General features: G+C 34.4%; 12 protein-coding genes and 1 long non-coding RNA gene across 28 annotated transcripts; 9 read left to right on the plus strand and 4 right to left on the minus strand.

Annotated features, from left to right (window-relative positions):
* Positions 1-2,788: 2,788 nt before the first annotated feature.
* LOC126708605 (serine/threonine protein phosphatase 2A 55 kDa regulatory subunit B alpha isoform-like) lies at positions 2,789-11,668 on the plus strand. 2 transcript variants are annotated; one of them, XM_050408422.1, is made up of 14 exons: positions 2,789-3,291; positions 5,565-5,668; positions 5,794-5,892; positions 6,004-6,123; positions 6,960-7,166; positions 7,327-7,418; positions 7,973-8,091; positions 8,463-8,586; positions 8,756-8,879; positions 9,388-9,456; positions 9,564-9,655; positions 9,844-9,921; positions 10,104-10,171; positions 10,856-11,668. In XM_050408422.1, the coding sequence occupies exons 1-14, from the start codon at positions 3,177-3,179 to the stop codon at positions 10,990-10,992; spliced, it is 1,548 nt and encodes a 515-aa protein (XP_050264379.1). In that variant the 5' UTR covers positions 2,789-3,176; the 3' UTR covers positions 10,993-11,668. The 2 variants fall into 2 exon arrangements, with proteins under 2 accessions (XP_050264379.1, XP_050264371.1); XM_050408414.1 differs by having other exon boundaries at positions 2,790-3,291; positions 6,960-7,169.
* Positions 11,669-15,179: 3,511 nt separating this feature from the next.
* Positions 15,180-20,398, plus strand: LOC126708638 (uncharacterized). The gene is made up of 2 exons (XM_050408472.1): positions 15,180-15,785; positions 19,857-20,398. The coding sequence occupies exons 1-2, from the start codon at positions 15,397-15,399 to the stop codon at positions 20,089-20,091; spliced, it is 624 nt and encodes a 207-aa protein (XP_050264429.1). The 5' UTR covers positions 15,180-15,396; the 3' UTR covers positions 20,092-20,398.
* Positions 20,399-22,099: 1,701 nt separating this feature from the next.
* On the plus strand, positions 22,100-28,970 carry LOC126708617 (uncharacterized). Of its 4 annotated transcripts, none has more exons than XM_050408434.1 (7): positions 22,100-22,521; positions 22,833-23,122; positions 23,396-23,413; positions 23,768-23,857; positions 23,946-24,017; positions 24,141-24,257; positions 27,568-28,970. In XM_050408434.1, the coding sequence occupies exons 1-7, from the start codon at positions 22,173-22,175 to the stop codon at positions 28,762-28,764; spliced, it is 2,133 nt and encodes a 710-aa protein (XP_050264391.1). In that variant the 5' UTR covers positions 22,100-22,172; the 3' UTR covers positions 28,765-28,970. The 4 variants fall into 4 exon arrangements, with proteins under 4 accessions (XP_050264391.1, XP_050264399.1, XP_050264408.1 ...); XM_050408442.1 differs by having other exon boundaries at positions 22,833-23,119; XM_050408451.1 differs by lacking the exon at positions 23,396-23,413.
* Positions 28,971-30,915: 1,945 nt separating this feature from the next.
* LOC126708645 (uncharacterized) lies at positions 30,916-32,518 on the plus strand. 3 transcript variants are annotated; one of them, XR_007649206.1, is made up of 5 exons: positions 30,921-31,187; positions 31,415-31,522; positions 31,705-31,769; positions 31,894-32,105; positions 32,204-32,518. XR_007649206.1 is itself a non-coding variant. In XM_050408498.1 (4 exons), exons 1-4 carry the CDS (start codon positions 31,098-31,100, stop codon positions 31,903-31,905), a joined length of 270 nt encoding a protein of 89 aa, XP_050264455.1. In that variant the 5' UTR covers positions 30,916-31,097; the 3' UTR covers positions 31,906-32,260. The 3 variants fall into 3 exon arrangements, 2 of the variants coding, with proteins under 2 accessions (XP_050264455.1, XP_050264447.1); XM_050408498.1 differs by having other exon boundaries at positions 30,916-31,187; positions 31,705-31,764; positions 31,894-32,260; XM_050408490.1 differs by having other exon boundaries at positions 30,919-31,187; positions 31,894-32,260.
* Positions 32,519-48,310: 15,792 nt separating this feature from the next.
* Positions 48,311-53,291, plus strand: LOC126708661 (ferrochelatase-2, chloroplastic). 3 transcript variants are annotated; one of them, XM_050408520.1, is made up of 10 exons: positions 48,311-48,560; positions 49,464-49,564; positions 50,168-50,465; positions 50,566-50,709; positions 50,857-50,958; positions 51,214-51,317; positions 51,425-51,551; positions 51,705-51,857; positions 52,068-52,168; positions 52,608-53,291. In XM_050408520.1, the coding sequence occupies exons 2-10, from the start codon at positions 49,476-49,478 to the stop codon at positions 52,921-52,923; spliced, it is 1,434 nt and encodes a 477-aa protein (XP_050264477.1). In that variant the 5' UTR covers positions 48,311-48,560; positions 49,464-49,475; the 3' UTR covers positions 52,924-53,291. The 3 variants fall into 3 exon arrangements, with proteins under 3 accessions (XP_050264477.1, XP_050264484.1, XP_050264468.1); XM_050408527.1 differs by lacking the exon at positions 48,311-48,560 and adding an exon at positions 49,064-49,203; XM_050408511.1 differs by lacking the exon at positions 48,311-48,560 and adding an exon at positions 49,085-49,203 and having other exon boundaries at positions 49,405-49,564.
* Positions 53,292-54,146: 855 nt separating this feature from the next.
* On the minus strand, positions 54,147-56,913 carry LOC126708678 (uncharacterized). 2 transcript variants are annotated; one of them, XM_050408548.1, is made up of 3 exons: positions 56,664-56,913; positions 55,730-55,923; positions 54,147-54,525 (listed from the first exon to the last, which is right to left on the minus strand). In XM_050408548.1, exons 2-3 carry the CDS (start codon positions 55,909-55,911, stop codon positions 54,339-54,341), a joined length of 369 nt encoding a protein of 122 aa, XP_050264505.1. In that variant the 5' UTR covers positions 55,912-55,923; positions 56,664-56,913; the 3' UTR covers positions 54,147-54,338. The 2 variants fall into 2 exon arrangements, with proteins under 2 accessions (XP_050264505.1, XP_050264496.1); XM_050408539.1 differs by having other exon boundaries at positions 55,730-55,933; positions 56,664-56,910.
* A 3,572-nt stretch (positions 56,914-60,485) lies between these two features.
* Positions 60,486-65,570, plus strand: LOC126716160 (serine--tRNA ligase-like; the record flags this gene model as incomplete). The annotated part of the gene is made up of 7 exons (XM_050417191.1): positions 60,486-60,650; positions 60,734-60,839; positions 61,708-61,901; positions 62,193-62,296; positions 62,376-62,559; positions 62,901-63,080; positions 65,259-65,570. Coding segments are annotated over 7 exons (1,104 nt in total), but the record flags the coding sequence as incomplete, so codon positions are not given.
* A 3,163-nt stretch (positions 65,571-68,733) lies between these two features.
* On the plus strand, positions 68,734-70,554 carry LOC126708690 (uncharacterized). Its single transcript, XR_007649210.1, has 2 exons — positions 68,734-68,925; positions 69,741-70,554. It is a non-coding gene; the product is annotated as an uncharacterized LOC126708690 (long non-coding RNA).
* A 3,124-nt stretch (positions 70,555-73,678) lies between these two features.
* LOC126708695 (eukaryotic translation initiation factor 5B-like) lies at positions 73,679-75,748 on the minus strand. Of its 2 annotated transcripts, none has more exons than XM_050408566.1 (2): positions 75,588-75,748; positions 73,679-74,620 (listed from the first exon to the last, which is right to left on the minus strand). In XM_050408566.1, exon 2 carries the CDS (start codon positions 74,598-74,600, stop codon positions 74,058-74,060), a length of 543 nt encoding a protein of 180 aa, XP_050264523.1. In that variant the 5' UTR covers positions 74,601-74,620; positions 75,588-75,748; the 3' UTR covers positions 73,679-74,057. The 2 variants fall into 2 exon arrangements, with proteins under 2 accessions (XP_050264523.1, XP_050264517.1); XM_050408560.1 differs by having other exon boundaries at positions 73,679-74,649; positions 75,588-75,747.
* A 1,128-nt stretch (positions 75,749-76,876) lies between these two features.
* Positions 76,877-82,681, minus strand: LOC126708704 (serine hydroxymethyltransferase 3, chloroplastic). Of its 4 annotated transcripts, none has more exons than XM_050408600.1 (13): positions 82,449-82,681; positions 82,217-82,319; positions 81,742-81,990; positions 80,208-80,352; positions 79,961-80,135; positions 79,762-79,879; positions 79,560-79,672; positions 79,299-79,421; positions 78,766-78,870; positions 78,538-78,624; positions 78,347-78,454; positions 77,523-77,595; positions 76,877-77,411 (listed from the first exon to the last, which is right to left on the minus strand). In XM_050408600.1, exons 3-13 carry the CDS (start codon positions 81,956-81,958, stop codon positions 77,137-77,139), a joined length of 1,539 nt encoding a protein of 512 aa, XP_050264557.1. In that variant the 5' UTR covers positions 81,959-81,990; positions 82,217-82,319; positions 82,449-82,681; the 3' UTR covers positions 76,877-77,136. The 4 variants fall into 4 exon arrangements, with proteins under 4 accessions (XP_050264557.1, XP_050264541.1, XP_050264534.1 ...); XM_050408584.1 differs by having other exon boundaries at positions 80,208-80,403; positions 82,217-82,291; positions 82,449-82,676; XM_050408577.1 differs by having other exon boundaries at positions 80,208-80,403; positions 82,449-82,675.
* A 1,473-nt stretch (positions 82,682-84,154) lies between these two features.
* On the minus strand, positions 84,155-105,516 carry LOC126708727 (uncharacterized). Of its 3 annotated transcripts, none has more exons than XM_050408633.1 (9): positions 105,322-105,516; positions 102,078-102,158; positions 101,851-101,900; positions 101,657-101,734; positions 100,452-100,509; positions 100,316-100,365; positions 99,919-100,027; positions 85,709-85,770; positions 84,155-84,303 (listed from the first exon to the last, which is right to left on the minus strand). In XM_050408633.1, the coding sequence occupies exons 1-9, from the start codon at positions 105,403-105,405 to the stop codon at positions 84,261-84,263; spliced, it is 615 nt and encodes a 204-aa protein (XP_050264590.1). In that variant the 5' UTR covers positions 105,406-105,516; the 3' UTR covers positions 84,155-84,260. The 3 variants fall into 3 exon arrangements, with proteins under 3 accessions (XP_050264590.1, XP_050264579.1, XP_050264570.1); XM_050408622.1 differs by lacking the exon at positions 85,709-85,770 and adding an exon at positions 99,747-99,808; XM_050408613.1 differs by lacking the exons at positions 84,155-84,303; positions 85,709-85,770 and adding exons at positions 98,307-98,520; positions 99,747-99,808.
* A 5,093-nt stretch (positions 105,517-110,609) lies between these two features.
* Positions 110,610-115,194, plus strand: LOC126708732 (uncharacterized). The gene is made up of 3 exons (XM_050408645.1): positions 110,610-110,943; positions 114,199-114,357; positions 114,510-115,194. The coding sequence occupies exons 1-3, from the start codon at positions 110,677-110,679 to the stop codon at positions 114,864-114,866; spliced, it is 783 nt and encodes a 260-aa protein (XP_050264602.1). The 5' UTR covers positions 110,610-110,676; the 3' UTR covers positions 114,867-115,194.
* Positions 115,195-117,467: 2,273 nt separating this feature from the next.
* Positions 117,468-119,912, plus strand: LOC126708738 (probable protein phosphatase 2C 72). Its single transcript, XM_050408654.1, has 5 exons — positions 117,468-117,749; positions 118,170-118,499; positions 118,597-118,711; positions 119,056-119,279; positions 119,410-119,912. Exons 1-5 carry the CDS (start codon positions 117,576-117,578, stop codon positions 119,608-119,610), a joined length of 1,044 nt encoding a protein of 347 aa, XP_050264611.1. The 5' UTR covers positions 117,468-117,575; the 3' UTR covers positions 119,611-119,912.
* The last annotated feature ends 6,785 nt before the right edge of the window (positions 119,913-126,697 follow it).

Below are 126,697 nucleotides of genomic sequence, written 5' to 3' on the forward strand. Positions count from 1 at the left end.
CTGATTGACCCATCCCTTATCCTCACCGACCCATCCCACTCCGGCGATCCATCCCACTCCGTTGACCTACCCTTGAGCCGAGCTGTCCACCGTGTGAGCAACCCATTCCTAGATCGACCCACCCAATGAGTGACCCACTCCTAGATCGAGCCGCCATCTTCAGATCGACCCACCTCGTCCACCGGTGAGTCGCACCCATGAACCGATCTCTCTCTCTGTCCCTTTCTCATGATTGGTCTTATGATTTTGATTTTTGTTTCTTGTGTTGTTTATATATTTTGATTCTTTGTAATAATATTTGTTTGGATCTTAAGAAAATGTGAAAAACACGATAAAAATGGTAGCAAATATCATTTTCAGCAACACAACCAAACACTAGAAAATATTTTCCAAAACATTTTTTGGAATGCAACCAAACACTTGAAAATGTTTTCCTTTCCCGAAATATTTTACACTTGGAAAATATTTTACATTCAATCAAACGCAATTTATTTTCTTGAAAAAAAAAGTGTAATTTATTGTTAATGTTACACTATCTACGCCCCATAATATTATACCATCTATTGTTAAACCCACTACTAGATTATTATATATTGCCCTTTCATTTGTCATTATTGTCAACTCTTTTTTATGACTATAGATTGCAAACCATATTGTCAATAAAATTGTTGAAAATGATAAAAGGTTTGTTTATTTTGTTTTGTTTTGTTTTTTAAAAAAATACGCTAATCGCATAGATTTATAGATTGGATGGTCAACATGTTTGACATGAGGTTCATTGTGCAGCATAAACATCAACAGATGATGCGTTCAACAATAGGATTGACATAATATTAATTGAATACAAAATTATTGAATGATTTCTAACAAAAATTACATCACATATAACTTACACCTACCTCATTATAAAAATCACAAGTTCCTAAGTAATACTGTCGTTACAAGATTCGAAATGACATCATGATTATGTTGAATAGACTATGCATCTACACCGTTAGATTTACCTTTAATAAACAAAAAAGTCCATTGTTATAGTATATAATTTGTGAGGAAAAAAAAAAAAAACATTCAAAACAGTGTAATTTGGAAGTTTTGAAAATTTTCTACCACGATGTTTGACTAATACTAATCACAAATATATATATATATATATACATATATATATTTTTAACCACTATTAAGAAGAATGGTTTTGATGTAAACACACACATCAAAATATTATTTCATCTTCGAAGTATTATCATTTTATATTTCTTACATATTTCCAACCCAATTGAAAAAAATAAAGAGAGTAAAAAAATACAACATCATTGTAATCTACGTCAAAGTTCACTTAACCCTCAACCACAATAAAGCTAAGAAGGTAGGGACAAAAATATGTCATTTTCCTATAGCTTAACATCTTTTATTTATTTATTTATTTATTGTGTGTGAGAATATTTTTTGGCCAAGATAACATCATTTCCATCTGTGTGCAACAACTTAGTACTATCATAATACATCCCATCTATCTGTCTGCCACTATTTGGGTATAAAAATAATATTTTCCCCCTTTTATTTACAACTTTTAATAAAAATAATGTCAAAAAGAAAAAAGAAAAAAAATTCGGAACACACAAGTTTATTATTATTTTTTAAAATGGGGTCCTTTATGATTGATGCATGTCAATAGTGCTATGATGCTATCAATAATAATAAGTTTGTTAAACACACTCAATGTATTACATATTCCCTTCACACAAGGATTTATCAAACCCATGGATCTCGTATTTGGAACATACTCTTATACAAGAGAGGTGTAGTATATGTTTGGATTATCTTTTACTTTTTCTTTAGCTGCTTTAAATACAAAATTTTAAATGTTATATTTTAGATTTTTTAAATTAAATTCTACTATATTTTTGTATTGAAAGTAATTGTTTTTGGGAAATATAAACATGTTTGCATTACATTGGTCAACGTAGTATGGTTGTTGAATTTAATTAAGAAATCTAATATACAAAACTATTAAGAAATTTTATTTAAGTTCTCGTATATATTGTCACTAGGTGTTTGTACAATTTAGACATAACTTATATGATGTGTATTAGTATACTAGACACATTATGATATAGATACGTGTTCAATTTTGGACACATGTTCGCATCCTAATGTGTCCAGTGTATTGATGCACTAGACACAATCTCCACCCATATAATTTAATCACATGATTGTATTGAACAATGTAACAAACATAATATTTTATTTTATAAGAATAGTTAAATTTAACTATATGGTTCATTGGTTAAAGTAATAAGATCATTGAATTTAATTTAGAAACTAAAATTACAACACTTCATAAATTGTGCTTAAATTTATCATTTTAATCCAAACTCACATTATACTTTTATCAACTTTAAATAAATAAAAATTAAAAAACTCACATTGACAATACAGAAAATTCCTTGTCTTTCTCTCTTGGTCTTTATATATATATATATATATATATATTTTTTTTTTTCAAGAGTGCAACATAGAATAATTTCACTAATCTAAAAGTGATCCACTCTAATCACAATTTTGAGGAAAAATAAAGTAACAAAAAGACAAAAAGCAACGAAATAAATAATTATAATTATAATTAGCACTAAATGAACACCTAGGAATAAATTAGTAATTGAGAGATACGTAATCCCCCACAAAGCTACGACGTTTTCGCTGCTCCGTCGTTCTCTTCCATTCTCATTTTTGTCACCTCATTAGTCATCATTTAAAAAACAAAAAAAGAAAAACAAAAAAAACAAAAAACAAAAAATAAAAAATAAAGAAAGAAAGAGAGAGAGAGAGAGTGTGTGTATGTGTCTGTGCGTAAGAGAAATCTCATCGATTTTCAATCTACAGAGGCACAGAGATTGATTTTTTTCCAGAGAGCGACCGAGCGAGACTGAAAATCTCATCGATGTGAATTCGATACGCAAAGCTTTATAGAGAGAGAAAGAGAAAGAGAGAGAGAGAGAGTGGAAAGTTTGTTCGTCGTGGTTGGAGAGGACAAAAAGGAACGATGAAGGACGAGACTGCATTTCGTGAATCGTCGAGATTCGTGTAAAGGAGAATCGGAGTCTCTCAGATCGACCGGTTTGTGCATTTGAGTTGTGTATTTCCTTGCTGAGAGGAGAGAAAGAGAGAGAGAGAGAGAGATGATCGGCGGAGGAGAGGAAGCGACGGCTCCGGCGGCGGAGGGGTCACAGCCGCTGGACTGGAAATTCGCTCAGGTTTTCGGCGAACGAACCGCCGGTGAAGAAGTTCAGGAAGGTTTGGTTTCCATTTCCGATTTAGAATTCATCGATTTGGTTTTTTTAAGCTTTAAATTAGGGCTTGATTATTTTATTTTTTTATGTGCCTTTTATAATTTTTAGAGTTACTAATTAATTGTTAATAATTTGATATCTCTATTTTGCTTTATTTTTATTTTTGTGAACTAAATTTGTGTATTCAATGCTAGATTGATGGAGTGAGATTTGAACATATGTGGATAAAATTTAGTGAATAGGTTGTTGTCATTGTATTTGAACAGCTCGTTGTACTTTAGCATTAGATTTGTGGATGGAAATAATGTAGTTTTAGGGTTAGAGTTGCTATGTAATTATGATTTTACTGTTTTTGATAAGTATGATTTTACTGTTGTTAAAGTGTCAGTGCTGAAAAGAATTATGGGTTTTGTGCATGAATGGCTTTTGCTTCGTTGAGCTGTTTATTTGGATACCATTGGGATATTAGCTTTGTTAAACTAAGTTCATGATTGGGAGCTGGAGTCTTGTTGCCTCCTTTATGGATTTGCTTTATTTGGGCTAATAAGGCGAGGTGGGGATACTCTTTGAGTTTAAATCCCATTATAAATGTTACACTCTACTCCCGATTTGTCTTTTCTTTGGAGGAGTTTGTGGAAGCCTAAAGTTCCTACCAAGATCAGTATTTTCATGTGGATAGCAGTTCTGGTAACCTCGGGAAGTGTCAAATAATCATTTTAGACTGGTGTTGCATGTGTAAGAGGGATGGGGAGACTAATGATCATCTACTCCTCCATTTCCTTGTTATCCAAAAGGTTTGGAGCATGGTATTTTCTCTTTTCGGGGTTCAATGGGTTGTAACAAAGGGTGTTCTGGAGAGGAAAGTTTGGTAGGCCCATAGTGGGGTGATTTGGAGAGTGAGGAAGATGCTTTAAAGATGTGAAAATTTTGTTTCTTGACCTGAAATTTTTATTCCTCAAGACTTTGTTTGAATGGATAAATGTCTTAGGTTTTTTGTCTATTGGTACTTTGTTTGAGATGCTTGATAGTTGTATTTTTAAGTGTTTGATGTTGGTGTACCTGTTTTACTTTTATACGCCCAGTGTACATGCACTATGCCTCTTTTTCATTTGATTAATTCAATATTTACTTATAAAAAAAATAGAGATTCGGCTGGTCTTTGAAATTTAAAGAAGAAAGAAATTGGATGCACCAAAATACTTACTGTTGTTCATACAAGAATCAGAAATTCAAGCTGAAGCATGTAAGGCTTGACACCATTAAAGGTTTTATTGTTCCTTTCCTCTCACATAATCCATATTATACATAGAGGAGTGCTCCATATTGCCCATTATTATGTTGTCTATACAAACCCTTCCAGCGAAGAAACACTTAGAAACACACAATAACCTTCAAAGGCATCATCTTCTGAATCCCAAAAGGAGAAGAGGTTAAAGTCCACAATTTTCTCACAACAAAACAATGATGCAATAGATGTTCAAATGATTCTCCACAAGAATTACGCATAATACACCTATTCGCAAGAATCATATTCCTTTTGATGAGATTATTCACCGTCAAAATCATTCAATGTACGCATCCATGCAAAGAAAGTAACCTTCCTAGTTACTTTGCTATACCAAATTTTCTTCCAACGAAGCAAAACTTGATTAGAACCTCTTAAGGTTTCATGAAAAGAATGAACTTCAAATTTTCTATTTCTTTCAAGTTTCAAAACCAAATTATCCTCCCTCAATCCCAATGGGTAATTAGAATGTAACAAATCCATTGGACTGATTAATTTGCAACATTGGACCATCATCCAAGTTAGTATCTAAATTAACAAATTAGTAGGAACATTAATTTTGGAATAGGGTGTTAATTGCAGAATTTTTATAGTTTTTCATTGCATATGCCCCTATAGTTTAAAGTTGCAGAATTTGTAGTTGAGGGTGCAGCTTAGAAATGTGTTCATAGTTTAGGCTGGATAGTTGTGATTAACTATAGTTTCTTTACATTTACTAGAATTATTGGGTGTGTAGTTTGATGCTGTTGGATGTTATCTCTACAATGGTGAGGTTTTCCCTCACATTATTCTTCTTCTCAGGAGGGATTATATATAGAATTAATTGGAACGTGAATAGGCTTTTAGAATGTAGTATGTGTCATAAGGCTCCCCCCCCCCCCCCCCCCCCCCCCAACAAAAAAAAAAACTTCTATTTTTTTTTCCTGAATGTCTATAGTGTTTGAGAGTATTACTGAATTAACCTGCTTACATGATGATTGTTATGTTTGCAGTTGATATCATTTCTGCTATTGAATTTGATAGAACTGGGGACCACTTAGCCACAGGAGATCGTGGGGGTCGGGTGGTTTTATTTGAAAGAACTGATACGAGGGATGTAAGTCTGTGAATTGCTAACTTGTTTATTTTGTAAATACTTTTGTTTTAGTGTATTTTTCCATAATTTTTTTTAGTTGTTACCATTTCATAATATAGTCTGTAATATGAGCATATAATATGTAGCATGGTGGACAACGGAGAGAACTAGAGAGGATGGATTATTCAAATGGGAGACATCCTGAGTTCCGCTATAAAACTGAGTTCCAGAGCCATGAACCTGAGGTATTTTTACTTTTACACGGTCACATATTATTTTTGTTTATTTATGTCCCTTTTTATGCAATATGGATTTTAATAATTTTTTGCAATCTTTGTTTTTCTGTTTAAATTCAGTTTGACTATCTTAAGAGCTTGGAAATTGAGGAGAAAATCAACAAGATTAGATGGTGCCAGGCAGCTAATGGTGCCCTGTTTCTTCTATCCACCAATGATAAAACAATAAAATTTTGGAAGGTGAAGGCACTTTTGAATTTTTGCTCTTGATATCATAAATATATATATATATATATATATATATTGGATAATCTAGAGTAGCTGAGAAGGTGGTTAACAGTTAAGAGTGAATGAAACATTTGACAATAAATTTTGTGATGGTTATGATGTTATGGTTACTGCTATGAGGGTCCATTAAGAAACATAAGAAGACCTGTCTCGACTAGTTATTTATGAGAGCATATATAATAAATATGCAGGCATTAGTTTTGGACACATTGGCTAGACAATGTGCATGGTATTATTGATGGTGGTGATCAGAAAATTTTATTGCATTGAGTCTCGGAAAATAGAATTCAATGCATTGAGATAGAAAAATTGATGTAAAAGGACTTTTTGTATTTTTGATCTGGATGATCAGAAAGAGTGCCTTCTGGAGAGAACTGATAATAGGTCACTTGTTGGATTGTTGGAATCTACCCTTCCCCTTCCCTTGGGGCCAAACTTATTGTCAAATAAAAGAAAAGGGACCAGTAAAAACTCCCTACTCTGTAAATAACAAGGACAAAGCTACCTTTAATAATGGACCATTTAACTGTCTAGTTTTTAATCTCTTGATATCTCATAGGACACAGCTCATTAATCAGCCTTTTTGAATACTGTTCCTCCCTCCCCTCCTTGTTTCAACACACACACAGATGTAGTGTGGTAAGAATAAGATTTGCACTGACTAGTATAACAACCTAGTGAGCAATACTAGTCCTGAATATATTAACAGTCTATTTGAATAATGAAGTGGAACTTTCTAAGACCAGTGGTGTTTTCTGTTGCTGTTGCTTATGCTTAATGTCGGGCAGGTCCAAGAGAAGAAGGTCAAGAAAGTTTGTGACTTGAATATGGATCTTTCAAGAGCCATTGGAAACGGTCCAGTTGTTTCTTCAAGTATATCAGCAAGCTCCAAATCATGTATGGCGAATGGAGGATGTGATGAGAGATCCTCTGGTTATTCAAGCATTGATACTTCACTCCCGTCTGGGGGTCTATCATCCTTACGGCTACCCATGGTAGTTGTACTCAATCTGATATTCTTATTTTTCTGGCATCATATGGTTCTGGAGTTGAGAAATAATCTCGCTTGGCAGCTATTGAAAGTATGGCATTGTTGCCGGGCTTCAAGTTTATATGGTTTGCTCCTTTAACACTTGGTACATTTGTGACATTCAGGTGACTAGTCATGAGACAAGCCTTGTGGCTAGATGTCGAAGAATCTATGCTCATGCACATGACTATCATATTAATTCTATTTCAAACAACAGGTGCATTTTTCTTACTGATATAATTTATTCTTAAACCCTTCTATCTTAAATTTGTCGTCTATATTGCATGCCTCTTTTATGTTGCATATTCATGTTGACTTTGTGCTTTTATTTATACTTGAATATGCTTCTGCCTAATTTATGATTTCCTCATCAATAAGGATGCAAGTTATTCATGTTGATTCACTTCTTCGTAGTATGGTGTGTGAAACAGAAGGCTTTATCAGGTGCTGTTTATTGAGAGAGAGAGAGAGAGAGAGAGTGATAAGAGTTAGAAGGATTTTGCCTTAACTTGAAGTCTTTTTCTATGCTGTACTTATGACCTCTTCTTTGTAATTCTTTAGGCTTCTCTGTGTGCGTTACTATGCACTTGGAGTAGTCTCTTTTTCAATAAAAGTATCTTGATTAAAAGAAAAGAAAAAAACGGTCTTTTCTATGCAATATGCATGCCTGTAGTGATGTTTGATTATTTTCTCTGGAAATGCATCATATGTATGGGTATCATGTCCATGACATTCACTGATTACTTATATTCTTTTTTCCCCCTTTTGTAGTGATGGTGAAACTTTTATCTCTGCGGATGATCTGCGAATAAATCTTTGGAACTTAGAAATTAGCAACCAAAGTTTCAATATCGTTGACGTCAAGCCTGCAAACATGGAGGATCTTACTGGTAGAACCCATGGCATTCTGAGTGGCAAATTAAATGATTTGACGGATCTTTTTATCATTTTTAGTCTAAAGGATTTGGGTGTGTTACTTGTAAAAAAAAGAAAAGAAATGGATTTGGATGTGCAAAAAGAAAACTCTATTCGAATAGATAAAGCATCATTCTTTCTGGTGTTTCTATTTTTCTTAGTATATACTTTCTAATTCTCTCCCCTTTTCTGGGGTGAATGGATGAGAAGACATTTTATCTGTTTCTCATTGAGTTTTGTTGATTAATGAGTTGTTGTATTTATGTACACAACTCAGTTTCATACATAATTTGCTAATGCGATCAAAGAGCTTCGGCATTCTCATTGCTTGAATTTACTTGTGCAGAGGTGATAACATCAGCGGAGTTTCATCCTACTCACTGTAATACGTTAGCATACAGTAGCTCAAGGGGCTCAATCCGTCTCATTGATATGCGGCAGTCAGCGTTATGTGATACTCATAGCAAATTGTAAGTTGTCTATCAGTCTTTTGTCTTGTCTACTTACTTTCCTCATCTTTATTTGCATCTTGGTGCGTAAGCAGTGTTTACTTGTCAAAAGAAAAGAAAGTGTGAGAATATTTTTAGATTCATTCACTTTTTGACTTGTAGCTTTTTATAACGCTTTTCACTGGTACAGGTTTGAGGAACCGGAAGTGCCTGGTACAAGGTCTTTTTTCACTGAGATAATTGCCTCAATTTCAGATATTAAGTTTGCTAAAGATGGGAGACATGTACTTAGTCGTGACTACATGACCCTTAAGGTTCATATTTCTATTTTTTTAAGTTCCTATTTCTGTGAATCACAAATGCATAATACCAAGAACTGAACTTCTCAGTGCTGGATGTTTTTTCATGCCATCTGGTATGTGTAGAAGAAGTTAATAGCTTTGTGTTAGCTGTTTTTCATCTTTCATTTAAGCAATAGTGTCTTGGTCTCATTTTGAATAAGAGTACTTTTATGCCTTTTTATTATTCTGAAACTAATTATTCTGATTAAGATTGCTACAGAGGTATTGTAATCCTTTGATCTAGTGAATGAGCTTTGGCTCAAATCACACATCCTCTTCCCACAAGAATGGTTAGAGGTTGACGTTGTAGGGTCAAAACCCATGGGCTGTGCATGTTAACTTACTAATTAAAAAAGAAAATTTGTAATCCCTTGATCTGCATCAAGTTTGATATTTAATAGAATTTGAATTGAGTAGATACGCTAATCCATTTTTGATCTCCAACTTTCTCCTCATTTGGTTTTGTTTTCTTGGTTGTCAGCTGTGGGACATAAATATGGATCGTGGCCCAGTTGCAACTTTTCAGGTTCATGAATATTTAAGACCTAAGGTGATGCATTCCTTCAGAAAGCCTTTACTAATTCTTTATGATATAGAATGGAGCAGATGCATTTATAATATACAATGCAATTTATTTTAGTTCTTTACCTTGGTCAGCTGTGTGATTTATATGAAAATGATTCTATCTTCGACAAGTTTGAGTGCTGTCTAAGTGGAGATGGACAACGCGTGGCAACAGGTTCCTACAGGTCTGCTTTAACCATATTGCATGAATTTTTTTACCATCATTAGTAAAATTGTAAAATACCTAAGCATGATACCTGCAACTCAATGTTTGATGCAATATTTTTTCCTGCATGATCCTCCTTTACCACCATAAGTTAAAACATGATACCTGCACCACAATGTTTGATGCAATCTTTGTCTGTGATTCCAGCAATCTGTTCCGTGTGTTTGGTTGTTCTGAAGGCAGCATGGAAGCAACAACATTGGAAGCCAGCAAAAACCCTATGAGGTATTTTTTGAGTACATCATCTTAATATAGGTGTATGACAATGATAATAGCTGCATCAGCTCTTGAACTTGTTTGACTAGTCTTCTATCTAATTGAATAGCATTATTTGATTGCCCCAAAAAACTCTCCTTTAATCTTTTGTCTTTATTTAATATAATTTCATTTATTTCATGCACTCTCAGGAGACAAGTCCAAACACCAACAAGGCCTTCAAAATCTCTAAGCACTCTTCCTCGTGTGCTTAGACGAGGTATGTCTTTGTTAAACTTTTGATAAATTACTAGTTGTCCCAAAAGGCTAAGCTATTAGTAAATAATTAATTTAATCATTTAACCATTATTCTAACTCTCTCCCTCACATGTGAGCCGCTGAGCAGCTTGAGCCTAGACTCCCTTAATAAGTGGGGCCCAACATGTGAGAATATCTACTTTTGAATGGGAGGTAGATTGGAGATAGGGTTGAACTCAGAACCGTCTACTTTGATACCATTATGAATTATAAGTTGTCCCAAAAGCTTAAGCTTAATAATTTAACCATTATTCTGACACATTTAACTCAAATATGCTTTAGTCTAAAGTCCCCAAAACTTAAATATGGGGTTGCTGATAATTTTATCCCCTTCGCTGTAAAACTCAATTACTTTGACTTGTACGTAATGAATTTGTTATGCTCAATGTGATCAGTTTATTTTTCCACCTAAATTTCCCTAGTTGACTTAATTATATTGAAGTTTAATTTCACATGATGGTGAGTCACTATTCAGTTGATATACAATTTGTATGAGGTATGTAGTTCATTTTGTAGACCAATACAAACCCTGGGAAAGTAATCTTTTGATTCTGTCCCAAACTTTTCTTGTAGTGTTTGTTTATAATTGTGTTCTAAAGTTTGACTTTTGTCTCTGCGCATCTTTTCTCCATTTCAACTGTAACAGGAGCTGATACATCTGGAGTTGATGCTAATGGAAATGCTTTTGATTTCACCACAAAGTTGCTACACCTAGCATGGCATCCAACTGAGAACTCAATTGCCTGTGCTGCTTCAAATAGCCTTTACATGTATTATGCGTAAAGAGGGTCTTGGAAGACTTTTTTGCCAGACAAAGCTCCTCTGGTTGCTTTGGCAAACACTGCTTTGCCTTCCTCCCCTATCACTGATTTTGAAGCTGCACCATTTTTTCAGAATATCTGACACTTAAAAAAAACTCTTGCCTTTCTCCCAACCACAGGATTCCAGACTGCAATTTGGAAAATTTTACCTAACTACCTTTTGCTCCAGGCTGGCTAGGCATTGCTAGTTGTGCTGTTTCTTAATAGGTCGAAGAAAATGTGACATTTGCTTCACTGCAACTGAAAGGATGCTAATGGTGCTGATAAGTTTCAAACCAATGGGGGTCTCAACATGAAGCTGGGGGAAAGGAACTATTATGGTGCTTCAATTCTCATCGATGCATTGGGGCTTCAACCTTGTATTATTTGATCTTAAAATTATAGGATTGTGAAATATTGTCATGTTTATTGCTGTCTCACATTCTAACCATTCTTTCTTCTCCTTGGGATTTTGCTAATTTGTTGTGATCCATGTAATCGTATATCTGGCTTTGGGGGTAGAACACCTCATGCTAGCCACTCTTTTCTTCTTCAACCCAAATATGTTTTTCAATAGGTCTCTACTTTTCTGAGGTTGAGTGCTTTGGTGATGGCTACTTACCTTATTCATAAATTCAAAAATATAATATGTTGGTCTAGTGTACTTTGTTAAATCAAATGTTACACACGCTATTAGTAAGTTCTTTGATAATGGTTGAAAGTCCCTCTCAAATGTTTACTTTTTGTCACCATTTTTCGTGTGAATTTTTTGCCTTTGGTACCTTTTCCAGAGGCCGCTAAAAACTCTATTTATCAATGTGGTCTTTGGCATGGTTGAGGGATTCCCTGTAGTTATTTTCCATTGATCATATTTCCCAAAATAATCCAAACGAAAGTGATTCCATCATCCATCATAAGTCGATTCGTTTAAATGCTTCCGGAAATATAGGTAACTTAGATATTACAAAGACATCGATGATAATGGAGTTTGGAGAAGACTAGACTGGTGGGAGCCATGACTCGGTTTCACTATCGTATGCAGTAAGTGATTGGCGTGAGAACAAGTGGCAGGTGAAGAAACCGACTATAAAAGTGGGCATGCAGAGCGGCGTAAGACACATGCTATGTTAGTTTTGCCTCATTAGTCATAACATTAAAGTTTGCTTTAAGTCGATGAGTACTCCTCATGCTTTGTCTCTCTGTTGTAATTCAATTTCAGATGAATGAAATTCACATATTACCAATCAAAAAAAAAAAAAAAAGTCGATGAGTACTCCCTGTTTGAGTCTGATTTTGACCCACTGCAGAAACGGATTTAGGTTGGCTTCTTCTGTTTCTTGTTTTCCGAGAATCCCTCAGTCCATTTTTGGCAAGGACTTCCATTTGGGCAAAGATTTGCTGCCAATCTTAGTTTGCAGTAACTCTTACAAAAATGGACACATATAGACATATGTCCAAACTTATATTTAAATGAAAACTTCTTTATTAGGATTGAATTTTCCACCAAATGAACACTTGACATGTGTGCATTTTGTGCAACTTAGTTTGCAACAAATTCTTACTTTACTATTTTTTTCCCCTTAAAGTATTATATCTACTAAAATTAATCGTTTACATAAATATTAATCGTATATCTGGCTTTGGGGGTAGAACACCTCATGCTAGCCACTCTTTTCTTCTTCAACCCAAATATGTTTTTCAATAGGTCTCTACTTTTCTGAGGTTGAGTGCTTTGGTGAAGGCTACTTATTCATAAATTCAAAAATATAATATGTTGGTCTAGCGTACTTTGTTAAATCAAATGTTACACACGTTATTAGTAAGTTCTTTGATAATGGTTGAAAGTCCCTCTCAAATGTTTACTTTTAGTCTCCATTTTTTGTGTGAATTTTTTGCCTTTGGATCTCTAAATGTTTTTAAAACCAGTTTTTGGTACCTTTTCCGAAGGCCGTTAAAAACTCTATTTATCAATGTGGTCTTTGGCATAGTTTAGGGATTCCCTGTAGTTATTTTCCAGTTGATTATATTTCCCAAAATAATCCACACGAAAGTGATTCCATTATCCTTCATAAATTGATTCGTTTAAATGCTTTCCGAAATATAGTAACTTAGACATTACAAAGACATCGATGATAATGGAGTTTGGAGAAGACTAGACTAGTGGTAGCCATGACTCGGTTTCACTATCATATGCAATAAGTGATTGGCGTGAGAACAAGTGGCAGGTGAAGAAACCAACTATATAAGTGGGCATGCAGAGCAGCGTAAGACACATGCTACGTTAGCTTTGCCTCATTAGTCATACCATTAAATTTTGCTTTAAGTGGACGAGTAATCCCTCTTTAAGTCTGATTTTGACCCACTGCAGAAACGGATTTAGGTTGGCTTCTTCTGTTTCTTGTTTTCCGAGAATCCCTCGGTCCATTTTTGGCAAGGATTTCCATTTGGGCAAAGATTTGCTGCAAATCCTAGTTTGCAGTAACCCTTGCAAAAATGCACACGTGTTAACAACACAGATAGACACATGCCTAAATTTATATTTAAATGAAAACTTCTTTATCAAGATCGAATTTTTCACCAAATAATCACTTGACATGTGTGCATTTTGTGCAACTTAGTTTACAACAAATTCTTACTTTACTATTTTTTTCCCTTCAAGTATTATATCAACTAAAATTAATAGTTAACATAAATATTGTCTTATTTAGATTAAAAAAGCTTAGTCTTATTTGTAGCATTTTATAATAAAATGAACAGTTAAAACGAAAATAAAATTTCCTTAAAATTCCCTTTTATTAATCTCAAATGTTTTTTTTAATAGAAAAATTATTAAAAGTATCGTTTTGTTTCCTTAGTATCTATCGAAATCATCGATTTTAAGAATAAAAAAAATACTAGGTAATAATCTTACTATTTGATTGCGTGTACTGTAATCTACCAATTAAAAAATATACCATTTGATTGAAGTCAACCACCTCTTTTGTTTTTTCTTTTTCTCACTTTTCTATTAATTAATTATTTAAGATGAAAATGCACAAAAGATTTTATTCGTAGTTATGAGTGTATGAGCCCTAAAAATAACATATATGTACAAATAATGAACATTTTTAATTCACAGCTTTTTTCGCAATATTTCTCATTTATCAATATTACTATTATTTAAGGAGTTCTCTCTATTTGAGATTTTCATTTTTTGGTTCAAAAATATCCTTGCACCCCTATATTTAAGTAGTGACAAAACTAAAGAACAATCCGATAAAAATACAACTCTAATTTACACTAAAACATTGCCTAAAAAATAGGATAACTTTTCTGTTGATTTTTAAATTTTTTATCCACTTATAAATTAGATTCTCAAAATAAAAATTATATATAAAAAATAAAAACTCAGGTATTTATATTAATCTTATGACCATATGAGTGAGGCTACTACTATGAGAGTAGGAGCATATGAGGGGTTCATCATTGACACTTCAATTATAATGTATTAATCCCAATATACCACCATAATACTTATGAAAATTTTTGTATCTTACTTGATAAATGATAAAATATAAACAATATCACGTTTTGCTTTTAAAAAAAGAAAAATAATATGTCCATAACATTTTAAACTGGGTAAATTCTCGTTAAAATTAAGTCGGTCCAAACTTTAAATTAGAAACTAGAAAGTAGATAGTCCCAACCCAATTTGTTAAACTCATATGCCACAAGCAAGACACTTACTTGCACAGAGCGAGTTATAAGGAGAAACACACACACACACACACACACAACTGCCCAATGTGAAATCGTATAGAGGCAATCTCCAAGTAGAAATAGTAAATATTTTTTCGTTAAACTAACACACTACAGGCAAAGCAGTTACTTGCGCGGAACGAGTTATAAGTAGAAATACACACACAATTGCCCAATGTGGGATCGTGTAGAGGCAATCCCCAAGTAGAAGCAGTAAATATTTTTTCGTTAAACTCACACGCTACAAGTAAGGTAATTACTTGCACGGAACGAGTTATAAGGAGAAACACACACACACAACTGCCCGATGTGAGATCATATAGAAACAATCCCCAAACAGAAGCAGTAAATATTTTTTCCGATAAACTCACACGCCACAAACAAGGTAGTTACTTGTGTGAGGCGAGTTATAAGGAGAATCACACACACAACTCCCAATTCATTTATTACACCGAACTGTACAAAACCAAACCGTAGGAAATCTACTTCCCATATTTTTTTCTTTTGTTGGGTTTCTTTCTTTCCTGACTTCCTTCCCCCAATCTAGAGAGTAGAGATTTCCACCGAAATAATCGCACACTCACCTCCACCGGAGCCGCTGTCAAAACATTTCAACTTTCAACTCTCTTTCTTTTCTCTTTCTCTAGTCATGGCTCTAGTAACCCGAACTCCCCACCGCCTCTCAAGCTCAATAATCCCAGTACTCTCACAGCGCCTCCTCTCTACCACCACCGCACCCGCCGGCGGTTCCGCCACTACTCCGGCCCCCTATGCCCGGGGCCCACCGCCCGCAGGCCTCTCGAAGGCGGCGGAGTTCGTGATCTCGAAAGTCGACGACCTCATGAACTGGGCCCGAACTGGGTCCATCTGGCCCATGACTTTTGGACTTGCTTGCTGCGCCGTCGAAATGATGCACACCGGTGCTGCTCGCTACGATCTGGATCGTTTCGGTATCATCTTCCGGCCCAGCCCACGCCAGTCCGATTGCATGATCGTCGCTGGCACTCTCACCAACAAGATGGCCCCTGCTCTCCGCAAGTATATACTTCTTCTTTCAGATTTCATTTTCATTTATTTTTGGTTGCTTATGGTTTTTGTGATTGTTGTTGTTGTTTTTTTTTTTTTTTTTTTTTTTTTTTTTTGGGTTAGTTTACTGTTTGGTTGCAGAGAAAATAAGATGTGTGATGTGTTGGATCTCATGTGATTTACTTTCCTTTTTTAGTTACTTTCTTTTAGGTTATTGTGGTTTTTTTTTTTTTTTTTGATAATTCAATGGTTACAATAGTTGAGCTACGAAGCTCTTGGCTAATTGTCTAGGATTTGACTTGGATGGCTTGTGTTAATTTCTTGAGTAATTGTTAACGGTGGGTTTTTGCCTAGGAAGCAGGGACACTTCATTTGGGGCGCCGTACCTGTGTCGTATCAGTGTCATGTTATAAATTTTTAACAAATTGCTCGTGTCGAACCTGTATTCATGCTTCCTAGGTTTTTGCCAACTTGGCGGGTTGGTCGGTCGAATTTTGTTATGGAGTTTGATGTGTGGAGGACATAGTGATTAGTATGGTGGCTGCTTGTGTTAATCTTTTTTTTTTTTCCTCAAATTGGATGGATAGGCTGTGCTACAACATGGTTGTGAGAGATTGTGATGGTAGAATAATTGAATAAGGTCAGTATACTTCCTTCTGCTATAAGAATGGGTGAAGAGTGAAGTTGTAGGGCTTAAAACTAGTGCAATGAGTGTAACTTACCTAGGAAAAAAGAAGGGATTGATAATCCGTTGGTGCGTGGTCCTTATTGGTCAAACATAGATATTAGTATGAAATATTACACAGGATGACATTAATTGGGTTTCTATGCTGAGGATAGTGACAGTAATGAGTTATATTCGGCAAAGGGTTTAGAAGGTCAGAGAGCTATATGTTCTCAAAGAGTGTGTTTGGTAGGGTAGAAATGAAAGATGAGAGAAAATGGAAGATGGATTAATATCTTTTATTTGGTAGAGTAGAAAAGTGGAACGAAAGAAAAAAGGAGAGATGATTGTTATGGGAGAAGGGTGAGGTTGTGGGTTCAAAACTCACACAATGTGTGCAACTTTCCAATTAAGAAGGGGGGGGGGGGGGGGGGTGCAGGGAGATGGATAATCCATGCGTACTTGATTCTCAATAGTCAAACATAAATATTAGTATGATGTGCAACATAGGTTGACGTTAATGGGGCTTACATGCAAAGGATTGTAACAGTAATGAGTTTGTATTTGGCAAATGGTTTAGAAGATTAGAAAACTATATGTTCTCTAAAGAGTGTGTTTGTGGGGGGAAAGGGGGGGGGGGGGGGGTGGAAAAGTGAAAGGAGAGAAAAGGGTGGTGAGAAAATGGAAGATGGATTCATATTCTTTCTATGGAGGAAAAAAAAAAGGAGAGATGATTATTTAATATCCGAGCCCACCATTTTTAATTTATCTGAAATAGGAGGAAACATGAGGGAAAATGTATTGAATAGGTGATTGACAATATTATCCCACTAGTTTATTGAAAACAATTTTATACATTGGATATAAAATAAATATAATACAAGACACTTTGTTTTCTCTCTACTTTCTATTCCTCTTACCAAACACTTACAATAGAAAATATTAGTCCCTTCTTTACTTCTATTTTTTCCTATCCTCCTTACATTTCCCAACCAAACAAAAGCATAAATGGTATAAGTACTGTGGTCTATGGAAAGAGCTTCATAATATGGTCACAGGTTATATTTCGTCTAAAATACTATTTTGGGGTCCCTACATTTTTGTAGTAGTCAATTTGGTCTCTACCATTAACTCACTAATGGGAAACACCTACGTGTAAAATGGCGTGCACATGTGATACACTTGAAGCTGACGTGGACAATAAAATTTTAAAAAAAAATTATTTGACATTTAAAAAAAGAAAAAAGAGAACAAGTCAGCATTTAAAAATATTCTTTTTTTTTCTTTACCCAAAATTTTCATTTTACTTTTTATCTTTCCTGGACTTTACCCAGAACCAAACATATTTAAATGGACTCATACCCTTTTTTTTCCTCTTCTGATGATGTCTTCTTCGTCCTGATCCTAATCCACCACCACTATGTACAGCACCTTCGCCACCTGTCCCATAATTCTGTTCAATGCTTTCTCCACGATCTTTATTTTTCTCTATCTATACATGCATTGAAAAATCACACATAAAATCAAACACAAATTAAGGAATTAAAAAAAAAAATTTACTACCAGGAGAACAAGTTAATGAATCCGTAGAACAATGCCAGGAGAAGATCAAACCTCAGGGAATTAAAGGAATCGAAGAAATTTTTTAGAGTACAAAAAAGGAAAGACAGAAAGAAAGGAAAGGAAAGTGATGGGTTAGAATTCAAAGGGTGCCCAAAAATACTCTTTCCTGCATTTTCATTCATTTTCCAGGATTTCTCAGCCACCAAACGAAGAACAAAGTTCATCACATACAAATACAAGTCTAACAACCCAGATTTAGAGATTCTCCTAATCTCCTTCAAGCTTTGATCCAGAATTAGAGAGTGGAATTAGATCCAGAATTTCCTTCGTTTTCTAGCAATTTTTTCAGCCACCAAACAAAGAATAAAGTTCATCACAAATAAACATAGAGGTAAACAACTTCAATATGTATTAAAAAATTTGATTCGTACAAGCTTGACAACTCAGATTTAGAGATTCTCCTTCAAGTTTAGATCCAGATTTCCTTTGTTTTCTAGTGATTTTCTTAGCCACCAAACAAAGAACGAAGTTCATCACATACAAACATGGTACAAGCCTGATGACCCAAATTTAGAAATGTTTGGTTATGGGGAAAGTGCAGGCAAGATAAAAGAAAATTTTGGTTAATGAAAAAAAAGAACATTTTTAAATGCTGACCTGTTTTTGTTTTTTTTTTTGTTTTTGTTTTTTGCTGAGTGGCATTTTTAAATGTTAAATTAAATTTATTATTATTATTTTATTAGCTACGTCAACTTCAAGCGTGCCACATTTGCACACCGTTTGACTCATAAGGACCAAATTGATTGTTATGAAAATGTAAGGACCAAAATGGTATCTTTGCCTTATATTTGATAGTAGATAAGGTGGGATATAAATTATTGAAACAGCAACTTCTCTACTCTTTGAACCATCAAGGACTAATAGGTACGTGATTTTCAGATATCTATTGCATAAATGTTTTAGTAACACCACCCTTTCTGTAGAAGAGACTAATAATTAAACAATCCAGTTGGAATGCATGTGGCAGGAGTGTTACTCTAAGAGATATGACTTCATTATTATCACATCTTACCCTAGGTTGCATATGACAGTTTCTTTAACTAAACAAGACGTGTAAGGTTGGTTGATTTTGGCTTTGCCACGTTCAGAGTTGTTCTGAAGCATAGCTTAGCTTGATTGTTTGTGTTATAAGACTTCTATTACTGCCTAATAGAGCATTTTATCGTGCCTCATTGGGTTTTATGCTTTTATAGAATCAGGCTTGGAACTTAATGTTCAACTTGGCTTTCAGGTTGGTAAAGAAGTTAGTTATAAACAACATGCTTATGTTGTTCATGAATGAATTCATAGCATTATTGATACACAAGTATTTGCCAAATATAATCCAAAAAGCCTTACTCAAAACTTGATTTGTGGAGAAAATAAGTGAAGACTTGACCAAATTTGCCAATAATTTGTAACTCAATTGGCACCTCCTCCCCCTTATAAGTGCTTGGTCTGTCGTGGGGTTCAAGACCCATCAATAATAATAAAAAAGGACCTGGACCAAACTTGAGTCATTTGTGGTGTATGAGCATAAGAAGGATTTGGTAAAGGAGCTTAAATCAAACTTGCAAGCTTTTATGAATGTAAGAAACAGTTACAGGAGCTATGGAGGTGGTGTATTCATAGTGTTTCATGGTTATAACATGCTCACTGTTTAAGCTTTCTACCAATGGACACGATTGCATTGCTTTGAATTGCATAAAAATGCATGTTTCTTGTGATGCTGGTAGTCCACTCTCTGTCAAATATGTTGCAACTTATATGCAGGGAAAGGTAAGGTTTTTTGACCTTGCACTGAATATTGCTTGCAGGGTTTATGACCAAATGCCTGATCCTCGGTGGGTCATCTCTATGGGAAGCTGTGCAAATGGTGGTGGATACTACCACTACTCATATGCTGTTGTTAGAGGTTGTGATAGGATTGTCCCTGTTGACATCTATGTTCCGGGTTGCCCTCCTACTGCTGAGGCCTTACTCTATGGAATTCTGCAGCTGCAGAAGAAGATTAACAGGCGCAAGGATTTCCTCCATTGGTGGAACAAGTGAGAGAGAATTCATATTTCTGGGCAGCTTTGGCTGCATCCTCATGACAATATAATAAGTCAATATGTGGTTATGCTTGCCTTGGCTAAGCGCCATGTAAAGGGAGAACTAGTGTGTTACATGTTATGAACTGTTTCCTGTTGTTTATGGAAGCTGTTAGGGTAGCTCCATATTGTGTAAACCTATTTTTCTGTCTTAAACTTGGAGGTGCATGAATTTTCCTTCATTGTCATGTCTACTCATTGAAGTGTTAAATTGACTGCTTATAGTTCTTAAAATGGGATTAAATAAAATGCTCATGTTTGTGCAATAGGTTCCTGGTTGTGGAGCTATTTACTTTTAAGTATTCGCTGATTTTGATTTCCAAATTCCTTTGTTTAAATGGACGATTTATGATATTGCATTGGTAGATTTCTAATAGCATAAATTAACTGCCTGCCTCCTAGCTAAACTTGAAAGTCAAGGCTTGCTTTTTGGGCACCAAACATGAAACAGACACCCTCTTTGAACTTTTTCTTGTTCTTGAAAAAGATGTGGCTTCCCCAAATTCCTTTTCTATCTTCTCAACTTTCATGGAATTTGTAAAGTGGGAATTGGTGAAAGAGCAGCTAAACGTGCAACTTTGCCTTTACAAATTACACCTGCAGGATGCACCTTAAAGACCAATGCTTCTCCTATGAGCAGATTTATTTTTTGGCCCACTGATGAGTTTGGCTTGTGTAGCGTTGCGAAATCAAATCCATTGGATGTGATATGGATACTAACATTTTTTTTGTCTAAAAATGGTCATGTGTCCCTCGAAAGGTTTGCTGTCTACTAATAATATTAAAAAGAAAAAGAAAAAAAGAAGAAGGCAGTAACCTTTGGCAAAAAAATTTAATTAAAATTTAAGGGGTTGAGAGTGACTCGAGTTAACTTCAGTAGTAGACTAGTAGTTCGGAGCTCAATTTAAGAATTTCAAAGTGACATTGAGATTAGAATGTGCCTGCACTTCCACCAAAAAAATAAATTATATATACATATATATATATATATATATATATTTATGTATGTATGTATGTATAGAGAAAATGTGACATTAAGGGAGTGTTTGGTTTGTGTTTTCAAACAACAATTTTTAAATTTTAAATAACATTACACGTATTTCTACACATGTTTTAAACAACAATTTTTAGTTTTTAAACACATGTATCAAACGGGCCCTAGGTTTTTTTTTTTTTTTTGAGGAACATGTGACATTAAATTAAGATGACGAAAGTTCATCTCCTGTTGTATACAATTGTGACACTTGAATTAACTAAAACATTTTATACAAAGACTATAAAAAATTATTGAATGTGTGCAAAATAAATAACTCTAGTTGTCACAACTATTAACATATTTGTAGGACTAACTTTTTTTTTGGAGAGAAATTTGTATTACTAACTTAAACATTCGAGAATCCCATATCACTACCTGATGACTCATTTTGAGTTGTTTCCTTCCCATTGCAGGTATTTATGAGTTTGAGTTTAACTATATCAATTGTTTCATCAATTTTTGTTTTTTGTCTCTTAATAAGTTAAACCAAAATAAACACATTTTACTCATTCAATAAGTTAAACTTAATAAGTTTAACTATATCAATTGTCTCTCAATGTCCAAACCACGATGAATTTAAGAATATACTACTTTGGATGGACTTATTTTATTATCTTATTTTGTTTTAAAAGTAAGTTATGTAAACTTATAAATATTTACATTCTAATAAGATAAAACAAACACACCTCTCCTCTCCCGTTCCTATTCTAATAGAAACAAACAACAGTCTGTAAATTCCTTAAACTAGTGGTAAAACAGCCATTAACACCCATTGGCTATATATTGTTTTGTCTACAACCAAAAAGCCATAATTTCCTCCCATACACAAACAAAACCTTAATAAATAAATAAAAAAGAAAAAAAAGAATCCTCTATTAAAAAAAATCCAATATTCTTCTTTCCACTACCATCACTATATAAAACCCTCCCCGTTGTCTAACCTCACTCAATCTCTCTCTCTCTCTCTCTCTCTCTCTAGGGTTTCTCTCTCTCTCACTCCTAAAATGTCTGACGAAGCTCAATACTCCTCCGGCGCTGACAACAACAAACGCAAATACGATGACCAGACGGCGCCGCCTCCGTCCACTCGAAGGCCCACCGGTTTCTCCGCTCCGATCGCGCCTCACTCTCCGGACTCGGCTCCTCCTTCCTACAACGCCGTCGCTCCTCCCATCGAAGGCCTAATCAAAGCCAAGCAGCGCGCCCAGGAGGTCGCAGCTCGCCTCTTAATCAGCTCCGCCGGAGCTGCCGCCGCCGCAGTCGGCGGAGGACTCGACGCCAAACGCCCTAAGTTCGAGAACGGCGCTTCCGGATTCGATTCTCACGACTCTGGCTTCAGCTCCATTCCCCCTGGTTCCTCCTCTCTCTTCTGTATTGAATTTATTAGGGTTCTCGATCTATATTGAACTTATTAGGGTTGAGTTTTTGTTTTCGTTTTTGAGCTACATGTGGGAAAATTTCATGAATTGATTTTATTGATAGCATCTTGGGTGGGTTTTGGTTATTAGGGTTATTGATCTGTGTTAGTGTATTAGTTAGCTGTAATTGATTCTAGGGTTTTGGTTGCTAGGGTTATTAATTATAATTGAATTTTTATTGTGTAATTATATGAATCTAAATGTTAATGTAAAGCTATGGTGACTTTGATTTGGTTGGTTGGACAGATGTGAAGCCACACACAATGAGCTCGGCTCCTTTGCCGCCAGTTTCATATGGGTACCAGAATGCAAGCTCAAGTAAGAAGATCGATATTCCGAATGGTAGAGTTGGTGTTATTATTGGGAAAGGTGGGGAGACCATCAAATATCTTCAAATTCAGTCTGGAGCTAAGATTCAGGTCACTCGGGATATGGATGCGGACCCCAATTCTCCTACTAGGATGGTGGAGCTCATGGGTACCCCGGAACAGATTGCCAAGGCTGAGCAGTTGATAACTGACGTTCTTTCTGAGGTGGTGCTTATTTGTCCTTGTGCTAACTGTGCCCTCTACCATTTTTGTGTGTGCGTGTGTTCAGTGCTAAATTATAATTTTGTGTGATATTAATATAGCCTGGGTGAACTTAAATTGGTAAAATTGAACCACGCTAAACAAGGTAAACTGAAATTATTACATACATATTTGTCAGTGAAAACTTGGGGTAAAGTTTCAGATTATCAAAACTCGATTTTGCTCCTACATGGTTTGTGGTTGACAAGTGTTTCTTTTTCTTTTTAATGTAAATTGCAGCTAGTTAATGCTCCTCTGGTAAGACCTTTTATATTTTTTCTTTGTCTAATCTTCAGCTAATTTTTATGAAGTGAAAGAAGCACTACTATTTTAAGTGAAGCTTCATGATTGACTGCAAAAAGAATTTTTCCAGTGGGTGTAACTTTAAAAAGAAATCAAATCTTACCTATCAAAAAAAGAAAAGAAAAAAAGAAATCAAATCTCTTGAAATTTGTGTATTCTTTTCTTATAAAAAATATATATTACTCCCAACTTTGTTTTGTTTTGTTTATTTTGATAAGTTGTACTTCTAACTTTGCATTACCATAAAGATTGAATGTGATTGTTTATATTATCTCTTCCTTTGCAATTATTGTATAATGTTTGGGCCAGGCTGAGGCAGGGGGCTCTGGCGTGGTTTCTCGAAGGCTGACTGGACAGTCTGGGGCTGATAAGTTTGTAATGAAAATCCCAAATAACAAGGTATACATAAGTTACTGTTTTTGCCAGCTCGAGCTGAAAGTTTTATTGGCATGTTTCAGGATATTATGTGATATGCACCTCATTTCAGGTTGGTCTAGTAATTGGCAAAGGAGGAGAAACAATTAAAAATATGCAAGCTAATACTGGAGCTCGTATTCAGGTTTCCTTTCAGAATATTTGTTCTATCTAAACTTGATTTTATGTATATTTTTTATAATTGTGGATTCAATTGGGGGGCAACCTGATTTTTTGATTGTATACCTTTTTTTTTTTCCTTGTGCAGGTGATACCATTGCATCTGCCCCCTGGTGATACATCGATTGAAAGGACATTACAGATTGATGGGACCAGTGAGCAAATTGAGACTGCTAAACAATTGGTCAATGAAGTCATCAGTGAGGTATGTTGGTTAATGCCAGTTTGCAGATCTGGCCTTGACTAGACTCTTGGCTTCTTATGTGCGTAATTAAAATTTTCTAGTGATGAAAAACTTTTCTTATGAGAAGAGAACATTCATTGCCCTTATTGATTTATATGTGTGCATAGTTTATGTTGCATCTTGAAAAAAAGAATTCTCATTGTGCACTCTGGATCTTGTTGCTTGGGTTTTTTAAGTATTGCTTTTTAATACTATTGCTTTGTGGTGCTCTGATAAAAGTATACTGTTAGATATCTGTTTCAATGGTGACAATTTTCAGGTCTTCATTTGGTTCATCTTTTTCTGTAGCAAGTATTTGTTATCAACAAGTTAGAATAGAGATCTTCATGTTGCACTGTTATTAGAAATGTTCTTTGATGCAGGACATAATGGTTCACTGTTTTTTGGTAGTGCCCTTTTGGATTTTTAATTCATTTTTCTTCATGTTATTATTTGCTGTGCCATTACCTGATATCTTGAGAATATAGTGCTCAAGTTTCAGCAGCACTCTTCTTTCAATTAATAGATTCATCATTTTGTCAAGTACATTCTTATTTCTTTCCTAAAAGTATCATTTGTCAACTTTGCTTTTCTTGTCCATATCCCGACTATGGTAGGTTCTGTTTGTTTTATTGTTTAATGGTTCTAGAGCTCGTGCTAAAGCTACCGGTCTTCATGTTGAAGAAAGGATTCTCATGAAGTTGTTAGTAATTTAGTTATCTATCAAATACTCTATAAATTGTTATACTGCTATATCATAGTGTGTTCTTCCCCTATTGCTCTTTTTGTTAAGAAAGAAATAGGTAATATTTACATTCTTATTTTTCATCCTCTATTAATCTTACTCTTAACTATATATTCAATACTTTTGGATCTTCATTAAGTGGCTATCTGGTTAATTTTCAAAGGATTGGATACAAAATTTAATGGGGCTGAGTGATAGTAGTACTGTCATATTATTTAGTTATTCGCTCTCTTTTGCATGTAATCTTTGGTACTTTTTTAGGCTACCTTTGATTGTACATTCAGGAGGTAGTTATTTTGCTATAAAATAGATTTCTTATCAAAAAAGGTAATGGATACAAGTATTTTATCATCAATTGCTCTTCTTCCCTTTATTGGACTTGTCAAATCCAGAATTTTGCTTCTGCTGCTGTTCTTGACAGCATGCATGGAGACCATACTTACGTGTCAGAAAAAACTTTGGAAGAGGAGCTGAGCCTCTGGAATATTAACTGCTTTGATAGGGATTTCTTCAACTGTGTATTGTTACTAATTTTTGAGTTAGGACTCCTGTAGCGTGGTTCGCAATGCTCAATATGCAGCTGGATGGCTCGTAATTTAGTTCTCTATCAAATAATCTTAATTGTTATACCACCATATCATAATGTGTTCTGCCCCTATTGCACTTTCTGTTAAGAGAGAAATAGGTAATATTTGCATTCGTAGTTTTCATCACCTCTATTAATGTTACTCTTAACTATATATTCGATACTTTTCTGGATCTTCATTAAGTGGCTATCTGGTTAAGTTTCTTATGATTGGATACATTTACTTTATCATCAATTGCTCTTTTTCCCTTTATTGGACTTGTCAAATCCAGAATTCTGTTTCTTCTGCTGTTCTTGATGGTATGCATGGAGACCATATTTTGTGTCAGAAGGAACTCTGGAAGAGGAGCTGAGCCTCTGTTTAATAACTGCTTTGACAGAGATTTCTTCAATTGTGTGTCGTTATTAGTTTTTGAGTTAGGATCCCTGTAGCACAGTAATTTGCAATGCTCTATATGCATTTGGATCTCTTACGGATTAAGTTCTGAATTTATATATAGTCTATGAACGTGCAGTGTGTTTTGACTTGTCTGCTCCTTGAATTTATCATATACTGCAGTTAGATTAATGTGTCTATGTTGATTTTGGTGGATGGTGGATGTATGAGATTGAGGGTTGAGCAGAGTTGAAATTTGATAGTTTGAACTGGCAGTCTCTCGTGAGAGTGTTTATTGTTGTCATTTCTAAGTGCTATGCAGATTTATTGGATAATTGGTTTCTGTCCGGCCCTCCATACTTGTTTTCTGTTTGGGTTATGGGCTCATGAAGGCTTCCTTAATTCCTATGATTTATATTGGTCCAAATCTACAATCATTCTTAGCTTATGTCCAAGTGAATAATTATTGGGATTATAGCTTGTTCAACCGTCAAATGTGCTTATTGATTCTGTAACTATGACTGATGTTGTTATTGGGAACTATTGTAGGGTTAGTGTGTATTGGAATTCTTTGTGTTGGTGTTCCCTCAGCATCACTCTGGTATGGTTCTAAAACCCAATTTCTGATATTATATTATGGAGTGAAGCTGCAAGTTTCTGTTGATGGAAATACAAGGTCATTGGGCTGAATTATTTGTCATTGGATGAGGACCTTAAGGATTATTGTGTTGATACTGTCTATTGCGATGAAGTTCCTTGTGATATTCTTGTTAGTACATTGCTCAACATTAACAACAATTAGAACACCCAGTTTACCTCATTTTAATGTCACATGCCCCCCTTTGTTTCTCTTGATTAGCTGAACAGTTTGATTTCATTCTGTCCTATGCATAGTTCTAATTTCTTACGTAGTCCTGATTTTTGTCACTGTTTTCAGTCAAAGTAGTCCTTTGACTGTTAGATTGTAATATATTATATTTTCTCAAGTATATTATAAATATTTTCCAGTTTTAAGAGAAGAATGACAAATGTATGTATACACAAACTTGGTAAGCTTCTTTAAGAGATCTATTTACTTGACCAATGTCTAGTTGGCTCAAAATTTTGACATTCTAGGTTTCCTGCACTCTTATTCTGATGCTTCTGTCTATTAATTATGATGCACAAATAGATATTATTGAAATATACTTTCTGGTTTTTACTTATGAACTTGTTGCCTCTTCATGGCAATGGAGTTCATGTCTCTTTTATGTAAAATCTTGTATAGTATTGTGGTTCTTTTCTTTTTGGTACCCATTCACTTCGAATAGGGAGAGGTTGGGCTTCTGCTGGAGTAACTCAATATCTCCTCAACCAGTACGGTATGTAGGCATTTATACCCCTTCTTAGTACAGTATGAAATCCAATAATCCTTGTATGGTCTTATTTGCTATCTGTGTTACTCTGCTGAATTTTTGGACCTTTTCCATTCTATGTTGTTTATATGTATATATGTATGCACATCCTGTGGTTTTTTGTATGCGCATATGTTCCTAGCATTTTGGAGAAGTTCGCCATGGTTATTTGTGGAAATAATTTTGTGCAGAATCGTGTTAGAAATCCTTCAATGGCTGGAGGGTACCCTCAGCAAGGTTACCAAGCACGACCTCCTACAGGCTGGGGCACACCTGGGGCTCCCCCCGTTCAACAAACAGGTTATGGCTATGTGCAGCCTGGAGCATATCCAGGTCCATCTCCCCAGTATAACATGTCTCAGCCTCCTTATTCAGGCTATCCTCCTCAACCTGCGTCTGGTGGATATGCCTCCAATTGGGACCAGTCAGCTGTCCCACCATCTCAACAGACTTCTCAGGGAGGTGGTAATGATTATTACAGTCAGCAGCCACCTTCACAGCAACAGCAAACCCCTGGTGGTCCTGCAGCTCCAGCAGATAACTCTGGTTATTATTATGGTCAACAACAACCTTCAAGCTATAATCAACAGGGACAGGGTTATACTCAAGATGGCTATGGAGGGTATCAGGCACAGCCTCAATCTGGATATGGCCAACCACCATCATATGATCAGCAGCAAGGGTATGCTTCTGCTCCTACCTATGGGAATGTGACTAATCCAACACAAGATGGGCACACTCCCTCCTATGGTTCCCAGGGGGATTCGACCCAGGCTCCACCTGTCCAGCCTTCTTCTGTGGGCCAGCAAGGATACACTAGTGGTCAACAGCCTAGCCTCAGTCCTGCAAGTTATCCAACTCAAGGAACAACACAACCAGGTTATGGTATTCCCCCAACTTCCCAAGCTGGCTATGGAAATCAACCACCAGCTCAGCCTGGATATGGACCTGGCTATGGAGCACCTCAAGCTCAGAAACCTCTTGCGAATCCCCCGGTTTATGGGCAGCCTACGCAGTCACCTGGTGGCACCCCTGGAGGTTATGGCCAGCCTGCCCCTGTGCAGCCAGGATATCCCCATTCTCAGCCGCCAGCTGCTAGTTATGCTCAGCCAGATTCTGGTTCGCAACGTGCCCCACCATCCAATTATGGTGCTGCAGCTGGTCAGCCAGGTTATGCAGCTCCACCTTATGGTGCACCACCTGTTAGCCAGCCAGGTTATGGACAGGCACCACTTCCATACAATGCTTATGGTGCTGCTTACTCACAGCCTCCGGTTTATTCTGCTGATGGTAGTGCTGGTGGGAACACCCGTGGGACCTATGACGCAGCACCTGCTTCTCAGACTGCTCAGCAGAGTGGAGTTGCCAAAACATCACCCCAGAGTTAATGATATCTGATAAGTAGAGTCCTTTTGGTAATTTGTTAAGGTTTTTTTTTTTTTTTTTGGTTATTCGTATGGGTAGGTCTAGTTAGGTCTTGTATTGTCAAAGTCATAGATCTAAGGCAAGGAATGGTCGGTTTTGGTGTTTTATCTGTTGGTATGATATTTTATACTTTATTTGTTCTAAATACTGATGCCAGCTTTTATTTCTAGTTATGTTATTTTAAATGCTGCGTGCTTTAAGTACCTTCAATCCAGCTCGTGTTTAGTTTTGGTGTGGATACTTTGGTTTGGCTGGCTCATTAATGGAGTTGCATTTGGTGCTCATCTTTTATAGGATTTTTAATTTTTAATGACAAACTTTACTCTATTCTCTCTCAATGCAAACTAGCCATAAATGTCTCAAAGTAATGTTGTGAAAAAGATCTCTCTCTCTCTACGAATAGTGGTTTTTCCTTTTATTGAAGATCCATGCAACATCTCCGGGGACTGTTTGTTAGAGAAATGCCTTTCTATGCTTTTCAACTAAATGCTGTGAAGGCCTGTGCACATGTTTTTACCTGCTCTATGGCATGCGGATTGAGTTAGATGGGGATCCAAATCTTATAAGATGGGATAATTTGTGTGCAGAGTTGGAACATGCGAAGTTGAGATCTTAGTTGAACGCCGGGACGTAGTCTTGGGTCTCTAGCAACGGATGTGATAGTCAAGGCAATTCTTATAGTTACCATGCAACATGATATAAGAATTGATTCAATTGAATTGAAAATTTTGAAGAACACGAAAGAAACACTTTTCATATTTATATTTTCAACCGTTTCGTTTCTGGGTTTTTTAACTAGACATTTTATAATTACAACCGTTTCATTTTTGGCTTCTTTCTGGGTTTTTTTATTATTATTTTATATCTAGACGTGGATTTTGATGTAAATAATAAATATCAACTAGTCATTATTCCGTGAATGACAGTAATGTTAAAACAAATGAGTTACTTACGTTAACATTAAAACAAATGAGTTATTGTCAAAAAATTACACTTTCATATTCATAGCCTTTATGATTAGAAAGACTTTTACTCAAATTTAGTTGAACTGAAGTGGATTGAAAATAAATTTGAGGTCTATACTTTTTTTAAAAATAAATTTGGATTTAGAAATTAGAATAGGTGCTCTCCGTTCAAATTGGTCTTTTCCTATTATCTAAGTGAATCAAAATGGGTCGAAGTGCTTGTACTTGGCTCGACTAGGTGTGCTCCCTAGTTCGAGTCCTGCTACCTGCACTTTGAAAAGAATTCCTGGGCCAGTGCTTTACTCCTTCGTGGGCCGACCCGGCACGAATAGTGATTAGTCTCTGGTTGAAAGCTTTGATGATACACTGTGGGAAACCAAAAAAAAAAAAAAAGGGTCGAAGTGGACCAAATTTGACCAAAATAGACTGAAGTGGACCGAATAGAACCAAATGACCAAAGTGGACTGAATAAGACCGAATTAGAATTAATAAGACTGAAGTGGACCAAATGGACCGAATAGAATCGAAGTGGACTGAACAGGATCGAATAAGACCGAATAGGACCAAAGAAGACCGAATAAGACCAAAGTGGATTGAATAGGACCGAATAAGAGCAAAGTGGACAGGATTGGCTGAATAGAACCGAATGGACTGTATCACAATTTATTTATTTATGTAACTTTTTTTGGAATTTGACTTCCTCAAAATTGAGTAAATAAGGTTTAAAGTAGAACTCCATTTCACCCATTTTGGTCTTATACTCTTATTCGATCCTATTCGGTCCACTTTGGTCTTATTCAATCCTATTTAGTTCACTTTGGTTTTATTTGGTCTATTAGAATAAAGTTTCGTTCCAAAGCAGCTTAGAGAAAAACCCTTCGAAATTTTCATATATATCTTTTTTTAGATATGAATTTTGAAAATCTAATGGTTGAATTACATGTTCCTTATATTCTTATTTTTTATACACAATTTTAAGTCATAAAAACTTAAAATTTTAATATTTATTTGATGGCATAGTAATTGATATTTGATTTTTTTAAATTTTTGCAAGTATAAAAAATATAATAAAAACATCCCACAATTAAGTTTTTAAAATTCAAGTTTAATATAAAAATATATAAAGAGTTTGAAAGGGTTCTTCCAAAAAGCAAAAATCACCTCCTAAAAGCAAGTTATTGTATAGCACGGACACGAGAAACATAGTTGTCCAGTGCTGTACTGCTATTACCACCAAACGACGCCGGTTTGCCCTCACCTCGAACATAAAAACAGTGTAAAAGACTGAGCTGAGCTGAGCAGAGCAGAGCAGCAGAGAGAGAAAGGGAGCGATGTTAGCAATAGGGAGCGCGATTCGAAGGATCCACACAACTGTAGATGCTCCACGCCTCACCAGATTCGCTCTTCATCCCCCTAAATCTGTATGTGTCACCGCTTTCTCTCTCTCGCTCTCTCGCTCTTCTTCAGCCTTAGTCCTAATTCATAATACATTGTATATTTCTCTGTCTTAAAGATTTACTCAATATTATTACAAAAAAATTTCATTGAAATTGGGAATCCCTGATATAAGTTAGTAGCTAGTTAATTTGTTTGTGATTATTTGATTTTTCCAATTTTTATTTTATTTTATTTGATTTATAAATTTTAGGTAGAGGTGGGATTTGCTGATGGTAGCATCTTTAATTTGTCAGCTGAATTTCTAAGAGTACACAGCCCAGCTGTTGACAGCAAGATCAGGTCTATTGGTGGTGAAAAGGTGATTGTTACAACAATATTTTCTCTCTAAAAGTATTGTTACTTTGTTGGTGGATTTTTCACTAAGGCCTCAAACAATGAGCTCATTTGTCTAGTTGGAAAAAACATATTTTCTCACTTTCAAATGAATTGATTATCGTGGTATATGTTTCGTGTTTATGATTTCAACTTGACATGAACCAGGTGATTTCTGGAAGGCGTCATGTGGGAATCATGTCTGCAGAGCCTGTAGGAAACTACGGGGTAAGGTACTGTAAGTTTAATTTAAGTTTGGGCATCATTGTTTAAATTTTGTTTCCAGAAATGTACCTGCGAACAAAATTTTTCACATTTGATGATGTGATACTGTTGTCATTTTGGTTGATGTTTCAGGATTGTTTTTGATGACTTGCATAAAACTGGGATATATTCGTGGGATTATTTTTATGAGCTTGGTAGCAACAAATTTACCCTCATGAGAAATTATATCAAAACATTAAAGAAGCATGGACTCACCCGGGATCCACGTAGAAGAAAATAGCGGACTTATGTCATATCATCCTAGCTTGTTCTTCAATTGACGTCATATCGTCTTATCTAGCAAGGTATCCACCATATCCACCATGCTGACAATTGTTATGTAACTAGACATCTGTATGCATATAAAAATTTACTGTGGTTGTTTTTTGATTTATTGATACAGATTGATTGCTGGAGACCTTAAAAGAGAATTAATCATTCTTGTTGACAATATAGGCTATCATCATGCACCTGTAGTGTAAATCAGTTGGCCTTCGAAACCTTAACTGATTTGTTGAGCTGTTTATATGTACTTCCAGATTATTTTACTTCCCTGATAATCTCTTCATAATATCTTGGATCGAAATAAATGAAAAGTGATTTAGAAAAATGGTTCAGCTGATTTATATACTAGTTTTGTACTAATCTCTTGGTTATCTATATGACAGGATTATACATAAATGGAATGTAACCTAACCATTGTATCACTTTTAATTTACATTGTCTTGTTAGGGCAACTGAATTATTTATTGGTTCCATCAATTTCTTAACGAATAAATCTAGGGACATACTCAATTTTGCATGTTGAAGTGGTTGACTATGAGTGGTGAACACTTTCTAGCCGCTATTATTTACATGGTCCTAGCACTGTTTTTTTTCCGCTACTCACAATTGATCACTTCAGTAAGTTGTAAAATTGAGTGTATCTGTAGTATTATTGTTTCTTAATTTAGGTGAAACAAGTTCATGCTGTGATGAATTAATTCTTTTTTTTTTTAATAGTAGATGAATTTATTCCATTACATGAATGTATCATAATAATTGCCATGTTGGGAAAATGAGACGTTTATGAAACTTATATGTGAAATGGATTGAAAGAGTATTTCACAGTTAAGATTATCTTATTTTCTGGAAATGACAGTGTATAAAGTACCAAATCATTTAAAATTTTAAATGATGTGAGACCACATACATTTTTTAATTTATAATATTTAATTTGAATCATGAACTAGATTCATTTCACATGGAGAGGATGTGAATAGATATATTGGGCAATTAAGATTTGTTATCCACTAGCAACCCATATACTTGTGTGGCAAGCACCAAGTTGATGGGTGCTAATTACATGTGCAAAGTGAGAGGTTCAATAGGAAAACCAAGATCCAAATATAATTTTTAGGAACAGCAATCATGAAGAAATGAAATGCAATTTGGAGTGTTACAGGAGGAGTGATAATTGTTAGAGTTGTATCAATTACTGTATAATTTTTGTAAGAAGATATTTAGGAAAATTAGAAAGCTACATACTCACCTAGAGAGTAAGATATACAATATGACACCCATGACCCAACTCAAATACCACATATCACTTTTAGAAGTTACTGATCCCTGAGAAATTAAAGTGCCTCTGGTGAGAATCAAAGAATCTAACGACTAGGTCTGTGAACCCCACAGGACTCGGTCCAAAATCCATAATCTTCATATATAGAATCATCCTGACTTTGGTTCAAGAACTGACAGTTTTCTAGCTTCAAATCTCTGTAGACAATGTTGGCAGTATGAAGAGCCTTTAACCCTTATACAATATAGAAATCATTTGCACAGTATGTAATTAAATTCGTTAAACTTCATTAAAACGCACAGACAAAAATTGACTTAAAAACAAATAATAGTAACAAAATGTTTAATTCACAACAAAAACTTATCTATATTTATATAATATCTAAAAGTTAAAGTGTTGCTATGCCCTTATTGAGCCACATCAAGGTAACATTTCAATCTATTTTGGTCAATTCGGTCCATTCGGTCTACTTTAGTCCATTTTGGTCCACTTCGGTCTAATTCAGTCTACTTTAGTTCATTCGGTCCACTTCAATACTAAAATATATTAGTAAATAATTAGTTAATTAATTATTTTGTTCAATTCTTTTATTTTTTATTTTTTATACAAGATAGAAATTTTACTCTAGCCTAATCTAATTGTATATGTGTGTGAAATTCCCTTTTGGATACTTGAACTCCGACCGTTACCCTCTATACCCCACGAGCACTTATACTTGTGAAGTGACTATCACGCTAATGGTGCGCGGTGGTCACTCTACAAGTATAAGTGCATTAAGTAATTTAAGCATTTTAAAAATTAATATTAATCAAACAATAAGTTCTTTTAAATAATGCATTTTATGAATGTTTTTATTAAAATTTTTAATGGTAAAAAAAACGTTTAAAAGATATTGTTTACTAACTAAAAAATTGTACAAAGTGACATGATTGGTTAATTTCACTTTCCTAATTATTTTTTAGCGATATTGTAGACTGTGTAGTTAATACAAATTTTATTATATATAAGTTTTACAAATAATATGTTATATACTATATAATAAAAGTTGGGTTTAGTCTTTAGAAACCTTAGTTGCGTCAAATGATTATAATTTATTTGTTCTTATTAGCTTCTTTGGATAAAGTAACAATAAGTTTTTTAATAAAACATGCAACTTAAGTTTTGTTAATATCAACTTATTTATTTATTGTTTTAGGATAAACATGCATCCTATTTCAATATTATTATTATTATTTTTTCATTCTTTTGGTATTGACGATCTCTTCATTTCTTTTCCTTATACCTTAGGTGTGACAATTTTATTCCTAATAATACACCACCTTTATTGTCAAGCTTACAGATAAGGATAATATCAAATAAAAGAAATAACTTAGATATTTGAAGCTAAAAACTAGGAGATATTATCTCTGTTTGATTTTCTATTTAAATTCACCTTATATTACCTGTACAATACCTATCTAATCTCTATTTTAAAAGAGATTAAACAGTTAGGCTACATTCCTTTTATGCATGGACCGAAATGGACAGTTAAAAGAAATTATTGTGAAGAAGTAAGCACAACTTTAAAAATAATTTTACATTTTTTTGTCACTTCACAACATCTTTAATTTTCTCATTAAGAAAATAATTTTTATATGCTCTTTGCACAGCAGTGAAATTAGAGAAGAGGAATTGGCTGCCACCTTTTTTTAGTTCCTCTTATCACCTCCTTTGTCTGTATGATATGCTTAAGGAATTGAGTAGCATAATCTGCAACTTTTTGAGCAAGCATATCCGGAGATGAACAAGTCAACCAAAGCCCAAGTTAAACCTCATTTCTGTTGTTCCACAACAGCCAGCTGAGACTAAAAAAATTCTCAAGATCCAGTTCATTTAACTGATCGAACATTCGGACAAAAGCATCAATGAAATTTATCAGAACAGGCAAAAGATCTTCTGAAAGACAATTGTAACTTCAGCAAATGCCTAATTTTTCAAGTTATCACGCACTTTTAATTCAAAAAATTCCATGAAAATCTGGGAAAATAGTAGAGATTAGGATTCATGTGTTAGTGGGGAGTTGGCTCACTGAATTAGTGCAACGTCTCTTTGTCTCACTGAATAATTTAAAACAATTCAAATGATAAATACAGAAGGATGAGAGCTCAGAATTATAAAGAAGACAGTTCACATACTAAAAAAGAGAGAGAGAGCTTGGACTTATATTGAAAGCAGATTCACATACTAAATACAACTCTCAAATCAGCTAAGTTCAGATTTCAATAATAAAAATTGAACACCAATTTCCCTAGGTCAATGTAATAGCTCAATAACACAAACAATTGAATAATAATAATAACATTCCAGTATATCTAAATGTATGAAATAAGCAATATTACAGAACATTTAGGTTATTGTATTGCAATCCAATAGAAGCAGTCACTTTCAGACACATCAAGATAAGTATGCACCCAGTCACTTTCTGAAAACATCTCCACACACAATAATCGTATTTACTTTGGATTTGAAATAGTTACCAGTTGTATGATCAATCCCAATGCCTCGTCGGAAGATTATGTACTAGAACGAAAAAGATGGATCACAAAGTTCTATGAGAGAGAAAGAGAGAGAATACCCTTGACTTCAAACAAGTATATAAGGTAAAAAAAGGAGAATGGTAATCCTTTACTACATTCATTACAACTACTGTGCCTCCAGTTATTTGGTGACCAACCATAGTGCATTTGCAATTACTCATAAAGAAACTTGCATTCAACAAAGAACTATATAGCCCTTTTTTTATTATTATAGAATTAAGTAAAAGTTTCCCTGAAAAAAAGAGGAGAGACCTCATGTACACATCAATAAGATTCTAATCACCAACATGCCAGACTTGATTGCATGACTTTCATCTGGTAGAGTGGTAGTAAGCTTTTATCTCCTAAAGATGACATTTGATACATCACAGCTTTTAATGTAGTTTGATATCATACAACAATTGAAATGATGAACTCCAAATCATTTCTTTGTGGAAATTCATAGAGTTACTTTATTTCAAAAGGTGGTTATTCATAGAGTTACTCTATAATGTAATGGGTCTCAATAGACATGCTAATACAATATTAAGATTTAGGCAAGATTGTGCAGAGAGAGCAACTTCAATCTCATCATCTGTTGTTATTTTGAAATTGCACTTATCCATCACCCGTATAGAAGGGAAATGTTGGAAAGTTAGATGAAAGCCAAGCGGACTCAAATTGTTATCATGCATGAAATGGTTCATTACTGGTACATAGACAACCTATTCTTTTTCAAATTATAAACAATAGTTTCAAATTCATCAATTTCTTTAGGAGTTAGGTTCTGTTGCTCCAATTTCTGGGCCCCATGGATTGGGTCAAATAAGGTGTAAAATTGCTGCAACATAACTAATCTGATTAAGAGTTCTGAAAATAGATAAAACTTTCGATTAATGAGGTCTTGAAAAAATGACAACACCATCATATCCTCAAACTGTAGAAGATACCAAGCTCGAATTGTGTTTCAATTCTTTGGCAGAGTTTTAAAACTTGGCTCGGTCAGAACTTTGTTCTGCACAACATAGGGAACTCAAATTTCAGTTATACCATAAATTGGATATCAAAAATTAATATTGGAAAAAAAAAAAATCAACTTGGCATGGATAAGAGAAGATATAATTGAATCTTGTTGCTCTTGGAATCATTTAGTGGTTTCCTATACAAAGGCATAATATAGTTTAAGTAAATAGCATCTACCTTAGCCCAATATTGTCATAAAAATCTTATTTCCCACGTTTTAAAAACATCTAAGAATCAATTTTGCAGCTCAAGAAAACCAGAAAATATTCATCCTTGGAAACTAAAAAGGGAGTTCAGGCATCAAAAAAACATAATAAGCCATTTTAATACGTCTAGATCAGTTGAACCCAATAGCCTGTTGCACTCGTTTTTTTTTTTTCCTTTTACTCCCTTAACTCATAACCATATCTAGCCAGATCATATAAAGGTTATTGTGTACAATAACTATTGACTCAAAAAATTTTTAACTGGTATAACAGACAAGACCCATTTATCAGAGGATTCAAAAAAAAAGAAAAAAAAAAAGCAATTAATTCCAGCAACCCACAAAAAAGATCACAACACCCATTAAAAGATTGTGATAAGCAATCCCATGCATACGAATATATTTATTTAAATATATGTAGGAACTCGAATTTTATGTAGGAAAGTGTTGAGGATATGTAGTAGATACTTAAGAGGTTGGCCAAGGTGCCTATAAGCTTTGGCTTCTAGATTGGAATCACTGGTTCCCGCTCCAACTGGAATCACCGGATACCAAAACATTGATTTTTCTCTTTAAAAAATAAAGTAGAATATATGTTTACATATAGAGAAGATTCAATGACAAAAATCAACAGTGTTCCTCTATTAACACTCCAAACAACATTACTTTCTCAGACACTGGCAAGGTAACAGGCACAAAAATTTAAGGGTGGGGGGGAACTGAGTTTGTGAATGAACTAATAAACTAATATATATTAACAAACTGTTGAAATAGAAGATCAATTGAAAGGCATAATTGCGTAAGCTGCTGATCTCAGAGAACTCTTTATGTGTCGTCATCATCAGAAAGAAAACTCTTGTATGGGACGTTCTCAAGCTCTATAATCACCTGCAATTAAGTCTCAGAGTAGTTTAGCCAAAAAAAAAAAGTTTTAAGCATTACTAGTTTGAAGCACAGTTTTACAGATATAAGCAACATAAGCTCACCATTTCCAAGATAGCATCAAGGAATAGCATTATCCTGTCTTGCCATAAGGACAAGCTCCTCAGTGGTGCTGCTAATGATGTCATTAGCCCATTTTAGCCCCATGCAGAAATATCGTCCAATGCTATTATGAATTTGAAATCAAGTGTCAAGTCAGAGAAGATTCACACAATAAAGCAACATTAAAATTAAACCCCCATAGGCAACAAAACGTATGTATCATTTCTTAGCCTTCCACATATAGTCTTTGAGAAACTATTACTGCAATCAATGAAATGCACAATTTGATAAACATTGGACTTAGAATGATGATTTTTTCATACCTAATAGGTGTAATAAACAGTCCCAATCATCCACCCAATCTTTTTTCAAGGTCTTTGTAAGATCATATAACTCAAAATGATGTAACAACAAATTGATTATTTTATTGAAAATTAAATATCCACTAAGTACACACAAGTTTGATGAGGGAATAAACTGTAGGGAGTCTCACCCCAGCAACAATCCCTAGCTGCTTACAGCTCTCACCAAATTACAAAAATCTTTACAGTTCATCCACATCAAAATTACAGCTCTCACCAAACTCTTCTTTTAATAGTTCCTCACACTGCAGATCGAGATCCTATTTCACATTAACAAAAGTTACATCAATAATGCCATAAAGAATCCACATCTTATATTCTACGATTATTGGGAAAATGACTAAAAAGGGGACAAAGAGCCCAAGGTGATACATGCTGGTCTTGTAGCTTTGCCCTGTTCCATCAATACAAAGAAAGAAATAATCACCTCTTTGACCTGCATGATCATAAATGAGGGGCTGTAAGAATATGAAAATGTGTAATTGCATATAAGATATTCCTCAATCAGGACTAATGCTCAAATAAAGAGATTCAAAATGTAAAAATGAGCATACAATAGTATCATGTAGCAATAGCAAGTCCCATTATAATGGCATCAATCTGTCTAACCTTGTTAGTTATGTCAAATATGAAATTAGTTCCTGCTCATCATATGCAAATCAACACTCAAAAATCAAAGCCTGAATTCATGTAAGTTCAGTCGACTAATTCCAAATATTTATCTCGATTACCATGATATACATTTTTCAGGTTCCCCCATACATTCTTTGTTTCCCTCAATGAATTGATACTTTTTTTTCAAGAATTTACAGCGATTAATCACACTCTTACTAGATTAAATATCAATACAGTTATTGGCACTCTTCTACACAATACTCACTTTTTAATCTGATATCATATCACTTTGACATTATCAACTTAATCTTCCACAACGTACCAGCAAACTATATCACAGTTCTGTCATCAAATATTCAAATGTTACCAAGATAGCAAAATATTTTCACAAATTAAGATGCATCAAAGAGGAAATACAAATGTAATTGCATGAGGAAATTTAACATAATTAGTCAGGTTCATATAAATTTGCATCATATCTGCAAGTAGTCATGAGAAAATTTCACTTACAAAGCAGTAATCTTGCATGTTCAGTTCTGAAAAATAAATTCTTGAATTTATATTCCTGTATGCCGCACCCCTCTTTGTACCCTTAGCATGTCTCCATCTCCTACTTTGAGTGATGTCACAGGGATTGCTTTCTTTTGATGCCTACTTTCTACAGAGCCTGAGCAGAAAATTTCAACTTTTTCAGATAATGGATACAACAATTATTTACATTTATAACTTCAAACTACAAGAAACCAGTTGCTATAGTCTTATACCTTGCTAGGGACAGACAAGGGCAACTGATTCTGCGTTCTGTAGAAGGATACTATAAATAGTTTGAGTATCTGGATCTCTCTGCAACAGACCAAGTTTAATATAAATTAAAAAATAAACTGTGAATTAGCATAAGCAACTAGCTCTATCAATAGAAGTGCAACTTCTGACCATGCACTTAAATTTGGCTGGTATTAGATATGAGCTCAATTTAAATGATAAGCAGTGGCAAACCAAGAATTTTTCCTCATCCTCAAATATGGCTGCTGTGTATGCTGTTTATCATGGACCTGAAGGCCTTAAATCCATTGCACAACGGGTTCATGGTCTTGCTGGGGCATTTTCACTTGGACTGAAGAAGCTTGGGACAGGGGAAGTTCAAGGCCTTCCTTCTTTGACACTGTGAAGGTTAAGGTTGCTGATGCACATGCAATTGCTGATGCTGCTTACAAGAGTGAAATAAATTTGAGAATTATAGACCAGAACACCATAAGTGTGATTTTGTAAGTAAACCAATTAGTTGGCTATAGGTCTATGTGATGAGATTAATTGGGTCTATATGCATTTCAGATAACTGTTTCTTTTGACGAGACAACCACCTTGGAGGATGTTGATAAACCTCTCAAAGTTTTCTATAATCATGATAAAATGATTAACATTTCTGGTTTTTTATTTTAATTTTAAGTTTTCTATAATGGTTGATTTATGATTATGATTTATGACAGACATGAGATTTAATTTTGTGTTCCATTTCCATGTTCCTTTAATTTATGATTTATGATTTTGATTACGATTATGTTCCTTTTCCATGATTATGCTTTCCATAAAATTTGAATGAAGTGTTACCTATGCTGTGATGTGCTTGCTAGTCTCTGGGAATTTTGCAATTGTGACTGTTAGATGAAGCATAAGGAATTTGCCATATTCAAAGGTTCTAGCAATGTCTTTGGATGATACACATTCAAACAAACAATTTGATTTAAGGAAAAAATAGAGGAAGAATTAAATCTTGCATGATTGTGGAAAACTTGTATAGAACTAGGCAACCGACCTTTCACAGAAGAATATGCATCTCATGACAGAACCAGCCTAGGCATCCTAAGTGTAACTTCCTCATAGTCTGGGCATGGAATTTGTTTTAGTTTACAAAGGGAAAATTACATTTTAGAACCCATAGTTTATGAAGTGTAAAAATTCAATTAATTTCAAACGTACTTCTTTTTTATATTGCTGATTTTTCACTTCTAAAGCCTAAAATCCTTTGGCCAAGTATGTTCTGTAATTGTCTCATCAAGTAACTCGCTCATATTCCAAGTGATATAAGAGAGAGGTTTTCTGCAACTTATGTCAACCTGTCAAGCAAGGTATTACCCATGATTGGTATGTTGTATATTTAATATTAATGAACTTTGACACTATTTTTAAAGTTATTCACTTTATGGAGGAGTTGGGCTTGAGACGGGCCATCTTTGAAGGAGACTCGTAGCTTGTTGTAAAAGCATTAGTGGGTGACTATCCAGACTGGTCTAGTATTGGACACATTGTAAAAGACTATAAGTCTTTAATGGGTTTGTTTCAAACCTGTTCTTTCTCTCATGTGAGACGGCAGAGCAATGGAATAGCTCATGCTTTAGCTAGGAGAGTTAGAAAGTCTTTCCCTTTAACCGTATGGATGGAATCTGTTCCACCAAACATTTCCTACCTAGTTTATGTTGATGTAACACTGTAATTTTTCACATTTTAATTAAGTGGATCCATATTTCTTCTCAAAAAAAAAAAGTTACAATATTTGCATTGAAATTTCAAGTTTCTTATGTTATAAATTTACTGTATCAACCAAGATAAACCAAATAAAAAACTTCTTAAGAAATTAGACATTGGCTTATTTGATTGGTGAAGATCCAAAGCTGCTGCTCACTTACGACTTGCTTCACTCGATTGCTCAGACCTTCTGTTAAGAGCTTTTGTGGTTATTTTGGTTATCTGATTCTTGTGTTTTCTAGCAGTCAAATAAAGTCAATTACAAGAGAATCTGATCTGGAATTGTGAATAATACTTGCCTACTATTGCTGATGGATACCATCGTTTGCTATCAAAAACTATACCCCAAGTCTCTTGGTTTCTAATCACCATCAGCGAATTCTGTATCTTTTTGTCAAAATTGATGTAATTGATGTCAACTAAGAACAAGATGATCATCAACATAACTTTGCTGACATTTTGCTCTAATTCTCATAGTATTTAATATTAAGTATGTCAAAAACATGCGAGAGAAACTGTTGCATCATTTCATGCTAGGTATGTGATTGGCTTATTTTAACACGATCTACAAATAGTACACATAAATGGAGAAGAGATGTTAGCAATAATATGTAATAACTGACTGAAGTAATACACCATTCAAGAGTGGATTTTAACAAGATCCTCAAAGTTTTCTTAGAATAAATTACAACAAGAGACTATCACACTCTTGCTCACTCTCTGTTTTTCCTTTCTGATTCCTTTTTCTTTTCTAAGTTTCATGTTTTTCCTCTTATCTTTCACTCATTTTCTTACTTCTTTTTCTCTTGTTTTATCTCTCGTGTTTTTCCTTCCTCCTCCTTCCGTCCTCTTTCATTGTGCATGGCTAAAGCCCTTTTGATACTGCCTGCCATGACGGGCTTTTACTGTTTCACCCCTTAACTGCTTTTGTCCTGGTATAGGTATCCTTCCCAAACCACTCACTGGTCTGTCGGCTGCCTAGCCATCACCACTTACCTGTGCTGGTCATGCCACATTTCATTCCCAAAAAAAAGAGTTTTATTTTGTTTTCTTCCTCTCCGTGGCATTCCCATCCGGATAAGGGTGGGCATTGTCTCTTACTATTCACTATGGTATGCACCTAGTGATTCCAGCTCATCTTTCCCTTTTTTGAATGGTATGTCATCCTAGCAGGACATTTCTCCCAAAAGAGCTTAAGCGGGAACCTCAAAATAGGCTTTCCCCTTCTCCCCACCGCCAGACCATACCCTTTCTTACCTCTGACCCATGGTCCACCACTCCTGTATTTTCTAGGTACAAATGAGTAGTGCCTGAGCCTTGTGCGTGCTCCACTTCCATGTGTGTCCATGGCTTGTCTACTGTTCATGCATTTGCCATGACTTGAGGGCTTGCCTGGCCTTTGCTGCACATTCTGCTACTCATTCTTGACCTCTTGCAGCGTAAATGAGTCACTGGGCTTTCATCTTTTATATCTTGCTTCCTTCCTGGGCTGGGTCTTGCTTGGGCATGATCCTTTCCTTCTTCAATCCAACCCTTACCCTTTTTGTGGTTTAGTTGACACTTTTGCCATGCCGCCCCGTCATTTCTACCATGTTATTATTTGATTTGTGCTTGTTGGGCCTCTTTTGTGCCTGTTGTACACTTTATATTAAATGGAACCTCCTCACAAATTCTCTATATCACCTTTGGTTTACTATATACTTCATCAATCACAACTTATCACGTATTCATTTTGACTATTAAGTTTTAATAAATTATTTAATTAATTGATTTATTTAATTTTCCTCCTAAGTAATTAACCTTCTAGAGCTAAAGTTTTAATGACTTCATTCATTTAGCCTATAACTTAAGTAGGGGTATGCATGAGTCGGGTTAAGGAGATTTTTTTACCTAACCCATCATGGTGGGTTAAAAAAAATTCAACCCAACCCAACCCACATGGGTCGAGTTCAACCCATGGGTTGGACAATTTTTTTATTTTTTTATTATTATTAAATTGAGCAAAAAAATACATATCACACCTGCCACCTAAGTTGATAAACAAAATATACATTAATATATGAACTAATATTCCAACTCAGTTATACATTAATATATAAACTAATATACATTAATATTGGCTTTTATATAGGATAGGAGGAAGATCTGGTTATTTAAAAAAATTTATTAATTATATAATATATTTTAAATATATGGGTGGGTCGGGTCGGGTTGCGGGTTTGAAATTTTATGATCCGAATCCAACCCGACTCGTTATCAAAGAAAATTTTGTAACGCAACCCAACCTACTAAGCCCTAAAAACCGACCCAATCTAGTGGCTTAGGTTGGGTCAAATCGTTTTGGTGGGTTGGCTGCACACACTTAAACTTAAGTAAAATTTTAATAAAATTTTTAATTTCTATTATCTATTTATATTCAATAATAAATAATTTTATTTCCTTAGTATTTAACTTTTATTCTTGTGTGAGAAGGTGAGATTTTCCCATGTGAAACGCATTATTTGAGAACTCTTTCATTTAACATTCAACCTTATCTTTTAATTAGTGTTACACATTACTCTTCTTTGAATGGTCTACCTAAATAATTAATGTTCTACTTAATCAAGGTTCTAATGAATTATTTAATTTACCAAAAAAAAAAAAATTTATTTAATTATTATTATTTATATATAATTTTATATTCAACAACAAATAATTTTTTTATAGTATTTAACTTTTATTACGTGTGGCAACATGCAGTTGTACCACATGGTACGTTTAAAAAATATATATTTATTTATCTATCCTTCCACTTCTTTTTTTTTTTTTTTTTTTGCAATTAGCTAAACTGGGCCCACTATGGGCCTGCTTTATTTGGGTTTGATTTGACCCAATATTTCTAACATTTTCATCTTGAACGGACAAATTTATTTTTTTATATAAAATAAAAATTTTATTATAGTCTAATTTAAATATATATGTGAGTGAAATTCTCTATTAGAGACTTAAATCCTGACTCTTATCCTCCACATCCCACAAGTATTTATACTTGTAAAATGATCACTGCACCAATAGTTCATGATGGTTGAATAGACAATTAGACACAACACAAAAATATAATTAAAATTTTTTATAATTAATCATGTTGTTGATGTGCGTCACGTGCCACTAATCACCATGTAAGTTTGTAAATATTTTTGTTTTGCACTAAAATTAGTAGAAATCTTAATAATTATTATATTTTTCTTGAAATAATTATGTGGAAGGATTTTAGTGGCAAGTAGTGGGACAATGCAGGGACGAAGCCGCAGAGAAAAGCAAAATCCCCAAAAAACCTCGCGAAGCGGAACTTCACTACTGAGAATTAGACTATACTCTCTATACAGCTTAAAACTCTTCTCTCTCTCTCTCTCTCTCTCTTTGAAAACGACGAACAAAGTTGTAGGGTACATATTCTGATAAGCCTTACTATATCTACGATCTGCTAATTTTCCTCTAATGCACTATTCCTTGCTTAATTACTTGATAGTATTTCTCTAATATTCTCTGCAAATCTAGGGTTTCTTATAACTTAGTTTTATCTCTCTCTTTCTCTCTCTCTCTCACGCATTGATTTGTACCTAGGGTTGCATTTGTGCCTTGTATATTGATTCATATTTCCTAAACAATAATATCATCAAAATGGCTTATTGGCACCAAATGTGTAAATTTCTCAGTGTATAATTCCTGCTATGTGATACTCATTATGATTGAAATAGCTTGTAGACTGTGTGTTCGAGTTAACTCAATTGGTAAAGTCTCCTGTTGTTTGGTTCGTGGAGTTTCAACGAGATTTCTATTACATTCCAGGAGTTTATCAGTATTTTGACGGCTATATTAAAATAAATGTATATTTGGAGAAGGAAATAATTAATCATTTTGATAGAGAGCACCTTTTCCGCCTTTGTGGGAATTGGGGTATGCGTGTGTGTGTATATATATATTATAGGTTCAGTACTTTAGGTGACGTACCTTAGGTTCTCCAATTGTATTTATACACATGGTGGCATTAACCAATGCAGCAGAAACAGTATATTCTTTCCCGATGACAAGTAAATTCAATGTCATGTGTTTGAATTTAATCGGGGAACTTAAGGTACAACACCTAACAAGGGCGGCCCTAGACATTTTGGGGCCTAAGGCGAGAATTAGAAATATATGTGTATGTGTATGTGTATGAGTGTGTATGTGTATGTGTATGTGTATGTTTATGTGTGTGTATGTGTATGTTTATGTTTATGTTTATGTGTATGTGTATGTGTGTTTATGTTTATATTCATTTATATTTATGTATGTTTATATATGTGTGTATGTTTATGTATGTGTATGTGTATGAGTGTGTATGTACGTGTGTATGTTTATGTATGTGTGTATGTTTATATATATTTATATTTATAAACATAAATATAAACATAAACACATATTTACATAAACATACATAAACACAAACAAACATACACAAAAACAAACAAATATAAACACACATACACATAAACACGCATAAACAAACATAAACAAAAACAAACAAATATAAACACACATACACATAAACACACACACATAAACATAAACATACATAGACATAAACACACATACAGACTGAAAAAAATTAAACCTTCATATAGATTAGAAAAAATTACAAATTAACACCAATCTTCAAACAATTTCATTAGTTACTTTAGTGTGCTAAATCGAGCCTTTATGTGTGTTTATGTTTATATTTAAGTTTATGTGTGTGTATGTTTACGTTTATTTGAGTTTATACGTGTTTTTGTGTATGTGTGTTTGTGTTTATGTTTATGTATATGTATATTTATGTGTATGTGTGTATATGTTTATGTGTATTTGTATGTGTATGTATATGTGTATGTGTATGTTTATGTATGTGTGTGTATGTGTGCTTATGTATGTGTATGTGTATGTGTTTATGCGTGCTTATATTTATGTATGTTTATGTGTATGTGTATGTGTTTATGCGTGCTTATGTATGTGTATGTGTATGTGTATGTGTATGTGTATGTGTATTTGTATGTGTATGTGTATTTGTAGATCTCTTTGTCTTTTTCAGATTCAGGTACAATACCCTGATGCAATTATAATTAATGGCTGAGATTAAAAGTTGAAAAAACAACTTTCAATCTCAACCATTAAATAAAATATATTAAAGGAGAGTTAAAAAGTTTAAAAAAAAAAAGAGTAAAAAATGTATAAAAAAATACCTGCTATGCACCTGATCTCAGTTCGTCTTTCTTCTCTCATTATTTTTCTTTTCTTCTTTTTTATGTGGTGCTTTGTTCTTCTTCCTTTTATTTCTCTTTATACGTCGTCTAGACTGACAGGAGAGGAGCGAGCGAAAGCCACGTCAAGAAAGGAAATCGAAGATTGTGCTGCCGAGCCAAAAACTATGAAAATCTCTTCCTCTCAACTCAAACGATCCATTTAGGTGAAATTGTGGCTCACGAGACTTCACCAGATTATGGTGTGTGATTTTTGTTTATTTATTTATTTGTTTGATTAATTTGGATTTAAAATTAGTTCAACAAGATAATTCTTCTTCTAAAATATAATAACAAAACCAATATATGTTTTTTTAATAGTGGGTTCACTTTCAGTATTTTCATTTTGTGATTTTGGTTGTTTTGTGGGTTTTGTGTTTTGATTTCGGTGGGTGTGATTTGATTTGTGATTTGGTGGGCTTTTGGGTTTTTGTTGCGATTTGATTTTGGTTGGGTTTTGGCCGTGGTGGTGGTCGTGATTTGATTTTGGCTAGGTTTCAGTAGTGATGCATGATTAGAGGTGATGAGCTTAAAAAGCTCTGGCCATGGAGGTTTAGAAGGAGAGCTTGATGATCAGCCATGGAGCACGGTGTGACGTGGGTTGAGGCAGAGAGAGGATGAGAGGGAAATAGGGGTGGCCCTAGGCATTTTGGGTCCTAAGGTGAGAACTAAAAATTGGGCATTTTTTTATACTTATATGTTAATTAAATTAATGTTTATTTAATATTTTTATATTATATTTTTCATAATTATTTTCATTTTCTTCTAAATTATTTTGGTGAATTTTTTGCTCATTTGTGATATTTTCATCTAAATTTTGTGTTATATTTTGTTTATTATTAATAACAAATTTATCCATTGATCCTTTTTGAGACTCAATTAATTTTTCTTCTTTTTTTAAGTTTTTCATATCCAAATATATATTTTCTAGTAAACACTTCTAATCAAACAATATATTTATAAAGACTAAAATAAAAAAATAACTTTCAAGTGTAGAGCAAATGAGAAATAAAACTTGATTTATATAAAAAGTATTGTTGTAGTTTCACTGAACAATAACAAGTTTTTAGCAATCTCAAGCTACATAAATTGAAAAAAAAAAAAAAAGCACAAGCATAACAAAAATTTAAGCACAGCCATAACACTGACACAAGACTTATTAATAAGGCCCACCCACCAAAAAATAAAAAAATAAAAAATAAACAAACAAACAAAAAACAAATCCTATTTATAACTAAAAAAAAAAAATGCAGACTTTAAAAAATAAAAAAATAACAAAAAAAAAAAAAAAAAAAAAAAAAAACCTTGAAGGCCCAAACTTAACACCCAGTCCAGGGAGGGTCCAGGCAGCCATAATGATAAACTGATAAGTGATAAACAAAGTTACAAAACCAGCCAGGGAGGGCCCAAACAAACAAAGTTATCTTCTTAAGTTCTTAACAAATAAAATGCAGTGCCCTGTGCCCTGTGCCCAAATATTTATAATTTTATACCTGATTCCTTCCTGAACCTCAGAACCTGATACGGTGAGGTGAGCAGTTGAGACTTGAGAGAGGCGGAGAGCAGAGAATCAGAGAGAGGCTGAGGCGGTTCAGCTGGAGACTAGAGAGAGGCGGAGAGCAGAGACTAGAGAGAAAGGTAAAATTTTTAGGGTTTTGAGTGGATTTATTTGTTTTGATTTGTGATTGTTTTGTGGTTAATCTCTTAGATCGGATTTGTAGTTTATCTGGTTGATTTTTGGTCAATGATTTTGTTTAGAACCAATGTTTAATAGGATTTACCAAAATTTTTTGTTTTTTTTTTGGTTAAAAGGATGTGCCAGATTATTTTTGTAATTCATTTGAAATATATATTTTTTTTCCTCTACTACCCGGTTGGTTCTTTTCTAAAATTTTGGGGCCCCCTTCCACTTGGGGGCCTTAGGCAATTGCCTAACTCGCCTAAGGGAAGGGCCGGCCCTGACACCTAAGGAACTTCACCCAAGTTTTGTCTTTTGTGTGTGTGTGTGTGTGTTCATTTAGCAGATGAGATTTGGCTCAAATCGCTCTTCCTCCTCTCACAATAATGGGTGAATGGTAAGGTCGCGAGTGCAAAACTTACTGGGTGGGTGTATAGCTTTATAGCTTGCCAATAAAAAATAAAAAATTATATTCCTTTTTATAAGGCTTGACGTTGTGATCATTTTAGTTGTATTCCTTTTAAAGTGAGCGAGGTAGCCAACGTGGCAGTGTTGTAGCCAAGTTCTAGGAAACACATTACACACGTCGACTTGTGGAGTTAGGTGAGAGAGTTTGGACTTTGGACTTTGAAGTTTCTTTTCTTTTATTCTCTGCTCTGCTCTTTTTTGACTTTTTCAAATTGGGCCATTTATACCTTTCAGCTAACTCTTGAAAATGAAAATCATTTCCTAACAGTTCAATTCCTTTTCCCACCTCTTCTTATTATTATATAATAACGCGTTCTTTCTTTCTTTCTTTCTCAGTTTATCATCATTTCTTAAAAGGATTCGAAAAACGTTTCGGGTTTTTTTTTTTTCTTTAGGGTTTCGAAGCCATGTCCGCCACGTCATACTCTGGAGTCCTTTCCCAAACAAAGCTCCTCGGATCCAATCTCAACTGTTCCACTCATAGAAGATTTCCAACGTAAGCTTCCTGTCATGTTTTTTTATTCCAACAATTTTGGTGATCCATTGTTTGTTGAAATTACTGTGAATTTGTATGCTTGTAAATTGACTATTCATGCTGAGAAATAAAAATTTGTATGAATTTAATGCCTATGATTTTCACATAATGTTCCTTTATTTCGTTGTTGTAAAAGTATTTGTAAGAAACTTCATTGATCATATTGTGTTATTTGGGATACATTTGTGCATTCTTGAAATTGTGAGATTGCTGGGCTACATTTGTAAATGGTTTGACAATTAAGTCTAGGGACACGAAAATTTTGACAGTTGTTAACGTAGCTTGTTGTGATTGGTGGATAATAAAACTGGTGGTGGTCGTTGTGGACTCAGTAAAAAGTGATGTTGTTCCAATCACAACTTAACACCTTAACAAATTTTGGAAAAATGTTATGAGAAAAAAGTTCTTTGGAAGATCAGAGCACTGCTAGAGCAAATTGTGCACATTGAGTTTTGTAATGGTTGTGTGAGTCGAGTGATTCTACTCATTGAGTAAGTTTGTCAAATTTTCTTGATAGTTCATTTACTAAAAAGCTAAGTCTCAACTAAGTTTACTTGTTGGCAGGTCATGTCGTTTATCTGAAAGAATATCTACATCTCGGGTGTTTTTGAGTTCATGTTCTAGCACGAGTGATAAAAGAAATGGCATGCTTGGGAGATCACATCATTGCAACCCCATTGAGAAGAGAAACCCAGTGGGGCAAACGTTTTGCTCTGTGGGAGTATGCACGCACCGAGGAGTTGATGTTGAATCTAATTCACATGCCACAGAAGAGAGGGTTGGAGTGCTGCTTCTGAATCTAGGAGGACCAGATACACTAGATGACGTTCAACCATTTTTGTTCAATCTATTCGCAGATCCGGTATATTAGTCAATTGTTTCAGCCTTGCATAATATTATGTCAGCATTGTTGGGTCATGGTGTCTTAGCTCCATAATAATATGTTTTGTGCTTTGAATCAGGATATCATTCGTCTCCCAAGGTTGTTTCGGTTTCTCCAAAAACCATTGGCAAAGTTAATTTCTGTTTTTCGGGCTCCCAAAAGTAAAGAAGGCTATGCTTCTATAGGAGGTGGCTCTCCTTTGCGTAAAATAACAGATGAACAGGTACAAAGCATGTCTTGTCAAAATGCATGTGTTATTCTTGTTTCATCATTATTGTTGATAGTATGTGTTGTTTTGGAGTTTTCTCTTGGGCTTGCATAGTTCTGATTTTAAGTATAAATTATTTATGATTCTTGTTACTTGTTGCAGGCAGATGCACTTAAAATCGCTTTGGAAGCAAAGAACATGCCAGTAAATGTCTATGTTGGAATGCGGTATTGGTACCCATTCACTGAGGAAGCAATTCAGCAAGTGAGCACTTTATTTCTGTAGAGGAATTATTAACGTTTGGGTGATTTTAAGACATTTAAGAGGTCTTGCGGCCATGTGTTTAGTTATATTTAAAAATAAAAACAAAAACCATGTTTCTGTAAGTGTGTCTTGCTTGTCACAAGAATTGAAAAAGATATCCTTAACATTGTTCTTAAGGTAATCAATTTTGTGTTCCCATTTATCTTCCAATTGGTTGAGTCCAATGGTTGAAGTTTTTCTTATCGTCTGTGGCAGATCAAGAGAGACAGGATAACCAGGCTTGTTGTGCTGCCTCTATATCCCCAGTTCTCCATCTCTACAACTGGGTCAAGCATCCGTGTAATGCAGAATATTTTTAGGTGATAATCTTCTCAGTTTGTGAACTCCATTTTTAAGCATTTAATTAAACATTATGTCCACCTTTATCAACAATCTTTTTGAAGTCTGAATGAGAGTCATCTGTCAGGGAAGATGCCTATCTATCACGGCTGCCTGTTTCTATTATAAAGTCCTGGTATCAACGAGAAGGTTACATCAAGTCAATGGCTGACCTGATTGAGAAGGAATTAACAATTTTTTCTAAGCCTGAGGAGGTGGGTTTAATTTCCACACTAACTGATTTGACGCGGCTCTTTTGATTTGTGTGTGTGTGTGTGTGTGTGTGTGTGTGAAAAATCTATTTGTATGGTCAGTTGATGAATTTTACTGCTGCGGGAACTGTTGCTTATTGATTTGTGGTATTTCAGGTTATGATTTTCTTCAGTGCTCATGGAGTGCCAGTTAGCTATGTTGAGAATGCTGGAGATCCATACAAAGATCAAATGGAGGAGTGCATCTACTTAATAATGCAAGAGTTGAAAGCTAGAGGAACTTTCAATGAACATACTCTTGCTTTCCAGGTTGGTTGTAGAATTTAAGCTCTAATGTTTTTAGCCTCAAAGTTCCTTCTTTACTTTGTTCATTACCACATTTTGAGTTGCTATCTTTACACTCAACTAGAAGATTCCCATTCCGCATCACTGGACTCAGATTTTCCTTTTTTAATTCCTTATATCCTTGACTTATTTTCTTTCCCTTTTCTTTTCTCCCTCTTTGTTGTTTTGGATCAGAGCCGTGTTGGTCCTGTACAGTGGCTGAAGCCTTACACTGACGAAGTTCTTGTTGAGCTTGGCCAGAAAGGTGTGAAGAGTCTTCTAGCTGTTCCAGTGAGGTACAGTCTTAATGTTTAAAGTAGAATTGTTTGGTTTTTTTGAATTTTAGTCCTTGCTGATTCTTGGAAATGTTCTGTGATCACAGTATCCTGATGTGATCAAGTGCTAGTTTTTTAATTAAACACTAAAGTCTATCACAGATAGCATTTGGTTTCTGGAGGATAATTAGTAATTACCATTATTTGTTGCTTTAGCTTTAAATATTATTTCCACTTTAAATGAGGAGTTAATTGCAAAAGGTGTGGATCTTTCTGCATTATCTGACTCAAGCTTCCTATTGGAGCTAACTTTGGTATTTGACCTTGAATAAGCATTTAAATTGCCTGAGTATTTACTTTTGCCGGTGCACTTTCATCATTCTTAGCTCTGATAATTATGTTGATCTCCACGTGAGCCATGAAAAAGTTTAACTTAATTGGATGTCTATTTATATCCCAGCTTCGTGAGTGAGCACATAGAAACTCTGGAAGAGATTGATATGGAGTATAAGGAGTTGGCCCTTGAATCTGGGATTGAGAACTGGGGCCGTGTCCCTGCCCTCGGATGCACTTCTTCTTTCATCATGGATCTGGCAGATGCTGTTATAGAAGCTCTACCATCAGCAACAGCCATGTCAACCTCAAGGAACACCTCTGAAGCAGTTGATCAGGACCCAATGATATATGTCATTAAAATGTTCTTCGGTTCCATCTTGGCATTTGTCTTGCTTTTGTCTCCAAAAATGTTGGTGGCATTTAGGAACAAACTCTTTTGAAGGAGATCAAAATACTGGAATTGCTTCCATATTTTGTAGATGCTGCATGTAAAGAGAATAGAAGTCAAAACGTGGCAGAACTTATTTGAATTTCTGAGACATTCTATTTGTTTACATTTTCACCTTTTCTCCAAAGGTATACTACAATCTACAAAGAACAGAGAGAATTCCTTTAAGTGAAGTTTTGCAAGATTGTTTGATCCGTCATAACTTACTTCCAATTTGTTTTTCAAGTTCTATACATGGAAAGCATGGATATATATTGCAGAGTTCTTGCCAATTTTAAGGTCTAATGTAACGCATGGCTGTGGAGAATCAACATTCTTGATGTAAGGACATTTCAGGTTAATTATTTAATTTATTCTCGATGACTCCTTGTATTGGTAACTGCATATTCAGCTGGCTTATGCTGTGGCATTGTGACATACTGACATGCCACTCCACAAAATGCCATTCTTTAGCACGGTTCATTCAACATCAGAAAATATTGTTTCAATAAGGCACATTCATATGGAACCTCACCAAGTTCTTGCTGACTATGATGGTTTTCTCTCAGGCGCAATTAGAAATCTATGGTTTTATTTGAAGCCAAGAATATACATCTAGATTATTTTTATAATGCAAAAATAAACGCACATTAAAATCTGCTGGTTCCAGTTGATCCCCATGACAACAAAAAATAGTAGCATTTTAAATTTTTGGAAAAAGAAAACTAAGTACAAATTTAGCCATATTTCACGACACTCTCACTAGCTGGAAAAAGATAACAAGTACAAATTTAACCATATTTCACGACAATCTCACTAACCAAGCGTTATGTCTTACTTACAACGGACCCTGTACTGTATTGGATTATAATAATGTCATACTTGAGAAACAAAATAGGTTTATTTTGACATTTATGGACCTTAATATGTGAGGTAAATGGAGTCAGGAAATCAAGAAAACTAGTTCTATATCAAAAACTCTTATTCGGACCCAAATGAACCAGATACATCAAAACTGACCATGATTTTTCTGCCAAGATTTTGACCTTGGTTGGATGATCATTAGCATTTATATAAACAGGCATTCCTTTCAAAAACATAAAACCTGTCTAGATAAAGGCAAACACTCCCCTGAAACCCCACCTAATCCAAACCCCCAGAATAAATTCCCTTTAAAAAGGTCATGCATTGGTTCAACTTACAATGGAGCTTATGCATAGAGAAAAAACAAAAAGATAGATGGAAATGCAAATTAGAAGATTATTGAGGCTAATGAATTTGTTACAGTTTTCATATTCTCGCATGATAACACTGTAACATGTATGCTGTAGTCACTTGACAGAAGAGGATAGTTATTAGAACAAAAAGACTAAATGATGAGAAGCTCAATCAATTCAACTTCAGAGGCAGTTTGTCCTGATGCGTCACTTAAACATGGTAGCCTGTGATTGTAAATCCTCGACCTACAATCTCACCAGCACAGAACCAGGCAAAGCATTCTAGCCCAAACAAAGCAGCAATGCCAGCATCCTCAACCTTAAGCTCGTGCTTATTCTTCCACAGCTGCTTGACAGAATCAAGCTCCTTCCAGAATGCTTCTTGGCGCCCAGGAAGACTAACACAAACAAATTGATAAATTGATTATATATTACAGAATAAGCCCACTCTAGAATGCATGCACTTTTTAATTGGAAACACCCTAGAGATGTATGAATAGCAACATCCACATTATCTCATTCTAGCAGTAATCGAAACACTCATATGAAGCAACATTAAACAAATTTGTCAAAGAGAAAAGCACAGCGTAACAACAGAGAAAAACAAGAATACGGTTGGCATCTAGCAAAATGCGTAAAATGTTATGTTCTGTCACATAAGCTATAGTCCTGCTTCAACAAGGAAGAAGGTACCACAATTCTAAAATTCCAACGTAGTAGAACAACAATAATTGGGAAGCTGCAACTAGTTTTTGTCACAAATGCTATGGTTCTAAGACTGACATTTAGGAGGATAAGAAAAGTATTAGCACTACATGTTAAAAACAATCACCATATTCAAAGGTAGTCAAAGTGATGAAGATGAACTCCATATCATGAATCAAATGTGATACGGAGATTAAAGATACTCATCTACACATTTCACATTAAGATGAGAAGTATAATTAAAACGTCCACAATATTTTGTTCTTAAATCAATCGACATCTGGTATTAGGCTGGAGAATGTATTAGAGGTCAATTATAGATAATTCATGAGGACTGTAAGTATGCAAACACATCTTTTGTTTTCATAATTAAAGAAAACACACATATCAACCACATCAGTGGAACCAGCCACAAAGGATGATATCTACTATCTCATGATCTACATCCTCTTTCCATAAATGACTGCTAATTTAAACAATAGGACTCATTATCCCTTGCTTTGTCTACTGTTAGTCTCCTCATCGTAAGAATACATCATATCTCCACTCCAGTGAGCCTTAGTTCAAATGACACTTCCTCTCCCCAGAAGAACAGGATGGGTGAGATAGGGTTCAAGACCCACTGGGCGTGTAACTTACAAATGAGAGAGATTACTTGATATCCCGCAAATAAAACAACTGACAATTCCTTATCAAACAAGACTGGTAAACAGACATATCAAAGCATTACTAAGAACAAGAATCATCACTTAGAGCTGCCTTCTCATTAACCTGATATTCCACTACTTGCAGTACACTTTTTGTCAATTACATGGCTTTTGTTTTAGGCAAACTTGAAATTTAGGAATCAAACTTAAACTGGGAAAGCTAGAATATGAATCGGATAAAGTGACTGACCTGGCAAGGCGAGTAGAAAACAATTGTTTTGACAAAAGGTTGCATTTCTCAACAGTGGGTGGTTCTTGAATGTACTGCTTGTTTCGCTCCAATAGCTGCTTGTAGTATGCACATCCGTGCTTGGTCACAAACTGTGAAGCCTGAGCAGCCTTGGATTGCAATTGAACCAGCTTGGATGCCATCAACTCCCCAAACTAAAAATTTCTACAAAAAATTGATAAATTTAGGCATCTTAAAAATTAAAACCCAACATCTCACCTCATAATGGATAAGACATTATTTTTGTCAATGAAAATGTATTCAAAATTCAAATACTTTCTTATTGATCTAAATTTGACAAGCTAAACTTAAACAAAAATTCCCCATAACTTTGTATAGAGAAAAAAAAAAATGATCACAACGTCAAGCCTTATAAAAAGGAATATAATTTTTTATTTTTTATTGGCAAGCTATAAAGTTATACACCCACCCAGTAAGTTTTGCACTCGAGACCTTACCATTCACCCATTATTGTGAGAGGAGGAAGAGCGATTTGAGCCAAATCTCATCTGCTAAATGAACACACACACACACACACAAAAGACAAAACTTGGGTGAAGTTCCTTAGGTGTCAGGGCCGGCCCTTCCCTTAGGCGAGTTAGGCAATTGCCTAAGGCCCCCAAGTGGAAGGGGGCCCCAAAATTTTAGAAAAGAACCAACCGGGTAGTAGAGGAAAAAAAATATATATTTCAAATGAATTACAAAAATAATCTGGCACATCCTTTTAACCAAAAAAAAAAACAAAAATTTTGGTAAATCCTATTAAACATTGGTTCTAAACAAAATCATTGACCAAAAATCAACCAGATAAACTACAAATCCGATCTAAGAGATTAACCACAAAACAATCACAAATCAAAACAAATAAATCCACTCAAAACCCTAAAAATTTTACCTTTCTCTCTAGTCTCTGCTCTCCGCCTCTCTCTAGTCTCCAGCTGAACCGCCTCAGCCTCTCTCTGATTCTCTGCTCTCCGCCTCTCTCAAGTCTCAACTGCTCACCTCACCGTATCAGGTTCTGAGGTTCAGGAAGGAATCAGGTATAAAATTATAAATATTTGGGCACAGGGCACAGGGCACTGCATTTTATTTGTTAAGAACTTAAGAAGATAACTTTGTTTGTTTGGGCCCTCCCTGGCTGGTTTTGTAACTTTGTTTATCACTTATCAGTTTATCATTATGGCTGCCTGGACCCTCCCTGGACTGGGTGTTAAGTTTGGGCCTTCAAGGTTTTTTTTTTTTTTTTTTTTTTTTTTTTTTTTTTTTTTTTTAATATTATTATTATTTTTTAAAGTCTGCATTTTTTTTTTTTTAGTTATAGATAGGATTTGTTTTTTGTTTGTTTGTTTATTTTTTATTTTTTATTTTTTTGGTGGGTGGACCTTATTAATAAGTCTTGTGTCAGTGTTATGGCTGTGCTTAAATTTTTGTTATGCTTGTGCTTTTTTTTTTTTTTCAATTTATGTAGCTTGAGATTGCTAAAAACTTGTTATTGTTCAGTGAAACTACAACAATACTTTTTATATAAATCAAGTTCTATTTCTCATTTGCTCTACACTTGAAAGTTATTTTTTTATTTTAGTCTTTATAAATATATTGTTTGATTAGAAATGTTTACTAGAAAATATATATTTAGATATGAAAAACTTAAAAAAAGAAGAAAAATTAATTGAGTCTCAAAAAGGATCAATGGATAAATTTGTTATTAATAATAAACAAAATATAACACAAAATTTAGATGAAAATATCACAAATGAGCAAAAAATTCACCAAAATAATTTAGAAGAAGATGATGTTCAATTTTGCAATACAACAAATCTTGATAATGAACTTCAAAATAATTTAGAAGAAGATGATGTTCAATTTTGCAATACAACAAATCTTGATAATGAACTTCAAAATAATTTAGAAGAAAATGAAAATAATTATGAAAAATATAATATAAAAATATTAAATAAACATTAATTTAATTAACATATAAGTATAAAAAAATGCCCAATTTTTAGTTCTCACCTTAGGACCCAAAATGCCTAGGGCCACCCCTATTTCCCTCTCATCCTCTCTCTGCCTCAACCCACGTCACACCGTGCTCCATGGCTGATCACCAAGCTCTCCTTCTAAACCTCCATGGCCAGAGCTTTTTAAGCTCATCACCTCTAATCATGCATCACTACTGAAACCTAGCCAAAATCAAATCACGACCACCACCACGGCCAAAACCCAACCAAAATCAAATCGCAACAAAAACCCAAAAGCCCACCAAATCACAAATCAAATCACACCCACCGAAATCAAAACACAAAACCCACAAAACAACCAAAATCACAAAATGAAAATACTGAAAGTGAACCCACTATTAAAAAAACATATATTGGTTTTGTTATTATATTTTAGAAGAAGAATTATCTTGTTGAACTAATTTTAAATCCAAATTAATCAAACAAATAAATAAATAAACAAAAATCACACACTATAATCTGGTGAAGTCTCGTGAGCCACAATTTCACCTAAATGGATCGTTTGAGTTGAGAGGAAGAGATTTTCATAGTTTTTGGCTCGGCAGCACAATCTTCGATTTCCTTTCTTGACGTGGCTTTCGCTCGCTCCTCTCCTGTCAGCCTAGACGACGTATAAAGAGAAATAAAAGGAAGAAGAACAAAGCACCACATAAAAAAGAAGAAAAGAAAAATAATGAGAGAAGAAAGACGAACTGAGATCAGGTGCATAGCAGGTATTTTTTTATACATTTTTTACTCTTTTTTTTTTTAAACTTTTTAACTCTCCTTTAATATATTTTATTTAATGGTTGAGATTGAAAGTTGTTTTTTCAACTTTTAATCTCAGCCATTAATTATAATTGCATCAGGGTATTGTACCTGAATCTGAAAAAGACAAAGAGATCTACAAATACACATACACATACAAATACACATACACATACACATACACATACATAAGCACGCATAAACACATACACATACACATAAACATACATAAATATAAGCACGCATAAACACATACACATACACATACATAAGCACACATACACACACATACATAAACATACACATACACATATACATACACATACAAATACACATAAACATATACACACATACACATAAATATACATATACATAAACATAAACACAAACACACATACACAAAAACACGTATAAACTCAAATAAACGTAAACATACACACACATAAACTTAAATATAAACATAAACACACATAAAGGCTCGATTTAGCACACTAAAGTAACTAATGAAATTGTTTGAGGATTGGTGTTAATTTGCAATTTTTTCTAATCTATATGAAGGTTTAATTTTTTTCAGTCTGTATGTGTGTTTATGTCTATGTATGTTTATGTTTATGTGTGTGTGTTTATGTGTATGTGTGTTTATATTTGTTTGTTTTTGTTTATGTTTGTTTATGCGTGTTTATGTGTATGTGTGTTTATATTTGTTTGTTTTTGTGTATGTTTGTTTGTGTTTATGTATGTTTATGTAAATATGTGTTTATGTTTATATTTATGTTTATAAATATAAATATATATAAACATACACACATACATAAACATACACACGTACATACACACTCATACACATACACATACATAAACATACACACATATATAAACATACATAAATATAAATGAATATAAACATAAACACACATACACATACACATAAACATAAACATAAACATACACATACACACACATAAACATACACATACACATACACATACACACTCATACACATACACATACACATACACACTCATACACATACACATACACATATATTTCTAATTCTCGCCTTAGGCCCCAAAATGTCTAGGGCCGCCCTTGATTATAAGCATGCTCCAATGGCTGCAACAAGCAATTAGATATTGAAAGTTGAAACACAGCCATAACCTAACAAACAAACCAAGCATCTGAATCAAGCTAGCTATAAGTTTCAACTCACAAGACTCATCAATCTCCTATCTAATGATTAAAACAACAGTCAAACCTACTCTAGACTCTGCCATTACTAAGAGGGATTGACTCTCTCTATAAAGAGACATTATCTACAGTACTTCCCACTCGCTACAGACCACTTTGTTTAGGCATGTGAATAAATAACTCATGTTCAAGTCTTTCATATACATTTATAATTCCTAGAAGCAGTAACATGCACACCTACGTACATAAATTCACTTAATACAAGTTCACAACCACTAAAATCTATAAATGGTTTTTAAAAACCATTTCAGAGACCAATGTCCCATTCAAGAGCACACACAGAGGACTTGTTTCTAACAAATTGTAAGTCTTTTGTTTGAATGTATTCTTGGTGGCAAACATATTGAGGTAAACTGGAGATTTCCACAATGTAGTTTTAAGCCATCAATACAAGTAAAATTAATAAAAGTGAACAATCTGACCAAGTGACCATTTTGACATCAACTCCTACATTCAACAACAGTTGCTTAGCACTCTCTTTGCCCATGAATACTGATTGTATCGAGTCTCTACCATGCTCATTCGTCTGTAGCATGAAGTACCCCCTTCCTCTACCGAGAATTCGAAAGTATAAAATTCCTCTCTGTGGGCAAATGCTGTTTTGACTCTTCTAAATATTTTGTTCTTGTTGGATCTTTATTTTTTGTAATTAATTCTTGGGTTTATCTGGTATGGAACTGAATTTCATAATTTTTTTGTAAAAAAAGGCAGGTGAAGATGCCTCTGAGATGATAAAAACTACAGAGGAGAATAAGAGGTCAGCAGTAGAGAAAGAAGCTGAAGTTCGGGAAGTTTTACAAAATTTGAATTCAAAATTGCTATTAATTGGTAATATTGTTCATGATTCAGTTCCAATCAGCGATGACGAGGTATAGGAGTTGGAAAATTTCATTTCTTTTTTTATTGTATCTAATGCTTATTCTGAATTGTGAATTTGTAACATGTATTGCAGGCAAATAATGAGGTGATTCGAGCATGGGGTGAGAAAAGATTGGAGCCAAAACTAAAGAATCATGTTGATCTTATTAAGCTCCTTGGAATTGCAGATTTAAAGAAAGGTATTGAGGAAACTACTTTTGTTCAAAGCTTGAAAGCACGATGGTTTTCTTATATTGAACATCTTGTGGTGTACTTAACATGTTATAACTTGATTGGAGCATTAATTGGGTTTCAATTCACAACATTAATCTAAATCTGCATTTTTAATTCAATAAATAGACTCTAAATCTATATTGATTCACCTGATTACATTTTTTTTGGGTGCCATGTGGTTGCAGAAATCTAATTTTTTGATCAAATGAAAATGCAAAACATATTTGCTTCATGAATTTTTTTGAAAAATCAAAACACGTCTCTGCTCACTTCTCTACAAGAAAAAACTAAATAAGTAGAAAAGCTCCTATATCTAGGTTGAATTGTCTGAAATTATTCATTCTAGCTTGATCAGTTCTCACGTTTAGTATCTGTACTTTTATAAATAAGTAAAGTTGTTATGCTTCTGAAATATGGTTACTAAAATATATGAATCTGTAATCAGACAACAGTTAAATATATTCTTGTTCAATTCAACCTGAACTACTGGTTTATACTCAGTATAGTGGGTTAGTTGCTTCAAATTACTTTTGCACTTTAACTTATGTATTGTGGTAAACTTACTGAGTTTGTAACTTTGTGTAATTCATACTCAGTGAGAAAAAGATAAAGGTGTAAATCATATTCCTTGGCCATTCCAAGTATCTTTACACCTACTCAGTATCTTTACACATTTATTGTCCTTTCACTTCTACTGCTTGTATTTATTACTCCTTTGTAGACAAATTGCTAGGCTTTGTATCACTAAAACAATCTCAACAGATACATGCTTGTGTTAGCTCAGGATGATGTTAATTTGGTTTAATTACTATCCCCAATATGCGTGAACTATAGGTGCCGATATAGCTGGAGGCAGAGGCTTCTATTTGAAAGGAGATGGCGTGCGTCTTAATCAAGCTCTTATTAACTTTGGTCTTGATTTTTTGGAGAAAAGGGGATTTACATTATTGCATACTCCATTCTTCATGAGAAAAGAGGTCATGGCTAGGTGTGCTCAATTAGCACAATTTGATGAAGAGCTTTACAAGGTAATATTTTTAAATTGTTGAAAATATTCCCTTGTCTTTCTTTCTTTGACTTGTTGGTTTCTAGCAATTTTTTTTGCTTTTCTTCTTTCTCTGTTCTTGTTTTAACTTTTGTGACCTCTTATGTACTTTTTACGCACTCATTTTTAATGGTAGTAATTATCAAGAAAAGAAAATGGTTGAGAAAGTGTGGGAACCTGGGAGGGTCTGACATCATAAAATCTTTATTCAATTTCTTTTCCTCCATCTTGTGTACAGGTACATGAGCTAACTGAAGTGGTTGTCATTTAATAGGTAACAGGTGAGGGAGATGACAAATATCTGATTGCTACTGCCGAACAGCCGCTTTGTGCGTATCATTTGGATGATTGGATCCATCCTTCTGAGCTACCAATAAGGTTGTAATATTCTTCCTGAAGCTTGTTCCTATGACTAGAAAGTAGCCTTTTGCTCATAAATAATTCAAATTTTCCCCAGGTATGCTGGATATTCGTCTTGCTTCCGTAAAGAGGCTGGTGCACATGGTCGAGATACTCTGGGAATATTCAGAGTTCATCAGTTTGAGAAGGTGGAGCAGTTTTGTATTACCAGCCCTGATAATGATGAATCTTGGGCCATGCATGAGGAAATGCTCAAAAACTCTGAAGATTTCTACAAGATGGTGTGTTGAATTTTCCTTTCATCATTTTTAATTTCCTTAATGTTCTAAGACTCCTTGAGTAGGATATTATTGAGTAGGTTAGCTTTGTTCATGCCACATGATATCGGTGATCCAAGGACAATTTTTGATGGTCAATATCTATCTCTTTCCAAGTTAAGAATGCGGTTATGTTTGTGTATTTTGCATGGAAATTTGTGTTTAAGTCAAGACATAGTGGTATGCTTTGTGTATTGGTGGACTCTTCTCCTCTCCACATTTCATGTAGGAGAAACATGAGGTCCTATATATGAATTCCTCCTGCTTTTCGCTCTCTGAATCTAATTTAATTTTCCATGTTTCAGCTAAACCTCCCCTATCAAGTTGTTTCTATCGTTTCTGGTGCTCTGAATGATGCAGCTTCAAAGAAGTATGATTTGGAGGCATGGTTTCCTGCATCTCAGACTTACAGAGAGCTGGTGTCCTGTTCAAACTGTACAGACTATCAGGCAAGAAGAATGGAAACGCGATATGGACAGAAAAAGGTAGATCATATGAACTCTTTATCACTTCCCATTTATTTGTGTTTACTGAACTGGAATCCTCTATCAACAGCAATTTTGAGTGTGTTAATGAAACTAGGTTAAAAACAAACAATTTATCGGAAATATTTTGAACAAAAACTTGGAGGGTGTTGTAATATATATGTCTGCTAGTCCAAATAATTTAAATTCATCACCTGTTAGATATGGATGAATTTTCCTCTATAAGATTATATCATTAATTCTTCATCATCATCAACAACTACAAATAAAGCCTTAGTCTCAAAATTTTGGGTTGACTATGAATCCTCGACATATTTGTTAGAGTAGGCCTTATTTGTGTTTACTGAACTGGAATCCTCTATCAACAGCAATTTTGAGTGTGTTAATGAAACTAGGTTAAAAACAAACAATTTATCGGAAATATTTTGAACAAAAACTTGGAGGGTGTTGTAATATATATGTCTGCTAGTCCAAATAATTTAAATTCATCACCTGTTAGATATGGATGAATTTTCCTCTATAAGATTATATCATTAATTCTTCATCATCATCAACAACTACAAATAAAGCTTTAGTCTCAAAATTTTGGGTTGACTATGAATCCTCGACATATTTGTTAGAGTAGGCCTTATGTAATAATAATTAATAGATTTAAAATATGATATCCGTCTTCATGTTTAGTTGCTTTAAGAACAGTTGACACAAAAGGCATAAAAAATTAAACAGTTTTAACTTCATTAAAAGTAATCTTTATCATTTAAACAAACTAACTTGACACTAATTAGAGACAATTCAAAATTCAGTTATGAGGTGTTAAAACCCTCCAATCATATTCATTGTAATGTCAAGTTGTAAGCTTTGTATGATACCTTTAGCATTTTTCATTTCTAATAGGCCCTTTATGCTTCCAAACATGTCAATAAATTGTAGGATAAAGTTTAGGTACAATGTAAGTCTAAATTTTTATCTATTTTCTTTGTTTCTTTGGTCTTTTTGGTGTGCCTTTAGGCCTTACTTTTTATTGGGTTTTCCTCATGGACTTCTTGGGTTTGCCATATTGGGTTGGGCTTACTGATACTTTTAATTTCTTCTCTCTTCGGGCCTTTGGGACAAGACCCAATTTCTATGCCTTAACCCATTTCCTTAGTCAACTGGGGCCTATTTTTCTTAGTGAGCCTTCGGGTTCGAATTGGCAAAAATGGGTATTAAAAAGAGTTTAGCCTAAAGATAATAAATTTTTCATATTTTTCAGTTCAAAAATTAAGAAAAAAAATGAATTTTTGAGCTTAATTTTAAAAAAAAATCTACAAAAAAAAAAAAAAAATTACGGTCTAATTAGTCTACAATGGATTGAAGGGGATTGAAATTGATCAAATGGACCAAATAGCATCGAGGTAGACTTAACTGGACCAAATTGGACCGAATAGAAATTGTTTAATTTTTAGGAAGAACAAATTATCTTCAACAAATTAAAGAGAAAAAATTATACATGATATTACAGTTAGAAATAATTATTTATTCTCATGCATTGCGTGAGTTTGCGATAGATTTTTCTAAAAACATGTACACATACCAAATATACAATTATGTTTTTTTACATTTTAAAATATGTTATTTGAAATATGATATCAAACACATTTTTTACTTAATGAGTATTTTAAACATGTGTTTTCACAATACTTTTTAAATAACATATTTCATATCATTTTGAACAACAATACTTGAAAACCGCTACTAAACAGGCCTTATATTTTTGTTAAACTATGTTATTTTGAATGTGGATTGAAAACTTAAAGTGTGTGCATTACTTTTGGGATGTAAGGATGACTTATTTCTATATGGATGTTATATTTAATATCAAGTAGGTTAAAATGAGTTGTGTCACATTTGTGTCAACCTAACCCAACTTGTTTATTAAGTGTGTCAAGTGGGTTAGATCATGTCAACCTGCTTCATTAATAGGTTGGGTTAGGGTTGAAGAGCTATGGCACAATTATTAAATGGGTCGGGTTCAGGTTGAGGCATTTAATCGAGAAACCTTACCTCGACACAACATTAACCCCACCTTTTTCCTTTCGGATATCATGATTTTAGCATCGACTGCATTCAACTTCTTTATATTATATGGTTTTTTCAAATTTATGACTGTTAGCCCGCTTTTATTTTGTGTTGTTGCAGAGCAATGAGCAGACAAAGAAATATGTACACTTGTTGAACTCTACTCTCATAGCAACAGAGAGGACCATGTGCTGCATTATTGAGAACTACCAAAGGGAGGATGGTGTTGAGATTCCAGAAGCTTTACAAGAATTTATGGGTGGAAAGACCTTCCTACCTTTCAAGAACTAGTATTATTATTATAATTAGTTGCAAACTTGAGCTATTTTTGTAATGACCCAATGAAAAGCACTAGTCATATTTGTGCTATACCTCAAAAAGACTAGTCACAATTTAGACTCATTGTAGTTAATAAAATCCAGTTCCATGAAACATGAATTTAGATACATAACTAACTTGCTAATGTTACATATCTCAGTAAACTTAATTAATTTAAAAATTAAATGAAACTCCAAATAAACAATGCACTTAATAAACCTTTTACAATATCTAAAATCCACAATTTAAAAATAATCTGCAAATACTGTAAAATCTAAAGCGAAATAAAAACAACTAAAAAACCTATAAGACTTAAAGCTTTACTGAAGTCACCTAAAAATTTTTCGGTCACGCTCTACCTTGCACTTTATGAAGCGATTCAAAGGTTTTGTTTTCCAACTAAACTTTAATCTGAAAATTGTAATTGATGGCATGGTTCAAAGAAGTATGATTTGGAGGCATGGTTTCTTGCATCTTAGACTTACAGAGAGTTGATGTCCTATTCAAACTGTAGAGACTACCAGGTCAGAAGAATGGAAACGCGATATAGACAAAAAAAGGTAGATTATACGAACAAATGCGATAGTTTGTTAATAAAACTAGGTTAGAAACAAACAATTTATCGGAAATATTTTGAACAAAAACTTGGAGAAAGCTCGGTGTTGTAATATATATGTCTGCTAGTCCAAATAATTTAAATTCATCACCTGTTAGATATGGATGAATTTTCCACTATAAGGCTATACTCTATCATCAATTCTTCATCATCATCAACACCTACAAATAAAGCTTTAGTCCCAAAATTTTGGGATTAACTATGGATCCTCGACATATTAGTTAGAATAGTCAAAGTAGACCTAATGTAATAATAATTAATAGATTTAAAATATGATATTCGTCTTCATGTTTAGTTGCTTTAAGAACAATTGACACAAAGGCATAAAAAATTAGATAGTTATAACTTCATTAAAAGTAATCTTTATAATTTGAACAAACTAACTTGACACTAATTAGAGAATTCTAAATTCATTTATGAGGTGTTAAAACCCACCAATCACATTCATTGCAATGTCAAGTTGTAAGCTTCGAATAATACCTTTAGCATTTTCCATTTCTAATAGGCCCTTTAGGCTTTCAAACATGTCAATAAAATGTAGGATAAATTTTAGCTACAATGTAAGTCTAAACTTTTATCTATTTTCTTTGTTTCTTTGGTCTTTTTGGTGTGCCTTTGGGCCTTATTTTTTATTGGGCTTTCTTCCTCATGGACTTCTTGGGTTTGCCATATTGGGTTGGGCCTACTGACACTTTTAATTTCTTCTCTTCGGGCCTTTGGTACACGACCAAATTTCTATGCCTTAACCCATCTCCTTGAGTCAATTTGGGCCTATTTTTCTTATTGAGCCCTCAGGTGCAAATTTGCAAAAATGGGTATCATCAAGAGTTTAGCCCAAATATAATAAATTTATATGCTTTTCAACTCAAAAATTTAGGTAAAAAATGAATTTTTGAGATAAACTTAAAAAGGCAATCTACAAAAAGGAATCAATTCAAGGTCCAATTAGTCTATAATGGATTGAAGGGGATTGAAATTGATCGAATGGACCAAATTGCACCGAAGTAGACCTGATTGGACTGAATAGAAATTGTTTAATTTTTAGGAAGAACAAATTATCTTCAACAAATTTTAGAGAAAAAATTATATATTATATTACAATATGAAATAATTATTTATTCTTATGCATTGCATGAGTTTGCGACTAGTTTTTCTAAAAACAATTGCACATACCAAACATAAAATTATTTTTTTTTACATTTTAAAATATGTTATTTGAAATACAGTACCAAACTTCAAAACACTTTTTAAATAACATTTTTCACATCATTTTGATCAACAATATTTGAAAACCGCTATTAAACATGCCCAATATTTTGTTAAACTATATTATTTTGAATGTGGGTTAAAAACTTGAAGTGTATGCATTACTTTCAAGATTTCAAAACAACTTATTTCTATATGGATGTTATATTTAATATTAAGCGGGTTGAAATGGATTGTGTAACATTCGTGTCAACCCAACACGACCTGTTTATTAATCGTGTCAAGTGGGTCAGGTTGTGTGAACCCGCTTCATTAATAGGTCGAGTTAGGGGTGAAAAGCCATGACACAATTATTAAATGGGTCGGGTTTTGGTTGAGACATTTAATCAAATACCTTACCTTGATACGACAAAAACCCGACACACTATCCCGAATTTACACCTCCTACGTTTTTCCTTTCGGATATCATGATTTTAGCATTGACTGCATTCAACTTCTTTATATTATATGGCTTTTTCAAATTTATGACTGTTAGCCCGCTTTTATGTTGTGCTGTTGTAGAGCAATGTGCAGACAAAGAAATATGTACACTTGTTGAACTTTACTCTCACAACAACAAAGAGGAACATGTGTTGCATTATTGAGAACTACTAGAGGGAGGATGGTGTTGAGATTCCAGGAGCTTTACGAGAATTCATGGGTGGTAAGACCTTCCTACCTTTCAAAAACTAGTATTATTATTATAAATAGTTGTCGACTCATGTTATTTTTGTAATGACCCAAGGAAAAACGTTAGTCACATTTGCGCTAATCACAATTGAGGCTCCTTGTAGGTTTTAATAACGAGTCCAAATCTTCTGTCTCATCAATTGTGCTCCACTTCATGCTCCATCAATTGTGCTCCACTTTAATAAAACCCAATTCCATGAAATATGAATTTAGATACATGACTAACTTGCTAATCTTAATTTTCTCAATAAACAAAATTAATTCCAAAATTAAATAAAAGGTAAATTACAAAATTGGTCTCTATCATTTACACTATTTTTCAATTTGGTACCTAACTTTTTAATTGTGTCAATTTGATCCTTAACATTTTATATGTCGTGCCAATTTAATCTATGTTGTTCTCTTCTCTTGGATGAAAAAAGTTGATATGTCAAATGAAAGAATAAAAAATGATTTTTCATACTACATCAATCGCCAACTGTACTGCCATGTCAGATTTAAAAAAAAAAAAATCTCCAAATGAATTTATTTAATTTATGAATTTGCTTAATTTGCCTTAATAGTGTCCCCTTTCCCATAGTTTGACGAACCTGCTACCTGCATTTCACAATTGGATTTGGACCCCGTTTACATTTCACAGCCCATTGAGAGCTAAATAGCAGGCCTTATCATAGGCTTTTAGCACAATCGAATTACTTACTTTGTCCATTTCGGTAAATTCAACACACTTCGTGCCTTAGGGTTTCTCTTCAAAATCATTATAAATTACTGCTTTCAGCCTCCACCTATAACACATCTCTTCACTTCTTAGCTCGATCTGTTAGCTAAATGATCGTAATAAGCCTCTGTACGAAATGTTCATCAAAATTTCAATCCTTATTTGATTTTCGTTAACAGTTTGTGACCCACAACCAGAAGGTAATCAAACACAAACACTACTTTCTCTTTTTTTTTTTTTTTTTTCCCTCAAAATTTTCAAATACCTTCTCAATTTCAAGCAATTGTGTGTGTTTATCTATTTTAATTTTGGGGTTGGGCTACTTCTGTGGCTGACCTATGATCATAAGAATGAATGAAGTGGGCTCCATAATCGAGTCAACAGCGGGGGCCCATTGATGGTGACCTGTCTGCCGCTTGGAGCCCATATTAAACTCACCGGAGGAAGATCCCTGAAACTCACCGTTGTTTCATGACACAATACTCCTGGTTACATTTTTATTTCATATGTATATATACTCTCCCTATTTGTGATACACATTAACTAGCTTTTCAATTTAAAACGATGTCGTTTTTAATCTTTATTATTGGACTGTCTTTTGAGAGCTCAGTCTTTTTTGTGGTATATTATATTATATAGATGAATGGCACTCCAGTCAGACACGGGTGTTTGTAAATTCCATAACAATCCACCTTTTGCATAGTGCCTATAAAGATCTACTGCTCACGATTGGAGGCTGCCACTACTACCATGGTTTCCTTCAAATTTTAAGCAGCTAAATTTTATACATTATATTCGATACCCTATTTTAAATTTAATTTTAAAGCTAGCTTGGTTTTCAATTTTTTATTTTTTGGATTTGTAATACAAGTTGATTGATGAAATTATATACATAGTTTTAACAAAACTTTAATTATGCCTATACCAAGAGTTGAATTTTTTTGTTTAGCCAAACATTACATACGTTTCCTTGTGATCTGATTGTTTGGTTCCATTTATATTTGCATCATGTCAGCTGAACAGTTACAGCTTCTTTCGGTCAACAGATAGTACCAACCTTATGGCGCCTGACTGTTGTAAGGAACACAATTATGGGTTAGGCTTCCTTATTGATTGAAGATGATTCTTGACGATTGGATTTCTACAAATGGACCTTATGTTAAGGTAATTTTGGTGTGTGATGGGAGTTCTTGATATGAAATGAGCTAGGATTGGAAGGTAATTATATTATTATTAGTAAGAAGCCAAATAAGCCTGTATGTCGACAAACCAAGAGAAAGAATGACTAAAGAGAAACATACACTAACATCAAAAAAGAAAAAGAATGAGAGAGAAACATGGCATCAATTTGATTATTCTTCATTGATTGATTAATGAGGGTTACATGCTCCTTGCCTCACTAATAATTATCACTATGGGATCACTACTTATTCAGTATACAAGCTGTCCAAAAAAACTAAAAAGAGTTGAATTTAAATTAAAAGAAGGCCAATTAGCATGTTTTCAGCCGAATAGCATTCGAGAAATGAGAGTTAAATTGAATTATCGAATGTTCTTTGCCTTTGGCCCTTGTAGCCACTAGCCACACAGGTTTCTCTCTCTCCAATAAGCTACATCGAACATGAAGAATGGCTACTAGCAAGACTGCCTGATAATGCACATGACGGGAAGATTTCGCACCTTTTGGTTCAGGGGAACTCATAGCAAGACTGCCTGATAATGCAGGACCTTACTGGAGTTGGATATGACACAGATTAACAAGGGAGCTCCAACTGTATTCGCTAGATACATATATTGAAAATGACTAGATCCCAGATGGTTTAGCTGAAGGCATGTGTAGTTTGTCAACATATAAGCTTATTTGGCTTTTTGCTGGAAAGTGGACTAAAGTATATTTATTAAGTAAGAAAAAATATTAAGGTAAATGAAAAGGCTATACTTGAACAAAAAAAAACTTTTTTTTTTTGGTAATCAGAGGAATAGCATTAAACTAAAAACCAGAAATCACAGGACAGAGCCTGGAACAATACAACCCAATAGCATCTTCCTCAAGGGAGGATAATATGTCCACAGGCGGACTTTGGAAAATAATAAACTCTAAAGATTGATTAGCACCTAGTCTAGCCAACTTATCCGCACACCGATTCACCTCACGGTAGCAGTGTTCGAAGCTGATCTGGTGAAACCGGGATATCAACGTTCTGCAGTCCTCCAAAATGGGAGACACAATATTGTTGGCATGATCGGGGTTAAGAAAAGCATCTAGAACACCTTTAGCATCTATCTCTACTTCTATTGAATCAAAATTCCTACAGCAACATAATTGAAGACCATCACGCGGTCCCCATAACTCAGCCGTTAAGCTATTTGCCTCACCAATCCTTCTAGCAAATCTCGTGATCCATTGCCCTTGCTCATCTCTAATGATACCACCACAACCCGTCCTGTCCACACCTGGCCCAGCAGCTCCATCAGTATTTAATTTAGACCACCCCATCTGAGGCTTTTCCCATCTGATCTGCTTCATCACCTTTCGACTGGGATTGCTAACTGAAGCGGCACAACAGGTGAATTCCAAGGCTCTGTTGATGATCTCTGTCGCTATTCTAGGATTTTGAATTTTCCCATTAAACACCATCTGGTTCCTGCTCTTCCAAATAAACCAAATGGCAAATAAAAAGGTTGTTCTCCAAGAGGAAACGTAGCCATCTTGACACCTCCCTATTTTTCCGTTAAACTCCAGCCACTTATGCAGACCATCAGACCAGAAATTGCGATCATCCCATCTCACCCCCAACTGGATCCACACGGGTTTAATTTTCCTGCAATCCCTCAAAGCATGAATAATTGTTTTAGAACTTCTTCCACAAAGGGGGCAGATATCATCTACAAGCATTCCCCTTTTTACTAAACATTCCTTAACCCCTATGCTATTATGAAAGCACTGCCAAACAAAAGTTTGGATTCTTGGAAGAATATCCACTTTCCAAATCCATTTACCTGGAAACTCCTCATCATGCAAATCTCCCATAGCAATTTTATAGGCGCTTCTAAGCTCAAAATTACCTTGGGCCGAGGTAGACCAAGCTATTCTATCTCCACCAGTAGAATTAAGAGCACACGGAGTGGCTTGGATAATAAACTTGATGTTTTGCGGGATCTCAAAGGATAGGCAACTCCAGTCCCAGATTCCATCCTTGAGAATATCCTGAATTTTCAGCTGCTGATTCGCCAGAGACAAAGGACCATGAATCATTTGGCGCACCGAGCCTTTAGAAGTCCAATTATCCGACCAAAACTTAAGATTGCTATTGCTACCAACCACCCACCTGACTCCCCGATTGAAGGTATCAGTCCCTTTCTTTAAAGCAAACCAAACCCGTGAGCAAGGGAGACTTCTCTCATTCCTAGATTGAAGTCTATGGGTAGTACAATATTTAGCTCTCAGTACCTGAGCCCAGGGGGAATTACTCTCCGTGTGAAACCGCCAATTAAGTTTAGAAAGTAAGGCAATATTTCTGCCCTTAGCAGTCTGCAAACCCAGCCCACCTTCAGATCTTGGTTTAGTAACTTTGTGCCAACCCACCCAATGCATCTTCTTCACTGAATCAGTCGACCCCCAAAGAAAATTTCTGTTCACACGATCCACTCCTTGCAAGATTCGATCTGGAAGAAAGGAACACTACATAGTATAAGCTGGGATAGTTGAGGTAGAAGTCTGAACCAACACAGCTCTCCCAGCCAACGACAGAAGATTAGCCTTCCAACCAGCTAATTTCTGCTTCACCCTATCCAAGACAAAATTGAAATCTTGAGAAGATGAATTAGGATGCCTGATGGGAATTCCAAGGTATTTCCCCAAATTAGGGGTAGACGTAAAGCCTAGGATATCGCTCAAGGATTCCCTAGTGTCTTGATCCACATTCGGCGAGAAGTAAACCTTAGACTTGGAATCACTAATGGTTTAACCCGACACATCACAGAAATCATCCAAGACATCTCTTATTGTAGAACAATTTGAGAGATCCGCTTTTGCGAATAAAACAAGATCATTGGCAAACATAAGGTGCGAAAAAGCCTGGCCATTTCTGGATGCCTTCACCAGATTCCACAGCTTTTGATTACACTTCTCTTCAATCATTTGACTAAGATAGTCCACACACAAAATGAAGATGTACGGGGATAAGGGGTCCCCTTGTCTTATTCCCCGGGAAGGAAGAGTTTTTCCCTTTTCCCAAATGAGTATGATAGTGGAGTTCAAATTATGGCAGTGGGGAGAGTGCAGCAACGGTTAAGATTTACAAATGCTGATACAACAAAAGAAAATGACCAGATTCAACAAAAGTAATTTGAATACCACAAGCGTAGGGTTGATTCAGAAACTCAAGCTAGGTAATTCATAAATGGTCCCTAAAGACCTTTTTTTCTTTTTTTTTTGGACAGAGGAGATCAAAATTTCTTATTTACATAGTAATGGAGTAAAAATCAGCTTCAATTTTTGAGTCAATGCTAATATATAAAATTCTGTATCAGTCAACTGCAACTTTTGTCATGATAACATCCCTAGTTTCAACTACAAAAATTGCACAACATCCTCCAAAATAACTTCAATTATGCAATTGTCCACAAAAGAGATCAGAACCATCATTATACAGGTAATAAGACATTAAAAATTTAAATAAAAAGCATCTATTCTGCTAATTGGAACAACTGTATCAGGCAAAGATGTAAATAGAAAAAGTATATGATATTGAGCCCTGTATAAGCCAGATGTACAACAATGCATATATTAGTTGTCGCAAGACATCCCCAAGATCATCTTCGCAAGAACGTAATAAAGGCTTTCAGATGCCAAGCAATAAAGTGAGTGCATCACACAAGTAAATGAAAGTATGAAACTATAAGAATCAATTGAGTTGTATGAAAATCCATATTTATATCTGTCACCATAAATTCAAGACTGCAAAAATGTAATAATTATATAATGTTGTACTTTAAATGTGTAAGAAAATTAGTTTGACTAACAGATAGACTACATGGCTCCAAACTGCGTTGAATTCTTCCTCAAAACTTACAAAGAAGATTCATGTCTTGGACTCAAACAAGTCATACTTTGAGAAACATGCTTAATCATAAGCACAAAATTGATTGAATAAGATAAAAAAATAATGTAATCTATTTCTATTGTACAAGGCAAAAGAAAGCTGTGCACCAATACCCTCAAATTATAATAACAAAATAGCTAATGAAAAGTTACACGGCTACATGAAAATCTCAGAGATTCACTGGATCAAAGGAAGCAACTTCACCCAATAGATTTTTGCATGTATCCTCAAAAACAACAAGAACAATCAAATGGACATAATGGGGTACTTCCAGCATCAGCCTTATTGATACCCAACTCCTCTTCTGTGTAAACAGTAAACCCATCATTTGTTTTTTTTCTAGGCCGGGAAGGTGGCTCAGTGAACTCGCTATCATTAGAACCTTTATCCTTCTTCTTTTTCTTAGTCTTCTTAGGATTTCCAGTTGCTTCTTCATTAGGGTTTTCAGTCCTTTCAGATTCCGATTTCTTCCTCTTCTTTCCTGAAAAGATTTCATCAATCTCACTAGCAGCTTTTTTCTGCACCAAAGAGGGTTTTTCTTCTTCCACAGCATTATTATTTTCTTGCATTTGCTTAGCCTTTTTGGAAGAACTCTTTTTTGTAACTGGAGAGGGTTTTTCTTCTTCTACAGCATTATTATTTTCTTGCATTTGCTTAGCCTTTTTGGAAGAACTCTTTTCTGTCACCAGAGAGGGGCTTTCTTCTTCCACAGCATTATTATTTTCTCGCATTTGCTTAGCCTTTTTAGAAGAACTCTTTTTTGGCATCATAACAAACCAAAGCTGCAGACCTAGATTATTAATTTATTTTTTTTAAATACTGCAATTATAACAAAAGGAAGTCAATATTTGCACGGCTTAGTTTCTGAAAATAATATAAAAAGTGAGAGTTAGAGACACACGCAAATCCTTTTTAACATTTGATGAGTCATCAGATTAGGACCTAATAAAACAAGAAGAAAACTTAGGTACACTTCTTTAGATGTTTTACCTTAAATTCTCCTATTAAACTGAACCATATGACTCATTGGCCAATGCAGTTCCTTGTGTATAGTTAAAGCTTCCAAGATCACATAGTTGGGGTTCAAAAATAAAATAGTTAGATACCACATAGTTGAATTTAATTGGGATATCTAAGGTTCCACACCTAAGGAACTGTAACTAAATTTTACCTATAAAACAAACCAACAATACCACAGACACAACAAATTCCAGAACCATTTTCACTCAAATTGTGATTAGTGCAAGTGTGCAACATCACTTTCACAGCGGACCACCACTTTTATTGTACGCCAATCAAAACTAGCTACCTTAACCGTTGTAAAATTTGTTGTGTATCTAGACTTGTTGAAAACCATCCAGCCCTTCTGCCCTACTAAGCTTGGTGCAATGAATTGGCCCAATTGACTTGAGAGCCATTCATTGATTTCTGGAAACTAAACTAACTTTAAACTCAAAAATTTTGTTCCACATTCTATTCCCCAATTTTTTTGTTAGTTCAGTGAGATTATAACTCAAAGTCTGTACTTTAAACAACCAATCCCCAGCGTGTGTGTCTCTACACAGAGCAATCAAAAAAAAGAAAAAAAAGATAAGTTTTTTAACAACCAAACAAGAAAAAAACATTAAAAAAACTGATTTTGAGGTTTAGATTGAGGCCAACAATGAAAAACAACAAAATCGATTTACAAAAAAAAAAAAAAAAAGATTTTGATTGCAAGAATTGTAATAACAACAGAGGATTAGTAAAAAGCTAACCTTTTTCGATTTCGAAGAAGCTGGGAGAGAAGCAAAGAAGTGGCTCCTTGTAAACTATAAACCCTAGCTTTCATGTTTACAGAGGCGAAGGTGAATACTGAATATTGTTGTTGTAGAAGAGTGGGGTTTATTATGGTGTGGACAAGCTCATGTGAGTACCTTTCAGATTTTTGACTTTTTTTTTAATCACTAGCCGCTGATTACTTGGTTAAAGGGGGCCTATTCAATTTTAGCTTGATATACAATTTTTTCTTTTTTCTTTTTTCTTTTTTCTTTTTTCAAAAAGTAAAGACACGGATATCTCTTTTTAATAGTTTTATGTTATTTTATTTTTTGTCATGAAAAAAATACACCATTAATTATTTTTTATTGAGCACAAAAATTAAACACTATTGTATGTGTGTGTGTTTTTTTTCTGCATATTTTTTATGTGTCTCGAACTATGATCATAGGATACTTATTAACAAAATTCTTTAAATTAATTTCAAGTTTTTGGGAAAAAAAAATTACTTTGCTTCTTTAAACTTGAGTTGGTTCTATTTTAGTCTTAAAAATTCTTTTTAAATCCTCAAAAAATTTAAAGTGAACTAATTTTGTTCATTTGTTGCTGTTACAATTTTTGCTTATGTGGCTAATGGAGCATATATGTTGAGGGTATTATATATATATATGAAAAATGAGGAAAATTTGAGGAAATAAGATATTGATTAGTGAAGGTTTCAGGTTTTTTTTTTTTTTTTTTAATGAGAAAAGTGAGGCTTTCTTTTTGGGTTTCGATCAATTTTTTGTTTCCAAAGTTTTTTCAAAGCATGTATTTTTGGAGGGATTTGTACTTTCCCATCTCTATTTTGATGATGAGAAAATGGTGGAATAGTATTAAGCAATTTGAAATTTTCACTCTCGGGTGACTTTCAATGTTTTTGTTACTTTAGATATCAATGCAACTAATGGCATTCTTTGTTACGGTAGTACAAAACTTTGAATTCTTTGCGTTTTGAAGCATGTTATTTTTTACTTTAATTTCTTGATCTATTCCTATTTTATGACAAAAAGAAATCAATTTATATTTTGATTTTTGCTACTTTGTTGAGCTTTAACTTCTGTCAAACCAAAAAAAAAAAAAAAAGTGAGGGTAGACACAAAGGACAATGTAAGAGCTTTAGCTGCTAGATTACAAATTTTGTAATGAACTAAATAACTTGTTCATCTATTTTTATACCTTTTTCTTTTATCTAGTTATTTGGATCGTTACAAAATTTGTAATCTGTTCTAACAAATTCAATCATGCATTCTAGCAAAAAGAAAAATTTTATTAATCGAAAACATGTTCAACAGACTTTCGATTTTCTTAGCAACAAAAACAGGGTAGACGAAATAATAGTCTCAATCCCAGATTCCAAAATTTATCCCATCTTAGCAACAAGAAGGGGTAGATGATAAAAACATAGTATCAATCCAGATACCCAAATTTCTTATCAAGCCACTATCTAATTGTCCTATAAGTTATTTAAACCTTCCTTTTGGTTATCATAATTGTCCAATAGCTTGCTTATAACCCAGGCAGAGGGAACTGGGTTGTCAGAGCTTCAACTCTCTCGCGCAGATCCGACAATTTATCCAGTAAAGGGAAATCAGGGGCTGCTACAAACTTCAAAAAATCTTGAAGCTTGGATCCTGAGACTAACCGCTTAGCTTCAAGGGCTATCTGTACGCCCTCATGAATAAAGTCTGCAGTTGCTACAAAATCTTTCTCTGTGAATCCTCTAGTTGTCATAGCAGGTGATCCAATGCGGATACCTCCAGGCACTAAGGCACTCTTGTCACCTTTATAAGTGAATATTATTGAGTGTAAGTTTTGACAAGAAAGGGAGAAACAAACAAAAAAACAGATCAAATCAATTAAAATGGGATAAACCTGCCAAAGAAAGGACTCACCAGGAACTGAATTTTTGTTGAGGGTAATAGAGGCCAAGTCAAGAATTTTCTCCACCCGAGCTCCATCAATACCCTGTTAAGGAAAGCAATGTTAATTGCTGTTAGTAAAGGTAAATGGTAGGCAAAACACCCCCATCCCAAATAATCATCACAACAATCGCTGCAGTACTAGCAAATTAAACAGGTTGTCTTTGGATTAAATGCCTAGCAATCCAGAACAAATTTTGACATATAATAATATTGACGTGTCATGGCATTCTCCCTTTCAAAGATAACAAACACACCAAAAAAAAAAACCACACCACCCTGGTAGGCAAAATACCCCCATCCCAAATAATCATCACAGCAATCATTGCAGTACTAGCAAATCAAACAGGTTTTCTTGGATTGAACGCCTAGCTATCCATAACAAATTTTGGCATATAATAATATTAACATGACATGGCATTCTCCCTTTCAAAGATAACGCGCGCACACACCAAAAAAAAAAAAAAACTACACCTTGGTAGGTCATGAATGATCTATATGACTATACTATACTGGGGAATGTTTGAAAATGTAGAAGACATACCAAAATTTGTTCATAGACTATAGATCAATTACTTGAAATAATAATGCCAAGGAATATATATATATATATATATAAGCCAGCATCAAGATTTAAATTTAAAGAAACACAAGCCAATGAGCTTTTGCTCAAATAGCACTTCCTACTCCCATAAGAATGGGATGGAGGGCAAGGACATGCATTCAAGACTCATTAGGTGCATGTATAGCTCATCAAAAACAAACAACCCCCGGGGACAAAGAAGTCAATAACTTACCATTGGCCTTAGATCGACAAGAACCAGGTGATTATCACTCCCACCAGAAACCAACTTATATCCTAATTCATTCAATCGGCTAGCAAGAGCTCCACAATTAGAGACCACCTATAGACAGTATAATTACATAAGTACAATTTTAAGGGCATAGCTTGGACCAAGTTCTGATCATGAAGGGGGAAGCATAGTACCTTATTCTGGTATGACTTAAACTCTGGGGACTGTGCATGCTTCAAACTAACTGCAAGTCCCCCAATTGTGTGGTTATGAGGGCCACCCTGCATAATAACTCTGCCTTTAAATATGTTACAATAATAATTTGCAGATTAAAAAGGTAAACATGGGTAACCACATAAGATAAAAGGAACACAACACTCCATACATCTGATAACAAAGCAAAAGAGATGAGTCCAGCTGACCTGTAAACCTGGAAAAACAGCATTGTTGATAGCAGATTCCAAGTCAACTCCAAGCACAGTATCCTTCTTGAAGAAGATCATGCCACCTCTTGGACCTCTCAAAGACTGGAGAGAAATGTCTAAAGTTACCAGGCCATGTGTGTGCAGAATGCAGATTACAACAAAGACAGCACATGATTTTCAGAAAATTTTATATACTGCCATCTGGTCAGTATATTGTCAGAGCAAACTTTCCTACCTATCGAAACATAAAATCAGGATGCAAACAAGGCACATTACACTATATTTTAAACTAGCATATCATCAAAAGAAAACAAGGTGACTCCATAATAATATATACGTATATATATATATTTTATATATATATATATATATATGTATGTATGTATGTATGTATGTATGTATGTATCTAGAGAAGATCTGGATCAAGTTCTCTCTTAAGTGCACAAAAAGTCAGGCAAGCAATACCATAAATGGGGAAAAAAAGTGGAAGAAATATTTTGCAAAGTAAAATTCAAAATTTTGACCAATACCTTGTGTGTGGTGGTGGTCACTATATCACAGTACTCAAAAGGATCTGCAACTACAGATGCAGCGACAAGGCCACTTATGTGAGCCATATCCATCATGAGAAAAGCACCAACAGCATCCGCAATCTTCAAGTGCAAATATCAAACATAACCAGTTAGTTATTCGGTTGGTAGAGAGAAGACGATTATTTGGACACAATAATCCACCATTCACCACTAACGGATGCTATTGCATATAAATAATCACAGCATAAAACCTCTTACCTTCCTCATGCGAGCATAGTCAAAATCTCGAGGATAGGCACTTGCACCAGCAATAATGAGTTTTGGTCTAAAGAGAACAGCTGTTTTCTCAAGCATGTCATAATCAACAAGACCTGTTTGAAAGTTTAAACAAAATTAGAATTGACCACAAAATCAATTTAACCATTCATCCTTATCAAAACTAATAAAAGAATTATGTCACCTGTAGATTCATCAAGTCGGTAAGGCATAGACTCAAAATAAATTGATGTGCCAGATACCCGTCGTTTAGCAGTCATGAACCCATGAGACAAGTGTCCACCATGTGGTAAGTCCAACCCCTAAGTTACAAGTTATTAATGTATTCTAAGACAGCAAATGCTAACAACAAAAGCTAAAATGAAGAGAGAAAAGTAACCTACCATTATCCGGTCATGTGGCTTTAAAACTGCAGTGTAAACCTCAAAGTTAGCAGGCGAACCAGATAATGGCTGAACATTAACACCCCACTTCTTTCCATCTAGGTGAAATGCTGCCAAAGCTCTTTGTTGACACAGTATCTCAAGCTCATCTATGTACTCGTTTCCACCATAGTATCTGAGGTGTATGATAAATTAAAAGCTATAAAACTTACAATTGAAGTACATTCCTCAAAATAACAAATTATACCTTTTACCAGGTAGTCCTTCAGAATACTTATTGGTCAAGCATGATCCAACAGCTTCCATTACTGCTCGAGATGTGAAATTCTCTGAGGCAATTAGCTCAAGGCTTTTGAACTGCCGCTCCTTCTCCTTGTCAATAATCCTGCGTACTTCAGGATCAGCGTCAGTCAGACCATAGTCTAAAAAGCTGCTTCCACTACCTACATTTCATAACAAAGCAATTCCATGCAAAAAAGATCAGCCTTGACTAAGTCCAGCTACTGACAATTGGTAAGATATTTATTGTCATAAGCATTAATTTGTTTATATGATTCTATGCAAACAGAATGCATTTTATGCATAACAAGAGAGTAAGAAAATGTATCAAGCTTATTTTCTACACTGCTTCCATTTTCCCCAAAAGCAATAACACAGATTTCTGTAGGATTCACGGCCATAAGCAATAGCACAAATTGTAACAGAATTAACATTACACCCAGAATAATTAATAATTATGGAACCTCTACAGGTAAATATGAAAATTTTATTGCAATAAAATGACCATTATGGTTGTCTATGCAGACAAAGCAGAAGCAGATGTTCAACAAGCAGAAAAGTAGAAAACACAAATTCTCTAAACTGTGATAAAACAATATTAAAGAAAAAGAAGGAAGAATTGACAACTACCCTAAAGTAGTCAAATCAAAGAGAAATGCAAAAGGCAAAACAATAAGCTCAGTTTCTAAACTTAGCATTGTGAGGGGTGAATGAAGGTTGTGATGGGCCAATAATATCACCATCCTGATGACATTTCTCATTATATATTACTCAACAAGATACTAGTTATAGAGACAGTATCCAACGTCAAACTGCCTTTGAGTAATTTATGCCTCTCCTAACATGAATATAACAAAGACTCAATACTTATCGGTAACATAAAACAGGGAACTAATGCTGACAAATAAGTATTCAGTTGACCATATCATTAGTAATTCATATCGAAGAAACCAATATCAATCAAGGCAAAGAAATGTCCACAATACAAAATTGTGCCAATAATAAGAATTGAACAACACTAAACACTACTTCTTCAGATGGTATCATGCCACTGTTAGATGCATACAAACTTCAACTACTCCAAACGTCGACACCTCTTCCTAACAAAGCATTTTAATGGGCTTGAGCCACTTTCCAACAACTCAAAACACACACATACGCATATATAAAAAAAATACTCCCCATGTGAAAAAGTTAGTATTTAGTCCCAAAACTTTTTGGGTTAGTCATGGATCCTCAACAGACTAATACATATAGGATCAAGTCAAGAAAAGTGACTAACATCTTATGCTGGCCATAAACCCACCGCAACCCTCATTTGTCCGGACTTAGGACCAGATAAAAGGTCATACCTAATGCACAAAACTTCCACTTTTCCAGGTTTCGGACCAGAAGTGAGCAAAAAATACGACACTAAGCACTGAGACATGAAGGATTCACTACCATCCAGATGAGAACTCAAGACAACAAAAACAACCAATCAATCAATGTAAAGTTGATACCTCCAATTTCAGGCGCAGGAACAGAGGCAAAAGAAGGCGGCCTCCCAGTAACTAAACTTCCTTCAACATAAGAAGATCTACAAGGTTTCATCAAATTGAGCCTTCCTTGTTGTGGAAACCCAATAACACTAGACCCTTTTGGAGCGAAATTTGACCCTTTGGTCCAGATGGGCTGTTGAAGAGACCCCATCACTGCAGCTCCACTACACGCTTGCATCTTTGCTTCCAAAACTATTTGTCACAAGCTTCCTACATATTCCAAAAAAAAAAAAAAAAATCCTAAACACATATTTTTTTAGTACGGAAAATCTTTTTTCATTCAGGGGCTGTCTTTTTCTTATAGAAAATTATCCATTAAACCAAACAGAAATTTAATCTAACAACAACAATAATAATAAGAATAAATTATGGAACCGAAATAATCAATTTTGACATAAAAAAAAGAAAACAAAAATTGAGGTTCATGAGGTTTTACCTTTGTTAAGAAATTTGTGTGTGGGATTTTTGCGTTTTAGTGTGGTCAAGGGGCAATGAGCATAAACCCTAGTTTCTTTTTGAAAAGAAGGGAGAACCGTTCACTGAGTGAGTGGAAGAAACAAATATTAAATATTAAATAAACTAATTTTTTTTTTTAAAAAGAATGTCCACGTGGCAAGAAGTAGGATAGCACATTTAAAAGGAAAAAAAGAAAAAGAAAAAAAAGATACCTGAAAATAAGGCGCAAAAATAAGAAACCCTGGATGTCCGAAGAAGAAGGAGGAGGAGAAAGAGTTGAGCGTTATTTCAGGGGTTAGAGCACCGTATCCCAAGTGTTTGCATTTTAGTAGGATAAGGGAATTTGTTTATCAAGTGTTTGGTGGGTAACGGCTAGTGGAGCTAGTGTTTGAGTTTTATTAGGATAGTTTGATACTAAAATGCAGGGCTTATCTCGTATAAAAGGAGCAGTAGTTTATTTGAATAAAATTATCAGATAAGAATTATTTATGCAGAGTAATCTGTAGAAGTTAAGGATTCCTCAATCAATCCTAATTTTCTTTTTAGTGTTTATCCAATATCTATTAATTATCAAAATAGGTAAAGGTCAAGTCTTGTACGTACCATGGAGAGATATATATATCAGATCAGATTTGAGCCATGGAGGCGTGTTCAGATTTGGGTAGAGAGAAACTGACGTGGAGGGTGTATAGTAGATAAAGTTGGCTGGTAGTCTAAAATAGAAGGAAAATTTTAGAAAGACCGAGGTCAACTCAATGTAATGGTGGGTCAACACTGGTTGGGCCTTTTGTGGTGGAATGATTTAAAGCTGAGTGAGTGGGTTTTTGTTTTGAATGTGAGTGGGCTGGAGATTTTTTTATTCCAATGGGGCTTTCAGTTGGGTTTTGCGCTTAGAAGGAAGGGAAAATGTTGATGATGATGGTGTCAATGAGTAAAAGGGAGGAGCTTGGAGTTGGGATGAAAAGATTATGGCAATGTTAGTATGATAAGTATGAGGGTGGCAGAGAGACGATTTTTTCTCTTCCATAGCCATGGGGGTCCAGGGATTTATTTTTGGGCCTCTATAATGGGCTGATTTATGCATAGAGAAAAAAAACACAGTTTATATATAAAATCCCTAATGGATTAAAGAATGTGGATGAGAATGGTAGATAAGAATGTTGATGTCACTTACATATTCTAGCAATCGAGACACATGTCATACTAGTAGACTTCCTTAATTCACATGTGCAATGAACTAAAACATGGACTGTCCATATCACGTTTTGTTGCTAAATGTATTAATTGTTGACTAAAACCTTAATTGTTGATTTAAATTCTACCATCCAATAGTAAAATTTCATGAAAATGTTAGCAAATTATGGCCAACCATTTTTCTCCCCATTTTTTGGTTGAATACGATCAACTTTATCATTAAATATGAACAAATATAGTCTATCATCAATCATTTTTCTTTTCAAATGAATTCTTAATAATCCCCCAAATTTTGTACTCACCTTGTGTGGAACAGGTACCTCAATGAGTCAATCTTGGTCCTTACAAATACTGTTCCACTCAATCTTGGTCTTCACAAAGGTCATTGATTGTCACTAACCATTACAAATGATTGGTACAAGTGCCAATTACATATGAAGGAAGAAAATAGGATACACCATAGATGTTATGAAGCACTTAGATGTTATCATTGCCATATTTGCTATGAGGACTTCTATTGCATTGCATCCTGGGTTATCTACCATTTTCAAGGATGAAATTTATCGTTCGACATATTTGCCGTAACATGAAATTTGCAAATTGTAAGTGCCGAGCAGTACACTAGCAGATGTCTTTTTTTCCTGTTATTTAAAAAATAATAATAATAAAGATGTATTTTTTCTATTATATAGCATGTATGGCTAAGTAAAAGATGATAAGAGGCGCCACAAAATAAAGGGTTGCAACAACATTTCAAGAACAGATGTACAGAATACAGAATCCACTCAAGAAGAAAGCATGTAAATGACGTAATAGATAGCTGGTACTCTTTATTCAACATGTGAAAGACCCCCACCACTTTCAGACCGTGCCCTGCAAATGAGTAGAAAAATTTTCAGTAAGCCGACTATTTTGGAAATTTAGGACCATATATGCAAGTGACCAACTGTTTAAAGTGAAACCTTTCAAGCCCTTAAACAAAGGACAAAACTTAGATACAGTTACTTAGGTTAGGTGATGTACCTTAAGTTCCCCAATTAAATTCAACTATGTGGTTGTGTTGGTTAATATAGCACAAAAAGTGTTATCTTCCCCAAAGACAATTAAATTCAACTATGTGGTCATTGGTCTATGCAGCCACATAGTTGAAAGTAATTGAGGAGCCTAAGGTATAACACCTATGCCTTATGGAATTGTATTGAAGTTTTTCGTTTAAATGATTACTCCACTTGGCACTTGAATCAAGATGTAGGATAGACTGAAGGAAATATACTAATTCATTCATGTAAAGAGTTCTATCAATGGATTTCAAGCCAGTAGATAAGCCCATTGGCAGTAGTAAAGAAAAGAGAGGTATAATAATATTCAAACATCATTTTAATAGCAAATCATGATCTTCAATTTGTAATGTGGCATTTGGCATCAATACTGAACATATTTTCATCAATTCAGCTATAAATCATTTGTAATGTATTTGGACTGGCAAACACACAGGTATATATTTTGAAGGAATATATTATTTCCTAACAGAACAATCTGATTACTGATTTATGTGAGTCTGGGAATGTAAGAAATACTTACCACCCCCCCCCCCCCTTTATTAATAAAAAATCATGCATTACGATATGAAGTATACAGTATCACAAAAATTACTCAATATTCTTTTTTGAACATTAAAAAAATAAAAATCATCTATTTATTTATATATGCATAAATGCTCATTTCAAATGCCATGAAAAGGCAATATGGATTTTGAATAATGGCATATGTGAACTTTCATCCAATGTTTTAAAATACATTCTGGTGATCATTCTAATTTGCCCTTTGGAAGGGAATATTTCAATACCGGTATATTCTAAAGTACCGTTTTAGATGTATAAATAAATAAATTGTATAAATTTAAACAGAAACTCCTCATTATATAATGCGGCAGGTTCACATAATATCATTTCAATACCAAATATTATCATTAGGGGCGGATGCCATAAGTTGAAACTCTCTCCAAAAAAAAAAAAAAAAAAAAAAAAAACCAAATATTATAGAATCTTAATATCTTTATTGACAAAAAAAAAAAAAAATGTCTTCAATTAATTAATGCAGCCAGTATTGATCAGTATAACCAGTATTTTTCCTAGTATTTGCCAAAATTGACCGGTACACCCAGTAATGGCTGGTACCACTCAGTATTTTAATCAGTTACTAATCAATCATTTAAAAACAGCAAACATGTCACTAATCAATCACAGAGACAGAGACAGAGACAGAGACAGAGAATTACTCGTGGTCTGAAGGATTTGGCATAAGTTCATAAACAATTGTCACAACGACATCCCTCTTCAACTATAATAATAGACAAGAAAAATGAATCAAAGGATCAGCAACAACTTTTGTTTTTTTAGTAACTAGGACCAACAACAACCATCAAACCTTTATTATGACAATGAGATTACCTGGGTAGCTTCACCTTTTAGGCCAATATAATGAATCTGAGTAGTTTCACAGCCAAAATTCTCAGGAAAATGCAATGTGATACTTGCCACACTTTGAAATTTAATATATCTAATAAAATATATTGACATTATATCAGAAAGTACACAATAACTGATCTTAAGACTAAAACCCATAGGTTGCAGAAAAAACTTATACATAAGTTCTAATGTCATCAACTTGACAATCTGCATTACTACGAAATGAGAAATGTACTCATGTTTTAGTATCTAAATTATTAATTAAACTTACCACACTTTGCATTGCTCTCCCCTCTCAATATAAAATGAAATGAAGTTTCTAGGCAAAGGCAATGCAGTATGATGTATACCAACAAGAATCGAACGAAAAAAAGATTACCTTGTCTGGTATTCCAACACTCCTTGCAAATTTTCAGCCAAATCCCACTCCTTGAAACAATAAAAACAAAGGTTTCATATAATTTGAAGTTTGAAGAAAACAACAAATGCCTTTACAAGAACAGAGGAGGCACTACCTGAATGGCTTGCATACCTTGAGCATCCGAAAAGTCAATGCCATCTCGATTGATGAACCTATCAAAAAAAAAAAAAGATAGAAAAATAATTCTGTGTTTTTTCCCCTCAGAAAAAAGGAAAAATTAGTGCAGTAGAAACCTGGAACAGATTTCATACCATTAAAATTCCTTTGGTGTTATAGTTAGAGTCAAATATGACATCTATATTAAAAATAAATAAATGTTTAAAAAAAACTCAGACAGGCAAAGCATTACTGAGTTTGGTTTCTCATTGACCTTATGGATTAACAAGAAAATAGCAGAATTGTTTGCCCTTTGATTTTCTTCTGGTATTTGTAATTTTTTGGTCTTCTCTTTCTTGGTTTTTCCGCCCTTGCGTGGGTGATGATGCATTATTACAATTAGCATTCAACCTTCTTCCCTTCATATTTGTCATGGGTAATATATATATATATATAGGGCCGTTTGGATACCGCTAAAAACTAAAAACTAAAAACAATGTAGCAAAATAATTTTTAAACGTGTGAATAGTACTGTAGGACCCATTTTTAATGAAAAATTTCTGAAAAAAGAGGATTGTGAGTCCTGTGAACAGTGCACGGGACCCACTGGTGTGACATAAAGTCTGAGAAACATGTTTCTGAAAGAAAAAATAAATAAATGCAGACGCACAAACCTCAGTATCCAAACGGATACATAGTATATGTGAATCATCCGATTCAGTGATTTTTCTTCATTCAACTTTTTAAAAGTTTACCTATAAACATAATGCTCTTTTAACTTTTTGTCATTTTCATCTACTACAATCAGATTCTGAAATACATGGATGTCCATCCAGGAGAGGGGAAAAGAAAAAAGGAAAGAATCAGTACTAGTTTAAATACACAGGGAGTGGCAATCTGGCCAGGGGAGAGGAGTGGTTGGTTTTAGCAACAACTGTATACTTAAAGGCTCAACAACTTGGACAAAATAGAAAAAAGGAAATGTGTTTGTCTGTATGTGTGTGTGTGCGCGTGAGAGAGAGAGAGAGAGAGCTTTTAAACAGCCCCCTTTCGATTCTTCATCTTTAGTATTGTTCGGACTGCTGCTGTATTCAGCAGACCAGATTTTCAAAATCTGCAAAAATGGTGTCTATGTTTATTTACATGTATAGCCAAGAAAATTATTACAAAGCACCAAAAAATTCAATTAAAACCCCACAAAATGCTATAGCTATAGTACCAACTGGTAAACTCCAAGTTCTTGACTACACATATGTCAAATGGATGCAGGATGAACATAATATATAGAGTTGCAGGGTTGGTGTTATAGCAAAGAAAAAAGAACATCCCTGTACAATAGAAATGCTTGCATCACATCACAACATAGGTAACACTTCATTCAAATTTTATGGAAAGCGTAAACAGGGAAAAGGAATATAATTGGTTATATACTAAGAATAATCGCAGTTCATCCATAGAAGATAATTTTACAATCAATATCAATGGCAAAAGGATAAGACTATCTTGTAAATCATCAGCCAAATACCCACAAAAAAAAAAAAAAAAAACCATGTGCCTAAAGTGAAACTTAAAATGTAAATGACAAATGTCTTCCTAACAAACACCATTTCTATCAATCTAGTACTTTCTCCTTAACAACCCTACATACAATTACTTCTTTAAGTAGATTGGGGTTTCTCTGACCAGTTCTTGGGTGAATTGCATCACACCCTCTGTATATTCTTCCAAAACCTTTATCCCCCCATTCCTCACCCCAACTGTTTTTAATCCACCAGAATTTTTTCCTTGTTATTGGAGTAGTTCCAAAGCCTGTAATTAGCACCGCATGTGAAACAAATTCTTTATCTTCAGCAGTAGCTTCATAGACCGAATTTTCATCATGCTTGTATTCTTCTAAGTCTTCAAAAATCTGAATGGTTGCACATAGGCAAAATCCATCACTTAATAAATTCAGCATTAATTCATCATTCTCTACGTTAATCACTGTGTAGTCTTGGAGATATGCCACTGTCATCCCTTGCAAGATTAGAATTAACACATTATGGCATCAAATATCATTTTTTATTGTTATTTAAATATATTTTTATTACAAAGAAAGAAGAAGAAAGAAAAACTTACAGAATCAAAAAAGACTTTTGCAAGCGATTTGCACTCAGATTCTTTTGCTACTCCATGTACCATCAACCAGCGGAATACTTCAAGCATTGGCACCTCATAGTCCCCCCTCCAAGTGCGTGCATCATCTTGAATAAGTTTCCTAGCAATTAGGTACTCCCGTAATGTGTAAATAATAAATTGCAGTGACAATTCATTATCAACAGGGTTACTCCTTGCCAGCGTATATTCCATTGCCGAAAGAATTGTCAAAGCCCAACCTATGGAACTTGGGCCTTGATTTCGAACCCTGCGAAGGACAGGGCCCCCAGGTCCGCATCTCAAATCGCAGTCATCATGGTCCTAAATAATCAAATCCAAATTAAGAAAACCAGAGTTTGTATCTCAATTAAGATTATTTTTTAAAAAATTGAAAAAACTTACCATGATTCTGATAAACACTAAACCTGAAAAACAAGAATGCCCAGATGTTAGAAACAGAGTAAAAGAATCAAATATGGGTTAAAAATTGAGTTTTTGAATTGGGTTTTTTGTATGATCGAATACCCAATAGCCAAAAGGGAAAGAATTTCGTGAAATTAAGTTCAATTTGGTGATGGGGATTGAATTTACCTGGCAAAGTTTGGAGTTTTGTTCCGAACCCTAGGAGACAGCAGAGACCGGAGATCCTGGATAGAACAAAAACAAAAACTTGTGTGGACTGTGCTGCCCTTTGGTTAGAAAATTAATATATAATTTTTTTTCTCCGAAAATATATATATATATATATATATTTTATAAGATTTGTTCGTTGTAGTTGTATGAAATCATTTACTGAAATTTAAAATAACCATTTGAATATTTATTTAGTATAGTATTTACTATAACAATTTTTTAGAACCTATTTACTAAATGTAATATTTATTCACTAAAAAATGCTATAAGGAATGATAATGAATGTCATCATCTTTCCACAATATTTAAATTTTTGCAATGAATGATGATATATGCTATAATTTTTTTGAAAATCTTCATCAAATTAAATATTTGCAACCATCTACAATAAAGATTTTTTTATTCATACTTCATTCTTTATCATCTTATTTTATGAGTCTAACTACAATGTTTAGCTTACTTATTTTTAATGAACACCATTTTAAGTAGAAAAATAAATTAAAAAAAGAACAAAATAACAAAAGACATCTGTTATCAAAGTTTCTATTAGATAAAATTATAAGTCAAAAAGATTTAAACCTAATAAATTAGTGTTCTCTAGGTAACAAATTGAACATCATATATCATCATTCTAACTTTCCAAATATGACTACCAGTCTACCACATAATATTCAAAATACAAGAAAAAAGTTTTTGGGACATTAAAATTTAGTAGGAGTATTTCAAACATTGCATAATGGAATATTTTAGGAATTATAAGATTTCGTTATGGTTTAACTAAGAGAGTAACAGTAGAAATATATGCTCATTTACAAAATATAAAGGAGAAAATTATTCAACTTTAATTTAGGGGGGAATGAAACTACCCCAAACATAAAGAAGAATAGTGCAACTTCGTCAATTTGTGTGTGTGTGTGTAAAACAATGTGTCCAAAAAATCAACCTAAAGAAAATTACACATAAAACAATGAATTTTGGTTCAAAAAATTGACTAAACCAAAAACAAAGTCTAGGAACACAACAAAATGTCACGATATTTTTGCAATACTTTTATTTCTAGCTATGGTGGGTTCTGGTTTAATATTTTATTATATTATTTTAGAATAATGCTACATTCACAATATTTTCATAATAAATTGTAGATGGTAAATTGTTACTGGTTTTAAATTGGGCTAACCACTTTTGACCGTGCATTAAAAAAAAAAATAACAAATAACAAATAAAAAGCCAATTGAAGAAAATTGTGCCTAAAACAATAAATTTTGGCTTACCAAATTTGACTAAACAAAAAAAGAAGCATAGGAAGACAACAAAATGTCACACAAAAAATAATCCTAGGAACACAACAAAATGTCACAACATTTCCGCAAATTTTTTTTATTCCCAGCTGTGGCTGGTCTCAATTTGATATTATTATTTTATTTTTTATGTCCACAGTATTTTCACAACAAATTTTAGGTGAAAAATTATTACTAGTTTTAAAATTGTGCTTTAAAAAAAATAACAAACAAAAAGACAACACAAGAAAATTGTGTGTGAAACCATAAATTTTGGCTCACCCAATTTGACTATATTAAAAAAGAAGTCTAAGAATTCAACAAAATATCTCAATACCTTCATTTTTAGGATCCGAATAGATTTTTTTTTTATTTTATTTGAGAGAAATGTTACATCCATAACATTTTTATAACAAATTCTAAATGACAAGTTATTATTGGTTTTAAACTGAGCTCACTACTGATATCACTTTTTTATCCATCAAAAATACCTTGCCACATAAAATTTGTTGTGAAATTATTGTGAAAATGTTATAGATATAACATTACTCCTTAATTTTAAAATCAAGCAATTTTTCCCTTAATATTTTAGAAAATAGAAAATATGTCATATTGTTATTCTCTCAATTAAATCTTAATAAATTATGATTTTAAAAATATTTATTGTGTATTGTCTAAAATACTCCCACTAAATTTTAACATCCCCAAAATTTTCCTCACGTATTTTGAGTTTTAAATTGTAGTAATTCTCAGTCTCTTATTTTATTATTTTATTTTGACCTTTCAAAAATTGACACCTCAATAATTATGAAAATATTGTAAGAATATGTTGTGTCAGTGTAATTGTGTATGCACATATAAATATTTAAAAGAAAAGACATAGAGAGCACAAACAAAACTGGCATACGGTGGAAAAAAGAAAAAAAGAAAAAGAAAAAGAAAAAGAGAGGCGCATAAACGGTGCAGATTGTCAAATAATTGTGAAAATATTGTAAGAATTTGTTAAGTCGATGTAATTGAATATGTACAAATAAATAATAAATATTTAAAAGAAAAGACAAAAAAGAAAAAGCATAAAACAAACTGGCGAAAAAAAAAAAGAAAAAGAAAAAAGAAAAAAAGAGGAAGGCCAATGCACAGAGCAGGTTGAACAAACCAAATAATATTGTAAGAATGTGTTGTATCAGTATATCTGTGTATGCACATATAAATATTTAAAAGAAAAGCCAAAAAAAGCACAAGCAAAACCGGCATATGGTGAAAAAAAAAAAAAAAAAAGGGCCCATGAACGATGCAATTGTCAAATAATTGTGAAAATATTGTAAAAATTTGTTAAGTCGATGTAATTGAATATGTACATATAAATAATAAATATTTAAAATAAAAGACAAAGAACAAAAAGCACAAAACAAACCGGTGAAAAAAAAGAAAAAAAGAGGAAGGCCAATGCACAGTGTGAGTTAAACAAACCAAACGCACGGTACAAAAACATTGTTTGCGCATTTGCACTTTTATATATATATATATATATATATATATATATATATATATATATATATAAGAGAATTAAAAGAAAAGACAAAAAGAGCACAAGCAAAACCGGCATACGGTGGAAAAAAGAAAAAAGGTCCATAAACGGTGCAAATTGTCAAATAATTGTGAAAATATTGTAAGAATTTGTTAATTCGATGTAATTGAATATATACATATAAATAATAAATATTTAAAAGAAAAGACCAAAAATAAAAAGCACAAAACAAACCAGGGAAGAAAATTATTGGATCCCTCACACGTAATTTATTCATGTTTAAATAACGAAAATTATTGTTTAAACTAGTTTATTCTAATGCCTTTGTGGCGTATGGAGTGCGCTTTGTTCCAATTTGATTCTGCATACAGTTTCGTGTCGAAATTCGATGAGCTAATGTGGGAGAGAGAGAGAGAGAGAGAGAGAGAGAGACAGTGAGTGTCGATTTTGAGGTTTTTGACGAAAGGTTAGGGGCAACAGAGGAAGACGAAGCCTTTTGTTGCAACTTTTTGTATGAAAATGAGCGCGATAGTGTCGACATTTTGTGTTTGCCTAACATTCTCTCTCTCCTAATAAGTACTCAACAATCTACCTGCTTGATTTGTTTACCTTTATATATTAGCTTTTTTTCCATTTTGAAAATTACTTATTATTTCTAGTCATTTTTCTTAATATAGGACCCAAAAAAAAAAAAAAAAACTTACTTTAAAATAATTGAAAGTTAAATGAATTGAAATAAAATTACAATAAAAAATTATGCGAAATTCGCAAATAATACTAAAATAAGCAATAAAAATTAACTTATAATTCAATTACAAACACTACAGTACTACAACTACATGTTTTGGATGGTACATTGTTTCAAAATGACTTTATTTTAGAGAGAGAGAGAGATAGATATAGATGTTCTATTATTGAGTGAGAGAACAAGCGAGTGTTCGCATGAGAGAAAGAGGGCCATATACCGTCGGTTGTCAAAGTACAGTTTTACCCGGGTTCTTACTTTTTATGCAAACCAAGGCCCATTTATTCACTTATGCTTCCTTTGTTGGGCCTCCTTGTTCCAAAACTAAATTATCTCATTCAAATAAAATTCCACTCTAGTAATTGGGCCATGGCCCTCCTCCTTTATATATATATATATATATATATATATATATATATAAAAGGCATAAATACACTTTTAATCCTTACATTTTGGTTTTTTCCTATTTTGGCCCCTATATTTTAATTTTACCACTTTTAGTCCCTAAACCAATTAACACGTGTTATTTTCGTCCTTTCCGTCAGTCAACCAACAGAAATATCTGACGTAGCTGACGAAAGAATTAAAATATTATAAAAAATGCCACATTCGGTGAAGATCCAGTGAAGATTCGGCGAAGATCTGGTGATGAGATGGAAGTTTTCGTTCAAATCTAGGCTCGAGGTGGTGTTTTTTGCTTCGATCTTATGGTTATCACACAAATCCAAAGAAAAATCAACAGATCCGGTGAAGATCTGGCAAAGATTCGGTGAAGATCTGGAGGTTGAAACTCACTCCGACTTCAACTGACCTAATCGTTGTCCGTTGGAGACCGATCCAACTTGACCTGAGGTTGTTCGCGGTCGACAGCGGGTCGTTCAACCTCCCACCCAATGTGAGCAGGTCAGTTCCGAGTTGGGCATAAACCAGACCCGGACCGACCCGTGGACACCATGTGATGGGCTGGAGTTTTTTACTTATTTCATGTTGATGACGATGATGTCAATGAGTAAAAGGGAGGAGCTTGGAGTTGGGATAAAAAGAAAATGGTGATGTTAGTTAGTATGATAAGAAAGAGTGTGGCAGAGAGATGATTCTCTCTCTCCCATAGCAGTGGGGATCTAGGGATTTATTTTTGAGGCCTCTACAATGGGCTAATGACTATATATGAATAGGGAAATATGACGGTTTATACATTGAATCCTCAAGAGTTTAGGAAATGTGGATAAGAATGTTGATGTCACTTACATATTTTAGCAATTGGGACACATGTCATACTAATGAATTTTCTTAATTCATATGTGCAAAGAACCAAAACATTAATTGTCCATGTCAAGTTTTTTTTTTTGGTTTTTGGGTAAACTCCATGTCAAGTTTTATTGTGAGTTATAATTGTTGACTATAACTTTATTTTTTTTGAGAAAGTATAACCTAAATTGTTGATTTAAGGTGCACAATCTAATAGTAAAATTTCATGGAAATTGTGGGAGGACTTTCGTTTCGGCTCCAAGAAGGAATTGTTCTCTTTGGAAATGGCATTAAACCTTAGTCCTCAAGATTTTGCTCAATCCCACATCGGTGAGAGATGCCTCCCACACATGCCTTATAAGCTTGAGCCTAAGACATGTGTGTACCCGATGTGGGATTGAGCAAAATCTTGAGGACTAAGGTTTAATGCCATTTCCAAAGAGAACAATTCCTTTTTGGGGTCGAGACGAAAGTCCCCCCACAGAAATGTTAGTAAATTATGGCGAACCATATTTCTCCCTTTTTTTGGTTGAATACAGTCACCTTTATCATCGTATATAAACACAAACAGTACATCATCAATCATTTTTCTTTTCAAATGAATTCTTAATAATTCATATGTATACTTATACACTTAGATTATGTTAGAATAGAATTCTATCTTATATAAAAAAAAAAAATAATAATCATAATAATTTCACCAATTTTTTACTCATCCTGAGTGGAACAGGAACCTCAATCTTCGTATTCATAAAGGTCATTGATTGTCACTAAAAAATAGATCAAATGATTGTTACAAGTGCCCTCATTATTATTTAAAAAATTAAATAAGAAGAATTTCCACGTTGCAAGGGAGTAGGATAACATAGTTAAACGGAAAAAAAGAAACTTGAAAATAAGGTGCTTACGGTGGTTAACAACTTTTTGTAGCTTTTGCAGCATTTTTTCTTTTTTTTGCAGTTTTTTTTTTAATCTTTTTTGACAATTTTTTAGTAGTTTATTATCTTTTTTGACAATCCTTTTAATAATTTTTTAATTTTTATTAAGTGGGACCTATATAAGAAAATCTTAACAAATGCTTGTTAACATTTCCCTTTACTTTTTACAGGTTTCTTACTTTTTGTTTTTACACAACATAACATACCCTTAAGAGGCTGTTGGGATGAATTTTGTTCAAAACTCAATTTCCACCACTCAATATTTTTCACATTATTTGTGGGTCCCATAACTATCACTTAGTGTAGTTTTTTTATTTTTTATTTTTTATTTTTTATTTTTTTTATTATTATTTTTTTTCAGTACCCAAGCTCATCAAACCCAGTAAAAAAAAAAAAGAAAAAAGAATTGAACCCAAAAAAACCTAGCCAAAAAAAGAACCTAGTGAAAGAACAAAAAAAAAAAAAAAAAAAAGAGAGAAAGAACTGAACCTAGTGAAGAACGTGAAGAAGCCACTAGTGTGAAAGGAAAAAGAAAAAAAAGAACATGAAGAACGCACGCATCGAACCCAATGAAGAAAGAAAGAAAAAAAATGGTCAAAAGTTGCGGCTGTGACTGACACAGATCCCTCCATGTAGTGTTATTTACGGAAATGCCATTGAGTTATGAGTTATGGAAACTAAAAATAGTTAAAATGTGTTTTCAGTTTCCATAACTCATAACTCAAAAACCAGAGAATTGAGTGATGGAAACAGAGTTATCGTGCGCCAAACGGATATTGAGCTATGGGTCCCACCATTTTTGAGTTATGAGTTATGAAAACTGAGAATTGAGTTACGGAAACAGGCCATCCAACTCAATTCTCTGTTTCCATAACTCATAACTCAAAAATGATGGGACCCATAGTAAAAAGTTTGTTTGGCAAACAATAACTCTATTTCCATAACTCTGTTTTCATCACTCTTATTTGATTTTTGAGTTATGAGGTATGGAAACGGAAAACAACTTTTGGCTGTTTTCAGTTTCCATAACTCATAACTCAATGGCAATATTGTAATTAAACACACATAGGGGACCCACAGCCGCAACTTTTGACCACCTTTTGACTCTTTTTTTTTTCTTTTCCTGGGTTGGCCGTTCATTTTTTTTTTCTAGGTTGGCGTTGTTCTTTTTTTTTTTTTTCCTGGGTTGCTGTTTGGTTTTTATTTTTTATTTTTTTTTTTTATATTAGCTTCGGTGAGTTGGGTACTAAAAAAAAAAAAAAAAAAACTATACTGGCTGACAGGTGTGGGACCCATGAATAGTGTGAAAAAATTGAGTGATGAAAATAAAAGTGATGTTGCCAAATGAGTGTGAAAAAATGAGTGATGAGTGATGAAAATTGAGTGACGGAAATTGAGTGATGAAAAAAGCTTACCCAAACAGGCTCTAAGGTTCTCAATGGGGACTTGGAGTCTGGTACTGTACTATCTCACATGTATGTATATCATATTATATTTAAGAAATATTGTATTTCCCATAATAAATATATATATATATATATATTGTATCTCACGTGTGTATAATGTTTATGTTAAAAAAATATATTAAAAACAAGTGCTGAAATAATAATGGATTGTGATTCTAAACTTTTATTGAAAAAAAAATAAACAAATGGATTGTGATCAGATAGCATTTAACTTTTTGTTTTATTTTATAGGAAGATAAATTACTAAGAAAATTAAATTACTTTGTTTCATAGCATATCAAATGCAATCTTGCAATTTATTTTTTCACAGTATTTATCTCATACAAAAAGGATAGAGATTAAATTTCTCTAAAGTCTAATAATAATGTCATTTGACAATTTTATTATTTTTTAAGAGAAACATTTTATTTTGGCACAAAGAAGATTGAAAATGCATTTTTTTGGCCTAAACGGCCTTTGTACAATTTTTGGAATTTTAAGAGTTAAGTTGTGATTTTTGAAAGTTTTGGGGTTAAATATGTAATTTTAGGAAGTTTCAGGACAAAAATGTGATTTGTAGAAGTTTTGGGCATAAAAATGTAATTTGAAAAAAGGTTTGGGGGCAATTCCATAATTTGGAATTTTGGAGAAAGGTTTATGTTGGTGGGTCCACTGGTTGGGCTTTGTCGTGGAATGATTTAAAGTTGAGTTTTTGTTTTAAATATGAGTGGGCTGGAGGTTTTTACATAAATGGGGCTTTCAGTTGGGCTTTGCGCTTAGAAGGAAGGGAGAATGAGGGTGGCAGAGAGACGATTCTTTCTCTTCCTTATCCGTGGGGTCCCGGGATTTATTTTTGGGCCTTTACAATGGGCTGATTTATGAATAGGAAAAACTAACGGTTTAAATATAAAATTCTTAAGGATTTAGGAAATGTGGATAAGAACGGTAGATAAAAATGTTGATATCACTTACATATTCTAGTAATCGAGACACATATCATACTAATGGACTTCTTAATTCACGTGCAAATAACTAAAACATGGACTGTCTATGTCACATTTTATTGTGAGTTATTAATTGTTGACTAAAACCTTAATTGTTGATTTAAGTTCTACAATCCAATAGTAAAATTTCATGGAAATGTTAGCAAATTATGGCCAACCATCTTCCCCCACCCCCCCCCCCCCCCCACTTTTTTTGGTTGAATACGATCAACTTTATCATTAAATATAAACACATAATCTATCATCAATCATTTTTCTTTTCAAATGAATTCTTAATAATCCACTCAATCTTGGTCTTCACAAAGGTCATTGATTGTCACTAACTGTTACAAATGATTGTTACAAGTGCCCTCATTATTATTATTTTTAATTATAAAGTATTTAGCGTTGGCATTGCACCTCTGAAGAAGTTTTGAGTGCTTAAAAATTCGCCCTACATGATTTATATTATCATCTGGGAATAGATGTAAGAATGCTGGTGAGAATAAAGCTATAACTCCGACTCTCCGACATGTTGGTTCAGTTTTGCATTGTACATTTGGTTAGGCACTAAGCAGAACAAATGCCAAGTAATGCCAGATTCACCAACTATGTTTTTGCTAGGTAACTTTGGGAGAAGAAAAGGTGAGGTTCGAACTCCAAGTCCATATACTAACCCCACATAAGAGACGACATGTCGTTGGTTCATTCAAGGTGCCAGTTACATATAAAGGAAGAAAATAGAATACACCATAGATGTTATGAAGCACTTAGATGTCATCATTGCCATATTTGCTATGAGGCACTTCTATTGCATTGCATCCTGGGTTATCTACCATTGTCAAGGATGAAATTTACGTTTGACATATTTGCTGTAACATGAAATTTGCAAATTGTAAGTGCTGAGCAGTACACTAGCAGATGTCTTTTTTTCCTGTTATTTTTTAAAAAATAATAATAATAAAAAAGGTGTATTTTTTCTATTATATAGCATGTATGGCTAAGTAAAAGATGATAAGAGGTGCCACAAAATAAAGGGTTGCAACAACATTTCAAGAACAGATGTACAGAATACAGAATCCACTCAAGAAGAAAGCATGTAAATGATGTAATAGATAGCTGGTACTCTTTATTCAACATGTGAAAGACCCCCACCACTTTCAGACCGTGCCCTGCAAATGAGTAGAAAAATTTTCAGTAAGCCAACTATTTTGGAAATTTAGGACCATACATGCAAGTGACCAACTGTTTAAAGCGAAACCTTTCAAGCCCTTAAACAAAGGACAAAACTTAGATACAGTTACTTAGATTAGGTGATATACCTTAAGTTCCCCAATTAAATTCAACCATGTGGTTGTGTTGGTTAATATAGCACAAAAGGTGTTATCTTCCCCAAAGACAATTAAATTCAACTATGTGGTCATTGGTCTATGCAGCCACATAGTTGAAAGTAATTGAGGAGCCTAAGGTATAACACCTATGCCTTATGGAATTGTATTGAAGTTTTTCGTTTAAACGATTACTCCACTTGGTACTTGAATCAAGATGTAGGATAGACAGAAGGAAATATACTAATTCATTCATGTAAAGAGTTCTATCAATGGATTTCAAGCCAGTAGATAAGCCCATTGGCAGTAGTAAAGAAAAGAGAGGTATAATAATATTCAAACATCATTTTAATAGCAAATCATGATCTGCAATTTGTAATGTGGCATTGGCATCAATACTGAACATTAAAAAAATTAAAATCATCAATTTATTTATATATGCATTAATGCTCATTTCAAATGCCATGAAAAGGCAATATGGATTTTGAATAATGGCATATGTGAACTTTCATCCAATGTTTTAAAATACATTCATCCAATGTTTTAAAATACATTGTGAACTTTCATCCAATGTTTTAAAATACATTTTGGTGATCATTCTAATTTGCCCTTTGGAAGGGAATATTTCAATACCAGTATATTCTAACAGACCGTTTTAGATGTATAAATAAATAAATTGTATAAATTTAAAACAGGAACTCCTAATTATATAATGCAGTAGGTTCACATAAAATCATTTCAATACCAAATATTATCATTAGGGGTGGATGCCATAGGTTGAAACTCTCTAAAAAAAAATAAAAATAAAAAAACCAAATGTTATAGAATCTTAATATCTTTATTGACAAAAAAAAAAAAAAGTCTTCAATTAATTAATGCACCCAGTATTGATCAGTATAACCAGTATTTTGCCTAGTATTTGCCAAAATTGACCGGTACACCTGGTATTGGCTGGTACCACTCAGTATTTTAATCAGTTACTAATCAATCATTCAAAAACAGCAAACATGTCACTAACAATCACACACACACACACACACACACACACACACACACAGAGAGAGAATTACTTGTGGTCTGAAGGATTTGGCATAAGTTCATAAACAATTGTTGCAACGACATCCCTCTTCAACTATAATAATAGACAAGAAAAATGTATCAAAGGATCAGCAACAACTTTTGTTTTTTTAGTAACTAGGACCAACAACAACCATCAAACCTTTATTATGGCAATGAGATTACCTGGGTAGCTTCACCTTTTAGGCCAATATAATGTATCTGAGTAGTTTCACCGCCAAAATTCTCAGGAAAATGCAATGTGATACTTGCCACGCTTTGAAATTTAGAATATCTAATAAAATGTATTGACATTATATCAGAAAGTACACAATAACTGATCTTAAGACTAAAACCCATAGGTTGCAGAAAAAACTTATAAATAAGTTCTAATGACATCAACTTGACAATCTGCATTACTACGAAATGAGAAATGTACTCATGTTTTAGTATCTAAATTATTAATTAAACTTATCACACTTTGCCTTGCTCTCCCCTCTCAATATAAAATGAAATGAAGTTTCTAGGCAAAGGCAATGCAGTATGATGTATACCAACAAGAATCGAACGAAAAAAAGATTACCTTGTCTGGTATTCCAACACTCCTTGCAAATTTTCAGCCAACTCCCACTCCTTGAAACAATAAAAACAAAGGTTTCATATAATTTGAAGTTTGAAGAAAACAACAAATGCCTTGACAAGAACAGAGGAGGCACTACCTGAATGGCTTGCATACCTTGAGCATCCGAAAAGTCAATGCCATCTCGATTGATGAACCTATCAAAAAAAAAAAAAAAGATAGAAAAATAATTGTGTTTTTTCCAAAAAAGGAAAAATTAGTGCAGTAGAAACCTGGAACAGATTTCATACCATTAAAATTCCTTTGGTGTTAAAGTTGAAGTCAAATATGACATCTATATTAAAAATAGATAAAGGTTTAAAAAAAACTCAGACAGGCAAAGCATTACTGAGTTTGGTTTCTCATTGACCTTATGGATTAACAAGAAAATAGCAGAATTGTTTGCCCTTTGATTTTCTTCTGGTATTTGTAATTTTTTGGTCTTCTCTTTCTTGGTTATTCCGCCCTTGCGTGGGTGACGATGCATGCTAGTATTACAATTAGCATTCAACCCTCTTCCCTTCATATTTGTCATGGGTAATATACATAGTATATGTGAATCATCCGATTTAGTGATTTTTCTTCATTCAACTTTTTCAAAGTTTACCTATAAAACATAATACTCTTTTAACATTTTGTCATTTTATCTACTACAATCAGATTCTGAAATACATGGATGTCCATCCAGGAGAGGGGAAAAGAAAAAAGGAAAGAATCAGTACACGTTTAAATACACAGGGAGTGGCAACCTGGCCAGGGGAGAGGAGTGGTTGGTTTTAGCAACAACTGTATACTTAAAGGCTCAACAACTTGGACAAAATAGATAAAAGGAAATGTGTTTGTCTGTATGTGTGTGTGTGTGTGTGTGTGAGAGAGAGAGAGAGCTTTTAAACAGCCCCCTTTTGATTCTTCATTCTTATAGTATTTTTTGTTCGGACTGCTGCTGTATTAAGCAGCCCAGATTTTCAAAATCTGCAAAAATGGTGTCTGTGTTTATTAACATGTATAGCCAAGAAAATTGTTAAAAAGCGCTTTGATTGTCATTCAAAAAATTCAATTAAAACCCCACAAAATGCTATAGCTATAGTACCAACTAGTAAACTCCAAGTTCTTGACTACACACATGTCAAATGGATGCAGGATGAACATAATATATAGAGTTGCAGGGTTGGTGTTATAGCAAAAAAAAAAAGAACATCCCTGTACAATAGAAATGCTTGCATCATTATTCTAACTTGCAAAATAAAATGCTGAAAAAACGAAAGCCATGTAACATAATGGAAATGTTACAAAGGTTTAACCTACGCTCTCATCTTGGAAGGACTGGTTCCATCAGCACCACCAACAATTGATATGCTCTTGATCTTAACATCTGACGTAAATCTATCACAGTTAATCCAACAAATCAAATAAAAACATTTAGGAGCCTTCAGGACAATTACTTGTGTTGTAAAGATACTAAGATAGCAGGTTTCTAGATAACAGAAGTAGTGACTTACGGAATGTAAACAAGTAACTCCGGGTCACCTTCATTGCTTTCCAAGTGTTCCTGTCGCACAAAGACAATCACGTGAGCTTTGTACGCTGGCAACAAAGAAGTGTATTTTATACAATAGAAATTGCACATGGTAAGCCAAGCCTGAAAACAGCATCTCCATGAAAGACATGCTGGATTAATAAAACTACGTGAACAAAGAAATAAAAAAGGATGTAGTAGGCTAATTACCTCAGAAGAACTAAGGCGCTGCTCCCAAGCTTTAAAAACAGACTTAACACTTCCTGGAACAGACTCATTCAAAGCGGTTACCTAAGTAACGAAACCAAAAAAATAAAATAGATAAATAATCAATGTTTTTCATTTATTGAGGAGGAAAGTTTATACATATAAGTTGGAGGTATATTCAAACAATGACTCTGACAGAGGTGGTGTCCTGTCAATCAGCAAATAAGAGCTCCAGTGATCCATATCACTCACAAGATCACTGAGTTAGTAAGTTGCAGAAACAAATATCATTCCCCTACCCAACACACACACACACACGTCATTTCTTATTGCTTAATAGTTTAATGAGCATAAATGAAAATCATACCAAGACACATATTGACTTCATTCAAAATGCATAACATCTACAGCAGCATTGATAAAAAAAACTGAACCATTATCCATATGTTTAGTTTAGAAGTTAAAAGTAAATAAACCATTAGCAACACATACACATCCACCTCTCAGTTACATATGAAAATCCAAAAGCTGTGACCATAATTTCAAAAGTTGCACATTCCCTTGAAAATTTATAAACAAATAAATAAGAGAAATATACACCAACAATCATTATTCCAAAAATTTCCATAGAGAAGATACTTTCAACCATATATATTTCAATTTGTGATGAGAAAACTAGGACAATATGGGAGAAAGGGTCCGATATGCAGATTAAAACAGATTAAAAGACTCAGACTATTTCTCAGACTGCTTAAAAAAAATCACTTAGTAAGATAAACATATCTTTAAGTAAAGAAGAGTCCAGAGAAAGACGGAAAAACAAAAACAGAAACAAAAACTGAAAAATTGCCAGGCTATAGATAAATGAAACATGAGATATTGCACAGCTTTGTGATCTCCTCATGCATATGATCATCACAAAATCATCCTAATCCTTCTTAGCTTAGAAACATCTCTAAATGGATCACGAATCTGGTTTTGGCATGAAACATGGTGTAGAGATTCGTGCCTCAAAGACAGTTTTCCTGACTTGTTTGTTTTGGCAATGAACAAGAACGCTTTACATGCCTCTCAAATTTCCCTGCTACCTAAGATGAGGATTGAATATCTTGGATGTTAAACAAGAGAGGAAAATTTGAAGATAAATCTTATTATGAATCTTTGAGGGAGTTCAAGGGCTGTTTCTTTTCTTGGTGCAGCATTTGCAGAGCTAGGGTAGCTCGTAAGGCTTCTTTTTTCGTCTGGAAAGCAGCACCGGGTAAAATCTTGATTGATGATAATTTGCAAAAGTGACACTTAAAAAGTTTTGGACTGGTGTGTCATTCATATAAGAAAAGTGGAGAGACAACGTTACATCTTTGGCTTCATTGTCCTGCAGCATCTAATCTGTAGTCTCTTGTGCTTTCTTTATTTGGAGTATCTTGGGTTTTTCCAGAGATGATGGTCCAATTGCTAGCTTGTTGGCAAGGAAGGTTACATAGTAGTAGGGGTGTAAATGCTTGGAAGGTTGCTCCTTTATGTGTCTTGTAGACTAATGGCGAGAATCCATGCATATACCGACTAGTCCTAAATGGTTTTTTTTTATAAGTATTATAAATGATAAATTAAAAGTCCTAAATAGTTACACAATGAAATCAATGAATCTGTAAATTATAAAATAATACATCAAGGATGTAGACCCTATCAAACAGGGATTTTAACAAGGACTGTTTGATAATGTGAATGGGACATTCAACTCCATCAAATCAAATGAAAAACATATCAGCAAAAGGTGCCTACCCACACCAAATGTTGTTCATAAAGAACACTCTGATGCCATCAATATACTATAAATAAACAAAACCTCAATTTTCTTTGAATTTCTCTCCACAAACTCATTCCAATATCCCTCTCACATTTCATAAATACACGCACTAGAAAAGACTCAGACCCCAGAATTCCAAACAATTCCTAGTGACCATTATAGCCACTTGCTTAACAATACCTCCATCTTCCTTCAAAACCACTCTATATGGATCCCAACAGGATTTTATTAGAAAAAATAACCAAATCCATTATGAACATAATAACTACGGTAGGATATCAAATGCATCCTAGATTGAATGCCAAAAACCCAGATTGCAAATTCACATACCAAAACCACTTCAACCTATCTCCACTAAATCTTTAACAAGAAATCCACCTAAGTCCAAGGAGTATCGCAACTAATATTTGCACAGATCACTTTCTGCTTACAAAAAAATGGTTCTATATTGTCATATTGGGAATATATGAAATACCACGCAAGAAAACTCATCTACCTTTTCATACTGCTTTGTAATTCTCAAAAGTTTCTATAACTCAACTAGCAATAACCACAAGGTTGAGCCTAAAAGAAAAACCTATTGAATGACGCTACTCAGTATCAGCAGGAACTGGAATCAACTGTCTGACAAGTTATTACCTTCAACAATATAATGTAAAAAATTTGGACCATTCAATACTTTTACCAAAACATCAAACAATAAAGGAAATATAAGATTCAATAAAAGAAAAATCACTTAAAGACACAGGTGGCCTTATTGATGAAACAGTGAGGGAGAGCTGCTTGAGATGATTTGGTCATGTGCAGAGGGGAGCAATTAGTATGCCTTCGAGGAAGAGTGATTTGATTCAAGTCGAGGAAATGAAAAAAAAAAAAAAAATCAGGGAAATAACTAAAATAACATTAGTTTAAATTGTAAAAATTGACATGTCAATATGAAGGCAATAGCCGGTATGATTTCAAATAGAATAGAATGGTGAAAAACAATACATATGGTCGACCCTGATTAGTCTGTTTAGCTACATGCTGACCCCAAATGTTTGGGACTAAGGTTTAGTTGTTGTATCAAACTACCAAGCAACTTCTCAAATTTTTTTTTTTTTTTTGAATAAAAAAGAACCAGTTTATTACACATAATCAGTATCATATCTATAGGCAAACCATTGAAGACAAAAAACATACATAACATGGGAAATAAAATTTATGGGATTAAGAACTTTAAGCTACTGGGACATTATAATTTACAAATGAAACATCTGGGCACACGAGAAAAACCATTAATGGGGTAACTGTTCCTTCTAATAACCAATCTGGGCATTTCAGAAACACAACCAAAAGTACTCACAATGTCAAAAAAAAAAAGTTTTGATTAGTTTTATGAAGAGAACCATTTACAAGGGTTGAGAAAAAATATATATATATATAAGAGAAGAGAGAATTGACCTTAGTGAGGTCTATGTGCTTGTAAAGAGACCAATCAGTTGAACAATCATGATCTTCACAACTGTGGTCATGTAAACACGCCATCTCCAAAATTCTGGAAATCTCAGACACCGCAATATCGTCGGTATAAAGAAAAGCACTTGTAAAAGAAGAAGGAAGAAGAAGATAGCATTTATCAGAAGCGTGACACTTTTCTTATAAATAAATAAATGCCCCATTTATAAAGTGGCACTCGACCAATAAGAAATTAAGAAATTAAGTAATAAATAAATTATTACTTATTATTATTGCTTCTTAAAAAAAACATATTATTATTATTATAAAGTAAAGAGAGATTAAATTTTGCACTTTTAATTTCAAAAATCACCTATATTAGTTAAAGTAAATTTGTGTAAAGTTAAATTTTTGATACATCTAATAAGATTTAAATATTTTCTTTCATTAGATACAAATTACCTTTTAAACATCGAAATATCGTATAGGATTTCAATATTTTCTTTCATTACTTTTACATCTAAAATTTGAATCGAGACCAACTTAAATATGGATTTGTGGTTTATTTGTAAACATGACTAACAACTTGATTAACAATTTAATATCATTACTGACTCTCAATACAATTTTAGAAGTTATTCTTATTTCTAGAAACATGAGTTTACATTTGTTGAAATCAAAGGAAACAAATAAGGAAAAATGATAACTGGCGTATTTCAAATTATTCCTGTAGGGACACGATTTGTGACGACCCATAGTAGTGTTGGGTTCGCACGTAAAAAGGCCCAAACAATATCATTTATAGAGCGTGGATTTGAAAGGCTAGGCCTTAGTCACCAGACGGTGGGTTTTTTGTGGTGTTCGTACATAATTAAATCGTGATCGCCATAGGAGTCTTTCTCCTGGAGGCGAGCTGGGAGGCTCTGGTTTTTGGCCATTTTTCCTAGCCCCTGCTCTGGATTGCTTACTTTTCCTTTTATACTAGCATGTGTTCCTTATCCTTCGTCCACGTGTATGATCGACTTTTCCAAGACTGATACTTGTCCCATCAGCCCATATCCAGAGTGGTTGGGGGTGGTTGTAAAAGCTGGAGAGTATGGCTCTGTCAGGTGCAGAGTATTGAATGGCAGTAAGGGCAGCTTTCCCTGGTCGTTATACTTTCCAACGTATCCTTCTCTGTTGACCTAAATATTTTAGATTTTTTTTTTCACACTGTTCCTATACCGTTTTTGCCCTTCCTTCTAGTGAGACCTCGGACATGCCGAGGACTGAATCGTCCTCAGCTATGTCCCAAGACTATTTTGTACTTGTATTACCAATCTTGGGCCATAACCTTCCTCGGCTCGGGCCTTGGACCCCAATGAATAAATGGGCCAGGGCCACAAATTATTGGGCCCCACAATAGCCCTTCAAAATCCTGCTGTCCGACCTCTTGGTTGGAGAGGAGGGTTTTGGTAATGCCAAGCCTTTATTACAGCTCGTTTAACTCGGTCCTTCATTAATGTTGGTGTCTCTTCATCTACCCAGGAAACATACCGAGCTACGAGTCATTCCTCTAAATTCATTCACAATGCGTTCCTGCCGTTTTGCTTATCCAAAACGCGCTTTTAATGATTTCCCTTTACGAGACCATTTAAATTCGACGGTTATTGACGGTGTGGGGAAGTGGAACGGGCATATTCTCGTTCACAGATTTTCTTGGAAATCTGGACGGATTAAATACCTTCCGTTTTGCCCTTCATATAAGAAGAAAAGCAAGAGGTTACTTCTCTTGTACAGAGACCCTTTTAATCCTTCTGAAATTTGAAGCACTTAGCCTCCTCCAGAGTTTACTTTATCCGCTGGTTACACCTTAAATTGTGTTACGTTCGAGATAGAAGTAAGTAATGAAGGAACCACACCCTTCCCAAAAATACTATGTTCTTATGAAGCTCAAAATGTCTCGGTCAGGGCAGGGATGGCAGAGACTCAAGATCCTTCTTACCCCCCTTTCAGCCAAAATCCGAAGCAGGGGCTCGTCGCGTCAAACTTTTGGCGCGACTGAGCTGGGGTCACCCATTATCAGTAACATGGCACCAGCGTGTTAGGAGTCAGGACTGACGCAGGGACAAAGTATCCCTGCTTCTTTCTCTCTTCCTTCACTGGTGCCTCCTTTTGCCTCTCTTTCTTCTTCTTTCCACCACCAAATCCATCCTGGTGCTTTTCCTTCTTCCTCTTCTTCTCCTCTCCCACCAAGGAAGGTCCTCCTCTTAATATGGATGCTAATGGAGCAGAGTTTGGAAAGACTTGGGAGCAGAGCTTAAAAAGATTTCTGGCCATTCGTTTGTTTGTTTTTTTTATTTTTTATTTTTTTTTATTTTAGTAACTCGTTTTCTATATAGACTTGTTTAAGCCCTTCTTTGTACACTGTAATACCCCTTTATATTAATAAAAATTATCATTGCTTTATTTCGCATGTTCTATCTCTTTTTTTTTTTTTGAATGGACATGTCGTAAATAGACGCGCTACTTTGCGACTTCTCTTTTATTCCTATACTTTGAACGATACTTAAGGCCAAAATCCCAGTTAATAAAAAGATCTTGCTCTGTGCTTATTGAAACTATCCGACTTAATAATACTGAATCGAACAAATGATACTTAGAGCTGAAATCCTTATTAAGAAGAAAAGGAAAAGATATTATGATGAGCTTATTAGGGCTGTCTGGCACAATACCGCCGACCTGAGAACACAATACTTAGGGCCGAAATCCCTTATCAAGAAAAAAGTCTCTATCATGAACTTACGAGTGCTGTTCGGCACAATAATACCAATTTGAACAAATGACACTTAGGGTCAAAACCCTTGCTAAGGAAAAGATATTATTATGAACTTAATAGAGTTGTTTGGCACAATAATGCCGACCTGAGAAAACAACACTTACCCCAAAATAGCCGAGATGACAGTTGAATGCTCGGTGCGGTGTAGGAGGTAATCATCCGAAGACATATAACCCAAAAATGAACAGCCCCTACAGATTGCTGAGTAATAAGGTATTTCACCATCTTCCGAATAACTTTCATAGTTTTAACCTCTTCTGATATTTGATCCGAGGATTGAGCAACTTAGAATTTTTATTAAGTAGCCGACCTTTCCATAGGTTTGAGTCCGAGGACCATGCAATACCTTGGTTCTATCCAAAACTTGATTTCTATAAGTAGTTGGTTTCCCCATAGGTTTGAGTCCGAGGACCATGCAATACCTTGGTTCTGTCCAAAACTTGATTTTGGTAAGTAGTTGGTTTCCCCATGGGTTTGAGTCCGAGGACCATGCAATACCTTGGTTCTGTCCAAAACTTGATTTTGATAAGTAGTTGGTTTCCCCATAGGTTTGAGTCCGAGGACCATGCAATACCTTGGTTCTGTCCAAAACTTGATTTTGGTAAGTAGTTGGTTTCCCCATAGGTTTGAGTTCGAGGACCATGCAATACCTTGGTTCTGTCCAAAACTTGATTTTGGTAAGTAGTTGGTTTCCCCATAGGTTTGAGTCCGAGGACCATGAAATACCTTGGTTCTATCCAAAACTTGATTTTGGTAAGTAGTTGGGGGAATTACCCCTTCGACTATGGCGTGGGACCTTGGTTTGAGGGGAATTAGCTCCTCGGCCAAGCCCTTAGAACCATTCGTGCTGCTGACGCTACGAAGCTCAGCCCCTAGTAAAGAAACATAGCCCCTAGTGGAACTTTACGCTAGAACACTACATCCGGCTGTTGGAAATGATGTGAAGGATTGTCTCAACCCACTATCTGTGCCAAAACACAAGCCTTTCCCACAGACGGCGCCAATTGTAGGGACGCGATTTGTGACGACCCATAGTAGTGTTGGGTTCTCACGTAAAAAGGCCCAAACAATATCATTTATAGAGCGTGGGTTTGAAAGGCTAGGCCTTAGTCACCAGACGGTGGGTTTTTCGTGGTGTTCGTACATAATTAAATCGTGATCGCCATAGGAGTCTTTCTCTTGGAGGCGGGCTGGGAGGCTCTGTTTTTTTGCCATTTTTCCCAGCCCATGCTCTGAATTGCTTACTTTTCCTTTTATACTAGCATGTGTTCCATATCCTTCGTCCACGTGTAGGATCGACTTTTTCAAGACTGATACTTGTCCCATCAGCCCGTATCCAGAGTGGTTAGGGGTGGTTGTAAAAGCTGGAGAGTATGGCTCTGTCAGGTGCAGAGTATTGAATGACAGTAAGGGCAGCTTTCCCTGGTCGTTATACTTTCCAGCGTATCCTTCTCTGTTGACCTAGATATTTTAGATTTTTTTTTTCACACTGTTCCTATACCGTTTTTGCCCTTCCTTCTAGTGAGACCTCGGACATGCCGAGGACTGAATCGTCCTCGGCTGTGTCCCAAGACTATTTTGTACTTGTATTACCGATCCTGGGCCATAACCTTCCTCGGCTCGGACCTTGGACCCCAATGAATAAATGGGCCAGGGCCACAAATTATTGGGCCCCACAATTCCTAAGACTAATGAATGTAATTTTATAAGGGTAAAATAATGGTTTTAAAAACCGAAACGGTCAAAGAATCAAAAATGGGTTTGGTTTTCGATTTTTACCAATTGATCGGTTGATTTGGTTTTTAAAATTATGAAGTAAAATACTATTTTGGTTCCTAAAATTTACAAAAAAATTGTTTTTCATACCTAAACTTTAAAAAGTTATTGTTCCATCTTAAACTTTATAAAGAGTTATTTTCAATAGTTTAAAGACAAAAACTAGGATGAAAAAATAACTTTTCCATTAATTTAAGAATTAAAAAAGATCTTTTTCTAAATTTGAATGACAAAAAAAAATATTTTCAATAGTTTAAGGGATGAAAAATCACAAACAACATATTTCAAATTATTCATAAGTCTAACATATATAATTCCACACCAAGATGCATTTCAGATTTGAATCCAAAATAAGAAAACTACCAAAAATATGTGCTTCCATAGTAAAAATAGGAATAAAATGTTTTTCCAAACCAAATTTATGGGTTGTGCTCCTTATTTAAATAAAAAATTACATAAAACTTGACTTTTATAAATTTGAGTTCCGTTAAAAAAAAATAAATAGGAGTAATAATTTTGTCATAACCCAAAAGAAAAAAAAAAATTGCACAGTACATTAAAAAAAGAAACATGGGTTTCAAAAAAAAAAAAAAAAAAAAAAAAAAAATGAAAGTTGAAACGCTGCGTTTAAAGAAAAAAGAAAAAGAAGGTAATAGAAACTGGAGAAAACGCACCGTTTATATCATCACCCAAAAGGACGTCATTTTGAGAATTGAGAGAGACCAGTCCACCAAAGCACACAGAGAGAGAGAGAGAGAGAGAGAGAGATGGAAGTAGTAGTACAGGGAGAGAGCTCGGATGTGAGCAGCAAATACACGCTGAATCCTTCACGTATATGTAACGAAGACATATTGTTGTGCGTAGACGTGGACGTTGAGTCTCTGGTGGAGATGAAGAGCACTGGCTCAAATGGCCGACCACTCACCAGATTGGACTCCATCAAGCAAGCTATCCTTATGTTCATCCACGCCAAGCTCTCCATCAATCCTGATCACCGCTTCGCCTTTGCCACTCTCTCCAAATCAGCTTCTTTGGTACTATTTTTCAAAATGCTTCAATTTTTTGAGATTTTTTGAATTGGATTGGATTTTTGCATGTTATCAATGATTTTAATAGGTACCCATATGGTGAATACATATTAGGATTCTCTAGAAATTGATATAGGGACATACCCAATTTCGGTGGACACTTTCTGCTCACCACTTTTTACATGGACCCACCACTCATAATCGACCATTTCGTGTTTTGTTCGTAGTATTGTCGAAAATTTATCCATAGATATTGACATTTATTCTATTGTATGTAACTATGTATTTCTTGATTCTTGGTTTGGCATGTTGCCATTGTTGAAAGCAAACAAGAACATAGGAAAGAGGAGGGTTTCGAGTTTTTGGATCTTAGAGCCTAGGCAATAGGAAATTGTGCACTCCAAGTTTTCCAGTGGTTATTGGTTTCCATATTTTTATAAGACCCAATTACCCAATGCTCTAGGCAACAATTTGGTGAGGATGAGCACCTCTTGCATTAGGGGTAGAGAAAATGCGAGTAGCGTTTTTTATATCTAGCTTTCATAAAAAAATCATGCGGGTCTTTCCTAATATATAAGTCTCTTAGACAGATTTTTTGCAGCTCCTGATAGGCTAGTTGGATGGTGATTTTGATACGATGAAAATGGAACAAAATATGGAAGTAGTTGATCACTTTTGTGAGTGATTGTCTGCCTCAGACTTATTGTTCTCTTTGTAAGGATTTGATGCATACAACGCGTAGATCTATTTAACACATCCATTAGGTTCACATCTTTTATAACCCAGCAGGTTAACTAAAGAAATGCTTTCTTATTAATGAGAATGGCAATACCAGTAGTCTATATTACACACACAGTTTAAGGCTGTAACTGGGTGCATGGATTTATAGAATTCAGATCTTAGACATCATCAAATTTCATTTTCCCCTGAGGTTGAAGGAAAAAGCTAGCTATGGCAACATTGTTTTAGTTTATTTTAATTTTTTATTATTTAATTTAGCCTTTTTCTATTGTACAACACATGCATTAGAAAGTGCCAGGCAAAGCATCATTAGTTTTTTTTTTGGAGAAACAAGCCAAAGGCTGCAACAGGGAACATTCAACCAGCAATACTACATCAGAGTAACAATGGAAAAGCACCTGAACAAACAAGTGCAAACCAAAACAAAAACTCAAAGAGCACAACTAGGTGCAGTTTTGCACCATACAATCTATTACAAAATATAACAAACAAACAAACAAACAACACAGCTAACTAGGACTAATCTACCAACAAGTAACAAAGAGCTAGCCAGAATTCTGCCTTCCAATCAAATCCTTAGGCATGAACACAAAATCAGAAATACCCCAACTGATGCATATTTTGGTGTTGATACCAGACCTAGGATATGGTCCTTTAGTTTCAATCCTTGCCTTCACCTGTTTCCTTATGAGACCAGCAATTTGATCCTCTGTTTTAACAGCTCCCAAATGCTTTATAGCATTTCTTTGTGCCCATATGTGGTATATATATGCACTAAAACCTAATCTGCAGCGGTCAGCATTTAAGCTTTTACCTTTCCAATTTGTTGCAGCACAATTGGTGAGATTTTGCCAGTCTTCATCAAGCCTATCTTGATAACACCAGTTCCTGATTTTCCTCCAAAGTCTTTTACAAAAGGGGCTCTTAAAAAAAAGGTGAACACTCTACTCTTAGAGCTTCCTCTGCATAACAAACATAAAGGATCACAGGTTATTCCCCAACTAGCAATCCTGTCATAGGCAGAGTCTGTCCCTAATAGCCAGCCAAGTGATGAAAGCATGCCTTGGGATGGCTTTGGTGAACCATGCAATCTTCCACCAACTAACAGTTGGTTTCTTTTTTCTAATTTGATCCCAAGCACTTGAGATAGAAAAAATTCCTGATTTTGAAGGAATCCATACAACTTTGTCACACTCACCAATATCAATCAAAGGCAATTTACTTAAAATTGATACAAGAACATCAGACCTTGTACTTCCCCAATTCCAAGCTTTGTATTAAAACACACTTGACAATTTAGCATTAATTGAACTAGTAGCATCATATACAACCCTATGCCCAAACTTTTGATAAAGAGGGCCATCAGGATGCCAATTGTCATGCCACATATATAATGCTAGATCCATCCTGTACCAGGAACTTTATAAAAAGCTTTGAGTTTTAAATTTTTTCTCCACCCTCAAGAACAACATTGAGGAGCTTTGACAATCCAAAAACTCTGGTCCTTAAGAAGAAGAATTTTGACCCAAGCAATCCACAAGGAGCCAGCATGGGTAAATAGAAGCCAAATAAACTTCATGATTGCCTAATCCATATGCTGCCTTAGGTTGGCATACCTCATTCCAGGCAACTTTAGCCTGTCCCATTCCTCTCAGTCCCTTTCCACAGGAAAGAAGACAATTTCTGTTCTAATTCTTTTATAGTACTCTTGGGTAGAATAAACACATTTGACCAGTAAGCATGCACACTGAATAAGACAGATTGTATAAGCTGAAGTCTGCCTGCTAAGCTAAGCATCTTGGATGACCAAGAATTAATTCTTGCAGTGATCTTAGTCAGCAATGGGAGGCAATCTTGGTGCTTGAGTTTACCAGAAATAAGAGGGACACCTAGGTACCTGACTAGCAAGTGGCCTTCCTTGACCTTAAGAATATTTAGGATCTGTTGCTTTAAATTTCCTTGTAGACCAGAAAAGAAAACTTCACTCTTAGAGAAATTAGCTGATTCCAGCGTGTTGATTGAATTCTGTTATATCTGCTTGAATAATTCCAAGTGAGTGCAAAAATCATAAGGTTATCAGCAAAGCACAAGTGGGTTAGTTGCAATTCTTTGCACTTAGGATGAAATTTAAAGATACTGAACTCCTGAACTTTACAGAGCAAGATTCTTGAGAAAATTTCCATCCCAAGTACAAATAGGTAACAGCATTGTTAGTTATACCACATTGTGCGTTTGGTGCATTAGATATGTTAAGATGAAACATGCAAATACCCCCCGGGTAATGAATAGTTATAACTGGTTTTGCCTGTGTAACCCAAAATTTATTCACAATTATTTATTTATTTATTAATGTATTAGATATGTTAAGATTGGAACATGCAAATACCCCCTGGTAATGAATAATTATAACTGGTTTTGCCCGTGTAACCAAAAATTTATTCGCAATTATTTATTTATTTATTAATTTAAGTATTTTTTATTAATTCAGAATTGTTTTGGTTCCTTTTTGCTATCATGTAGCTTAGGAAAGAATTTAGTAGTGAAGTTGAGTCCGCAGTTGCTGCAGTTATGGGACTCTCAGCTACTTCGTCTTGTGGTCCTGCTGATCTTACCAGTCTGTTTCAGATAGCATCTCATGAAGCCAAGAAATCCCGTGCTCAAAATCGAATTTTTAGGGTGGTAAGTAGTGTGGGAATCACTTTCTGTGTATCTGTTCATGTATTTGTTTGTTGCTTACTGATTATGATGATCTTGTCACGCCTATGAAACTTCTTTGATGCATGCTCTATCTATAAAATCTGACATGCATTATGATATTATGTTGTGTTTAGATTCTTATCTACTGCAGATCATCTGCAAAACCTCATCATCAATGGCCTATAAATCGAAAACTCTTTACCTTAGATGTTATTTACCTCCATGACAAGCCTGGACCTGACAATTGCCCCCAGGAGGTCTATGATGCACTTGTAGAGTCCCTTGAGCACGTCAGTGAATACGAGGGCTACATTCATGAGAGTGGGCAGGGGCTAGCACGTGTTCTCTACCGTCACATGTGTGTGCTGTTGTCACACCCTCAACAGCGTTGCCCACAAGAATATGTTGACATTCCCAAGTCTCTGACAAAGAAGTTGCCTTTATCAGAAACAATGCCTTGTGATGATAGTGTTCCTGTATCCAGCCAATGAGAATGTATAAAGTTAAATTAGAATCTAAGGGGTAGTGCAATCAGTTGGGGGCAACACCTCATGAAGCAGAGGTCGCTAATTCAAATCTCCTTTTACCCCCCTCCCCTTGGGGCCAAAACTTAACAAAAAAAAAATGTAAAAAAGTTAAATTAGTGGTCTTGTGTTCCTTCTTATCTTTTGGTTTTCTAAGTATGACTTTAGTTCTTTTTAAAAGAAGTTGATATGAACCTCTTTTTAAACGGGAACAAGGAAATTATTTGACCTTCCATCTATTTGTATAAAGTCTCTATGTTTTTTTCTTATGAAAAATATGATGCATTGTTAAATATGAATTTCGACATTGGTTATTTTTATTTTTGTCCATGTTTATTAAACATGCAAAGATCACGTATGGATTTATTTTTTCCAAAAGAAATTGTGATACATACTTGATCATGGATTGGGACTGTAATTATCGCCGATATGTAGTGATCATCTGCAAGTCCTATCCAAATACATGGATAATTGGGTTTTGAATATTTGGATGATTTGCAACATGTGAATGTATCATGTCTCATTTAGCACAACACTAAAGTACATTTTGACTCGGAATGTTTGGAATCTGGTCTTCCAAGCAAGCCTTTTTTGCTTGAAGGGCTGCTCTTTTTGTTTATGAAGTCTATGAACCATAAACCATATGCACTTTATCAGTAATACCTTAATGATTTCAAATGAAATTTACAAGGGGATTCGAGTCAGTTTGAGACAGAGAGACTCCAGTTGACTCATTGCCTCATTGGTACCTTGATTGCAGTGCCAATTTACATGTTAAGTGGGTAGACTTATGGATTATCTGATCAATCAATGAAACTGAAATTTCAAGATGATATATATGAAGTTATTCAAAAATCTGTTTTGGTGTGTGTTTCTTGAAAATGATAAAAGATATTAAATCATCCAATTGATCAATGGTTTGTGCCTGTAATACGGGACTATATAATTCTCTTTTTTTTTTTTTTTTTTTTTGATAAATGACTATATAACTCATTAGGTTATTAGGTTAAGTGTTGCTTTCGAGAGACTTTGCTATATCTAAATTTGAATATCTTTGAAGATACATAGCTGAACAAAAATTTTGGGATTAAGAGTTGTTCTCTACTTGTGAAAGGAATCAATCGACCATCATTTTCTGGTATAATTTGTTTGGGTCATATTAAAAAAGAACGAACATCTTCTTAAAGTCTCTACCGTTGTACTTTTGCCCAACTTATTTCTTCAACAAAATAAATCAATAAAAACAAGCTATACCAAACACCAAACGTATAATATATATCACATGCATACCAACTTGCATCAAACTATTTTTTATTCAATTGTTTTCCCTTTTGTTTATTTTTTGTCTGGATTTGATCCTTCAATCATCATGATGATATGTGTGTTTGTCAATCACAACATGAACAGGATCCACTCATTGGGAAATAAGACCTAAAATTAAACAAAAACTATCCAGAAAATTTGAGAAGTCAACTTAGACATATAAATCTAACCACCCAATATATTATTGATGATCCTCAAAAGGTCTTCAGATTTTAGGGTCAGGATCCATTTGACAAGGCTTATTGGCTTAAAGAGATCGACCAGCATGATGCATACAATGTTTGTCTCTTATCCACCAGTAGATACTAGCACACAATTATGAACCATGATTACGCTACAAGAATAGGATTAAATTTCTCATTATATTTATTCTTTACAAAGTTTGACCAACTGCTTGCATCTTTTCATAAATCTGTCTACTGTTTTGTTGATTCCAATTGCCATGGATCCATTCCCTTTCCCTGTAAAGTGCATCAAGTTGGTCAATGGTCAACAACTACCTTATATCTTTGTTCACATTTTGATAGGAATCAACATTTGTTTATTCCTCCATTTCTTGATCACCCACTCAAGCAACAAGTTAATATAATTTTGTTTAGCTTTTGGGTCAGACATTTCATTTTCAATAAATTTCGTGTGCCTTTGGATTAACTTTTTGCTAAAAATTAGCAAAATAATAATTATATTTAGAAAAGTGAGACTTTAAAAGTCTATAAATATGCTAATAAGCGTATAAGTTAAAGAGCTAATTCAAATTCACCTGAAAATAAAGTCATCATGTACGTGAAGAATCACAAGCGAAGTAACTAACAAATTGGTGTTTCAGGTTTTAACTATCATTCAACTCCAGACATAGTTCAACATGTGACATTATTTAGATGATTCATATATAAAAAATCAAGTCCATACTAACTTGCATATAGTAATTTTAATTTGATATCATATAATAGGATTAAATGCATGAAAAGGATATAAAAAATTACTGTCACAAACAGAAAAAGGTGTGCAAGTTTGTCAGTTTGAACATGGATTTGAGTTCCATGGGGTGTATCATGTATGTAAAAAGAAACAGCTTATAAAAAGAAAAAATACACATCATGTGTCCCTTCAAGTGAATCTTGGGGTGGCCTAAAATAACACCCAACAATTAAAAAATTGAGAATTATTGAATCTAAAGTGTGCTTTCTGACCTCCTGGGAGCCACTTGTACAGATATCTACCCCTTATAATCATTATTTTGCTATAACATGCGCATCCTGGGGTCCTTGGATTCATGATTAAGGAAACTGCTTCAGCTATCCTTGGACTATAAAAGTAAAGTGAAAAAATAGAACAAAAATAATATTAGTTGCAATGGGAATCTGCATATCAGTTGCATCAAAGGAGATTCATGATGCTGAAGATGGCCATGAAAATGTGATATTCTTCCAAGGAAATAATGTTTCTAATGGAGCTCTGGGTCTTGGTTCTCTTTACTCTAAGCAAGGGAGCAAAGGACTAAACCAAGATGCTGCCATTCTTTACCAGGTTTTGTACCATGGTTCTCTCAAATTGTATCTATGGTCCCTAGTTTTGCAGGTTGTGCTTAAATTAGAATTTAAGTTGGTCTTGATTCTCATGAGAAAAGTCAACTTCTCAATTTAGTTTCTCTTATGTTTCTTCCTAAGCAATTCAAAATCATTTATACTGTGGCAATGAAATCATTGTATGATATGCTTGTTCATTTAAAATTTTAAAGCTATCCAAAGGTGTACCATAAAATTTTCCTAGATAAAAAGTGGACCATACACCACTGGTGAAATCCAATTTACCATGGTATACAATCTTGGATTTTTAGGTAAAAACCAATGGCTTTAAAAAAACTACAATTTCAACTAACATGTAGTACTGTACTATTAGTCTTATCAGGTTCCCCGTTGAAACATAAATTCTTTTTTCTTTAATAAGGGCTATGGAGTGGAAGATGGAGCCTTCTGTGGAGTTTTTGATGGGCATGGGAAGAATGGTCACATAGTGAGCAAGATAGTGTGTAACCGCCTGCCTTCGCTCTTACTAAGCCAAAGGAATGCACTTGCAAAGACTTATACAGTAGCAAATGATAGTACTTTCCAAAACCATGTTGAGAGAATAGATGGGGAATTAAGACCAAGCAAGAATTTTCACATATGGAAAGAGGCTTGTATCAGTGCCTTCAAGTTGATGGACAAGGAGGTACAACTACAAAAGAAGTTGGACAGCTCTTGTAGTGGAACAACTGCTGTTGTAGTCATAAGACAGGTAAAAGACCAAGTAGTTATGAACGAATTACTTCTTATGAATTTTTCAATTTGTTTCTTAATTTTTTCTTTCTTTCTATAATTGGAAAATAAAACAGGATGAAGATCTTATTATAGCTAATCTAGGTGACTCCAGAGCTGTCTTGGGGACAATCACCAACAATGGAGTTACTGCTATCCAGTTAACCACTGACTTAAAGCCAGGCTTACCTTGTAAGACCTCATTTCCTTCCCGACATTATATGCGTTGAAAAATTGTATGGCTGGGGGTATATACTACAGAGTATTTTGCTATGGTACTTGTCACACCAAGGAGTTGATCCATACAAGTAATCAGACACAGACAATCTTTTTACAACTGTTAATGTGATCAGTTGTGATTAGAACAATATCATTTTCACATTGGCTTGTTATTGACACCACCGTTATTTGCACCAATGTCAACTACACAGTTGTGAATTTTTTTTTCCTTGTTATTTTCACTCACCTTACCATTGAGGACCTACTAATTTTAGATGACTTTTTCAGTGACTAATCAATTTTCATTTCTGACATAGGTGAAGCAGAAAGAATAAGGAACTGCAATGGCCGGGTGGCTGCATTAAGGCAAGAACCACATGTCCAACGAGTGTGGCTGCCCCACGATGACTCTCCAGGCCTAGCCATGTCACGAGCTATTGGAGACTTCATACTCAAAAACCATGGCATAATTGCCATCCCCAATATCTACTATCACTGTGTAACTTCCAATGACCAATTCATCATTCTTGCGACTGATGGGGTAAGTGCAAATTGAATGAAATTTTAATTTGTACATGTTCAAGTGTCAGATACCTTTTCATTCTCCTTCTCATTGTATTGCTAATTAGTACAATGCGTTTTATTTTCATCGTTTGTGCCTGAAAATGTAGGTCTGGGATGTGCTCAATAATGATCAAGTTGCATCGATTGTGTGGGCAGCAGATAGTGAACAGGCAGCAGCAAGAGCCGTGGTTGAGGCGGCTACTGCCACATGGAAAAAGAGATACCCTTGTGCAAAAGTAGATGACTGCACTGCGACTTGCCTCTTTTTACAAAAGAAGCAACATTTTATTGTGCCAGTGGAGACTTGAGCTAGCAGCATTTCTTCCTCTAGTTGAAAATGTGGCCGTTCCTGCCTTGCTTTGGCCTTGGCACAATCTTGAGTTATTTGGCGCATTTCTTTTTTATTATTTGGAAACCAAAAATCAGAGCAATTACTGGGAACAAAACTAGTTGAGTGGAAAAGGAATACACAACAATTGCTTTCAACTATATAACTATTTACTGGTGCATCTGTTTACTTGTTGAGTAGCAAGATAATTATTGCATCAAGAACAATTTAAAAGGCTCAGTGGGGGAAAAGCAATGAAAATATTCAGACAGATTCAGATTAGAGATTCCCTTTTCAATCCTAATCCAATAAGCTTACCATTTGACATTTAAAAAGATGAAAAAAAAAGTGCATGTAAATAGTCAAGAATATCTGGACATATCACAAAAAGAGGAAATGAACTGCATTCTTCACTTGAGATTCTATTGGAAATTTTCTTTTTAAACAAAATCCAATATCACACACAAATGGGTTGAACATTTAGTTCTGTTTATGGCATAAAAACCAAAAATATTTTTGCACCTCATCTGTGAATGAAACCTATAATACCAAACCATATAAGGTTCCTATAATTCAAAAATCAAGCTGCATCACCCTTCATATCTTCTCCAAGAAGGTCATCATCATAAGAGACAGATATTTGACTGATCATGTTGATTGTGCATTGAGATGTTAGCTTGGAACCATCTGAAAAATTGAGTTAGCATCCATAAATGAATTTTCAATTCCTGGTGAACCATCTTTTGCTTTCCTCCTCGTCTAATATTTGATTGCTTGAATTGCTTCTGCATAATGATTTTTATTTTTAAAAAGTCAGCACTTTATGTTACATTCACTTCAAAAAATCATCATGAATGATGTTATGATACAATAATTTTAAGTTCAGAAAGAACATAATGCTGCCAATGCAAGAAGAAGGCTGTGACATAAAGGAAGATTATTTACCAAATTATTTAGAGCCAAAGGACAAGTGGACAACAATTTTAAAATAAGCTGTGGACGGTAGAGTCAACACAGTACAGGTACACCGAAACATTTTTCATATTGATTTACCATTATTAAGCATAGCAACTTTATACAACAACCAAAGTAACTAATGGTCATAAATATTTTTATTATAATTTTTTTTAAATTAGGAAGTTATATATACGCAACCAATGGGATTTGAACCCAAAATCTCACACTCCACCCACTCTTGTCAAAGGAGGAAGTGCCATTGCTTTACAAATATAGGAATGAATGAATAAAGCAAACTTCTCTTCTCTTGGATTTTATTTTTTGGTGATCGGAGTAAACAAACCATTTGAGACAAACATGAAAGTATTCTGTCCCTTCAATCTTTTGACAGCTAGACTCCTAAGTTTCTTCAGTTTTAACAACCTGACTCCCTTTTCAGTATGCCTATGAAAAGAGTATGAATGTGATTGGGCATTTAAATAATCCAATAAAAAATAACAAGTAGTATTTATATAATTATGTATGAGATGTGGGCCAGTTTTGACTCCCACAGAGAGAGAGAGAGAGAGATATTATGAGCAAGAAACCTACCTCCAAGAGGAAGTGGCATCTCGAAATATGATCGAGTCAAAAGGGCACTTCAGTTTGCCTTTTCAGATTATTAGTTTATTAAACCAGGGCATCACCATTTGTGTCTTGAGCTCCGAACTGTCAACTTTACCTTTTCTATTTTATATGTTTTTTCCAGGGGGCATCAACAGAAACTATATCTGTTGCAACTTGCAGGCTATTAATTTTTTCTTTTCATCGAGAAACAATCTTTAATTGCTCCAAACATGATAGCATGGCCAAGAAGTCTTTTCCAAGATCTACGACTTTTTCAAACAAACACAGCATATAGATACATGAAACAGAAATGTAATACATATGTGCACATGAATTGGCACAACAACAACAGCAGCAACCAAGTATTGGTTCAGCCACATGTATATTAAATAAATGAAGTTCATTTACACACCTCAAACTCCTCCACTTTTTTCAGTATCTCTTTGTGGGCTTTTGGTTCTCATTGTTTTTGGAACTATCGCTTTTTTGTTAAGATTGTTGTATTATTACATAGGAGTTTTTGAAGCCAATATCAACCAAACCTTAATCTTAAAATTTTGTTGTTGTAGCTTATGGAATTTATTGGAGCCTGAAGCAATAAACGTCGACGATGACGAGGTTGAGTTTGGCTGATTCTGATTGGCTCTCTGTCTGCATGCGTGGAGGTTGGTTTTTCTCTCTTGGGGAAACCCATTCTATCTGAAGTGGTCGGCCCAATGCCCATGCAATTTTCACTTCGGTTTTAGGTAGTCAAGCCCAATAGTGGTACGGGGACAAGCCCAATTTAAAAATGATAGAATGTTCTTCTCAAAAAAAAAGAAAAAAAGAAAAAAAAAGATACTCCTAATAAAATAGTTAAGAGGATTATAAAATGAAAAATGTTAGGTCCACTATACTTTAACAATAAATTCTTGGTGGCAAACTATTAGAGGTAGATAAAAAAATGATATTAGTGACAATCCCAAATTATAACCAACGTGACACTTAAGATTTATTATAAAAATATTGTGAAAGTATTGTAGTCATATTATTTCATAAAATTATTATTATTTCTCTTAAACGTCATAAATAATAGATAATATATGTGAATTATTTTCATGAAAAAAAAAAAATTATTTTGAAAGTCATCACCCTTGATTTGTGGGATTGGAAAGAATTTTGTCCTCATGCGTTAATGACTGACTTTACGATAGTTTAATATGAATTTCCTTATCAAACATTTTAGGTGGGTGATTTTTTTATTTTCTTATCAAACATTTTAGGTGGGTGATTTTCCTTTAGATGACAGAAACACACTATTTTAGAGGTTACCTACAATCCTACATCCTTGTTGTCTATGAAAAGATTAGTAGATTGCGTCTCTGATTGAACTTCTAGTAGGTAATATAATTATTTATGAGAAAAAAGAAAAAGTGTTTTGCTGATTAGATTCAGCCATACATTCGATTATATATATAATATAAAGATTAGATGTTTAGATTCAGTCATATATAGGTTCGTTGAACGTAGACACCTTTATTTATCTCTAAATATGTATATTACTCTAATCAATCATGAAAACGAACCTTTTTAACATACATTGATGGTCCACAGGACCACAGGCCAATCCCCATCACCACTGGAGCTTTAAAATCAATCAAAGAACAATGAAAGGCAAACGAGTTTGACAGCTTTGTTTCTCAGTAATAAATACAATTAGACATCTAAAATAAGCCACACATGCATCTCTCATTTTGGATTGCAAGTCCCTCGTCAACCAGATTCCTCAGGTGAGGATAAGTCACTGCTTTCGTGAAGCTAATAAATGTGCGGACGCTCTTGTGAGGAAAGGCTCGGATCTGAATTGTGATTTTATTGTTTTCAATAGTCCGCCTGTGGACATTAATATGTTGCTGTATTATGACAGTCTTGGAGTGTAGTATGAGAGGCTCTGCCCTCAACTGCATGTTCCTCTCCTTCAGTTTTTAATGCAATTCGTCTTTTACGAACCAAAAAAGAAAAAAAAAAAAGAGCCACACAAATGAAACTTCACCATCAAAGCCACTAGGGTCCAATAGGAGTATATAACATAACTAGTTAGCTTTCATTATTAACAAAAATATATGTGAGTTTTAGGCCTGTCCAGACCCATCCGAGACCCGACCCACCCGGAGGATCCGACCGGCGACCGATCCGAAACCGACCGATCCGACTATTCCGGCGGTCGGCGGCGGGTCTCGGCCTCCAGAACCCGAAAACGGCGGGTCGGCTGGCGGGTTTTCTCTCCAAAACCCGAAGAAACCCGACCGAACCGAGATCTCAGCATTTCCCGGCGAAGTTATTTACATCTGGCGAGATCTCAGCCATTTCCGGCGAGATCTCAGCTAGATCCATGGAATCTTCACTGGATTTGGCGAGATCTCGCCGAATCTGATGAGATTTCGACTGATTCGAAGAAAATCCGGCGAAAATATCACCGAAATTTCACCGATTTCGCCGTTAAATCGCCGGATTTTGGCCGATTTTCAGATCTCCAACTCCGACCGAACCGACCGCCGTTCGTTGAAGGTCCGATCCGCCCGATCCGATCAACCATGTCGGTCGGCGGCGGGTTGAATTTCTCACCAACCGATCTGGTCGGGTCGGTTCCGGGTTGGGCACAAACCCGACCCGAACCGACCCGTGGACAGGCCTAGTGAGTTTCACTTAATAGATAAACATACATGTGGGTTTCAGTTAATTTAATTGGCAAAATCTTTTGTTATTGAATAAAAGATTTAAAGTTGATTCTATAGGTTAAAACTTAAGAGTGAAACTATCTCTCAAAAAGAAAAGAAAAAAAATTAATAAACACACATAGGTTAAAATTTTATTTTATCTATAAAAAAATACAAGGCACTACCAATCAAGATATTCAAAATTATTTATTTCCTTGGATTTTAATTAGTTTAATTGTTAAAATATCTTACCATTAGATAAGAAATTTAGAAGTAAATCCCTCTGAAATAAAAGATATTTTTTGATATCCTGGACGATACTAAATAATCAATAAGAAATCGACTCTACGGCTGTGTTTGGATGGGTGGAATATAGGGAGGATGGAAAATATAAGAGGGAAAATGGGGTGGAAAACTCAGTTTTCCACTGTTTGGGAATGGAAAGAAAATAGAGGGAGTGGAAAATTAGGGAGAAAATTTTCTCCCTGGGCCCACAAATTTTTTCCTCCCAAATTGGGAGGAAAAGCAAGGGGGGGACAACTGCACTAAGGCAGTTTTACGGTAATGCCCTCCCTTCCCTTCTTCCTTTTTTTTTTTTTTTTTTTGTTTTCACGTGACCTGGAAACGTTCTTCCTTTTTTTTTTTTTTTTTTTTTTTTTGTGACCTGAAACGTTCTCCTTTTTTTTTTTTTTTTTTTTCATGTGACCTGAACATTTTTTTTTTCAATGTGACCTAAACGTTTTTTTTTTTTTTTCAAATATGACCTGATCTAATTTTTACATTATAATAAGAAAAATAATAATATAAATTTATATATGTGATGTGATAAATTTAATATTATGTAATAAGTATAAATAAATTTATTTCTTACATATTATACAACAAGGGTATAATAGTCAATTTATATAAATTACATTTTTCATCCTTCCCTTTTTCTCTCCAACCAAATAAAAGAGTTTTCCACCCTCCCACTTTTCCACCCCTCCAACCAAACATACAAGAGGGAAAACTAAATATTTTCCATCCTCCCACTTTTCTATCCTCCCACAATTTTTCATCCTCCCACTTTTCCACTCCTCCATCCAAACGGACCCTACATGTCAAATCATGTCTTATGTCTTATGTTGTATGCATAAAAATAAAATGTGTCATTCGCAAATAGGAAGCAGGCATATAAATTGAATTCAGTTGTATATTCAAGGTTTCCTCTTTGGTAAACCAAAACTTAATTTTTCTTTGATAACTTAAGCTTTATATATCAGTCTTTCACCCAACCCAAAAAAGGAAAAAAAGTTATATATTAGTTTTCTTTTTCACTCAAGAAACACATTGTTATTGAGAAAAAAATTTATATATGTGCATTTTTATTGAATAATAATACATATGGATTATATAATTTAGACAATATATTTCTTTTTTTGTTTTCTAGTTAAGTTTATATCAAGTTAGTTTTCCTTACATCCATACAAGGATAATTATTTTACTAAAACAAAAAGTTGTCCCAGTGGAGATAAGGAAAGAGCGCAAGCAAACACAAAAGCAGTGTGTGGAGAGGAAATTCCTTCTCGTGTCGGCATCATTGCTTAATCATCTAATATTCAATATTGCTTTTACGTACATTGATTCTGATAGATTCCCTACAAGTCTTTGCCGTAACTTGCCAGGTTTATCTCATTATCCTTTGGAATTCAATAAGAGAGACACATGACAAAGTTCATCGATAATTTTATATTACAAAAAACTTTATTTCCTTCCTGTAGTTGAGTTCTTAGCCAAAAGTAAAGTAGGTTTGCTTTGGAAAACAAACTTATACCATGCCCTCATCAATTAAAGAAAGGGTTATCTCGGTTAAGTTTGAACTAACTTTTAGTTGATTTTTTTTTTTTTTTTTTTTTTAGGGTGGGGGGGGGGGGGGGTGGGAATAACACTATTGTAAGGACTAGAAAAATTGGCGGCTTAGGCCCTTTAGAATAGTGGCTAGATCAGTTCAACCATAGCCTAAAACAATAAATTTATAAGAGAAGAAAACAAACAACAAGAGAGAGGCTCTGTCCGAGGATGAAAATAAGGAAGAAAAAGAAGAAAGTAGTTAAATGGATGAGCTCGATTCTCAATACAAACTGGCCTGAGGAGGCCACAGAAATACAAGAAATGTTATTGTTCACTCTCTTCTCTCAGTGTTCTTGTTTCTTTTCTATATCTTGATACTTATGTCTTGATCATTTTCTCTGTAAACCCTCCTTTTTTTCTTATATACTCCTCCCTCTCTCACATCTCAACCTTCCATCTTTACCTAACCAATCTCCTCTCATGACACTTGTCTCTTTTTACATCTGAAGAAGGTGGTAGAAGGAATCTACTTAGCTGTGACTTACGCTGTTCATATCACTTCCTTATCAATGCAGCTGATAAAGCTGTTGCCCACCATTTAATGTGGAGGCAACAGGTTATTCCAAACTGGAAACTTCCCCTGTAATCACTGATTCTCTTTCTTTAGATTCTTCTTCCCACTTGGAGTGCCTTAAAGTCCTTTGACTCACCCCTTCCTCTCCTCGGGCGACCTTCCTCCTTGGGCCCGTGGCATTCCCACACCAATACTGTAACTCTTCAACTTCATCATAGGTCCTCGAGCACCCACAATAGCCCTTTAAAACTTTTGCTATTAGCCCTGAGGTAAAAGCAAAGTTTTAGTTATACAAACAAATTACACACGTGCCACGCGCGTTCCCACGTGGTAACATCCTTTCATCTGCCTCCAGTACACTCCTAATGCTTCGGAATCCACGATTTCACATTTATGGCGTCAGG

The sequence above is a fragment of the Quercus robur genome, chromosome 2 (assembly GCF_932294415.1).
Source record: "Quercus robur chromosome 2, dhQueRobu3.1, whole genome shotgun sequence".
Classification (NCBI taxonomy): Eukaryota; Viridiplantae; Streptophyta; class Magnoliopsida; order Fagales; family Fagaceae; genus Quercus; species Quercus robur.

Bases quoted from the DNA above. Each gene is read 5' to 3' on its own strand.
- LOC126708605 (XM_050408414.1), top strand. From the start codon at position 3,177: ATGATCGGCGGAGGAGAGGAAGCGACGGCTCCGGCGGCGGAGGGGTCA. The intron at 5,893-6,003 runs GTATTTTTACTT...GTTTAAATTCAG, and splicing joins TCCAGAGCCATGAACCTGAG to TTTGACTATCTTAAGAGCTT. The intron at 8,880-9,387 runs GTTCATATTTCT...CTTGGTTGTCAG, and splicing joins GTGACTACATGACCCTTAAG to CTGTGGGACATAAATATGGA.
- LOC126708638 (XM_050408472.1), top strand. From the start codon at position 15,397: ATGGCTCTAGTAACCCGAACTCCCCACCGCCTCTCAAGCTCAATAATC. The intron at 15,786-19,856 runs GTATATACTTCT...TATTGCTTGCAG, and splicing joins ATGGCCCCTGCTCTCCGCAA to GGTTTATGACCAAATGCCTG.
- LOC126708617 (XM_050408434.1), top strand. From the start codon at position 22,173: ATGTCTGACGAAGCTCAATACTCCTCCGGCGCTGACAACAACAAACGC. The intron at 23,858-23,945 runs GTATACATAAGT...ACCTCATTTCAG, and splicing joins TGAAAATCCCAAATAACAAG to GTTGGTCTAGTAATTGGCAA. The intron at 24,018-24,140 runs GTTTCCTTTCAG...TTCCTTGTGCAG, and splicing joins ATACTGGAGCTCGTATTCAG to GTGATACCATTGCATCTGCC.
- LOC126708645 (XM_050408490.1), top strand. From the start codon at position 31,098: ATGTTAGCAATAGGGAGCGCGATTCGAAGGATCCACACAACTGTAGAT. The intron at 31,188-31,414 runs GTATGTGTCACC...TATAAATTTTAG, and splicing joins CTCTTCATCCCCCTAAATCT to GTAGAGGTGGGATTTGCTGA. The intron at 31,770-31,893 runs GTACTGTAAGTT...TTGATGTTTCAG, and splicing joins GTAGGAAACTACGGGGTAAG to GATTGTTTTTGATGACTTGC.
- LOC126708661 (XM_050408520.1), top strand. From the start codon at position 49,476: ATGTCCGCCACGTCATACTCTGGAGTCCTTTCCCAAACAAAGCTCCTC. The intron at 51,318-51,424 runs GTGATAATCTTC...GTCATCTGTCAG, and splicing joins GTAATGCAGAATATTTTTAG to GGAAGATGCCTATCTATCAC. The intron at 51,552-51,704 runs GTGGGTTTAATT...GTGGTATTTCAG, and splicing joins TTTTTTCTAAGCCTGAGGAG to GTTATGATTTTCTTCAGTGC.
- LOC126708678 (XM_050408548.1), bottom strand. From the start codon at position 55,911: ATGGCATCCAAGCTGGTTCAATTGCAATCCAAGGCTGCTCAGGCTTCA. The intron at 54,526-55,729 runs GTCAGTCACTTT...TGTTTGTGTTAG, and splicing joins TTTTCTACTCGCCTTGCCAG to TCTTCCTGGGCGCCAAGAAG.
- LOC126708695 (XM_050408566.1), bottom strand. From the start codon at position 74,600: ATGATGCCAAAAAAGAGTTCTTCTAAAAAGGCTAAGCAAATGCGAGAA.
- LOC126708704 (XM_050408592.1), bottom strand. From the start codon at position 81,958: ATGCAAGCGTGTAGTGGAGCTGCAGTGATGGGGTCTCTTCAACAGCCC. The intron at 79,673-79,761 runs GTGACATAATTC...ACTTTCAAACAG, and splicing joins CCGACTTGATGAATCTACAG to GTCTTGTTGATTATGACATG. The intron at 78,871-79,298 runs GTATTGGTCAAA...ATTTCTCTCCAG, and splicing joins TGACCACCACCACACACAAG to TCTTTGAGAGGTCCAAGAGG.
- LOC126708727 (XM_050408633.1), bottom strand. From the start codon at position 105,405: ATGGCGTGTTTACATGACCACAGTTGTGAAGATCATGATTGTTCAACT. The intron at 100,366-100,451 runs GTAGTGCCTCCT...TATTGTTTCAAG, and splicing joins AAGGTATGCAAGCCATTCAG to GAGTGGGAGTTGGCTGAAAA. The intron at 85,771-99,918 runs GTAATCTCATTG...CTATTATTATAG, and splicing joins TAAAAGGTGAAGCTACCCAG to TTGAAGAGGGATGTCGTTGT.
- LOC126708732 (XM_050408645.1), top strand. From the start codon at position 110,677: ATGGAAGTAGTAGTACAGGGAGAGAGCTCGGATGTGAGCAGCAAATAC. The intron at 110,944-114,198 runs GTACTATTTTTC...GCTATCATGTAG, and splicing joins TCTCCAAATCAGCTTCTTTG to CTTAGGAAAGAATTTAGTAG. The intron at 114,358-114,509 runs GTAAGTAGTGTG...TGTTGTGTTTAG, and splicing joins AAAATCGAATTTTTAGGGTG to ATTCTTATCTACTGCAGATC.
- LOC126708738 (XM_050408654.1), top strand. From the start codon at position 117,576: ATGGGAATCTGCATATCAGTTGCATCAAAGGAGATTCATGATGCTGAA. The intron at 117,750-118,169 runs GTTTTGTACCAT...TTCTTTAATAAG, and splicing joins ATGCTGCCATTCTTTACCAG to GGCTATGGAGTGGAAGATGG. The intron at 118,500-118,596 runs GTAAAAGACCAA...AAAATAAAACAG, and splicing joins CTGTTGTAGTCATAAGACAG to GATGAAGATCTTATTATAGC.